The 109,144-nt window shown below is 31.8% G+C and overlaps 2 protein-coding genes across 3 annotated transcripts; one reads left to right on the top strand and one right to left on the bottom strand.

Moving 5' to 3' along the window:
* Nucleotides 1-1,845: 1,845 nt before the first annotated feature.
* LOC139525443 (DAZ-associated protein 1-like) lies at nt 1,846-13,078 on the bottom strand. 2 transcript variants are annotated; one of them, XR_011664898.1, is made up of 5 exons: nt 12,942-13,078; nt 8,755-8,795; nt 4,061-4,227; nt 3,449-3,567; nt 1,846-2,291 (listed from the first exon to the last, which is right to left on the bottom strand). XR_011664898.1 is itself a non-coding variant. In XM_071320775.1 (4 exons), the coding sequence occupies exons 1-4, from the start codon at nt 12,968-12,970 to the stop codon at nt 2,262-2,264; spliced, it is 267 nt and encodes an 88-aa protein (XP_071176876.1). In that variant the 5' UTR covers nt 12,971-13,077; the 3' UTR covers nt 1,846-2,261. The 2 variants fall into 2 exon arrangements, 1 of the variants encoding a protein (XP_071176876.1); XM_071320775.1 differs by lacking the exon at nt 3,449-3,567 and having other exon boundaries at nt 12,942-13,077.
* Nucleotides 13,079-22,276: 9,198 nt separating this feature from the next.
* LOC139525442 (Fanconi anemia group A protein homolog) lies at nt 22,277-95,856 on the top strand. Its single transcript, XM_071320774.1, has 40 exons — nt 22,277-22,345; nt 25,981-26,093; nt 27,071-27,137; nt 28,878-29,014; nt 31,000-31,092; nt 40,266-40,339; nt 42,356-42,444; nt 44,131-44,198; nt 44,870-44,903; nt 45,440-45,586; nt 50,427-50,503; nt 50,993-51,134; nt 51,572-51,705; nt 52,653-52,859; nt 53,081-53,137; nt 53,921-54,003; nt 54,353-54,413; nt 54,967-55,016; nt 55,946-56,022; nt 60,933-61,061; nt 61,191-61,318; nt 62,045-62,209; nt 62,943-63,139; nt 63,983-64,085; nt 67,788-67,922; nt 69,098-69,171; nt 71,104-71,232; nt 72,714-72,804; nt 73,084-73,220; nt 78,346-78,445; nt 78,889-78,948; nt 79,639-79,716; nt 80,975-81,060; nt 81,515-81,598; nt 83,052-83,112; nt 90,253-90,306; nt 91,019-91,158; nt 92,066-92,180; nt 93,189-93,281; nt 95,737-95,856. The coding sequence occupies exons 1-40, from the start codon at nt 22,318-22,320 to the stop codon at nt 95,794-95,796; spliced, it is 3,957 nt and encodes a 1,318-aa protein (XP_071176875.1). The 5' UTR covers nt 22,277-22,317; the 3' UTR covers nt 95,797-95,856.
* Nucleotides 95,857-109,144: the final 13,288 nt, after the last annotated feature.

Below are 109,144 nucleotides of genomic sequence, written 5' to 3'. Positions count from 1 at the left end.
CGTCCAGTGTTTTTGTTTATTGATGTATTTCTATTTGTATCCATCTGATGAGTTGAGCCTTTTTTCTACTTTGTTTCCAAAGTTAAGGATGCTTCTTAAATGTTAATACCGCCACATTCATATGAACGTGTCCATCTAAAGTGAGGATCCTGCAATTCAGTGGTTTTCTTGTTGCATTGTTATTCATTATTTTTTTCAGAATTAAACTAGGCCTTTAGTTTTATAATAACATTGATCATTCCTGTGATTTTTACAGCTCACCATGAAGCTTTGCTTATTGTTGAAGACCGTAGTGACCCTAGTTGTTAATTTCTGTCATTATGTAATTTGTGAAAAGTTGTCTCATTGGCAATCATACGGTTTACCACATCTTTTTTTTCGTGTGTAAAAGTTTCATTACATTTGATTGTGACAGACTAAGTTGGAGAAAGGAAACAAATTAAGATTTTTTTTCCCCATTTGTAAAGGGACAGGACTCTAGAACAGTTAAAGCAAAGCCACCAAAATTCAAACTTGATTGGTGTTTTGTAGTAAAAAGCATTGTGTACCTGTAGGTCTTACAATATTTGGTTGAGGCTAACGTAAGTTGGATGATGGAAACCAAATTTAGGACACAAGGAAAAGGATAAAACTTGTCTAGCGGTTGGAACATAAAAAAAAAAATCTATTTATAAAGGTGCATAACTGTAGAACAGTTAAAGTGACTCGGCCAAATTTCAAACAAGGTATGTGTTTTGTGGTAGCAATCATTGAGTGCAAGTTTCATAACATTTGGTTGAGGGAAACTTAAGTTTGAGAACCAAAACCAATTTTGGGATGTACGGACAAGGGTTAAACTTAATGCCTTTAAAAGAGGAACATTAGAAAAATAACTGACACCATAGCTAAAAAAAAGATATGAAGACGAACAATAGTACACAAAACACAAAGTGGAAAAGTTAAGACTAAGCAACACAAACCTCACCAAAAACTGGGTTGATCACAGGTGCTCTGGAAAGGGTAAGCAGATAAGAAACACACTATGAACAATGGTTTTCTAAATTCTAGATTTCCTATACAAATTTCAAAATAGACAAAACATTTTACCCCCTTGTTCTATTTTAAGCCATTTTGGATATCCAATACTTTCTTTTATATAGATTTCTCTATAATGATTGAGGCAAAGTTTGCTACAATAGATTTTTAAAGAAGTATTTTTAAATGTTAATTTACAAATGCTTAGTTACAAGAAAAGGTCAATTTGCTAGGTGAGCTAAATAATGAGCAATTTCCCAAGTTATAAAGGGACACAACTCAGGAAGTTAGAATGTCTACAAGTACTGGTACTGGTTATTTGTTTGTGTAAGAGTGGGTGCAAAAATGAATCCGACAGGCAGTCAAGGGTATCACTTAATGGACTCCTCTTGGGCCTTGTGGACATAAAAACAATGACCATATACATTGGGGAATGCAGGACAGCTACAATTTGTCTGGTTCCTTAACAAATTTCACCTAAATAGATGGCTGATGGGGGTATGAAATTAACAAGGTTGGCCAGGTAATCAGAAACAGTTATTTTGACCTTCAATAGGCTATAATTTTTTACAGGAAACTTAAAAAAATTGACATTTGAAGGACAGAAACATTAATTTCAAGTTACTGGACACCAAGCATAGGGCCATGCAATCATCACTGTACTGACAGTTATGTCACTCTGAAGAAAATATCAATACTATCTGACTAGAGCAAAACACTTCACAATTGTTGACGCCACTGGAAAAGCAATACCCATGTCTCTTTTAGGCCAGACAAAGTCAGATAAATCTGGTGGAATTCCATGCCTTACACATAGCAATACAAACAACATTAGTTTCAAAGACTTTATATAATTTACTTCATCTTAAGACAGTGATCAATTAAAATACATGAAATTAATGTTGTTATTCTAATATTTTTAATTTATTCTTTTGATTGGATACACTAATAACTTTGCTCCAATGTTAAAAACACTAATTATTATCATTACATTTGTTAATAAAAATTTTAACTGTTACAAAGTACAAAATGCAATGGTATAAAATGAGAAGTTTGTATATTTAAAAACAAATGAAGGACAGTGGTATAAAATGAGAAGTTTTTATATTTAAAAACAAATGGAATTTTCAATACAACAAACGATACATAGTTACAAATCATGGAGATTTATATACACCACAAGTTCGGTGTCAATACACATGATTTTAAATTTGTTTTTTCCACTTCAACTCCATAAACAGTCTGATCTATCGGCTGTTGCAAGGTCTGGCACTGATCTGAAAAAGTGTGGAAAAAGGTCAATTAAATAATGTCAACACAATGAAGATTTCGGACTTGAGATGAATAACTCTATTTTTCTACACTTGGAACGTTTACTTGGAGTGATGTTAATAGAAATTCATAAAATTACTTGATTGTCTGACTGAAAAAATACACAATGAAACCTTTTTATCATTCAAGTTGTACATCCTCACAGAAGTTATCTTCAGGATTTCATGAAATTTTACTTTTCTTGTCCCAATAAAAAATTTGCTTCTGCAGTAGACAATAACAAAAATTTCAAAAAGCATCTTTGGCTCCATGATTTCAATTTTGGTATTGCTATACAAAATTGGTCTACTCAGTGAAATTAACATTTTTGAAATAATTTCAAATCATTTATGCAATTACTTGAACTTTAATGCCCCAGTCCTTCAAGTTTTCCACAAAAATCTAGGTTACAGACTATCAAAGTTTTACAATTGTAAAATACTAATTATTAAATGTAACTATATCATCTTTAGGACATTTATGTACAGAAAATCAATAATTCACCCAATCCGGATTCCTTTTATTTTTGCAACTTAGTTCTCATCAGTAATTGAGAATTAAAAACATTATTTGTCTTTATCACTGAATTATGATAATTCTCAAAAATTAAAATGATTTGTTTAATCCAAAACCTTTTTTAAAACAGTAAATGTAGGAGTGTGCTCATACAAATCACTAAGGAAAAAGTTGTAAGTATGAAATTTAGGATCTTGAGCCAGGTAAAAATCTACCTATATTTGAGTAGCAAGACATTTTATTACACATCCTTTGATATGTAACTTCTTCCTTATATATACAAGGTTTCACTGTAAAATGTTAATTTCTCCTACTTAAATGTCAGAGAAGCAAGTCATAACCTTAACTATGTGCAAACTTACAAAAAATATGGTAATATTGTGGGAGAATTAGTTCCACTTATTCATTATCTAAGAATAAAACTAATCTATAAAATGTTTAACATTATTTTTGTCAAACTTCTCATGTCTCATCACAACAGACTTTTTCCCAATTAAACAAAATGACCAGGAACAGAAAGTTAACTTTATGCAATAGAATTTCTGAAGTGTAAACAGCCAAGTTTTATTCAGTCAAGTCCACACATCTAAATTAACACAACCTTTACCCATCACTCTGTACATTTATTGAGGTGTTGCTGTTAAGCTTATACATAAAGCAAGCTTTCCACCTCATGCCCTGTTCTTGCTCTGTCCTCTGCAACAGGCATATACTCCTTTATTGCACCTAAATAATAGTAATTAATTTTTTATTCTGCCATCAAGTCCATTCACAAGCTGCCAGTCAAATATACTCTTTTGCTTTCATGCTAATTTTTTTCTCCATTCACAAGTTTGCATTAGAGATTTTGACAAAATATGAGTTACACGTATTTTAAACATCTTGCATGTAACATATGGAAATGCATTAAACTAATTAACACATTAACCTGGAATATACAACTTATATTAATCCCAAAGTATGTGTTGATTGATAAAACATTTATATGTATCTTTCATTAAGGTGTTGAAATATTTTCTTTAAATTTATCCTGATGTTCAATTCTTTGTACATTTTTTAATCAAACAAAAATTTCAAATTTTTAGTATGAATATTCTATTATGAGAATCATTTTCTTTTAACTATTTCTGATCACATCTGGACAAAAACCTTGGAAAAATCAAATAGTGATATAGATACATGTTCATGCAGTGAACTATTTTTTTTCAAATTTATTTACCTGTCTTCCATCAATTTCGTGTTGTTGTTGATGTAATACTGAGTCCACACATCTTGGATCTCTGAACGTCACAAAACCAAAACCTCTGGACCTTCCAGTTTGTCTGTCCATGATTACAACAGCATCTGACAGCTGTCCATACTGACTGAAGTAGTTCCATAAACTGTCTGCAAAATACAAAAAAATGCTAATTTATCTGTTAATATTTACACATATATCCATTCAACTTTTAAAATACCTGATTAAATCAGTTTTAAGCACCTTTGACATAGAGTCACACAGCAAACAATTCATCAGTCAAAGGGTCTGACAGTGTTCTCCCCAGGCTGTTTAAGGCTGTGCTTTTCAGCGCTATCAAAATTTCCCACTGTTCTATTGCACTGACTGCAGCGCTATCCAATCGCTATGTTTTTTTTCAAATTTCCAGCTTATTCTTCACCTTGGATCACTTGATCGACTGGTTTACTATTTCTGTAAGAATTATTTCTGTTGTATTAAGTAACTATACTGGACCAGTGACAGTCTAATAAATTTTACAAAATGGTGACTTTGAAAGATCAATATAAACAAGGATTTCAACATTGACATCTATTTTTTTTAATAAAAAGAATATATATAGCATTTGTACAGAGGCATATATCATATGAATGAAATGAGATGAAATAAATTGACTGCATTTCATGACTACCCTCACAAACTTTTTTTTACAAACATTGAACAAACGATGATTTTAAAAACAATCAAACATAGGGGTTTGTTACAATTTGCGAACCCGAAAATAAGCAAGTCTCTAAAGTTTTAATGATCACCTAATCAAACCAATAATTGTTAACTTGAAAACAATTGAGAGGATATATGATTAGAAAAACAAACCCCAAGCTGATATGACTTGAGAAATTCACTTTCTCGATGTCCAGCTTGGATGAAGCCATTTGAATGTTATAAAACGTTAAGGTCAGAAAAATGAGAAATCATTATGCTAAAAAATGTTATTGTTGGTCCTACAAGTTCTGCAACATCACCTGTTAGTGCTAAGAAATCTTCACATAGGCAGGATGGTATAGACCCATCATGGAAAAGACTTCTCCTTGGGTTTTATACACAGATGATATGAGGATTATATGAGTTTACAATGGAGAAAAAAAACTCTTCTTCTATATCCAGACAATAACATTAACAAACAAATTTCCATGAGAAGGATGAGGACATCATTACAAGAGAAAACGTCAATAGCATAATATAAGAAAAACACATAACAACTCAATTACAAACCGCGTGCCCCAACAAAGTTGCTGAGAATTGTCGAAAACTACGCGCTTACTACAGCGCTATCCAAAAACTCCTGGGGGACTCTGAAAGGGAAATAAATTAATTTTGTTTGAGTTTTTTTATAAATATCTTAGAGAGAAATCAAGGATTGAGTCAATTTGAGAACAAATGCAATGTAACTAATTGAAGGAGCATTACCCTGATTGACACGGATTTTCGAACTTGTTGAATTTGACATGAAACGAGTGTTAAAAATTCAGTCATACAGTAAAATTAGGCAGTGTTCACACCAAACGCCATGTACAGTCACTATAAACCTGTTTACTATTAGGGATAAAGAAAACAATTCTGGTTCTACAGATAATAAAAAATATTCTGAATCAAGAATTTCCCCATACATTATAGTGTTAAATGTTGAAGAAAAAAAATTTGATTACCAGCATCGGAAAAAATCAAAGTGATGGAAATCACTCATGGAAAGATTAGAAGAGTAGTTTAAATTATTTCATATTAAGGTATGGTGGGGAAAAATTTAACATTTATAAAGCACAATTGCTGAAAATTGCATTTACAGCAGGTCTTTAGAAGTAAACTTGCTTTTCCAGTGTGAGGATAAAATGAGCTCAAATTAAATAATATGGGTCTCTTAATTTGCACAATTGTATTTAAACTGCAGTTTATATCTTATCAAAATTACGTTGCCGGTTCTGAACATGTTTCAAAAAAACAAAAAAATGCAAAAATTCTTCTAGTAAATGTTACCAACTATCCTTGTAAGACATAAATCTGGACCAACAGCTTAAAACTTTAAAGTGTCAACAAAAAAAATTGAAAATGTTGTTTTGGGGCATTTTGTAAGTTGAAACAGAGGTTATATGGCATTGTAAATTAAAAGTTTCAGAGTGCCTTTTGATCAATTTTTAAAGTATTTTTCAACACAGGGCATTGAAAATGTACTTTTTCAACGTAAACCAATTAAAAAACTTATCTTATTGAAATGTGGATTCTTTCTTGATTGCAAAAATATATATTCACTTCTAATAAAAATTCAAATGACTTAAATAGACATGATGATTGATGGGAAATAAACTAATAAAAAATGGTTTGTTATAGTTAAAAGTTTTAAACTGTTTCAAGCCAATTCCTGATAAAAAAAAGTGTACTAATTTAATTGTTGATTAATTACAGATGATTATTGGAAATTTATCAAGTAAATTATAGGCCTTACTTGAATACCTTTTATTTATTCATATTTATATTCATATTTCATTTTTTTTAAGATCTTGTTAATCCATTAATCATTTATCTTTCAGATAAAATTTACAGAATCACTTTATGTAATGTTGATCAAAAGTAATTGGCAATAAATAAATCTATCATCCTTATAAATATCAAACATCTAATATACACATTTGTGTATTCAATTATGAGGTCAAATACTTGTGTATTAGGCCATAATAAATAATAGGTTTGTTTGCCCAAACGCTACCTACCCAGAAAAAAGCTGCCTACTCAAATTCTTTTATTGTCCTGATTTGAAGAAGTTTTTTTTTAATCAAATAGGCATGAAGACTTATAAACATCTGATACTTCAATTTCTTCTTTTGAAAAAAAAAAGAAAATGCCTACCTACCTACCCACTGTCTCAACCTTTGGGTAGGGTTTGGGCAAACCAAAATATTTTTAAGTGTGGCCTTAAGAATTATATGGATATTGAGTGGTCTGTCTAATTATGTAAGACTGAGGTTGATAGGTAATGTGGTCAATTTTATTGGCAGTTTAGGAGGTGGGGCATTGTAATTAAAGGTCCACCTTGTCTCTGATTGTTTAGTGATAATGACAGTTGTCAATCATACTAGTTGAATCAATACCCAGTTACCTAATCAAAGTGTTTTTTAAAAAGCCTGCACATCAACACACCTTAATGACATACATTCTTGTTAATACATGAGAACCATAGGGAACTATATTTCAGTGTGAATACATTTAGTAACAGTAGCTAACCTGTCCTGTTGTTAGGGAGGGTGGTGCCTAAGTAAAGATTTAGAACAAGTTCTAATCTTTCCAAAAACGGAATAAAACGTTTGAGCAGGAAAAAATTCTGACTCAGATAAATAAACAAAATAAACCCCCCTTTTTTTTTGGAAGTTAAGTGGTTGCTTCTTTATGAAAGCCATTTTGATGATTTGCAGTAGTTTAAAGATACTAAAGATGTCTCGATTAAGCATTAGAAAACGTAGGCTGCAACAGCGTGCTTACAGACGAAGAAGAAGGATTAATCTTAGGGATCACTATATTTCTATCTTTTCTGTTTGTTCAAATGGTATTTCTTCTCCAAGAAGTATTTGGCAAAGGGAGGGGGTAATTTTTTTTTTACTTAAGTGTAATTTCACAGATCCGAGATACTAGACAAACAATACATTTACCTCACACTTTTGAAGTAATGCATTTATGAGTGAATCGTTGTTTGAGTAAAAACCAGTGGCAAATATTTCTGTGTAAGTCAAGTCGATTCGGAAAGACCTTAATTTTCAAATGAATTATATGTTTGGCAATGATGCTGCTTTGAGTCTTGATAAGGGCTTAATAAAGTTACGTTAAGTTTTATTTCTAAACAAAACAAATAAATATATCAAGTTAAGACAAATATTTCTGTAAAGAACTTAATAAATAATTGCTATAAATATCAATTTTATTAAAAAATCGTTGTTTCCTTAAATATGCATGGTGAAACTAATGTTTTAAATGCCTAGTTTTGTGTACACTTAATCTACACAAGGCCTACATCAAGTATCGACTGCATGTAGACAAAACTTGATTTACACTACATATAAACATTGAGTTTTATCAATGGGAATGTAATTTTGTTTAGTTTACGTGTGAGTTACACTTACACAACACAGAGTTTAGGTCAATGTGAACACAGCCTTATAAATGTGAAAGCGCATACAAAACCAGACAGACATCCAGTATTTCAATGACCCTGCCAATTTGCTAATTAGTGAGACCCAATATTTTTCTAAAATAAGATGTACCTACATTTGTATTTGAGAAGAAAAATTTTGTAGGTTTAATTAACGAAATATTCTTTTTTTAGCTGTGGACAACCCTCATTCTTAGCCTTAGGACCTGATGTTATATTTTCACTATATACTTTGCAAATAGTAAAAATGACATAAGGACCTAAGAGCTACGGTTCAGCAGCTAAGGCAACTCATACATGTACTTTGATAATTTATGGGGCGCATTGCCAGCCACGCCCCTAATTGTCGAATCTGATCCTGCAATTTCTTCAAGAGCTACCCTGTGGCTTAGAGAGCTTAAAGTTAAAATATCATGCAGCAATAATTCTCATCAGTGGTACAAACATTTTAAAGTTATGTAGCTACATTTCCACAATATTTGGTATGGTTATTTTAACTTACCATTGTCTGTATCCCAGCTCAGGTTTCCAACAAAAAATTTGCTGAAAAGGAAAGACAATATCAAAATTTTGATATTTAAATACCTGCATAAAATTAAAGATATGATTAGCAAATAGCTGTTATCAGTTTTAGAAATAGAAGTGAAGCTTTTCCCTTTGAAATGATCATGATGGTGGGATCATAAACTAGAGACTCTTAAGAGCCTGTGTAGCTCACCTTGCAGGTATATATGTATATCAAACAAAGACAATCGTCAGATGGATTTATGACAAAATTGTGTTTTGGTGATGGTGATGTGTTTTGAGATCTTGCTTTACTGAACATTGTTGCTACTTACAATTTTGTCTATCTATAATTAACTTGGCCCTTTAGTTCCAGAGGAAAATATTTTGTAAAAACTAAATGAAAATTGTTAAAGGGCAATAACTCCTTAAGAGGTCAACTGACCATTTTGGTCATGTTCACTTAATTGTAGATCTTACTTTGCTGAACATTATTGCAGTTTAGTACTTTACAGTTTATCTCTATCTATAATAGTATTCAAGATAACCAAAAAAGGCAAAATTTCCTTAAAAATTACCAATTGTGGGGGCAGCAACACAACAACCAGTTTTCGAATTCATCTGTGAATTTCAGGGCAGATAGATATTGACTTGATAAACAATTTAACATCTTGTCAGATTTGCCCTAAATGCTTTGGTTTCAAAGTTATAAGCCAAAATCTACATTTTACCCCAATGTTCTATTTATAGCCATGGTGGCCATCTTGGTTGGTTGGCCAGGTCACACCACACATTTTTTAAACTAGATAGCCTAATGATGATTGTGGCAAAGTTTGGTTTAATTTCGCCCAGTAGTTTCACAATATAAGATTTTTGTATAAAGTTAACGACGACGGACGACGACGACGGACGCAGTGATGAGAAAAGCTCACTTAGCCCTCCTTCAGACCAGGTGAGCTAAAAATATATTATTTTACAAAGGACTACAAAGCCGACAAAGGACCAGTTTTATAAACATATTATAACAATATTCAAAGTACGTATACATGGTATATCATATAAATGTATAATGTTTTAGTCTTGAAAACAACCATACTTATTGAATTTAGACTTTATTTCACCCACAATATATTAATTAAACGCGGTTTATCTTTTAATTTATCTGAAAATACTTATTGTGAAAATGTGTGGGCAAAAATTTCCTATGAAGGTAACAAATCACTTTACCTATGCACTTACTATCGACCACCATCAGATAAAGGAGAATCCCTAGAACAACTTGGTATCTCACTCAACAGAGTTCTATGTAAGAAAACAAACTCAAATATCTGGGTAAGTGGCGATTTCAACCTTGGCCACATAGACTGGAACACACCAGCAGTCATACCTAGTAAACCTGATGCATCACTACACCAACAACTCCTCGATATATTAAATGACAACAATTTAACACAGGTCATAAACAAGAACACCAGAAACGACACAACCCTAGATCTTTTGTGTATGACCAATCCATCATTTGTTAATAGAGTCGAAACATTACCACCAATCGGAGCAAGTGATCATGACATTGTCTACAGTGAAATAAACTTAACTCTGCCACAAAATAAACAACAGGCTCATAAAGTACTTCACTACAAAAAGGCAAATTGGGAGCAAATAGAAAAAGATCTCACTGAAACATACAAAGAACTTAAACAAGATCAAGATAAATTAAATCTTGATGAACTTTGGAACACGTTCAAAACCAACATCCAAAAGTCTATTACCAAGAATATTCCAACAAAAAGCATTGGTAACAAATCGAAACTACCTTGGGTAAATTACCAACTTAAAAAGCTCATCAACAAGAAAAACAAATTATACAAAAAGAAAAAGAAAAATCCTAAGTATAAAAAACAATACCAAGAGATAAAAACCAAGCTCCAGAAAGAAATGAGAAACTCGTACTGGCAATACATAGAAAACATGATTTTCGATATTGAAATAAAGGAGCCAGATCAAACATGCTTCAATAATACGCCTAAAAAACTGTACACCTACATTAAAAGCCAGAAAAACGAAAACACTGGCATAGCTCCTCTGCGAAGTGAAGGTACACTGCACTCAAGTCCATCTGAGAAAGCAAATATACTTAACAAACAATTTCAGTCTGCTTTTACATCTGAAGCAAACACTAACATTCCAGACAAAGGTCCTAGTAAACACCCTATAATGGAACCCATTAGAATATCTAGGGATGGTGTTTACAAACTAATCAAAAACATAAACCCGAATAAAGCAACTGGTCCTGACACCATCGCAGGCAAAGTACTAAAACAAAACATCGAAATATGTACAGATATCCTCACTTTAATATTTACAAGATCACTACAAACAGGCAAAGTACCATCTGACTGGAACCACGCAAATGTCACACCTGTATTCAAAAAAGGGGATAAACACAACCCAGGCAACTATAGGCCTATATCCTTAACATGCATAGCTTGTAAACTACTCGAACATATCTTTGCAAGCAGCATGATGAATCACTTAGAAACAAACAACACTCTATATGAATTACAACATGGATTTAGGGCAAAACGATCATGTGAATCACAAATCATCTCACTGATACATGAATTATTCCAAAACAACGACAAGAACATACAAACAGATCTTATTATCATGGATTTTGCTAAAGCTTTCGACAAGGTACCACACAAAAGATTACTATACAAAATGAAATACTTTGGCATATCAGATCAAATCATTAACTGGGTAGACTCCTTTCTTTCAAACAGAACACAAACAGTACTTTTAGAAAACATGTCATCTTCAAAAATACCAGTCTCATCAGGAGTCCCACAGGGTACAGTGCTAGGACCGATACTATTCTTAATTTACATAAATGACCTCCCAGATTACATCCAACATAGCAAAATCAGACTCTTTGCAGATGACAGTATAATCTACCGACAAATTAAAACTCAAAATGACTGCCTCAAGCTTCAAGAAGACCTAGAAGCTGCCATACAATGGGAAAAAGATTGGCTTATGTCTTTCCATCCAGACAAGTGTAACATCATGAATATAACAACAAAAAGAAATCCCATCCACTTTTATTATAACATGTATGGACACATCTTAGAATCTGTAAAACATGCAAAATACTTAGGCATCACTATCTCAGCAAACCTAAAATGGAACACCCACATCCAACAAACTGCTGCAAAAGCAAATAAATCCTTAGGTTTTATCAGAAGAAACCTTAAAGTCCAATCGCAAACAATTAAAGAAAGAGCATACCAAACACTCATAAGACCAAAGTTGGAATACTGTTGTACTGTATGGGACCCATTTACAAACGAAAATATAAAATCACTGGAAAAAGTACAAAGACGGGCAGCAAGGTATGTGTGCAATAGACATCACAACACCAGCAGTGTGTCTGAGATGCTAGATACCATGAAATGGCAAACATTACAAGAACGCCGACTACGAACAAGGCTTATAATGTTCCACAAAATTGTAAATGAAAAGATAGCCATTCCATCGCAAAATGTATTACAACAGAGTCAGTCTACTACAAGATCCACCAATAAAGAATCCTACAGACAAATTCATTGCAATAAAGACAGCTATAAATTTTCTTTCTTCTGTCAAACCATCAAAGACTGGAACAAACTAACCCCTGAAATTACCAAAAACAGTACCACAGAAAACTTCAAGGATGCACTCACACACGACGTGCTCCTTGATACTTACCCTCATCTGAAATAAACAGATACTCTTGTTTTTATCTTATACCAAAAAAACTAAAAATAAAAAATGTAATATTTAAAAACTAAATAAAAAATTGTATAAATTAAAAACAAAGAAAAATTGTAAAAATTGAAAATACGAAAATATATGACCAAAAACAACTTTGAATAAGAAATATTTTGTTAATTTATATTTTGACAAAAATTACCAACATAAATTTATTAAAAAACATTTACCAGACATGCGCCGGAAAGTAAACATCAGTACGTTGATGGTTTTCTGTAACAAAAGAAGAAGAAAGAAGAAGAAGAATTTCCTGTTCTATGCCGAAGTAGTTGGCTGTCATGGCTATGTTTTTGCTAAACAATTGTGATAACGCCTATCGATAGTATTATCGTACGTTAAAATATAAAGTGGTTTAAGATACTCGGCTGTTCTTACCCTGGGTCATCTCGTCCACGGTCTGCCATTGTGAATAAGAAGGTATCTGACTAAGTTTAAAAAATGGCGTTTCTTCTTTTTTGCAAGTGCGCGTCGGAAGATAAATCGGAAGGCCTCGGTAAATCCCGTTTGATTTTTCCGAAAAAGGTAACGTCGCCCATTAATTTTGTCTCGACCCGGGAAAATATTCTTCATAAATAAATTGTATTATATGTCTCTGATGCAAGCAATACTGATAGCTTGCAGTGGCGGATCCAGCCGATTAAAAAAAAGGGGGGAGAAAGGGGGGGGGGGTTCCCAACCCAGAGTAAAGGGGTTAAGTGTACACACAACTTGGCATTTAGAACATCAATTTTATCAAATATATATAAAGAAGAAACAATTTTTGAATAAGATTGATATTTATAACAATTATTAATAAAGTTCTTTACGGAAATATTTGTATAAACTTGATATATTTATTTGTTATAAATACCACGTGACGTTTCTTTATTAACCCCTTATCAAGTTTCATAGCATCATCATTTCCGAACAAAAAATCATTTGACTGAAAAGTCGTCCCGGCCGAATCGACTGGACGTACAAAGAAATATTTGCCACTGGTCTTTACTCAAACAACGATTTACTCATAAATGCATTACTAAAAAAAAGTGTGAGGTAAATTATTTTTTTTGTCTAGTATCTGAGATCAGTTAAAACACACTTAGGAATATAAAAAAAAAACAGTACCCCCTTCAATTTTCAAAATACTCCTTGGAGAAAAAATACCAACAAAAGAAAAAGAAACACACAGAGAAGATAGAAATATAGTGCTTCTTAACATCTCATTTTTTTTTCTTCGTATGTTTAGCATGTTGATGCAGCCTACATTTTCTTATGCGAGAAATCTTTGGTATCTCTTAAAACTACTGAAAATCGTCAAAATGGCTTTTATAAAGGAGCATCCACTTAACTTAATAAAGATGGGGGGGAGGGGGGGTCCGATTTTGTGCAAACGCTTTTATTCAGTTTTTTCAATTATAATATATAGCACTATACGTATGGGAAAGCTCTGGATTCCGATTTTTTTTACTGTACATGGCGTTTGGTGTGACCACGGCCTTATTGACGTACGTATAATCTACATCTTCAGTTTAAGGTCGGGTTGGTGTACTTTTTAAATTGGTTTAAATAAAAAAATCAAAATTGAAAGGTTTATTGAGTATAGATTAGTTGCCTTTCTTTCCCTCAATAGTATGCTAAGAGGAAGATCAACCGAGGAGAGATTTACCTTAATCACGGCTGGTAATCTACACACGCAGAACATTTGGTTCTGCAATGAAAACCGTGAGAGGATTTTCCGGTTGTGCTTGAGTGGAGCAATTGTAACCGCTTCGAAAGGTATATACATTTCTAAATCGCAATTTTCTTATTCGACTGATCCAAATATTAAAAATCGGAGAATGCTATGCTGTGGTGAATACTTGAACAAAGAGATAGATGTATCATTTACTGTTGTACGTGGAGTTGAACTCCTACAAAATCAGTTGCCGCACGAGAATTTGCCTAAAAAAGTGACATTTAAATTTTGAAATGGTTATAATTACAGACCCTCAAGTTCAAATTTACTTTTTATTTGGTCAATGGGTATGAATATCGTTTTGGGCGGTGTGTACGCTGTCCGGTGTTGATCGACATCTTAATAAATCTAAAAATCTCATATTTTCATTATGTTATGCGTGAGGGGATCGGTTCTGATTGAGGACATCGTGAATGCGTGAGAGGACGTGAAATCATAATATTATATCCAAACTGTTAGTCTTTGAAAGTTGCCTAAATGTGGTCAGATTGTTCATGAAAAAACACATTTTGGGCATAAACAAAATTAATGAGATAGAATTTTAAAATACATTGTGGGAAGATAGGTTTTACGAACAATAAAAGGAAAAAAATTGTCAACGATTTGTTTCTAGCTACAAATAAAAGTTGAAAAAATTCATATCAGCCCAGTATACATTTTTTACGAAAAGAGTTAACTCCCCTTGTATTGAGTATTTAAAAAAAAAAAAAGATGGATCGCGAAAATACAAATTTTGATATTTGTTTGAATAATTTGATTTATACAATACATCACAAAGTTTCTGTATATGAATAAACAGTCTAACCAATAAATTGCAAATATGTTTCCAATAAATGCAACAGTAGTAAACCGTTGTCGAAATTCGTAAATTGATTGAAAAAAAACAAATTCGGACTACAAATTTAAACTGAGGGAAACACATCGAATATTAGAGGAAAATTACGACACAACACAAACACAACATTAAACTTTAACACACACAGAAACGAATTACAATTCAACAATGGCTATTTTCCTGACTTGGCACAGGACATTTTAAGAAAAAATGATGGGAGGAACCCGGTTTTGAGGCATGCCAAACCTCCCGCTTCTACGGCAATGGTAAATATATCATTTAAAGACAACATTACATGACAGGACTACAATACAAATAAATGAGAGAACATATAGGTCAGAGAAACACTCCATTTATAGCTAACAAAAGGTATCCGGTTTAAAAAAAAAACTTATACGTCAGACACGTCTTTCGTCCACACAAGGCTTACCAGTGAGGCTCAGATGAAAAAAGTTCGAAAGTCAAGACAAGTACATTGAGGACCAAAAGTTCCAAGAAGTTGTGCCTAATACGGCTAGGGTTTCTGCCTTGAACAAGAACGTCCGTGTTGTTTCGAATAATTCCTAATTTTGCAACCAGTGATGTTTTATAAAATGACTATTTTTATAATAGATATACATGATAAAATCGAAGCGGTGACTAACTACACAATAAAAACGGATACATAAAACAACATAAACCAGCACATAAAAATTCACAGTCGAGTTTTCCAAAACCATAAATAAACAAAGTGACGTCACATATGAATTTCTTAAACAATATCCCAAAAATAGGATAGACAGAATTCAGGATTAGATTCGCAATACTGATATAAAATTTATCAATAACAATGAAAATTACAATATTAATTAATATCAAATTGTGGTAGTAAACTATACCGATTATTTGCCTAAATCCACGAATTTAGACACATGTTTGAAATTTATTGGTTAGACTTTTATTCATAAAAAGAAAACTTGGTGATTTATTGTTATTTCAAAATTCTATCTCATAATTTTTATTTTTGCACACAAATTTGTTTTTTCATAAACAATCTAACCATATTAAGGCAACTTTCAACGACTGATAGCTTGTATAAAAGATATGATTTCAAATCCCCTCACGCATTCACGATGTCCTCAATCAGAACCGATCCCCTCACGCATGACAAAATGAAAATATGAGGTTTTTAGATTTATTTAGATGTCTATCAACACCGGACAGCGTCGACGCCGCCCAAAACGACATTCATACCCATTGACCGAATAAAAAGTAAATTTGAACTTGTAGGTCTGTTAATAGAACCATTTCAAAATCTAAATGTCACTTTTTTAGGCAAACTCTCGTGCGGCAACTGATTTTGTAGGAGTTCAACTCCACATACAACAGTAAATGATACATGTATCTCTTTGTTCAAGTATTCACCACAGCATAGCATTCTCTGATTTTCAATATTTTTATCAGTCGAATAAGAAAATTGCGATTTAGAGATGTACATACCTTTTGAAGCGGTGACAATTACTCCACTCAAGCACAACCGGAAAATCCTCTCACGGTTTTCATTGCAGAACCAAATGTTCTGCGTGTGTAGATTACCAGCCGTGTTAATTAAAAATATTAAGTAAACGGATTTTTTTCCCTTTCAAATTCAATGTCCCACCTCCTCCTCCACCTCAAAAATGTGTTATCTACTGTATTAATTGTTGAAGACAAGTCGCAAATTAACATATATTTATTTTATGAAATGCACATTTATACCCCTGGGGGTTGAAGGCATATACAAACAATACACTACAATATACACAGTGGAAAAATTAACATATTAAACATCATATATAAAGTGGTAAAACAGTGATATTTATGCAGGTGTTGTCCACTCCTCTCAGTGCAAATGACTTTTTAATGAACGGAACAGTATATATGAACGGAACAGTAAGCTGCATAATATCAAATGAAGATAGAATTAATTGTAATCTATCTGTTTCAGACAATTTAAAGTATTCTGGACATATATTATTTATATCTTTTTCAAGTTGATTACGTAAAGATTTATTAATTTTACATTTTAAGGAAAAAATGGGTTTCATCTTCAACCGCATTTATATTACAATGTCTACATATTCTATTTTCTCTTTGAATTCTTTTATATCTACCCCTCTCTATTTCCAAGAAATGGTCACTTACTCGCATTTTACATAATATTTTTCTATTTTCAAAACTATTTTTAGAAATGTATTTGTCTATTTCATATTTGGTTTTTATTTTACTGTACAAGAATATTTTAATGGTTTCAATTTTTCAAAGAAAATATTTTCAAAACTATCTTTTAGTTCTTTTTTAATATATTTTGAGAATGAACTCTTCTCTTGTTTATAGTTTAAATCCTGTATTTTATTTATGTCTAATTTATTTACATTGGCTATATTGTCTGATTGATCTGAAGCTACCCCCCCCCCCCCCCCCCGTTTTGTTACAAACTTAAATATGATCCTCATCAAATTTGATCCCAAAATAGTCCCTAAAATGCATATATAAAAAGTCGTCATAAAATCCATTGAGTTCAAAACTATTGCATATCAAGATTTTCATTGTACACAAAATATTATTAAATATTTTATGTCCCACCCTTTGATTGGAAAAGGTATCATTTTTAGCGGCGACTAAATCGTCAAAAAGTGCTTTAAGTCTCGCCACACTCGGTGGTATTTTTTTTTTAAATTTTATGAATTACACCCCTTTCAAAATTCAGGGTCTACGACAGCCTGAATTATGCAGTATATCACACCTTTGCTGTACATTATCTAGATTATAGCACAGTAAGAACAAAGAGATTTAACCCATGTCATGTGTAATAGGAACTAATGTACCCTTGTGTTGATTCAACGCTAAACATGTGGAACTTTAATGATTGTATCAACCATTGAATATCTTATTCGTTTCCAATTGAACTCTATTAGCATGTCAGATTTTTTTTTATCTTGGGACACTGATCTTAGATTTAGAACTATTGCTAGGGGACTACACAGAATATGACCCAAGTGATAGTGACAGTAGCATAGATTTCGCTATGTCTAGTCCTAAAAAGAAAAAAAAACTGCCAGCCCCACAGCAAAGGTGTGCATGCGACTAGTCACGGCTTATATACATTTTTTGGTCCGATCATACACCTTTGACTTTAACACATAGTAAATAAGTCCCACATGCCCTAATGTTCTAAAGCAAATTAAAAAAATATCATTAAGTCCAATGTAAAAGAAATAACTATTAATTTTGACCATGAATTTGAAAAAAGGCCAGATATTAAAGTTTATATTCTTTACAAATGACAGGAACTATATTTGTAGACAATCGATTACTAGCGACCAAACAGGTCAGTTTTCAAAATCACCATTTCGTCTTTTTCTATTAATTTAGTTCTTTGAGTCTCTTTGTTTTTGTTTCTTTTAAAATTTTATTATGCATGACATAGAAAATGACATGGCTGAACCTTATTCCTTTAACCTATTTTTTTTTTTAAATTGTAAGTTCTAAAAATAAATTGACTGCTAATCATCTCAAGACAAAACAACGTGTCTTAATACATAATTTAAAAGCAGTGTAAGCGAGGTAATCTTACATTGTACTTAAATTATAATAGTGCTTGAATTACCTCCCTTACACTGCTTTTTTAAAAGTTGTTCATGACCAGGAAACCCTTGTTTTTCCCCCTTTTTTTGCCCCTAATTTCTAAACGTTTGCGCCATATAATCCACCCAAAGCCGATCCTAATCACCCCTTTGTAGTATGGAAACTTGTGATATACTTTCAGAGAGACCTATTCAACAAGTTATTGTCTGAAAACTAGAAAATGCTTATTTGGGCCCTTTTTTAGCTCGTAATTCCTAAACTGTTAGGACCATAACCCTCAAAATCAATACCAACCTTCCTTTTGTGGTAATTAACCTTGTGTTTAAATTTAATGTTATATTTACTTATATTAGAGCTATTGACCGGAAACCAAAATGTCCTCGGACGACGTGGACGACGAGAGACAAAAAGCACAAGCCAATTTGAAGAAATATTCACATTCGTAAGTCGAAGACAAACTGAAAAGTCATGGCAAAAACAAAAAGCGACGAAAAGACAAATGTCTTTAAAATCAAAGTAAAAAACTAAAAACTAAGCAATTAACGCGAACCCAATAAAAAACCGGGGGATCATAGACCTCAGGTGCTTCAGCCTGGGCAATTATAGATCCTGCTCCCCATGCAACACCAATCGTGTTGTTATGTTCGTAAAAAAACTTGTTTGACATTACTTGTAGAATACATTTCAATTATGCTGAGATTTAATCATCAAGTTCTGCGAGCTACTTCGGGTGAAAACATGATCCAATCATCTATCAAGTCACGGCTTTAGCTTCTGATTTCTTTTATAAAACAAAAAACCAAGAAAATGGAATATCCATCGATCCATGACACAAAAACACCTGCACTGCAAAAGACACATAAAATGCTAGTCCTATAATATAAGACTTCAAAGGTTCATATCATTCATGTTTATTCCGATATATGTTTTTTATACAATCAAATGTAAAGTTGAACTTCGAATATCCGATAAAAAACGTTTTAATGTAAAAGATATGAAACTTCGAGGTATTATATTATAGGACTAGTAGAAGAGGGTATTAACACAGACACACATATGTTTCAGGGATTAATTATCATATTGACAATTTGCGTTCAATAGCTAATCCGGAGACATATACCTGGGCACAAAGTGTTGCGTAACTAGAAATGCGTGTTTAAGGTTGTAACCGGAGGGGTTTTTACGTTGTGTATTTTCTGTGTCAACTTTAACATATTTTACCCCAGACCGTGTAAAGAGTAGGTATAGGAATCCTGAGTCTCTGATCCTTCATATTTGGCTTTGCAAAACTTAACACTAGCAAGTTTTCATAGTTTATTAGCAAATTACATAATTCAACAAATATCAACAATTTGTAAAGATAAAAACATGAAACATGAATATAAAAAGCAAGTTAAAATTCACATAAAAGTGACATAGCTTAATCTGTTATTTTAACCTTAAGTTTGTCTAGATGCATTATTATTCTAGACACAATAGCGACATTGTGTCTAGATGCTGTGAAATGCATTACACCTTTCATGTAGACAACACCTTTCGTGTACACAGTGAGCAAGGTCTGTGCAAGACCAGTTAGTCAGTAAAGTCTGTGCTGGACCTTACGTGTAGACAGTGACTGAGGTCTGTGCTGGACCTTTCGTGTAGACGGTGACTGAGGTCTTTGCAAGACCAGTTAGACAGCGAGGTGTGCAACACCAGTAAGCTCTTACTAAAAAGCTAAAATAAGCGGTCGTTTAATCAACCAAATGGCTTATGAAAACAAGCCCAGTACAACAAATGGAAGTGTTTAACGACCTTGACTGGCTATACAGCCCTCGCACGCGGTCGGCTCGGTGCCCGAAGGCGATTGGTGAGCATTTAAATATTTTCTGCCGTGGGTCAGGAACTGGTAGTAGAGGACGCCGAATGGAGGCCGCCATCTTGGTTTTGGTGAGTAGATTTTTCTTTGTTTACTATTTTGATTTTATTCTTCACTAACGGCTGCTTTCAGGGCCAGTTTGGTCAGCTTGGCAGCCCGCTAGCCTCGATGATGGAGTACCGGTAGATGAATCGTGGACGTAGTTCTAAAGATGACAGGAAGCGTTATCAGGACCCAAAGCCGTGAGGCAGTTACATGCAGGTCGTATCGCCCAATACCTAGGATACAGCCCTCGGACGTTAATCGGCATAACACTCCCCATGATACAATGGTTTTGGAGTGCATGTTAACGCGGGTACGCCAACTACTACGTCTATCTGTACGGCTTGAATTGGTTTCTGTCATCTTAAGTAGTAAGTCGTTGATCATCTAACTGTAAACCCTCATCGAAGATAGCGGGTAATGGAGAGCTGGCCCAGCACGTCCGTTCAAAAAAAAAAAAAAAAAAAAAAAAAAAAAAAAAAAAAAAAAAAAAAAAAAAAAAAAAAAAGCTGTAATGACTGAGACGTGACTGTGAATGGTTTGCAAGCCCAGTACAATCATTTAAATCATCAATTATTTAACAAATACTATTCAAATATAAACACTCTATAACTAAATTATAAGTTGCAAATTCAACAAAATATGAGAATAAATTCAATGAATTATAGCACCATAATGTAACTAAATATATAAACATGTTAAACAACAATTTTTATCAATAATTCATATTAACAATAGTAATTAAATGTTAATTTTACAACAGTCCATTTTAAAGGGACATAATACTGTTCTAAAACATAGGGTCGCCGTTACAAGGTAATACTGACTCCAGATGCGGATTTTATGGGTCCCAGTACACCTTTGGGAGCAACATATATTATAAGAACTGACATGGCCGTGACTTTTTACAGGCGGAAACCCAGTTGAAATAGAACAAAAGAATCGAAGCTCTTTGTTAGAGAAGGCGATACACATGATAAATGATAACTGTAATGTTTACTATAGTAACACAAATTTTAAAAGTTAATAGAAACAAACAAAACGACAATTTTCTTCTCAATTACAAAGTGTTTTATTTAAAAAAAAACATCATTTGCATATAAAGTTTTCAATTTATCTGTTACCTGTTACCTATTCTGTATTTTCCACCTTTACCAGATGAACCACTTCAGTTGGAAAATCCTCTTGAAGTGTAGAATCCCTTATTATTGATTATTCACTATTGGATTAAAAACATCTTCTTTATACACTTATATACACCGCCACCACACTTATTTAAAAGTATTCAAACTGTATATACAGTCATATTTTAAAATCTAAAACTTGATAGATTCATCCACTGTTATTTAACGGTCCTTTTATCTTACTTGAGTCTCTCTCCTCATCGATAGAATATATTACAATCCTTGGTATATTACATGCGTTCTTTAATTAAAAAGTAATCTTATTAAAAAAAAAAAAAAAAAAACAATCTTGGCAGATAATAATTGTGAAATAATGTGGTCGAATCCATTATGACTAACCAACGATTTACAAAGTAATACTATTTGGAAAACTTATTGTACAAATCCGCGGACCGACTGAGTGGAATGGGACGAGATGTCTCAAGAGTGCCGGCTACAAGAATTTCTGTCCAATCAAAATTGTGTAAACAAAAATTGCGGGAAATTATATTAATGACAGGAGAATTATCAAAATGTCATATAATTTTTCTCAAATTACCAGTAAGATTATATTGCCAAGAGACGGACTGTATCATGGTTGACTGATTCAAAGACGACTTGCAAATTCTTGAATGTTCTCGTTCATTTCACAACTCTTGCCACAATGTTTATTATTATTATAATATTTGTATTACGTCACAGTAAACACGATTGACCTCAGGTCAACCGATGTAACCCATTCTGGCATTCATAAAAAAAACTCACATTTCTGGGGGAGGGGACCCCAAGTTCAAACCACTTTTGCAGAATGGGTTGGAACCTCTCCTTTTTTTTGGACGATCAATGCATTTGAATGGGAGCATATAGTTGGAATGCCCCCCCCCCCCCCCCCCCCCCCCTGGATCCGCCACTGTATTAAGGTGATTACTCAAATTTAAAAAGCATATGTCCTGTAGATTAATTTATGTATCTAGTTTTTAAATTCTTGTCGAGGCTTGCTACGATTTTTGTATGTAAAAAAAACGGCGTCATATGTTTTCGTTTGAAATAAAAATTGGATCAGTACACGGACAGGAATTGACTAGTATATATAATAAAATACGGAAATTAATATTTTCTAAAGTCGTGGTTCTGGTGATTGCTTGAATCATAAAAATAGTTATTTAATACTTTTTAGAACTAAAAATTACTAGTAAATAGTTATAGGTTGGTGTTTCATCTGCTGAAATTGTTAGATTTTGATTAATTTCAGATTGGCACCTGGTTTATACAAAATACAGCATTCCATTTTTCTAAAATAGAATGCAGTTTTCAAAATTAGGATTAAATATAAAAAGTTAAGACTGTTTTCATCTTCATGTACACATGTATCAAGGATTTATACAAAAAATTGTCAATAAAATATTGAATAATAAGATTTTGAACAACCATTTTATATAAGAACCTTGTTTAATTTTAACTCGCTGATTTGTACTTAAAATGGCCAAAAAAACATGACAGTCACATGTCTTGAAAATCCAGTGTCTGACAGGCAAAAAACATATATCTGGACTTTATTTTAACCCTTCAGACTTTTTTCCACAACTTTCTAGTGATGCATATTTTTGACATTAAATAAAAATGGCTAAATAGGTCAGTTTTATTATATTTGTTCTAACGTCTTTAATAATGATGTTGAATATGTTTTAAATTTGTCAAGTTGTAGTGGTGTTGTTCTAAATATAGAAACCGTAAAAAATACCACAATGTATGCATATGCAGTCGAAAACGACAAAATGTGGTTGATACGAAAACATATGACGTATGAAAACATATGACATGACGATAATAAAACTGATCTGTTTAGCCATTTTTATTTAATAATCAGAAAAATTTTGAAGGGTTACATATGAGGCTATAAAAAAGAATAGGTTTGTTTGCCCTAATCCTACCTACCCAGAAAATAGCTGCCTACTTGTCTTGTCTTGTAGTAGTTCCGTCCTATATAAGACCACCTCCAATAAACGGAGTAGAATATAACTTCACAATTGTTCTATTTAAAATGTTTTTGTTGTTATATTAGGAATAGTAAATTTACAGACGGGTGGCTGCCTTTAATCCCTTTCTATTGCTAATAGGCAAAGCATTCAGAATACTATTTCTGCCTATGTGCAGGGAAAAACACATTCTAAGGCTAAGGTGTTCTAGCAGGTTTAGTTTGTGAGTACAGTTACATTTAAGACCACAACCACAGAATACATAGCGTGTCTACTACTGCATTGTTGGTACTCAAAATATTTCATTGTTCTGATGTGGAAATATTTTTTTTTATTCAGATAGGCATGAAGACTTATGAACATCTGATACTTAACATGCTTAAATTTCTCTTTGCCGAAAAAAAAAGAAGAAAATGCCTACCTATACCCACTGTCTTGATGTTTGGTTGGGTTTGGGCAAACCAAAATATTTTAAAGTGTGGCCTGAAGCACAGCTATGTGATTTGCCTGTCAGACACCTTATCTTCAAGATATGTACATTTAACTGTCAGGTGTTTATTTGGACGTTTTTGTAGAAACTGCAACTTTTGTCACAGCTCAACATACATGTAGGGATAGTGATCCAGCAGTGAATCTTACTCATTATGATTAATTGGATAAATTTATTTCATGGATCAGTGAACAAAGTTACATTATGGTGGTCAAGTCCATATCTTAGAAACTATATGCAATATATGTCTAGTATTTTTGGTGTATAAGATAAGTTTTTTTCTAGATTTATTTCACATTTATGCCATCCTCGGTCTTTTTATAGCTAACTGTATTGTATAGGTTTTATTTATTGTCAAGCAGAGTTTCCCTAGGGCAAGGATTTGTATAGTCTTACTATACAAATCCTTGCCTAGGGTCAATTATTTTTTGCACCACTTTTTTTGCCAAAACAATATATTTTTCCCCCACTTTATCATTTTTTTCACCAAATATAAACATATATTTATTTTTGGTTTAAAATTTTTCTCTCCCCCTCCCCTTTTTCCCATCTAAATAAGATGAGTTTGCCCATTTGTTATCTGTAGTTATTATCTAAAACTTATTTTAGAGTTTACATTCTAATGAATAAACACTAAACATTCCGGCACTTTTGAAAGAAGAACTTTTTTAACTTAAAATGTGGGAAATGCATTATATTTTGAACACTTGCAACTGATCCCTCATTTCAGGTGTAGTCATTACATTGAAGAGTTACTCTCATTCGATTGGTTGATCCCAACCTTATGCATAGTTTTCTTTTCTAGATCATCGTAATCGAAAAAGGTGAGTCCTAAAACTATGCTTGAAATTAACACTTTGTGTCTCTCAAATCAATTATCTAGATCTAAATCAAAGGATAAAGTTTTAAAACGAAGGTTTTTCTTGCTTTTAAACATTTTTCTTCTTAAAAACAGTTTTCATTTGTGGACTATCATTAAAAGAAGGAGAGGAGCCGTCAAAAGTTTCCTTGCTTTAAACACGTGCGTCGCAAAGTGATTAATAAATTCTTAATGTGACATGTGAAGGACGCCATTTAACCATATATCATTTTGTCAAACAATACAATCAACGCCTTTATTTATTAGTCCTTTGTTGTCAAAACCTATAAAATGCAATCAGCTGATTATTGATTTTCTGTCAAAATCTTATTGAGTTCAGGGTGAATTCCTAGTATTGTCTTATCAGGTTAGTCTGAGAAACCTGAAAAATATATTTCTTGCGCCAAATTCTTTCGCAAATGAAGTTTTATTATTGCCACAATTATTTTTTTTTTTGCAAATTGCGAAAATGGCAACTGACAGCAGAAACCCTGCTGTCAAGGCTTATCTTACTTGTTTGCATTTTTTTCCTTAAGACTTGGAATATTGTTGCCTTGACTGTTATACCACATCTTTTTTGAATTTGTTGCACGAATTAAAATAAAAGACCATTAAATTAATTAGGAAATTGTTGATTGTATAGTGATCCTGATAGTGATAAAGTTAAAACGTACTAAGGGATACACTTGTTTATGTTTAGTGATAACAATATGCACAAAATGTTCTTGCATTCTTCATTTGCTATCTTTTCCTGAGAGTAGACACATGAAAAATTGGGGTGTCAGATATGTTTGCATAAAAGTTATATGCTGAAAAATTAAGTTTTGTGTAGGATGTATTTCATATCTGTTCATGTTCTTTTTAATTGTAGAATCAAGACATAGAGTAAAGGATCAAGGGTCAGATAGAAGTAAATGTGTGCTGAAGGATGCTGTTTTACAGTTAGTGACATATCATCAAGATGTCAAAGTCATTTTGTCAGAGGTACACAGTTTAATTTCCTTTGTCAGAGGTACTAAGTTAGATTTCTTTTGTCAGAGGTACACAGTTTTATTTCTTTTGTCAGAGGTACTTAGTTTAATTTCCTTTGTCAGAGGTACTAAGTTAGATTTCTTTTGTCAGAGGTACTAAGTTAGATATCTTTTGTCAGAGGTACACAGTTTTATTTCTTTGTCAGAGGTACTTAGTTTAATTTCTTTTGTCAGAGGTACACAGTTTAATTTCCTTTGTCAGATGTACACAGTTTAATATCTTTTGTCAGAGGTACACAGTTTAATTTCCTTTGTCAGAGGTACAATTTTATTTCTTTGTCAGAGGTACTTAGTTAGATTTCTTTTGTCAGACGTACTAAGTTAAATTTCTTTTGTCAGCAGTACACAGTTAAATTTCTTTTGTCAGAGGTACAAAAGTTTAATTTCTTTTGTCAGAAGTACACAGTTTAATAACTTTTGTCAGAGGTACTAAGTTAGATTTCTTTTGCCAGAGTAACAGAGTACAATTTCCTAACTATCTAGTAAGAAGACAAGAGAGATATAGCCTTCCTCAAGTAGAACTAGGTTAATACATTAATGCTTCAGTCAAGGCCCCAGAAATCTTGTGTAAATGCTTTCATTTGAATAAAAAAGAATCAAAGCCAGGTGATTTTTTGTTACTAGAAGAAAATCACATATATGCATTAAAGGTCAAACTAAAGGTTTTCACATCTTAGGGAAAACCATATTTTGAAAAACACCCAAATTTAATGAAGGGGTTAGGGAGTTGACACTTTGATAAATCTTTCTGCCCGACCAATTTTTAATAAAGAAAATGAAAGTACGTGAAATGGAAACACCTGCTGCACAGATATGAGATTGTCTGGGATGATGGATCTCAATAAAAGTTTACATGTTTTATGAAGAGTCAAATGATAGTAATTTTAGATTTGAATAAGATTTGAAAAAAAATGTTTCCTTTAATTTCAGGCTAGTAGTATTAGTATAACAAAGGCAGAAAAAATCCAAGGTGAAGAGGATACAATTATCGCAGCTAGTAAGTTACAATCTAAAACCTGAAAATATCATAAAAAGTCTGTAGTAAAATGTATCTTACAAAGCAGGGAGAGGCACTTTTTCAAGATATATTTATTAACTGTATATATCACATCTGAAAATTCAATGAAAAGTCACCTTCAATAAGAACATAGGTTGATGTTAGATAGGTCAGGACAGTATGTTGGGTTATAGCAATTTATCTTGAAGATGAAAACTGATTGGTGTTATGTAGTGTTGTCCAAATACCAAAAACGCTAACCGGTTAACTGGACTTTTTTTTCAATTTTAATAGATTTGATATGAATTTGTATTAAAATCATTAAATAGTTCTTTCTTTAAAAATTGTCGTCTTGGTAATTAATTTGACGGATCAAAGCATTTGCAAAGGTCCAGTATATTAATTGCTATTGTTAATCCAAAAATATGAAATTAATTAAAAGTTGTCTTTCAGCTCAAGGCAAAATCTTAAGGAAACATCATTATTTTTTTTAACAGTAATTTTTAATCAGGTATATGAATAAATTTTACAATTAACTTCATTATTTCATTTTTGAATTTATATTGTGTAGACCTACATCTGAATGTGCAATCTCTGTCGAGTGAGTCTTTGTCATACTTTAAAACTAAATTATAACTCAAAAACTGTAAAAAGCAAACCAACGTGAATGTAATCAATGTATACTTGATGGTACAATTATCAGGATTAATCAATTTTAATTGAAACACCTTACATTACTTTTGGAGACAACAAGACAAAATGAAAGAATCATCGGTTTCAGACATATGAAATTCTACGAGATCATGACATGTTTTTTTTCACTCTGAAGTTAGTACAAACGCCATAGTTGGTATCGTGTATTTGATTATTAAAAGTCAAACTTCGCTAGGAATCTTCACAGACAAGCCTTATAATACCAAAGGACAAACTTCAATTCATCGTATTATAAAAACGAAAATGTATGACTTATATGGAAAGCCACATTAACACTCATATCACATCTTCTTATACCAATGTGTAGAGTTCTATTGATAAGGCTTTCAAACATCAACTTAAAATACCGGTTAACCGGTTAATCGGTCAAACGATTATACAAGTTACCGGTAAAGCAAAAGTGTAGGATTTGACAACACTAGTTTTATGTAAGAAATTAATTGGGGAAAGAAAATTAGCTAATGTTCCTATGATTTGGGTTTTTGTTTGATACCTACCAGCATGAGTGAGAATTATGTCTTTTGTTGTGATGTCACTTTTTTCACATGTTATGTAATTAAAAAAATAGTTGATAATGTTTTGTATGCCCTTCTCACCCTCACATCAATATGAAAAGTTTGGCCATATGTTTTACCCATGTCCTTTATTTTTCAATATTTTTCACTTTTTGTTTGCCACAATCACTGGTTCATCTTCTTTTATATGGCCCATATTTAAAAAACTTTTAGAGAGGATGTATATATAAGAACTTGCTATATATGAATGATAAAGATTTTAATTCAGTTACGTTTTTACCTTACCCAAATAACTCGGTGAATGCTGAACGGATCGGCACTTATTTTTTCACCTCATGCATATTGTTTTACATTATATGCCTTTATTTATGTTATATGTTATGCTGTTCTCTTAGATTGCACATTATTTTTATTATGCATTATCTGGATAAATATTTTAATTTGAAAAATGTTACATTGTATCTTATATGTTTGTGAATTTGAATGTGTTTAAAGTATTTGTCACTTTTAGGAATTTTAAAAGAATGTGTACAAAACAGTACAAGTAGTTCTACAGTTCTGCACACTGCAGAAACATGTGCTACAGAACTTCTAAAAATGGTTAACAGTTTGAACAGCAAACAAAGGGAAGATAATGCTAGCATCATGGTATTTATTTACAGGATTATTTTACACATCTATATTGAATAACAATTTACATACATAGAAAAAATGAATGTATCAGAATTTGTTAACTTCTTATACTTAAATTCTTTTTGATTAAAGAAATTATAAATTTGTTTATGAAATTAGCATTTCATAATACCAGTGATTCTTTTTAGCATGTGTGGCCCCCAGGGATAATGTAACCTATCACCATCACTTGGTGCCAATATTTTTATGCCCTATTTATGGGCATTATGTTTTCTTGTTGGTGCGTCCGTTCATCTGTCCTGCTTCAGGTTAAAGTTTTTTGTAGTGGTAGTTTTTGATGAAGTTGAAGTCCAATCAACTTGAAACTTAGTATACATGTTCCTTATGATGTGATCTTTCTGATTTTAATGCCAAATTAGAGTTTTTACCCCATTTTCAGGGTCCAATGAACATAGAAAAAGATAATGCAGATGGAGCATTCGTATACTAGGGACACATTCTTGTTTTCTTTTACAATCCTGCCAACTTTTGAAAATCCCCAAGGCGGAATTTAATGTGAAGACAGATATTTAAGGGTTGTAATTTTTGCATTTTTGTTTTATGCTCCATTTATGGGCATCATGTTTTCTTGTCTGTGCCTCTATTCCTCCGTATGTCCCACTTCAGGTTAAAGTTTTTGGTCAAGGTAGTTTTTGATGAAGTTGAAGTCCAATCAACTTGAAACTTAGTACACATGTTCCCTATGTTATGATCCTTCCAAATTAGAATTGTGACCCCAATTTAAAGGTTCACTGAACACAGAAAATGAGTGGGACATCTGTGTACTATGGACACATTATTGTTTACTCTTGAAATAGTCTTATATCTCTTTTTTTTTGTGTTGGTATACTGATGATGAGCTAATAAGTCACAATTTCTTTTATTTGCATGATTCTTGTATAATTCTTGTACTTATTAAATGGGGAAAATAACTTAAAAATCGAGAAAATTGGCCTAAAAAAATAAAGGATACAAAATGTATATCTACCAGAAACATGCTCTTGTTGTAGGAGTCTACAGAAATGTATATCTACCAGAAACATGCTCTTGTTGTAGGAGTCTACAGAAATGTATATCTACCAGAAACATGCTCTTGTTGTAGGAGTCTACAGAAATGTATATCTACCAGAAACATGCTCTTGTTGTAGGAGTCTACAGAAATGTATATCTACCAGAAACATGCTCTTGTTGTAGGAGTCTACAGAAATGTATATCTACCAGAAACATGCTCTTGTTGTAGGAGTCTACAGAAATGTATATCTACCAGAAACATGCTCTTGTAGGAGTCTACAGAAATGTATATCTACCAGGAACATGCTCTTGTTGTAGGAGTCTACAGAAATGTATATCTACCAGAAACATGCTCTTGTTGTAGGAGTCTACAGAAATGTATATCTACCAGAAACATGCTCTTGTAGGAGTCTACAGAAATGTATATCTACCAGGAACATGCTCTTGTTGTAGGAGTCTACAGAAATGTATATCTACCAGAAACATGCTCTTGTTGTAGGAGTCTACAGAAATGTATATCTACCAGAAACATGCTCTTGTTGTAGGAGTCTACAGAAATGTATATCTACCAGAAACATGTTCTTGTAGGAGTCTACAGAAATGTATATCTACCAGAAACATGCTCTTGTTGTAGGAGTCTACAGAAATGTATATCTACCAGAAACATGCTCTTGTAGGAGTCTACAGAAATGTATATCTACCAGGAACATGCTCTTGTAGGAGTCTACAGAAATGTATATCTACCAGAAACATGCTCTTGTTGTAGGAGTCTACAGAAATGTATATCTACCAGAAACATGCTCTTGTTGTAGGAGTCTACAGAAATGTATATCTACCAGAAACATGCTCTTGTTGTAGGAGTCTACAGAAATGTATATCTACCAGAAACATGCTCTTGTTGTAGGAGTCTACAGAAATGTATATCTACCAGAAACATGCTCTTGTTGTAGGAGTCTATAGAAATGTATACCAGTGTGGTTAAAGAACTGATGAAAGGACAATATTTTAACAGACCAAGATTCCTGAATATATTATGTAATGAGGTAAACGCAACATTATTATTGTTTATAAAAAAAACAGAAGTTGTAACAAATTAACAAACAGGATATTCTTTGACATTTTCAATCTATTTGGGTACTTTTATTGTTTGAATTTAGGCAATTTTTCACAGATTGGACACTTTCTATATCATACCTTGATTGTTTCCTCAAAACTTCATGTTATTGTTGTGTTGTTAAAAGGAAGCTTCATTATGAATTTTAAAGATTTTCTTATTTTCTGTTCCAAAGTTACAGGACTTGAATTGTTAGATTTAAGTAAATTTTTCACATGTTGTACCTTAACTTAATTTGCTTGGCTTGATTCTCCTGAAACTTTTCATAATTGTTTTCATAACACATAATAATTAGGAGATGTTGTATGATTGCCAACAGGCTTTAACTCACCAGATAAATACAAAGCAAAAAATCATCACAACAGACAGGACTGATTTAAAAAAAAATAGATATGTTATTTCAGAGTTATTGGACTTTTACCATCAAGACTGTCACAAATAATTTATAGATGCACATTAAGGGAGTATTTTGTGCTCTTAATACAGTTGTTTAATAGTCCCCACCGAAAAAGTTGAATGGGAATTTAGGTTTGCACTCTGTCTGTCTGTCCATCTGTCAGTCCAGCAATTTAGTTTTCCACACTTTTTTAGCTCACCTGGCCCGAAGGGCCAAGTGAGCTTTTCCCATCACTTGGCGTCCGGCGTCCGTCGTCGTCCGTCGTCGTTAACTTTTACAAAAATCTTCTCCTCTGAAACTACTGGGCCAAATTAAACCAAACTTGACCACAATCATCATTGGGGTATCTAGTTTAAAAAATGTGTGGCGTGACCCCGCCAACCAACCAAGATGGCCGCCATGGCTAAAAATAGAACATAGGAGTAAAATGCAGTTTTTGGCTTATAACTCAAAAACCAAAGCATTTAGAGCAAATCTGACATGGAGTAAAATTGTTAATCAGGTCAAGATCTATCTGCCCTCAAATTTTTAGATGAATCCGACAACCCGTTATTGGGTTGCTGCCCCTGAACTGGTAATTTTAGGGAATTTTTGCTGTTTTTGGCTATTATCTTGAATATTATTATAGATAGAGATAAACTGTAAGCAGCAATAATGTTCAGCAAAGTAAGATTTTCAAATAAGTCAACATGACCAAAATGGTCAGTTGACCCCTTTAGGAGTTATTGACCTTTATAGTCAATTTTTAACCATTTTTCGTAAATCCTAGTAATCTTTTACAAAAATCTTCTCCTCTGAAACTACTGAGCCAAATTAATCCAATCTTGGCCACAATCATCTTTGGGATATCTAGTTTAAAAAATGTGTGGCGTGACCCGGCCAACCAACCAAGATGGCCGCCATGGCTAAAAATAGGACATGGGGGTAAAATGCAGTTTTTGGCTTATAACTCAAAAACCAAAGCATTTAGAGCAAATCTGACATGCGGTAAAAGTGTTTATCAGGTGAAGATCTACCTGTCCTGAAAATTTCAGATGAATCGGACAACCTGTTGTTGGGTTACTGCCCCTGAATTGGTAATTTTAAGGAAATTTTGCTGTTTTTGGTTATTATCTTGAATATTATTATAGATAGAGATAAACGGTAAACAGCAATAATGTTCAGCAAAGTAAGATTTACAAATAAGTCAGCATGACCAAAATGGTCAGTTCACCCCTGAAGGAGTTATTGCCCTTTATAGTCAATTTTTAACCATTTTTTCGTAAATCTTAGTAATCTTTTACAAAAATCTTCTTCTCTGAAACTACTGGGCCAAATTAAACTAAGCTTTGCCACAATCATCATTGGGGTAATTTGTTTAAAAAATGTGTGGCGTGACCTGGCCAATCAACCAAAATGGCTGCCATGGCTAATAATAGAACATGGGGGTAAAATGCAGTTTTTGGCTTATAACTCAAAAACCGAAGCATTAAGAGAAAATCTGACAGGGTTTAATTGTTTATCAGGTCAAGATCTATCTGCCCTGATGTTTTCACATGGATCGGACAACCCGTTTTTAGGTTACTGTCCTGAATTGGTAATTTTAAGGAAATTTTGCTGTTTTTGGTTATTATCTTGAATATTATTATAGATAGAGATAAACTGTATACAGCAATAACGTTCAGCAAAATAAGATCTACAAATAAGTTTACATGACCAAAATAGTCAATTGACCCCTTAAGGAGTTATTGCCCTTTATAGTTAATTTTTAACATTTTTCATAAATTTTTGTAAATTTGTAGAAAATATTTTCCACTGTAATTACTGGGCCAAGTTCATTATAGAGATATTTGTAGCAACAAGAATGTTCAGTAAAGTAAGATCTACAAACACATCACTATCACCAAAACACAATTATGTCATGAATTTATCCGTGTCCATTATTTAATATGCACAAGACCAAGGTGAGCGACACAGGCTCTTTAGAGCCTCTAGTTTTATATTCTTGAAGATATTTATTCATAATTTGGTATATTCTTATATCAAGACAAGTTTCAGATTAGAATGATTTTTGTCAGGCCTTCGACTTTAGTCGAAAAAGCGGGACTAAGCGATCCTACATTCCGTCGTTGTCGGCGGCGTCCACAAATATTCACTCTGTGGTTAAAGTTTTTGAAATTTTAATAACTTTCTTAAACTATACTGAATTTCTACCAAACTTGGACAGAAGCTTGTTTATGATCATAAGAAAGTATCCAGAAGTAAATTTTGTAAAAATAAAATTCCATTTTTTCCGTATTTTACTTTATATAAATGGACTTAGTTTTTCTGCGAGGAAACATGACATTCACTCTGGGGTTAAAGTTTTTAAAATTTTAATTACTTTCATAAACTATCCTTGATTTGTACCAAACTTGGACAGAAGCCTGTTTATGATCATAAGATAGTATCAAGAAGAAAATTTTGTAAAATTAAATTTCCACTTTTCCGTATTTTACTTATAAATGGACTTAGTTTTTTTTTGCCAGAAACAAAACATTCACTTTGTGGTTTAAGTTTTTAAAATTTTTATGTTCTTAAACTATCCTGGATTTCTACCAAACTTAGACAAAAGCTTGTTTCTGATCATAAGATATTATTCAGAAGTAAATTTTGTAAAAAGAAAAATCACTTTTTCAGTATTTTACTTATAAATGGACTTAGTTTTTCTTCCAGTTAACATTACATACAGTACGAGTTAAAGTTTATAACTATCCTGGATTTTTTACCAAATTTGGAAGCTTCTTTCAATCAAAAGACAGTATCGAGAGGGAAATTTTTATTGATGTTTTTCCTCATTTTTGTTGAGTCTGCGATTAACAGCAAAAGTAGGCGAGACACTGGGTTCCGTGGAACCCTTACAAATTTTTTTCTGGTCTGATGAATATGCAGAATTATGGTCCTTGGACATATAAATTTCAATCAAATAATTAGCTTTCCACGCTTTTTATGCCCCACCTACGATAGTAGAGGGGCATTATGTTTTCTGGTCTGTGCCTCCGTTCGTCCGTTCGTTCGTTCGTTCGTTCGTTCGTTCGTCCCGCTTCAGGTTAAAGTTTTTGGTCAAGGTAGTTTTTGATGAAGCTGAAGTCCAATCAACTTGAAACTTAGTACACTGGTTGCTTATGATATGTTCTTTCTAATTTTAAAGCCAAATTAGACTTTTGACCCCAATTTCACGGTCCACTGAACATAGAAATGAAAGTGCCAGTTTCAGGTTAAAGTTTTTGGTCAAGGTAGTTTTTAATGAAGCTGAAGTCCAATCAACTTGAAACTTAGTACACTTGTTGCTTATGATATGTTCTTTCTAATTTTAAAGCCAAATTAGACTTTTGACCCCAATTTCACGGTCCACTGAACATAGAAATGAAAGTGCCAGTTTCAGGTTAAAGTTTTTGGTCAAGGTAGTTTTTGATGAAGCTGAAGTCCAATCAACTTGAAACTTACTACATTTGTTGCTTATGATATATGATCTTTCTAATTTTAAAGCCAAATTAGACTTTTGACCCTAATTTCACGGTCCACTGTACACAGAAATGAAAGTGCCAGTTTCAGGTTAAAGTTTTTGGTCAAGGTAGTTTTTGATGAAGCTGAAGTCCAATAAACTTGAAACTTAGTACACTTGTTGCTTATGATATGTTCTTTCTAATTTTAAAGCCAAATTAGACTTTTGACCCCAATTTCACGGTCCACTGAACATAGAAATGAAAGTGCCAGTTTCAGGTTAAAGTTTTTGGTCAAGGTAGTTTTTGATGAAGCTGAAGTCCAATCAACTTGAAACGTAGTACACTTGTTGCTTATGATATGTTCTTTCTAATTTTAAAGCCAAATTAGACTTTTGACCCCAATTTCACAGTCCACTGAACATAGAAATGAAAGTGCCAGTTTCAGGTTAAAGTTGTTGGTCAAGGTAGATTTGATGAAGCTGAAGTCCAATCAACTTGAAACTTAGTGTACTTGTTGCTTATGATATGTTCTTTCTAATTTTAAAGCCAAATTAGACTTTTGACCCCAATTTCACGGTCCACTGAACATAGAAAATGAAAGTAGGAGTTTCAGGTTAAAGTTTTTGGTCAAGGTAGTTTTTGATGAAGCTGAAGTCCAATCAACTTGAAACTTAGTACACTTGTTGCTTATGATATGTTCTTTCTAATTTTAAAGCCAAATTAGACTTTTGACCCCAATTTCACGGTCCACTGAACATAGAAATGAAAGTGCCAGTTTCAGGTTAAAGTTTTTGGTCAAGGTAGTTTTTGATAAAGCTGAAGTCCAATCAACTTGAAACTTACTACACTTGTTGCTTATAATATGTTCTTTCTAATTTTAAAGCCAAATTAGACTTTTGACCCCAATTTCACGGTCCACTGAACATAGAAATGAAAGTGCCAGTTTCAGGTTAAAGTTTTTGGTCAAGGTAGTTTTTGATGAAGCTGAAGTCCAATCAACTTGAAACTTACTACACTTGTTGCTTATGATATATGATCTTTCTAATTTTAAAGCCAAATTAGACTTTTGACCCCAATTTCACGGTCCACTGTACACAGAAATGAAAGTGCGAGTTTCAGGTTAAAGTTTTTGGTCAAGGTAGTTTTTGATGAAGCTGAAGTCCAATCAACTTGAAACTTACTACACTAGTTGCTTATGATATGTTCTTTCTAATTTTAAAGCCAAATTAGACTTTTGACCCCAATTTCACGGTCCACTGTACACAGAAATGAAAGTGCCAGTTTCAGGTTAAAGTTTTTGGTCAAGGTAGTTTTTGTCGAGCCTGCAACTTTTGTTGAAGAAAGCTCGACATAGGGATAGTGATCCGGCGGCAGCGGCGGCGGTGGCGGTGTTAGCTAACTTCTTAAAAGCTTTATATTTTAGAAGGTGGAAGACCTGGATGCTTCATACTTTGTATATAGATGCCTCATGTTACGAAGTTTCCGTCAGTCACATGTCCAATGTCCTTGACCTCATTTTCATGGTTCAGTGACCACTTGAAAAAAAAGTTCAGATTTTTTGTAATGTTGAATTCTCTCTTATTATAAGTAATAGGATAACTATATTTGATATGTGCGTACCTTGAAAGGTCCTCATGTCTGTCAGACAGTTTTCACTTGACCTCGACCTCATTTCATGGATCAGTGAACAAGGTTAAGTTTTGGTGGTCAAGTCCATATCTCAGATACTACAAGCAATAGGGCTAGTATATTTGGTGTATGGAAGGACTGTAAGGTGTACATGTCCAACTGGCAGGTGTCATCTGACCTTGACCTCATTTTCATGGTTCAGTGGTTATAGTTAAATTTTTGTGTTTTGGTCTGTTTTTCTCATACTATATGCAATAGGTCTACTATATTTGTTGTATGGAATGATTGTAAGGTGTACCTATCTAGCGGGCAGATGTCATGTGACCTTGACCTCATTTTCATGGTTCAGTGGTCAAAGTTAAGTTATTGAGTTTTGGTCTTTTTATCTAATACTATATACCATAGGTCATCTATATTTGGTGTATGGAAATATTTTATGATCTTTATGTCAGTCGCGCAGGTTTTATTTGACCGTGACCTCATTTTCACGGTTCATTGCACAGTGTTAAGTTTTTGTGTTTTGGTCTATTTTTCTTAAACTATAAGTAATAGGTCAACTATATATGTTGTATAGAAGCATTGTTAGTTGTACATGTCTGCCTGGCATGGTTCATCTGACCTTGACCTCATTTTCAAGGTTCATTTGTCTTTGTTTAGTTATCTTGGTTAATGTTAAGTTTATGTGACAGTTGTATTAAAGCTTAGCTTTATACTTAGGACTATCAACATAATATCAATGATTAGTATAGAAGGCGAGACATTTCAGCGTGTGCACTCTTGTTGATGAAGCTGAAGTCCAATCAACTTGAAACTTAGTACACTTGTTGCTTATGATATGTTCTTTCTAATTTTAAAGCCAAATTAGACTTTTGACCCCAATTTCACTGTCCACTGAACATAGAAATGAAAGTGCCAGTTTCAGGTTAAAGTTTTTGGTCAAGGTAGTTTTTGATGAAGCTGAAGTCCAATCAACTTGAAACTTAGTACACTTGTTGCTTATGATATGTTCTTTCTAATTTTAAAGCCAAATTAGACTTTTGACCCCAATTTCACAGTCCACTGAACATAGAAATGAAAGTGCCAGTTTCAGGTTAAAGTTGTTGGTCAAGGTAGATTTGATGAAGCTGAAGTCCAATCAACTTGAAACTTAGTGTACTTGTTGCTTATGATATGTTCTTTCTAATTTTAAAGCCAAATTAGACTTTTGACCCCAATTTCACGGTCCACTGAACATAGAAAATGAAAGTAGGAGTTTCAGGTTAAAGTTTTTGGTCAAGGTAGTTTTTGATGAAGCTGAAGTCCAATCAACTTGAAACTTACTACACTTGTTGCTTATGATATGTTCTTTCTAATTTTAAAGCCAAATTAGACTTTTGACCCCAATTTCACAGTCCACTGAACATAGAAATGAAAGTGCCAGTTTCAGGTTAAAGTTGTTGGTCAAGGTAGATTTGATGAAGCTGAAGTCCAATCAACTTGAAACTTAGTGTACTTGTTGCTTATGATATGTTCTTTCTAATTTTAAAGCCAAATTAGACTTTTGACCCCAATTTCACGGTCCACTGAACATAGAAAATGAAAGTAGGAGTTTCAGGTTAAAGTTTTTGGTCAAGGTAGTTTTTGATGAAGCTGAAGTCCAATCAACTTGAAACTTACTACACTTGTTGCTTATGATATGTTCTTTCTAATTTTAAAGCCAAATTAGACTTTTGACCCCAATTTCACGGTCCACTGAACATAGAAATGAAAGTGCCAGTTTCAGGTTAAAGTTTTTGGTCAAGGTAGTTTTTGATAAAGCTGAAGTCCAATCAACTTGAAACTTAGTACACTTGTTGCTTATAATATGATCTTTCTAATTTTAATGCCAAATTAGACTTTTGACCCCAATTTCACGGTCCACTGAACATAGAAATGAAAGTGCCAGTTTCAGGTTAAAGTTTTTGGTCAAGGTAGTTTTTGATGAAGCTGAAGTCCAATCAACTTGAAACTTACTACACTTGTTGCTTATGATATATGATCTTTCTAATTTTAAAGCCAAATTAGACTTTTGACCCCAATTTCACGGTCCACTGTACACAGAAATGAAAGTGCGAGTTTCAGGTTAAAGTTTTTGGTCAAGGTAGTTTTTGATGAAGCTGAAGTCCAATCAACTTGAAACTTACTACACTTGTTGCTTATGATATATGATCTTTCTAATTTAAAAGCCAAATTAGACTTTTGACCCCAATTTCATGGTCTACTGAACATAGAAAATGAAAGTGAGAGTTTCGGGTTAAAGTTTTTGATGAAGCTGAAGTCCAATCAACTTGAAACTTAGTACACTTGTTGCTTATGATATGTTCTTTCTAATTTTAAAGCCAAATTAGACTTTTGACCCCAATTTCACGGTCCACTGAACATAGAAATGAAAGTGCCAGTTTCAGGTTAAAGTTTTTGGTCAAGGTAGTTTTTGATAAAGCTGAAGTCCAATCAACTTGAAACTTAGTACACTTGTTGCTTATAATATGATCTTTCTAATTTTAATGCCAAATTAGACTTTTGACCCCAATTTCACGGTCCACTGAACATAGAAATGAAAGTGCCAGTTTCAGGTTAAAGTTTTTGGTCAAGTTAGTTTTTGATGAAGCTGAAGTCCAATCAACTTGAAACTTACTACACTTGTTGCTTATGATATATGATCTTTCTAATTTTAAAGCCAATTAGACTTTTGACCCCAATTTCATGGTCTACTGAACATAGAAAATGAAAGTGAGAGTTTCGGGTTAAAGTTTTTGATGAAGTTGAAGACCAAACAACTTGAAACTTAGTACACTTGTTGCTTATCGTATGATCTTTCTAAATTTATTGCAAATTTAGATTTTTTATCCAATTTTATGGTCCATTGGACATGGAAATTGATAGTGCCAGTGGGGCATCCGTGTACTTAGGACACATTCTTGTTTTCATCATGCTTCAAGATATTGACTTGATATTTGTACAATAGTTACACTATGAAAAGTTATAGATCAAGCTGGCATTTTGTTCCAGTACACTTATTGTTAACCAGTAGGCAATAAATACTCTCAGAATGCTTGTTGAAATTGATGTCCAATATTCCAAATTTCTCGTTTAAAAACTCATCAAAGATACTAGGCTTATATAAATTTACATCAGTATAAAAGCATAATCTTCAGTAAGTTCAGTATGGGATGGGTATTTAAACAAGAAAAGATATTTGTGTCAGTAGTTTGTTTTCTCATTCTCTACCAATTGAAGCTAGTTTGTAGATCTGATTTTTTTATGCCCCACCTACGATAGTAGAGGGGCATTATGTTTTCTGGTCTGTGCGTCCGTCCGTCCGTCTGTCCGTTCGTTCGTCCGTCCGTCTGTCCGTTCGTCCGTCCGTCTGTCCCGCTTCAGGTTAAAGTTTTTGGTCAAGGTAGTTTTTGATGAAGTTTAAGTCCAATCGACTTCAAACTTAGTACACATGTCCCCTATGATATGATCTTTCTAATTTTAATGCCAAATTAGAGTTTTTACCCCAATTTCACGGTCCACTGAACATGGAAAATGATAGTGGGAGTGGGGCATTCGTGTACTGAGGACACATTCTTGTTCTTCTTGTTATTGTAGACCTGTTTACCAGTTCCCATAATGTATATATTACATGAAGAAAACATAATGTCTGTAGCTTCATATCTCAGATTGTAAGTAAAACACAGAAAAGGTAATGTTAATGAGCATATTAAAAATAGATATAAGAAGATGTGGTATGAGTGCCAATGAGACAACTCTCCATCCAAGTCACAATTTGTAAAAGTAAACCATTAGAAAAGTACTCTTCTATTCTATATGGCAAGCCGTTTTACTATTTATTCTAACTTCAAGATATCTAATAAACTTTATAAGATATCTCATATAGTTTATAAGATATTTTATAAACCGACTTAACCATTATTTTTAAATAACCATCGCTCCCTACATCAGAACTGCAGAAAATAAAAAATTATAATTAAATGTGGTTCCTTCAACCAACATACTTAATAAATCTCAAGACTTTACACCATTTTATTTAATTTCATTTATATGAAAGTTTGTTTGTTGCCTATAATTAAGATAATAACTAACAGTGTTTCAGGATTTTTTGCTTATACTATTAAAGCATGGGTCCCTTTTCAAAAGTCTCCCAACTATTTCCTTGATTTAGCAAGGTATTCTTTGATATTTTTGTTATGTTTATACGTTATGATAGGCACCTGGGTGAAGATTTCACTGCATTTTTTTGTCTTTTTGCAGATTGCTTTAATGTTTTCTTATAACTTTATTAAGGTTTTTTACCATTGGATTATATTTAGTAATGAGAGTGAGTGGAACATTCTTTTTCCTATCGACCTTCAATAAAGTTGTTTTTCTGTTTGTGGTATTTTTAACGTTTCTAATAACATTCTGTGTTTTATTTTTACAGTATCCTCTTTCAACTAACATATCTTGTAAGTTAGTTACATGTAAATGTCTATCTAATTCAATGATGTCACTATTATTTCTAATATGAAGTATAGATTTATACACTGTAATACCTGTGAATGTGTGTTTCGGATGTGCAGTAGTGATTGGTAAATATTGATACGTTTCAGTTTTTTTAATATGTCATTTAACATCAAGGATGTTATTATTATGGAATCTTTCCCCTTTATACACTTCGGTATCTACTAGATCTAGACACCTCAAATGTGAATTTAAGCAGAGGGTCAATTTTGTTTGCTATGTTAAAGAAATCTTCAACCTGTTTTAATGTGCCTGTGAATACCTTGCTAATTCAAAAAAATAGTTGGGAGACTTTTGAAAAGGGACCCATGCTTTAATGGTATAAGTATTTTTTTTTTATTGTTTTACAAATACATATTTTCACTGTTATTTGGACTCTGGAGATTCTGTCAAGTTTCTACGTTTTATTTGTTGCCTTAATTAGTCTATTTTGTAGACCTCATTAAGCGTAGAGAATAATAATTGTAGGATAAACAAAATCAGAATTTAAAAAAAACATAAAAAAACTGACAGTTAAACCTTGTTTTCTTATGAGGTATTCAAGTGTGTATTAGAATCAAGAGGCATATTTAAGAGTTTTATATAGGGGCCCGTTAAGGCCATTTCGCGTTTTTTGAGTTTTCGTCTTTCATATTCTATATGGCAAAAACGTGAAGTTGAAAAGGCGAAACCAATTTCGCGTTTTTGACTTCGCGTTTTTTTTTGTACGTGATTTTGCATTTTTACGATATACATGTCATTATAACATTTTAAATATAATTGGAGACAAGACTACAAAGTATAAGTCATTCAAATGATTGTCATGTAAATTTCATATCGGTGATGTATTTTAAAATTTTCATAAATTAGACAATTTCTTTACATTCTTTGTTGACATTACTGAACAAATTTAAAAACAGATGCAATGTATAAAATGCCTTTGAATATACAATTTGCTGGAAGTTATAGTTTGGACATTTTAAAATAAATGAAAATTAATCATTATTAATGGAAAACACGAAATCTTGAAAAAGTCTAAGTAGAAAACATAAGCCTGAATCGGGAAATTGGTTTCGCGTTTTCGACTGCTTTTTCGTGTTTTTGATTTCGCTTTTTCGCCCTATAGAATATGAAAGGAGAAAAAGCAAAATGGCCTTAATCGGCCACCATAGTTATTCAATTAGATGTTTGTTTTTCAGCAAACAGACAGATTCTAAATTTATTTCTGTGTTTGCTGAAGAAATTCTGAGCTCTGGAGAGACTAACAGAGAAAGTAAACATTTTAATGGTATTGTATAACATTTACTGTTTACTATTAGACTATTTGTTCTTTCTGATATTTTATAGCTAGCTTGCATCAATCAGGTAAACATATACACTTTAGGTTCATCTTTTCAGTTTGATGCAAGACAAGTATTTGGTTTATTGTTTGGGTTGTGGTATTTTTAAGTAGACTTGGTACCACTATGTTATTTAAGCACAAAAAACATTAAGACCTTAACTATTAGAAATGCTTTCTAAGCATGTGTAAAGCAAAATTATATCCGGATGAAATTTTATCCAATGAAAAAAATGTCACAGTAGTTATTTTTTTTATCCAGAGGAAGATATTTTCATAGGATATCTTTTCCTTTGCTGTGAAATTCTATCTGGGTAGTTAAACTATTGAATAGTTATTAAAAAAAAAATTATCTTTACAAATACTATGAAATAATAAAAGTGTATTATAAAATCTAAGTTGTTAAAAAAATGTATTATAATGGGAAATAATTTCACAGATTATCATTGAAAATAATATCCTGAAATATTCAAGTAAATATCATTCTTTAAAAAAGACAATGCAATTATCATGAAACATATGAAAGAAAACTGGAAGTAATTTCAAAGAATATAATTGTGAAATAATATGATTAATTTAATATATATAGAATAAGGTAAGTGAAATACAAGCGAGTTGTTTTCAGACCTCAGTACAAATATAAATTAAAAAGTAAAGGTAGAAATATAGTTGCATTACTACTGTAAACAGTAATTGAAGAATTTGAGTATGATGATATTTTTAACTATACAAATAGTTTTGTCTGGGGACAAAGATGTAGTTGATGAAATGTATGGAAATAAGATAAATCATAGCATAACAATATGTTGGAACAAAAGCAATTTCAACAGCTGGATAGTATTTACCTGTGAAATATTATCTGTGTTATTAAATCATGTTTTAAGTCAACTTTTTATATAAAAGAATATAAAAAATAAGATTCAAGGAAAAATTTCACTATGAAATAGATTCAGGAATATAATATAAATATCTTTAAAATATAATTTGTTCATAATTACCTCCCTTTGATTGATAAATTATGCAAATTTGTTCTACCTTTGTGAAACATTTATAATTATAGTCAGGTATATATTGATTTCGAGTAATTTACATAGTAGTAAATGGGACTCTATTTCACAAGGTTCTGTGAAATATGGAACGGAAAATATATGCTGGTACATACTATCCACATAACACAGATAGATTTTCACTCCTCTGGAAACAATCTACTTGTGAAATACCATGTCTGGAAAAAAATTACTGTGACAAATTATCCCCAGGATAAAATATCAAAGAGGAAGAAATAAACCGTTGCACATGCAGTGTTTGATTTTAATTATTGTTTATTTAAGATATTAGTTTGAAAGAAGAGTAGATAACTAAAAGATGCAACTTTATGATAAAATATTTTCAAGGATTGTAACCCATAATAGTTATAAGGGATATAAAACATTGAAAAAAGGTTTACAATTAAATTAAAGTAGTTTCTTAAGATTTCAGACTTTTCTGAAGACACAATGATGCACAAATTTTCCTTCGTTTATTCAATATTATGAAAAATATGTGAATCATAAAAATATCTTTAATAGAGGTATGGATTGTTATAGAAATATTTGTACAGCATATGCGAAGATGAACCTTTTAGTGTTATTTCAGGTGTCTTAAGTTTGTTAGTGAACCACTGTTTTCCAGAAAAGTCAGAAACAGATCATTCTGTGAAAAAGGTAATTTCAAGTTGTTAAAAATAATTAAAAAAAAAAAAAAAATCCAATTGAGTTCTTTAAAAAAAAAGTAGTTGGTAAACTTCTGTGAGATGGGAACAGAGCAATACAAGTTTACCAAAATGATATTCCAAAATCACAACATAGCGTTAGATTAAGGCTGAAGAGAAAACCGTTGGCCTGATTTATGTTTTCTGGACATTTTACATTTTGTTCAATTAAATGAATTAAAGTGAAGTAAATACTGCACTGAACATTTTGTAGCATTTTTATCTTCAAAATTTCAAGAATTTGAAAATGATTTGATACTACATAAAATGTAATATACACTCTATACTATTGTTTAACTTTAAATTTTATCAAGATGTAAGTTGTAACAAAAAGTTGACATTTTATATGGATATTTATCGTATTGTATGAAAAAAAAACTTGCCTACATTTGATACTTAAAAAGTTGGTTGATATTGATGAAAATCTTAGTGTGTGGTTTTAATAGAATTGAATTATGACATTAACTGGTCCCATTAACTGGTCCCATTTACTGTAAAGATAAAGAACAACAGTGAACTTTCATTTGCTTTTTAATGTGATTATTCTATGGTGATCAAATATGATTCCATCATGTGTTCTTTTTCTCCAATGTTTACATTTTAATTTGATGTTCTTTACTGTAGATCTGTACAACAGTTTTAACACAGACAATATGCCGTAAGTTAATTAACAAATATTATGTGTTCAGAAATTATGTAATGTGGCATCTGAGTATTTTTCATTTAGATCTGTCTGACACATGATCATTCAAATTAGACAAAAAGGATGCATGCATACCAGACAATATGTTTTATATACTTGAATAGCTTACTATACAACATGTGTACGTAGATGTTCTTTTAAAACGAAATCCAATATTTTATTCAAATCTTCAGAAATGTACTGCAGATTTCCTGACTGTTAATTGGTTGGCAGCTTTTCTGTATGCAGTGACCTCAATCTATAACACCTCTCTAGAAATTTGAAAAGTGCAAGTGCAAAAGGAAACAAATGTGATGATAGAACAAGTAATCAAATGTAGAAGCAAGTGTGTAGTGAAAAATGGTAGGCATAGGAAAACCCAAATAAACATCGTTCTCAGTATCATCTCCTTTATTTTCATATTGTCCATGATTCATTGTTTATTGTTTATCAATGTCGCCAAATCTTTTTTATCAAATCGACAAATGTAAGATAAAGTTATATATTTTCAGAACATCTTAACAACATGAAGAATGACAAAAATTCACTCCTCATTTCATTGGTTCCATGTGATCACATGATCTGCTCAGAAGTTTCCTTGAAGAAATATGGATGCTTCTTATTACAACAGATATTTACCTACATTCCCACTATTTCTGGTATGTATTAATATCTAGTAAGAGAGAAGGTTTCCTCACTTTTGCAAGATGTCAGTCTGCAAGAGAGATTATTAAAGTGGCATAAAACTGCACCTGCTCAGAATGCTTATAACCAGTAAGAGTCAAGTATTTTAATGTGAATTACAATCATTATAAGTCAGTTGCTGTGTGTGTTACATTTTAATGTTGTGCCGTTGTTCTCTTATATTTAATGCATTTCCCTCAGTTTTAGTTTGTTACCCTGATTTTGTTTTTTGTCCATAGATTTACGAGTTTTGAACAGTGGTATACTACTGTTGCCTTTATTTATCAACTTATAAACCCCAGTTTTTAAATGTTTTTGGTTGTGTAAGTGTTGCTACATCTTAAGTTTTCTATGTTGTGTTTTGTATACTGTTACTAAATCGAAAGTTTTCTATGTTGTGTTTTGTGTAAGTGTTGCTAAATCTTAAGTTTTCTATGTTGTGTTTTATGTACTGTTGCTAAATCTAAAGTTTTCTATGTTGTGTTTTATGTACTGTTGCTAAATGTAAAGTTTTCTATGTTGTGTTTTGTGTAAGTGTTGCTAAATCTTAAGTTTTCTATGTTGTGTTTTATGTACTGTTGCTAAATCTAAAGTTTTCTATGTTGTGTTTTATGTACTGTTGCTAATTCTAAAGTTTTCTATGTTGTGTTTTGTGTAAGTGTTGCTAAATCTTAAGTTTTCTATGTTGTGTTTTATGTACTGTTGCTAAATCTAAAGTTTTCTATGTTGTGTTTTATGTACTGTTGCTAAATCTAAAGTTTTCTATGTTGTGTTTAGGCCAGGGTTTTTTAATTTGTTGGTTTACGGATTTTACCAATGAAAAAGTCGGGTCGGTTGGTCGGCAAAAAAAATAAAAAAAATATGCTATTTTGTCATCATTTCTTAGATTTTAGTTCGATGAAATCAGATGTCATAAACATCCCATGACATTCTAATAATTTCCTGTAAACAAAAAGTGGACGGGGACTGCTTGGATATCGTCATTTCACAAACATGAAAAACAGATTCGCGTAGCTCTTAATCAATTCCCGATAACTTGGTGGGCTTGGTGAATTACGATCTTCAAGCACGAAAACTGATAAAGAAGAAAAAATGTAAAAACGTCGTACAAAACTAAGTTTCAACACACATGTCAACAAACGTAATGGACTCGTCCACTGGAAAAACGAGAATATCGGATTAATCTGTTGTCATGCATTCCCGTTTTTTTTGGCCACATGGACGATATTTTTTTATGATCTATGAAGCAAGAAAATTTCAAATGATTTGTTAATATTTAGTACTTTAACTTGACGTCTTCTACCTGTCCACATTTGGACAAGTCTATTTCTATCAGATGATGCATCTTACGGACTGATGACAAATACGGTAAACGAATTGATTTTATAATTGGTTTTAAACACAGGTTTCGTTTCGCAAAATTATTTGCGCAAACCACATTTCAAGGTCAGTTATCAGTCAGAGCTCAGACATAAATAAGTCTGAATCTGCTTTTGACTCATAGAGGTCTAAATTTGCAAGTTTTAGGATTTGTCTCCCTTTAATGCAAGACAAAATACGACTTTAATAAGTCAAATATTGTTAAGCAAGAAATAATTGACCAGAATCAAAAAGTTGCAAATATCGACTCCTACAAGTCGATAAGTGATCAAAATTGGTTAATTCAAGACCCACGCATATTTATTTAGAGGTCATGCATCTAAATCAAATAATGACAACATTGAAAGACAATGCTTTGTCTTCTAAAGAAAAATATGAATGAGAGTCTAAAAAATCGGAGATAATGTTAATTAACCTTACAATGCAACCACCTGGAACCACACTTTATGAGGTAAAATATCTGTGTTTAGTAAGGATGTTCAATTAGACAATTAAATATAGATAGCTCAAGTCCTTGTGAACTCTCAGACAGGTTTTTGCTGTCATAGGTGGTGTAGTTTGGCCACCAAGTGAAATTAAGTTTTTTCATCAACATAAATAGACCTAAACAAGTCTGTCATTTTCTAACTTAGATAAGTCTAAAATTGAAAACACATTTTTATGATAAATACATGTTTTGACTTCTTTAAGTCAAAAACTATAATTGATTTGTCTATTTTTAGAAACGTAAAATGGAAGTTTTATTTTTTTCACTACAGAAAGTGTTATCAATTTTAATAGTGATTAATGCATTTCATTTCATAAAAAAACGAGTATTTTAATTATTTTTTAGGGATAATGCATTTGTTACGGTCGGCGGGAATAAAAAAGCATGAAAAGTGAATTTTATTTTTATTCTGGAAATCGGCAAAATCGGATCGGCGGATCCGTAAACCAACAAATTAAAAAATTCTGGCCTTATGTACTGTTGCTAAATCTAAAGTTTTCTATGTTGTGTTTTGTGTAAGTGTTGCTAAATCTAAAGTTTTCTATGTTGTGTTTTATGTACTGTTGCTTAATCTAAAGTTTTCTATGTTGTGTTTTATGTAAGTGTTGCTAAATCTAAAGTTTTCTATGTTGTGTTTTATGTACTGTTGCTAAATCTAAAGTTTTCTATGTTGTGTTTTATGTACTGTTGCTAAATCTAAAGTTTTCTATGTTGTGTTTTGTGTAAGTGTTGCTAAATCTTAAGTTTTCTATGTTGTGTTATATGTACTGTTGCTAAATCTAAAGTTTTCTATGTTGTGTTTTGTGTATTGTTGCTAAATCTAAAGTTTTCTATGTTGTGTTTTGTGTAAGTGTTGCTAAATCTTAAGTTTTCTATGTTGTGTTTTATGTACTGTTGCTAAATCTAAAGTTTTCTATGTTGTGTTTTGTGTAAGTGTTGCTAAATCTTAAGTTTTCTATGTTGTGTTTTATGTACTGTTGCTTAATCTAAAGTTTTCTATGTTGTGTTTTATGTACTGTTGCTAATTCTAAAGTTTTCTATGTTGTGTTTTGTGTAAGTGTTGCTAAATCTTAAGTTTTCTATGTTGTGTTTTATGTACTGTTGCTAAATCTAAAGTTTTCTATGTTGTGTTTTATGTACTGTTGCTAAATCTAAAGTTTTCTATGTTGTGTTTATGTACTGTTGCTAAATCTAAAGTTTTCTATGTTGTGTTTTGTGTAAGTGTTGCTAAATCTAAAGTTTTCTATGTTGTGTTTTATGTACTGTTGCTAAATCTAAAGTTTTCTATGTTGTGTTTTGTGTAAGTGTTGCTAAATCTAAAGTTTTCTATGTTGTGTTTTATGTACTGTTGCTAAATCTAAAGTTTTCTATGTTGTGTTTTATGTACTGTTGCTAAATCTAAAGTTTTCTATGTTGTGTTTTATGTACTGTTGCTAAATCTAAAGTTTTCTATGTTGTGTTTTGTGTAAGTGTTGCTAAATCTAAAGTTTTCTATGTTGTGTTTTATGTACTGTTGCTAAATCTAAAGTTTTCTATGTTGTGTTTTATGTACTGTTGCTAAATGTAAAGTTTTCTATGTTGTGTTTTGTGTAAGTGTTGCTAAATCTTAAGTTTTCTATGTTGTGTTTTATGTACTGTTGCTAAATCTAAAGTTTTCTATGTTGTGTTTTATGTACTGTTGCTAATTCTAAAGTTTTCTATGTTGTGTTTTGTGTAAGTGTTGCTAAATCTTAAGTTTTCTATGTTGTGTTTTATGTACTGTTGCTAAATCTAAAGTTTTCTATGTTGTGTTTTATGTACTGTTGCTAAATCTAAAGTTTTCTATGTTGTGTTTATGTACTGTTGCTAAATCTAAAGTTTTCTATGTTGTGTTTTGTGTAAGTGTTGCTAAATCTAAAGTTTTCTATGTTGTGTTTTATGTACTGTTGCTAAATCTAAAGTTTTCTATGTTGTGTTTTGTGTAAGTGTTGCTAAATCTAAAGTTTTCTATGTTGTGTTTTATGTACTGTTGCTAAATCTAAAGTTTTCTATGTTGTGTTTTATGTACTGTTGCTAAATCTAAAGTTTTCTATGTTGTGTTTTATGTACTGTTGCTAAATCTAAAGTTTTCTATGTTGTGTTTTGTGTAAGTGTTGCTAAATCTAAAGTTTTCTATGTTGTGTTTTATGTACTGTTGCTAAATCTAAAGTTTTCTATGTTGTGTTTTATGTACTGTTGCTAAATCTAAAGTTTTCTATGTTGTGTTTTGTGTAAGTGTTGCTAAATCTTAAGTTTTCTATGTTGTGTTATATGTACTGTTGCTAAATCTAAAGTTTTCTATGTTGTGTTTTGTGTACTGTTGCTAAATCTAAAGTTTTCTATGTTGTGTTTTGTGTAAGTGTTGCTAAATCTTAAGTTTTCTATGTTGTGTTTTATGTACTGTTGCTAAATCTAAAGTTTTCTATGTTGTGTTTTGTGTAAGTGTTGCTAAATCTTAAGTTTTCTATGTTGTGTTTTATGTACTGTTTGTCTTTTTCTTTTTTAGCCATAACAATGTCAGTTGTTTTTGACATATGAGGTTGAATGTCTCTTCTTTTGCTTAGTTTTTTATGACTGTGTTCCACAAACTTTTTGTACAGATAAAATTATTCTGAGAAACATATTTTGAAAATAAGCTTTGTTACACATAAAAATTACTGATATTGCTGCTCCGGAACAAATGGACAACATAATTGTATGTCCATATACCAGGTGACTGAGGAGGAAAATAACACCAAACTTTCAATTAGATATTTGATTTTTTAGGATGTATATATCAAGCAGTTGCTATCTTTTGGTTTAAAATTTGGAGAATGGTGTCTTATGCGTTCTAGATTTTAGATTGGTATATATTTTTTATGTACATGTACATGTTTACATAGTTTTCAAATATAGGATCTGACTTAATCAAGTTTTCATTTCTATTGTAGTTGCTGAATCTTTTCGCCTACAGAAGAATTGGAAATTTGCCAAACTACCAATTCAGTTTACTGAGTTGTGTAAAGAGGTGAATAATTTAGGAATGCATATAAGGTTGTATGTTTGTAAAATGAGACACTGGCTTTGTTGTGAATGGAACATATTTCTGTTTTAATAATCGATTTAGGAAGCCAAACACATATAAAGGTAAAGAGCAAAAATAAAGTAAAGTCGTAACAGCAGGTTTACCAAGCTGACATTTGTTTTAATGGGATTTAAATTCAATAATAGAAGACAGTCATGTTAAAAGAAAGTTTTAACTTTTGTTTTCTGCTGTTGTCTGTTATTAGGCAACAAGGAAAGGGTTCTATTATAGATATGATTATTTTTGCAATCAGTATCAGTTAAGGCAATAGTTTGTACAACCCCTGTTAGTTGACAACAGAAAAAAACACCTTTTTATCCTTCAAAAATTTTGTTTAGGAGACAAGCGTCTCTGGAATAAGTATACTTATAATGATTTTGAAGGTCATACAGTGTCAAGTTTCCTATTCTTTGTACTAAAAACTGATTTCAGATTTTATTAGTTTTGGATGTAGCAGATGTGTTAGAGTTGTTGAAGCAGACATTAGATTCATCAGATGTAAATTGGTATCATTTCTGTGCATTCTGGTCTGTATTTATTATCTGTACCCAGAAGTCAAGAAGTCTTGCTGAAGGTAAGGAAAACTTTAAAAAAATACTTAGTTTAAGTCAACTCACTCAGTTAGGAAAATCATTTTCTTGTATTAAAGATAAGATTGAATCATTCTTTATATGAAATAAAATTAGGAAGAAATGAAACTCAAAATGAACATTGTATATCGTTTTCTTGTTCAGTGGCACATGTGCTTAATTGCCACAAAACTTTCTGACTCAGTGCATGTATCAATTTGATGTGTTAGCACATCTGCAGATAAGGTTATTATTACACAAATTTAGCCAGGTTAAACTCTTATTAATGAAAAGCTAAATGAAAGATGCCTTCTAAATAAACAAATTAAGATTCTTGTCTTCTTGCCAAGATTGCATATAAGTAAGATATTTACCATTCTTGTAGAAAAGTTGCTGTACTTAAGCCTGTTCTAGTATCACTTGTTTTCAAAAAATATTTCAGATATTTTGATTGAGTTATTGAAGATGTCCTTTGAGGAATCCAGGACTGACCACATTTTAAAAGTATTTTTGATTTGTCGCCAATGTTGCTTTGAGGGATCACATGTCTTCCATTTATACCAAGACTGGTTTCTGGTAAGTCAAGCTGCCGAAAATATGAGTTTTAATTCCAAAGTATATTTCAAAATTTTGTTACACTTCTTTTTTTTATATGCATTGAGGTAGTCCAAAGACAGATCTATTATCCGCTCCACATAGAGTGGGGTGCTCATTTTCGCCACATCTTTCCTAGTTTTCTACAGTTTATGTTCAGGTCTAAATGTTTTTGAAGTATACTGATATTTCTATATGAAGATAACTTCAAATGCAAAATATACTTAAGCTTGAAAACCGGTTGGTTTTAAGAAAATCATCTGAAAAGTTAGATTAAAGGGTGTTTGAAATTTCCGGATGTTTTGTCAATGGGGGACACATATTCGCCGTTTTTACACATCTATTTAAAACCAAATAACCGCAGCTTTTAACAATTTTTATCAAATCAATTGCATTATAGATGAATTGCAGACATTTCAAAGGTATAAAGAATTCAAAATTAGGGCATTCAGTCAAATATTTACTTAGAAATACTTCTTTGAAATTGTGTTTTTTATTCAGGAAATTGTCCGAAAATTGTTGTCCATTTTTCGGTCATTTTCGGTAGGTGCCGCAATTTTGTCTCAGTTTAAAAAAATATTATATTTGTTATAAAAACATAATTTACGGGTACATTTCTTCCATTTCAGCCATCCTTTGAAGTTTTTACACCTCAAAATCCTTAAACGGCGAAATTGTGTCCCCGGCGAAAATGAGCACCCCACTCTAGTTTTCTTAGGTTTTATTGAATGGAAAATATTAATATTTTGTCTGGATAATATTGAGTTGTAGCAAGTGAGCATTTTTTACATTCCTCATGCAGCCTAATCTTTTTTGATGCATATGATATATTTTGAAAATTATAATGTTTTGATAAATAATTTATTTGACAGAACTCTTGGTTCTGCCATGTATGCAACCTTATTAATTATGTATTTTCCATTTATTAGAATTTATTTGGTGACAGCCAAAGATCTTTAGCAAATTCAAAGAAGACATTTACATGCTTGATGAAGGTTTTAACTGATCTGGTACCATATGATCAGCCATCTTGTTTAAAGGTTCATATTCTGCGACCACCATTTGTACCTTCAAAGTGTAAAGAGCTACTATCAGATTACATTGTCCTTGGAAAGACTAGACTAGCTGATCTAAAGGTACATTTTGTTTAAAAACTTTAATTTTGATCTAAGTTGTCAGAAGACTTTTAGAGAGAAGGAAATGTTTAAAATGCAGTTTAAACGTAGAAGTTAACTTAAGTTTTCTTTGTTGTACTGATTTGGAATTTTTAATTAACCTAATCTGTTGTAAATTTACAACTTAATTTTTTGCGAATTCTTGTGAAGTTGAAATTAATGTAAAGTTTATTTTACACTAGGAACCATTAGAACAAGTTGGAATGTTTGACACATCAAATGGTTCATCTTCTTCCAAGGTAAGTATTTATACGAGATATAATACATTTTGCCGAAAAGGTAGATTGCGGAAAAAGATATTGATTTTATAAGTTATACTTTTCCCAATTCCTAGTTGTATTTTGAGCATCAAAATTTGAAACATTACCTTACGTGCTGAATTTTTCTGAATCAATGCTTGAATTTGGATTCCCTGATTCCCATCAATTGTGTGTTTATAAATTCAGTTGCCGTCATGGTTTCAAACTTTGTAGCCAAGTTGGATTGACTGATCTTAATAAACTAAGAATACCAATTTTCCTCCAAAAGGGGAGTTATTGTTTGGGTAACACTTATAATCAAACTTGTTTTGTAAGAAGATGTCCAAATATCTTATATCTTGCCGTAGTGTAGTGGTTAGCCCATTGGACTTCTAACATAAAGGTTCCTAGTTCAATTCCTGTTCTTTGGAGAAATTTCAGGGACTGAATTTCCAGCTTTCCCTCAACACCATTTGGTCTTGAGAAACAATAATAGTCCGTCAAAAAGGGGCGATAAATGGTGACCCGTATTAAAGAGATAGAGCCATATCTCTTGCAGGTTAAAGACACGCTTGTAGATTTTGAAAAAGAAGAGTAGGCTAATGCCACTACAAGGCAGCACTCGCACCCGCAAAGTTAAAAGGGATTAATATAAGTTGCAATAACTTGTTTCTCAATCCACTATAATAGGCAAAAATATGTTTAAACTAAATATCTTGTTCTCAATTTGCATTATTTAAGTATAACTTATATAAATAAATTTGATGGTTATTAAAATTTCAGAACCAGATGGAAGAAGATGTTCAAAAAGCATTGGCAGCATTTGAAACCAATAACAAAATGCCATCAGCTGTGATGGAAGCCAGGTATTATTCATAAATTGTTTTATATTGCCGTAAGTACAGGATGATATACATAATCCATAATATTGTTGATATTTTGAAATGTAAATGTGCTTAAATTTATATCCTTAAAACTATTATAAGGGCAAAATAAGGACAAAATTCTTATCTGCTAATAACACACCAGTCAAGAGGTAGCAGTTCTTACCAAAAAGCAGTTTGCAATGTTTATTATTACCTCAGTTATTTATATGCACCTACATAGAAACTAGATTTATTGTCTAAGGCCCTGAAATTACTTAATTGTTAAATCAAATTGTAACCATTGATTTTTTTCTGGCTTATAAAACATATAAAATCGCTTTATTTTCAGCATTTTCAGGAAGTCCTACTTTATTGGAAAATTTATTCCTGCATTACTGAAACCAAGACCAGTAAGTTTATAGCTCAATATATATATATGTTAATGTTTGAAAATACTTTTTATTGAACAATTAAATAAAAATGTGTTGAATGAAGAAAGTTTGAAATTTTTATTAAAACTGTGTTGAAAATGTTTAGCAAACTTTACAGGAATAAAACATAGAAAGTTGTCAACTAAAGATCCTCAGCTTTTGTGATTCATGAGCACAACATAGTAAATAAGAGACTGTCAGAGTGACAGCAAATCGAAATGTTTTAACGTTTTTCGTGTCCTGGCAATTTTCAATATCACAATGACCATTACTCCTAAGAGGTAAAAGTGACAGTCTTCAATATTGAACTTGACCTCTATTTTGCCATCTGCAGTAACAACATATTAAAATTTGAAAAGCTTTGGCTGAGTGGTTCAAGAGTAAATGCATGAAAACTTTTTGGCAGCTGCCCACTGTACATCCACAAATTCTTTGGAAATAAGGTTTAAAATGTGGAATGTTTTAAATGTTTTACATATTGTAGTCACACATTCAAAATAATAATGATAACTGTCTGTGATATATTTCTTAGCTACCAGATATTCCTGATGCCAGGATGATTTTTATAGAAGCTCTCAGGAAGTATGTATACGACTTCAAATATTCTTAATTTGATTTGTGTTCAACAAATCAGTTTGCTATATATATATATTTAATCAGTAAAACTTATTTTATCAGATATGGATATAGAGGTTATCAAAATTTTTTAGGGGTCTCAATAGTGAATTGTGAAGTAATGTTGGAATTAAAGGGTTTAAAAATAAACCCAAGAGACATTTAAAAGTATCTACTGTGGAATCATTATTATTCGTTGGATACCAATGTTCCTGGATTTCGTGGGTACAGGTAAACCACTAAATTAAATGTTCAACGCATGACAAGTTTCCCATAGAATTGTATAAAAACTTCGGCAAAACCATGAAATTAAACATCCACGAAGATGTAACATTTTCCTTAATCCACGAAAATAAATGAATCCACAGTACTGTAAATTTATTCCATAGAATCGAATATGATAGAAGGCTTTTTTGCATGATATTAAGGTCTAGTATGATAGAGTAATGGAGTATTTATACTTTGCACACTTACTTCAATAGAAAAAATATCAAAACTAAACAGCAGAGGCATATATAAAATGTTATAATATTGCTAGGTAAAGATTAAAACTAAAGACACACAAAAATAAAACAGTTTTTTAGAGCAAAAATATTTATTTTTTGAAAACTGAAGCTACTTTACAAAACAAGGTGTTTGTAGAAAATTCCTATTAAAAAAGATCCCCTTTAACTCACTAAAATACTGATTTACACACACATATGCAAACAAAAGAAAACTGGAAAAAAGAGAAAGCAAAACAATATGTGGACAATACTCAAACTGATTTATACGGTTGTTTGCCATTGTAATGCTCAAACAATTAACTGTCTTTTACTTTTTCTTTGCAATATTCTATTCAGTTGCATCAGTCGTATAGGTTCTTCAATGATAACTTATTTTTCTTTTTTACAAAGAGTAGAGAAAATTCCACCAAATATGTACAAGACTTATGAAATTGATTGTAAGAAGGAGGCAGCAAACTTGTTACAAGGTATAGAATTAAATATATTTTTAGCTCACCTGGCCCAAAGGGCCAAGTGATCTTTTCTCATCACTTGGTGTCCGTTGACTGTCGTCCGTCGTCGTCGTTAACTTTTTACATTTTGAACTTCTTCTAGAGAACCACTGAATGGAATAAAACCAAACATGGCATGAATGTTCTTTATGAGGTGCTGACCAAGTGTTGTTACTTTGTAACCGATCCATCATCCAAGATGGCCGCCAGCGGGGGACTTAGTTTAACATAGGACCCTATGGGAAAGGCATACAAATGACTTCTTCTAGAGAACCACTGAATGGAATGAAACCAAACATAGCATGAATGTTCCTTATGAGGTGCTGACCAAGTGTTGTTACTTTGTAGTCGATCCATCATCCAAGATGGCCGCCAGCGGGGGATTTAGTTTAACATAGGACCCTATGGGAAATTCATACAAATGACTTCTTTTAGAGAACCACTGAATGGAATGAAACCAAACATGGCATAAATTTTCTTTATGAGGTGCTGACCAAGTGTTGTTACTTTGTAGCCAATACATCATCCAAGATGGCCGCCAGTGGGGGACTTAGTTTAACATAGGACCCTATGAGAAATGCATACAAATGACTTCTTCTAGAGAACCACTGAATGGAATAAAACCAAACATGGCATGAATGTTCTTTATGAGGTGCTGACGAAGTGTTGTTACTTTGTAGCTGATCCATCATCCAAGATGGCCGCCAGCGGGGGGGGGGGGCTTAGTTTAACATAGGACCCTATGGGAAATGCATACAAGAGTCTTCTTGAGAACCAGGGAATGGAATGAAATCAAACATAGCATGAATAGTCTTACCTTATTAGGTGCTGGCCAAGTGGTGTTACTTTGTAGCCAAATTTTATCTGTTTTTATATGATTTCAAAAACCCAAGTAGAGTCAGGTGAGCGATACAGGCTCTTGAGAGCCTCTCGTTTACGATTGTTTCCTTATTTTTTTTTGTAACTTGTCATATCTTCTTCAATCTCATATTCCATTAGATGTTTAGTTAATCAGTTTATTGCAATATGAATAAAATGCACAGTAATTTAAGGTGCCAATATTTATAGATTATGGTTGACCATCTCAATGAGATTGAATTTCTCGCTTAAGCTGGTATGGTGAAAGAGAGAAAAGCAATCAAGTTGAAATGACCAATGATAATCTGTTTATGGCTATAATACCTATGACAATGTTTTTAATTTCATTGACAATGAGCACACACGCCCTTAGTATCTTGCAATAATATTTCATATCACCCTTCTTTGCTAAAAAAGGAAATTATCAGCAGTAAGATCAAAGGAAAATTTCGTAAAATAGCAATAAATATTATTACAATGTAAACATGTTTTCATGTGCAATCTCGGTACATTGATTGGTCCTTGTCAGTCGAATTTTGTCGAGCCTGCGACTTAGCTCAACAGGGATAGAGATCTGACCGCGGCAGCTAACTTCTTAAAAGCTTTATATTTTAAAAGGTGGAAGACCTGGATGCTTCATACTTTGTATATAGATCCCTGATGTTACGAAGTTTCCACTAGTCACTTATTCAATGTCCTTGACCTCATTTTCATGGTTCAGTGACTACTTGAAAAAGAAATAAGATTTTTTGAAATGTTAAATATTTCTTATTATAAGGAATAGGGTAACTATATTTGGTATGTGCATACCTTGCAAAGTCCTCATGCCAGTCAGACAGTTTCACTTGACCTAGACCTCATTTCATGGATCAGTGAACAAGGTTAAGTTTTGTTGGTCAAGTCCACATCTCAAATACTATAAGTAATAGGTCTAGTACTTTCTGTGTATGGAAGGACTGTAAGGTGTACATGACCTTTTGGCAGGTGTCATCTGACTTTGATCTCATTTTCATGGTTCAGTGGTTAAAGTTTAGTTTTTGTGTTTTGGTCGGTTTTTATTATACTGTATGCAATAGGTCTACTATATTTGGTGTATGGAATGATTGTAAGGTGTACATGTCTAGCTGGCAGGTGTCATCTGACCTTGACCTTATGTTCATGGTTCATTGATTAATGTTAAGTTTATGTGACAGTTGTAATAAAGTTTTATATTTAGGACTATCAACATAATATCAATGATTAGTAAAGAAAGCGAGACATTTCAGCATTTGCACTCTTGTTCTAGAAATACTTCTTAATTTTTCCCCTACAGATGTAGTCAAAGTGCAAATCTGTCCGTCTGTCTGTCTGTTTGTCCATTGGTCAATCTGGCAAATCAGTTTTCCACTTTTTTTGGGATACGATTGCTTTCAAGCAATCTGTAGACTTTTACCATTGACTAGGGGCTATGCCCTCACGTCAACCGTTTTATTCTAAATATTAAGGAACATCGCAGATACTTAAGATTGTCTTGCTTTTTAAAAAGGTAAAAACAAACAAAAGCGCTGAATTCATACAACTGTCCTATAATGTTCTTCTCATAATCTTCATGTTTGGATATTTCCCTGGACTTATATGCCTATTTTTAACAACACGGAAAATCAAAATTAAGCAGTATTTATATAAAGTGTTTTTATAAATTAAGAAACACGTCAGAGGGAATTCCCCAGTTTTGTTAAAATGCGAGAGTTCTCTGATTTCCGATAAATCTATTTCTGTCAGATAAGAACTGAAGTGGAGTTTTTCTTATATGTCACCATTATGAAACTGATATTTGATATTGTTCTTCCACAAAGAAATGGAGAACCATCTAGGTTGTTTGACTAACATTTAATATATGTCTTTACTACAAATCACAAGTCTAGGGTTTGTTTAGGTAAGTATGCGCATGCTTGTAGTTTTCTTGACTTCAAGGGGTATCAGATTGAATGGTTGCTCTGGATTCCCCACTCCATTGATTAATTTGAAACTCATGAGATCCTTTCTGTGTCTGTCTGCTATTGAGGGTTATTTTTGTTGTATAATTTTAATTCATATGCATCATTTGAATTAAAATAAATGTTGTCCACAACGTAAAGGTGTAACTAGAACACCCCTTCAGCCGAAATGGAGTCTTCCATTTTATCGCCTCGAGTTGTCGCCCTTAATTTTACTTCCTTCAATTCAGAATCAAAATATGACGATACATCGAGAAAAAATCACTTGTTCTGTAGATAGACGTTGTATTATATTAAAAAAGATTGCAATTTAAACAGAGGAATGTGTACGGAAAGCAGTCATGCCCACTGACCCAAAAGAAATTAGATATTTAAAGAGATAGAAATGGGGTTCCTCCTAGAATTCACGTAGACAATAGGTGATAAGGTACGAAGTGAGATACCTTCTCTCACTCTCAGTGACTGCTGCACATGGAAAGTAAACTTGGAGTTGATAGTAAAAAATAAAACCCAATTATTACATTGTCCATCCACTTGTATCCAGGATTGGCTATTTTTAAAGTTGAATAACTATTCAGATTACGTAAATTACATTTTACATGTGCAGTTGAATTATTTTTGAGAATAAAACTAATTACATGTATCAATGAAAACAATGGCAATCATATCCCTCAGAGCAATCATGCGTTTTGATTTTCTTAATGCTTGAAGATGTTGATTTGATATTTGGTGTATTGTTTAATCATGGCAAGTTACATTATTTTGGGCAGAGTTATGGTCCTTGGACGTCGAAAATTTGCTCAAATGATAAGTTTTCCACACTTTATTATTCCAAAATTTCCATGGTAAAAATGAAACAAAAATAGATGTAGTCCATCTTTATTTCAGGGTTTTTAACCGGGTTTTTGTGACAAAAATGTCAGTTATTGATTTGGGGATGTACGACAGGCGGTCGGGCGGCCAGGCAGTCGGGCGGCCGAGCGGGCGGCAATCAAATGTTGTCCGTGCATTAACTCATGAACCGTTCAACCAAAGCTTTTAAAATTTTGATATGTTGTTACTTACAACTAATTGAAGGTCAAGTTCAATAATGGCAATTTTGACGTTTACCGTTCAGGAGTTATGGTTCTTGAAAGATTGAAAAATGGAGTTTCCAGTCGTCTCCAGGCATTTACGCATGAACTGTTCTACGAAAGCTTCCCAAATTTTAATATGTTGTTACTGATGACAAAATGGAGGTCAAGTTCAATAATGACAATTTTGACTTTTACCGTTCAGGAGTTATGGTTCTTGAAAGATTGAAAAATGGATTTTCCAGTCGTGTCAGTGCATTTTCTCATGAACCATTCAACCAAAGCTTTTGAAATTTTAGTATGTTGTTACTGATGACAAAATGGAGGTCAAGTTCAATAATGACGATTTTGACTTTTACCGTTCAGGAGTTATGGTTCTTGAAAGATTGAAAAATGGAGTTTCCAGTCGTGTCCGGGCATTTACGTATGAACTGTTCTACCAAAGCTTCCCAAATTTTAATATGTTGTTACTGATGACAAAATGGAGGTCAAGTTCAACAATGACGGTTTTGACTTTTACCGTTTAGGAGTTATGGTTCTTGAAAGATTGAAAAATGGATTTTCCAGTCGTGTCCGTGCATTTTCTAATGAACCATTCAACTAAAGCTTTTGAAATTTTTATATGTTGTTACTGATGACAAAATAGAGGTCAAGTTCAATAATGACGATTTTGACTTTTACCGTTCAGGAGTTATGGTTCTTGAAAGATGGTAAATTGGCGTTTCCATTCACCTTGTTGCATTTACTCATGATCATGAACCATTCAATCTAAGCTTTTCAAATTTTAATATGTTGATACTGATGACAAAATGGAGGTCAAATTTGATATTGACCATTTTCACTTTCACCATTCATCAGTAATGGTTCTTGTGATATTGCCAGGACACAAATAAATGTTAATAAATCCGGTTTGCTGTCGTTGTGACAGCCTCTTGTTTCAATATAATTCATTTTATATTTTATTGAATATTCTTCATAGGTGTTTTTATGGAGATAGATGATGATGAAGATGATGATATAGAAATGACAATGACTACAATGGAACAGTTTGATCACAGGTTAAATCAGATGATGGATAAAATAATCAACAAACAATGGCAGAAACATTGTAAGTTACATTGTAAAGCAAGGGGCCAGTCCGTCCATACATACATTTTGTGTTCTAGATAAGTTTTTGGATGTTTAATGATATTACAATGTTATATTAACTTGTGAAATAAAGATTTGTTTATTTCAGTGCCAGAAATGATATCTGTACTTAAAGAAAAGATAATTGTGCTACTTGCTAATCCTGAGGAATCAATTTGTACTAGAAAATTACTGCAATTAAATATGAACACTAAGATAAACCCACTTCAGTTTAAGGTTAGTAAAATCAGATCATTTAAACTCAGATACAGAAAAGAAGGTTGTTATAATTATTTATTGTGAATTGAAAAAAAAAGAGAGAGAAGTTTGGTGCTGACAAAAATAAATTTATTGTTTTCCATGCAAATATTATTGTTTTATTTATATGTTCTAAATGGGTGCAAATGATACACTAGTTATCTTATTATAGCTAGAAGATTATTTTTATAAGTTTTGATTGGCACTCAGAGACTTACCTCAGAATGAAGTAGATTTAATATTTGGTTGTGAAACCTGGTCCTATTCTAATTCATCAAGTTCCAAATTTAATTCTGTGTATTTCGCAGGCCAAAATTAGGCAACTTAATAGATATACTTCAGTGACAAATGCATTATACTGGCTTTTAAAATTTAATGTCAAGGTCTGATTGTTTATTAGAGATGCATCAAGCAAAATTATGTATTCAAATATAAAAATAAGAAGATGTGGTATAATTGCCAATGAGACAACTCTTTACAAGAGACCAAAATGACACAGATATTAACACCTATAGTTCAAGTGGAGTCTGTTTCTGATTTTGAAGTCACAAGTCTTTAAAAATTATGTTGTGACAATGGCAATACTTATTCATGGATGGATGGGTGGATACCTCAAATCCTTTGTTTTTCTGTTATTCGAATGTAAATGTTCAGAAGCACTATAAAACTTTTTTTGTTTATAGATATTTTTACCTCTTTTTATAGATAGTGAATGGTTTACTTAATCTATTCTGTAAAGTCAGTGAAGAATGTCTAGTTGTGGACAATCCAGACCTGTCCTGGGCAGTACAGTTGGTGGATATGTTGGGAGAATTTACAACTCTTCATCACACTTTGTTTGTAGTTATTACCAGACTGGTAACATATCAGGTATATTATATTCTAATATGAAGTGCTTCTTTCGCTTTGTGAATAAACTTATGCTCTGAATTCAATAAAATTTGTTTGCACATGCGTATAATGACTACTGTAGAATAATGAATTTTATCAAATTGGCATGCATTTAATATATTTATTGACATATTTGACCTAGATACGACAACCGTTCATGCTGGCTGTTCAAAACTCCTCCCTCTGAAAAATCACATTGCCAAACAAAAAAGAGGGGTTTATGGAAGAACCTACACTTATACACATCAGACATAGAAATTACCTTAATTGTCCTAATCAGAATCAGAATAACTGATGCAAGCTATACTTTTTTGTACTTTTAACATGGTTAGGCATTATATTTGTGTTATTTTATCCATCACTATCGCTCGGGCAAAAATAATCCCGAATATAATGCCTACCCTTGTTTAAACTACAATAAAGTATAGCTTGAATCAATTATTTCTTAAATAGATTACCAATTTTCACGATACTTGCAAAAAATCAACTTTGAAAGGTTTAGAAAACATATCAGTAGTGCACTGTCAGTAACCTCAGTCATCTTAAATCCAGGATTGAAAACTAAGGTAGGAGAAAATTCTCCTAGGAGCCAATTGCTGGACTTTTTCTGGATTTAAAATATTGACACTGAGCCTAATTTTGTTGTTAAAAACACTTCAATAGCATTGACTTATTTCCACCTTTTATATATCTAATAAGAATCTTCTTTCAGATCAATGAAATGGAATCTCATCACATAGCTGGCCTATCAACACTGCTGACTTTCATGTCAATGAAAAGCCAAATCTTTGGTTTGGTAGAATTTTCACCTTGTACAAGCAATTACTGCAAAGAAAAACAGTATTTTACCCCAAAAATATGGGCCTGTCTTCCTCTTCAGACAGCGCAGCAGATGATATTTTGTCTAAGGTACGTATAAATGCAAATAAGTAAGAAATCATACAATTAAGTCAATTTCAGTAATATATCATGAAGGTATGGTTTATATTGTATGTTATTTTACACAGAAGAACTCTATTATGTCACATTTTAATTACCATAGATAACCTTGGTAACAAAAGATAACAAATTGGAGCAGGCCTAATAGCTTTAATATTTTGTAAGGGTGTAGATAGTCATGGCTTATGACAAATTTCTATCTCGAATTGGATCACTTCAGTGTTCTTCCAGTTGGCACTTGCTAGTTATTAACCACAAAGGGCCACAGAAACATATATTTACTTCTACATAGAACAAGAAAGTACCAGAGATAAACAATATTATGTCATTTAAGAATGATATTTTTGATTTGGCATGATCTTGGATAGTAAGGAAGGTCTGATGTGCATACATTTTACTCCTAAAATATGTGATGGGATTAATCAAAGTGAGAATTTTAATAATTCTTCAAAGAATGCTTTAGATATATTATTGTCTAGATCTAGTAGAATATAAAACACATACACTAGCAAATTAAAAAGATTTCATTTCAACCCAAAATCTTTATTCCAGTAAGAGAAAAAAACACCAAAGAGAAATAACATATACAGATGAAAAGTTATAAGGCATTTCATTAAGATGCTGGTTTGGTACTTCACCCTTTTAAACTGCAGAAAGATATTACCTTGATTGAAGAACTTTTACGTTTGAGCAAATACCTCCTACATATTACTAAACTATAAGAATCTTTTTATAATAAATATGTGTGTTGTTTCAGAAGTTGTAATATATAAATTATTACCCAGTAGTGGTATTTTTTTTAATTTTTTGTAGGTTAATGTCATCTTATTTCTTCTGTGTATTTAATGTTGTGGACAACTCTTGTTTGTTAGAGGAGGATTACAACAGAATATTTCCACATATTATAATCCAAAAGGTTTGTAGAAATTTTTAAACTAATGATATCAAGCTGTTGTCAATAATGTTTTAAAAAAAGCTGGGGGTGTGGAAATGCTATGCCCGACTCGCCCGACTCGTGCATTTGAACAACTGGACAAGTAATTATTTTTGTCTTGGTTGCCCGTGGACAATTAAAAAAATATACAAAACAAAGTTCAATTCCAACAAAAATATAAAATTGATTTCAAAACGTATTAAAATGTTTAATTTATGTAAAAGAAACCAATGGTCAGCAAGTAAAAACATCAATGTTCATGACGATAAATATTACATAATACCGGAAATTGATGGATTACCAAAATAAATTAAAATAAGTATACGAACCCGAGTCGCGTAAAATTGCATTGGCTTTGTCCATTGACCCAGGATCATTGATTAGGTTTTATCCATCATTTACCAGAAGTGTGATTTCTTTATAGGGAAAACGGTACTATTTATTCTGCCATATGTGACAATACTAACATTTTCTAAATTTACCAGTTTTTATAATAAAAACCTGGATAAAACAGTTATGTGTGGTACTCTATTTTTAAAATTGAAGCCAAATAGTATCATGACCAATTTCCAACGGAGCTTGTTTATGTTATCCATGCCCACCATCATTTTACACCAAATTTATGAAATTTTGGAAGCCTTTTCAAATAATTCTCTAGAAAATATTTCAATAGGTTTTAAAATTTATATTGTAAATTTACACACTGCAGTTATTCATAGATAAATAAAAAAATATATTGTACCCTTACATCCAATCATAGCCCTCCTAAGTTGACTTCCTTCACCTGTCTTGGGTACACAAAAGGCAAACCTAATGCTGGTAAAATGTAATAGTATTGTTTTTCCTTAAATTTTGTATTGAAATTCAAATTGATAAATACTTTTAAATAAAAAGCCGGGCAAGCAAGACAAAAAGAGTAATGAGTCGAGTAGAAAACATAAAACGCAAATGGAGGACACGGAGTACTAAAATAAAAAAACCAGGGCTTTCCATTACAGGCAGCCGAGAGACGTATTGTCGCAAAGTCGCGGTCACGATAAACAAGGATGAGAAGTCAGTGTTTACCTTGGGCTAAATATAGTTCACATGAATTCAGGTCACTGATTGGTTGTCTATTTAAAGTCAGAATGCATCGTTTCTTTTCAAAGATAACAAGAGAGACGTTCCGGTGGTCATTGAACGATAACAATAGAGACGTTCCGATGGTCATTAACTCGTTGGCTTTTATTTGGCTTTTAAAACCTGAAGACAATCAGATAGGATGACAATCTTATGTTATGGAATAATAGCAGTCAAATTAAAGAAAATATAGTAGATCATATTGTTCAGAATCTTGAAAACAGTATCTTTTGAAGTTCATTTTTCAAAACCCACGTGGTGTTCAGAGAATCAAGGTCAAAAACGAAAGTAGAATATTGTCAACTCGACCACAAATAAATAACATTTCCAAATGATTTATGTATCCGACTTATTGAACAGTATACAAAAAAAGCGAAAATCAGAGGATATATCAATTTTCTGTCAATGCTTGAGGAATAATTGTATGATTTAAATACGCGTAACAGTCTTTATAGAGAAAAGGGGGGTCATTTGTTTACAAATGCACGTAGTTATGCAAAATAAATCGATCAAGATTTCTAACAAACCGAATTATCATATAAATAAAACTCCTTTAAAAGTAAATGAATTTTAAGCATAAGGTAATAAAAATAAAAACTATAACATAAAAAAAAAAAGAGATTTCTTTGAGATTTTTTTTCTTTCTTCAATTTCATACATAAAAAAAGGTCATTTGAAAGATGAAATTAGGTGCCAGGAGATTGCGAGAATGCAGAATTTTGCTCTATTTATGTCAGAGCTTAAGGGGGCCTTGAGTGGCCCCCAGACCCCCTGCCGTAAGGCACCAAGCTTACAGCCGAACGCATGTTACAGCCGCCTGTTATTTTAATTGAGCCTTCTACTTCAATTTCAAGGGAAAGCCCTGAAAAACAGAGAATTTCAGACATTGTGGATATCAGATTGCCCCTGGCTATCTAGGATGGAAATTCGCAAAATAAATTAAGTTTTTGTCTTATTTATTGATGAAAGGTCAATATTATTTGTTGTGGAAGTGGTAAATTAAAAGGGACGCTTTAATTGATCATCAGGACAATAATAAATATTAATCAATAACAAGAGTGTCAATTGAGAGAAACACCACAACATCAATGTTTATCTATTATTTACTAGTTTACATTTCTTCAATTACTGTCCTCTCCTCAAATTGAGTATATGTACCTACTGGCTACAATCTTTATTCAAAAACTGCTGCAAAATTGTCCTTTACATGTCATTTCATTGGTTGGTTTGCTGTTCGGTTTCTGTCCCATTGATGTTAACCCATTTCTTACTTTCCTTTTTTTTTTACACATATAGACAAATGGATTTCATTTGTTTGTGAGGCACAATTTAAACAGTGCTTAGTAAGAATCACATATTAGCTAACAAGAAATACTTCAATATTTATTGGGATCATCAGGGCAAGTAACTTTTTTTCCAGACAAGTAAAATTTATAGTTTTACTTGCCCAGGGACAAGTGCTCACGACAAATATTGCCACACCCCTGAAAGCCTAATAATGTTTTTAAAAAAAGCCTGATCATTTTGTTTGGACTGTACTGTACTTTCGTGTTTTTTGATTTTTTTAACGAGTTTCTGTTTTTATTTTCATTTACTAAATCTTTCTTTTATAAATTAATCGGTATATATATGAAATGTTATCCAAAAGTGTGCAGCCGTTTTCTTTTAGGAGAGTTGTAACAACTTGATGCAATTCAAGTTGTAAAACACATGCTGTCTGATCTTAATACTTTGTAATGTGACGAATTAGTGTTATTATTGGTTAACAGATACCATCTTTTGAATCAAGTCTTTGATATAAACTTAATTTTGATGATCAATGTTTTTTTCTCAAAAGGGAAAGATTAGTAGGGTATAATGTTTTTAACCTGTAGGTCTGTCTGTTAGTCAGTCAGTCCTATTTTTGTCATCATAACTCCTCAGTAACTGCACAACAGAATTTCATGAAACTTTTAAGATAATAATAACATACTATGCAGATGTGCATATCCACAAGAATATTTTTGTCAGTTGACTTTTGCAGGAGCTGAGAAATTTTTAACTTTTTTATCTGGTGAGATTTTATTGCAAAACATTTTATCAATACAAGATCCACAAGTATGCCAGTATGACTGAAACCATTAGATGTGTAGTAGTTTTTACTATTTAATGAGATTCTTACACATTTTTTTTATAGGTTTGGCCTATCAAATCCAAAACAATAATAAGTAGGTGGAACTGAAAAGAGCAAAAATGTTCAGCATTATAATCCATATACAAGTTATATTCCTTAAATAATAATTTTGGACTGATTTTTAGCTCTAATGAGCCTCTTGAAGTCTCACATTGTAAGAGAATAGCAGTTACATTGTTTGTTTTTCAAAAAATAAGATATCATACAATTTTCTAGTAATACTGAATAAAATGAGGTAACATTTGATCAGCTGCTTGACTGTGATGAGTTATAAGTATCAAGAGCTTTTCAAATCTGTAAATCACCAACTTAGTCTTTTCCAAAAATTTTAAATAGACTACCGGTAACTATACTTATTCTGACATCACATGCATTCTTGTTTGATTTTGTAGTTTATGTTTCTTTGTCAAAGATTGATACCAGAATTAAAGCGAAGACCATTACAGCAGACGGCATCTAGTGAATTACTGATGGCATTGTACATTTATAAATCTAAACAGTTCAAAGAGATAAAACATAACATGCAGGTGTGATACTATAGTAAAGATAATGTTAAAATTATGATAATGTGCTTTATGTAAAAGAAAGGGTGGGAATGGGCACAAGGTTATTTTGACATTGTCTTTAGTTGAGAAGGAATCATATTTATTTGGCATAACAAGAGAATAATCTTGTCAATCTGAAAACCACCAAATATAAACTGTAAGCAGCAATAATGTTCAGCAAAGTAAGATCTACAAAAAAGTTAATATGACCAAAATTGTCAATTGACAATTAAGGAGTTATTGCCCTTTAAAGACAATTTTACACAAGTTGTTCATCAAGTTTGCTAACATTTAAAAATCTCCTCTGAAATCCAGGTGAGCAATTCAGGCTCTTGAGAGCCTCTTGTTAATGTGAATAATACGCCTGGGTGAGTATGGCAATAATAAGAACTTAGTTGTCTCATTGGCAATCATACCACATCTTTTTTATATTTACGTTCTGATATCTGATCCATAAGCAAATGGCTCAAGTACTACTAGGTTTTAAAATTGCAACATGCTTTAGCAGTTTCATAGAGGAGTGATGTTTTGACAACAAAAGATAATACCTGACATTAAGGTAGATTAATACCTAAATGAAAATCTCTAGATTAAATTGAGAATGGAATTGGGGAATGTGTCAAAGAGACAACAACCAGACCACCAGAGGGCTGAAAATACCAGAAGGCCACCAATAGGTCTTCAACACAGCGGGAAAATCCCTCACCCAGAGGCAGACTTACAAGACATTTTAAGGTCATCATATATATAGTCATCAACCTTCAACAAGTTTGACAAAGAAGGAGGTATGCTAAGTGCTGTAATTTTGACCCTGAAATTACCAAAAATGTAATATTTGTTAACCCTGCAAAATTTATTTTAGCTCTAAATGGTATATGAAAATCTGAAGTATACCTCGGAAATCAGTTGGGAGTGTTACTAATACTATGATATTAATCTGCAAAGCCGCATATTTTTCCTTTTCCACAGCCTTGTACAAATAAATTTTATAATACAAGACAATGTATGATTATTTTATATTTTACATTATTATTTTACTACATACTATGTATAAGCTAGCTACTATATAGATCTTTTGTTTAGTTAGTTTTGATCAGTAGAATCTTTTGGCTTTGGAAACTTTTTATATGTTTATTTAATATTTGTCCAAAATTTAGCTAACCTTTGAAGTCTGGTTGAATATGGAGTTGGCAGTTTGTCCTAATCAAGATATGTTATCTGATTTTGAAAGGTAAGTAATATTGTACTTTATCAGTAGTGTAATACGTGATAGTACTGCAAAAGACCTTACCACAAAACACGAGAAAAATAATAATTTCTATAGCAATCATATTACCATAAAATCCTCATGCTTTGACTTTCTTTTTTTTTCTTTTAAACATTACAAATATCTTTGTATGGTCTCTTCACAAGGGAAACATATTGTGTCCTAAATGTCTGTTCCTATGTTCCTATGGGCCAAGTGAGCTTTTGTCATCACTTGGCGTCTGTCATCTGTTTAACTTTTACAAAAATCTTCTCCTCTGAATCTACTGTGCCAAGTTTTACAAAAACTTGGCCACAATCATTATTGGGCTATCTAGTTTAAAAAATGTGTCCGTTGACCCTGCTAGCCAACCAAGATTGCTGCCATGGCTAAAAAAAAAAAAAATGCAGATTTTGGCTTATATCTCTGAAACCAAAGCATTTAGAGCAAATCTGACACGTGGTAAAATTGTTTATCAGGTCAAGATCTATCTGCCCTGGAATTTTCAGATGAATCCGACAACCTTAATTTGTAATTTTAAGGAAATTTTGCTGTTTTTGGTTATTATCTTGAATAGATAGAGATAAACTGTAAACAGCAATAATATTCAGCTGAGTAAGATCTACAAATGAATCAACAAGACCAAAATAATCTGTTGACCCCTTAACGAGTTATTGCCCTTTGTAGGCAATTTTGAACAATTTTTTTGTAAATTTTTGTAATATTTTACAAAAATCTTCTCCTCTGAAACTACTGAGACAAATCTAACCAAACTTGTCCTCAATCATCATTAGGATATCCAGTTTAAAAAATATGTCAGATGACCCCACCCGGGAACCAAGATGGCCACCATGGCTAAAAATAGTACATAGGGTAAAATGCAGTTTTTGGCTCATATCTCTGAAACCATAGTATTTGTAGCAAATCTGGCTGTGTTTAAATTGTTCATAAGGTTAAGATCTATCTGCCCTGAAATTTTCAGACCATTCAGACAACTTGTTAGGATGCTGCCCCTGAATTGGTAATTTTAAGAAAATTTTGCAGCTTATTATCTTGAATATTATTATAGATAGAGATAAACTGTATACCCCATTAATGTACAGCAAAGTTAAGACCTAAGAATAAGTCAACATAACCAAAATGGTCAGTTTTTTGCCCTTTTATATAGTCAATTTTCAATAATTTTCATAAATTTTGTAAAATTTTACAAAATATTTTTTCACTGTAACTACTGGGCCAAGTATAGATACATATAATTGTAAGCAGCAAGAATATGCAGTAAAGTAAGATCAACAAACATTTCACCATCACGAACACAATCTTATTATGACTAATGTGCCCTTTGTTTAATATGCACATAGACCTAGGTGAGCGACACAGGCTCTTTAGAGCCTCTAGTTATTCTCCTTCTGGCAAAATGGAAGGGGACATAAGGTTTGCATTCTGTCCGTCTGTCTGTCAGTTAGTCTTGCAAATTAGTTTTCCTCACTTTTTTTTCTTCATCCTTTTTTTATTTATTTGATATTTGGTATATTGTTTAATCGTCACAAGTTTCAGATCAACTGTCAATTTTGTTCTGGACTGATGACTTTATGCAGAGTTATGGTCCTTTATACCTAAAAAATTCATGCAAGTAATCAGTTTCCCACACTTTTTTGGTCAAGCATGAATTAATATTTGGTAAATAGTTTTACCATGACAAGTTACAGATTAGGTTTGATTTTTGTTTGGTTCATATCATGTTTTTGCAGAGTTCTGGTCATCAGACTTAGAAAATATGTACAAATAGTCAATTTTCAGCACTTTTGTCATTTATTTCCACAATTCAGCTCAATGAATGTTTTAATCTATAGGGGACTTTTTTTTGTCATACAACACTCTTAGAAGTGCTTGTTATAGTTTCATATCTTTATTCAGACAGGAATATCTACATGACTGTATATACAAACATTACATGGCAACAACAGAAGAAGATTGTGGCTGTAACTATGACTACAGATATACCTGTTCTATCATGCTGGAGTCTGTAATCCATTCAGATATGAGGTAAAACTTACCTAGACAAACTTTTTGCTGTGAAGTAGCTGCTTTATATCAAATTATCTGAAATATTAGTTTAAGGGTTAAAAGTTCATTGTTGGTGGACATCTCGTATAAAAATACTGTGACTTATACTGTGGATTCATTATTATTCGTTGGATACCAATTTTCGTGGAATTCGTGGGTACAGGTGAACCACGAAATTAAATGTTTAACGAATAACAAACTTTCTATAGGATTGTATGCAGACTTCAGCAAAACCACGAAATTAAATATCCTCGAACATGTAAGATTTCAATAATCCACAAAAATTGTTACCCACGAAAATAAATGAATCCACAGTATCATATCTCACTTGAATTAAATTGTGATGAAATTTTTCAGGCCTCACAGTCATAAAACTTTCGAGCATGATTTTTGTACTCGGACTCGAAAATGAACCAATCAAATTGCTGAATTTCATGTTCGAGCATGATTTTTGTGCTCCGAGCACTGAGCAAAGTTTTATGCCTTCAAGGCCAGGTTTGTGAGTTAAAAATGATGTGGCATGATTGATTTATATAAAAAGAGACCAAAATGACACAGATATTAACAACTATAGGTCACCGTACAGCGTTCAACAATGAGCAAAGCCCATACCGCATAGTCAGCTATAAAAGGCCCCAAAAGGACAATGTAAAACAATTCAAACGAGAAAACTGACAACCTTATTTATATAAAAAAAATGAACGAAAATCAAATATGTATCACACAAACAAATGACAACCACTGAATAACATGCTTCAGACATAGGACAGGCACATACATACATAATGTGGTGGGGTTAAACATGCTATTTGGATCCCAACCCTCCCATAACCTGGGACAGTGGTATAACCGTACAACATAAGAACGAACTATAAAAATCAGTTGAAAAAGGCTTAACTCATCAGATGGACAAAAATACAAGTGTATTTATAATCATTTTTTTAACAATATATGCAATATATAAATCATACTTTTTAGTTCACTATTCTTGTTAGAGTACATTGGTGTTCAATTTAGACATATGACTACAGACAACAGTTAATTGTAGACTAGTCTGTTGTGTCTCAAAATGATTTTACTGTTCCAAAGAGAAATATTAGTAAAAGTTGAAAATTTGTTTCTAGTCTAATAAATTAGTTTTTAGTTTAGTTTAAACATATTGATTTAAAGTGGATTGGGAAACAAGTGTTGCATTTTATATTAACCCCTTTCCACTTTGCAGGTGCGAGTGCTACCTTGTAGGCGCATTAGCCTTCTATTTTTCGAAATCTACATGGGTGTCTTTAATGTGCAAGAGATATTGCTCTCTCTTAACAAGGATCAGCTATTTATTGTCCCTTTCCTACGAACTATCATAGGCCATTAAAACAAAAATGAGTTCAAGCTAGCTTATCTAGAAGTCTCTGTTGGACTTGAAGTTTTTATTTGTTTCAAAAGTTTTAATTTTAATTTATTTTCAGGTCCTACAGTAACAATGACATGTATTGTCCTTTATGTTTAAAAAGATGCAAGGAGACAAACAGTAAAGTGATCTTTATACAGTATCTTCAGGTACAGTCTATGTTTAGAATCATAATTATAGATTGATGGTTCCCAGAATAAGTTATGTATAAGGTTTAGTTCAATATTTTCTCTTTTTGCTAACAAAAATAATTTGAGAAACAACTTCATGTTTGTTTTTTGGCAGTGAGCATTTACCATTCAAGAGTTATGCTGCTGATTGGGGTATCTGTGATCACTTGATTACCTAATTCTAGTTTCATTTTGTCTTTTGTGATCCTTCTCAATCAGTAAACATTAATTTCAAAAATAATTTATTGTTTATTGAAGGAATTATGCTGGTTATTACCATCATCTAGATATTCAGCTGACGATAGTAGACCTTGGTTAATGTCTCATTTGCAACTGTTGGCCAAGAATTACAGTACTTCCTGGAGTTTAGAGGCTGTTGTTAAAACTTTTTTCAGGTAAATACCTTTAATATATATGTATTTACCGTATAAACCGGTAAAAAAGCCGCAGGTTTTTTTTTCTGTCATTGACCCTGCGTGTTATACTCAGGTGCGCTTTATGTATGTATTTTTGTTGTGTTTCAGGGACAAGCGTGAAAAAAATATCTATGGATTTTTCATGGAGATCGTCAGAAGATTGTTAAGTACTTGCAGTGACTTGATAAATTGTTGATGTGCTTTATTTTGTTATGAATAAATATATTTACTTGATCATTTGTTCTTTATTTCATTGTTGATTTACGAAGTTGCCAACCATGTGTTCAAATGAATCGAAGTGTTATATAAACAAAGAGAGATAATCGTGTTTGTAAAGAGGTACCATACAGGATATTATTTGTGTATTTACCTAAAAGATGTGACTGTTTGTTGTTTTAATGTTTTAATGATGTTAAAAAATCATACTTTATTTTCTCCTATAGAAAATAATAAAGACAGTGATTGTTTATTTTCAATGTTCCAAGTTTCTTTTTATAAAAACGAAGGTGATGTCATTTTTAACCATGTGTTGAAACGAACTCAGGTGTTACACAAACAAAGAACAATAAACCGTGTGTGAAAAGAGGCACCATACAGGTTATACTATTGAGGAGTAACTGCTTGTTGTTTTATTGTGTTTCAAAATGAAGTACCTTGATGAAATATTGTAACCTCACATAATCAGATATTCGAAATAAAAAATAATAATTCAGTTTCATAATTTAATATGCCAAGACAAGTTCAACAAAAACAAATAAATAAACATAAGAAGTCAAGCACAATAAATTATTATCTTTAGAAAAAGCACTAAAAGTTTGTATTCAGTACAAATGTTCATAAATTGATGCTATCTAGTCGTCTGAGTCACTGAAACCATCAAAATGAAGATGAGCATTGGTGGTAGGAGGAATCCAGAGGCAGTACACGATAGTACACAGGTGAAGCTTGCTTTTTCGTGGCCGGTGGTCTTGATGCTAATGGTTTTTGTACCACGTTTCTCAACTGTTCTATTAAGTGGCAAGTCAAAAGTGAGTGGGACCTCGTCCATGTTGATGACTGAGTCTGGACTAATGTTGCAGTCTGCAACTTTGTATATGCAGTACGCTCTGAAGTTGACAAGTTTCTCCTCGAAGTTGGCAGGAAGAGTCTGGCAAACAGTTGTTCTGGATCTAATGGATAACTGTTTCCTGCGCATAAAACGTAAGCACCAGGAAGGGCCACCTTGGAAATCTACTATGTCGAGCTCTTTGGCAGCGGCAATGGCCTTCAGACGTATCTGTGTTGTACTAACACCACGAAGTGATGCTCTTTGTTCGAGGACCCAGCTCTCAACCTTGTCTTCTAGGGCAGGCCACCTTGCCTTGTGACCCCTGTTGGCACGCTTAGATTTCTTAGTCTAAGTTGGTCTTCTTGTTTTCTCCAGGAGCGAACCATGGACTCATTGATAGTGTAGTTGAGAGCGGCAGCTCGGTTGCCATTCTCTTTGGCATATTTCACGGCCTCTAGCTTGAAAGCGGCGGTATAACTCTTTCTTGGTGGCATTTTGGAAACTATATATTTTTATTATGAAAAAATGGACATTTTATTACAAATCTCGGCTTGGGTTGAAAACCAACGCATATGACATAAAATAATTTTCATTGGAACAAGTGAGATCGCCCAATTTTTTTCTCTTAAAAATTCTTAATATTGCGCATTGTTTTAGAATAACCTTTAAATTATTGGTTTTCAAAAACATTTGAGAAAACTGGCTTCAATGTTTTTTTAAAACAATGACCACGCCTTCCACGCCTATCTAATGAACCAAATCTTTTTGAACTATTGCAAATAAATATGATTTAACAAATTTTATTTTTCTACAAAAAAATATTTATTCTATCTTCTATTCAATTAATCTTTTCTCTATACAACGTAAATTATTAAAACAGATAAAAAAAAAAAAAATGTGCTAAAAATATCGATCTTTATTTTCCAATTCTATGCATATTTTATTTATATGAAGTACTCAAAAGAAAGTCATGTTAAATATTACACGCCTTAAAAATATATCACACTAATTTTAACCATTAAACTTTATTGAGTTATATTCTAATATGACGTGCTTTTTTCGCTTTGTAAACAACACCATGATAAAATTCTCGATATATCTATACTTAGCGCAGACTCCAAGATGTACACAAATGGCTGTTTAAATTTGCCTCCCACGTAAATCCACATGTATCGTAACCTATGTGTAAACAGTTGTGGATTTCGCTGTGTTAACAATTACAATTGAATAAAACATTTATTCTGATTCTGACGCATAACAAAAAGAATTTACACATTAGAGAACGGAAAAATGGACAAAAAAAAAATTAATTAAATTCCGCGAAATTCCAGTAATGATTTTGGCGCATTAACGTCATTTAAAAACATGACGTCATATGAATGAAAACGTCAAATCTGAAGGTTTTTCTATTGCGTTTACCTTCCTAAACTCTAAAATAAAGTATTGAGGTAGGTGTTGCTTGTTTTCTGTTCTATTGCATTATTCGCACATTAACTGATTTCAGCAAATCAATGTCATGACGGCTCCTTGGTTACAACATGTCAACAGTTTTGACGGTAGCTTACGATAAAAAATGTAAATTTAAAATTGCAAATGTTGGGTTTACTGAGAAGTAAAAAAAGTAATCACATTTTTTTTTCTAGCGGTTAGTTAAGAAATCATTCATGCAGGTTTATTAGATTTGTTTTACATTTATCGAACAGTGGGTAAAATAGAACAGCCACACACACGGTATACCCATCATCGCTTCAGTTTTTTAATGATCGTATTTGTTCTATTAGAATCGAAATAATTCATGGAATCCATAGATTTGTTGTAAATTTACACATGGCCTGGGCTGTGATATTCGTTAATTTTATCCCTCGCTAACGCTCAGGATAAAATTCGAATATCACGGCCCAGGCCATGTGGAATCCATAGATTTGTTGTGAATTTACACATGGCCTGGGCCGTGATATTCGTTTATTTTATCCCTCGCTAACGCTCAGGATAAAATTCGAATATCGCGGCCCAGGCCATGTGTAAATTTCCAACAAATCTATGGCTTCCATGAATTATTTCTTAAATAAACAACAGACAAGTTTTATATCTCGCCGTCTTATATAAATTCCCCTTTCCGTGCCCCATCTCACTTTCAGTTAAAAACGATGACCTTGCAGAAATCAAAATGGATTTGTTCATAGTTTTTAACCAAGTTTAAATTGAAAAATGTTTGGAGCTATCTTAAACTTCAACTTTTATTTTATAGACAACAATAAAATTCTCTCGATATTTTATTCGACAATTTTTTCTTCACAACTTATTGTGACCAGTAAACATGTGGTTACAGGTAGTTACGTAATCATCAAGGTAAACGATGGCAGTTTTATGGCTTGAGTGACCTTTAATGAATACATTTGCAAGAATAATTAAAATCATTGATTTCAATTCAAACAATTTACAAGCAATCACCACCGAATTAATTTCAATCAAAACAACAAGTCCACAAATGATCAATAGACACCCACGCTGTAGACACATGGCCATTGTTGACAAAAAAACAACAACAAACAAAACGGCGTCAGTAAAACAATGAGAAAAGTATAATCATTTTATTAACATTTTTTATTTAATTATGACACAAATAATTAAATACAAAAATACTTTCATCTTTCTCACCAATCTGAAAATATAAATGAAACATATTACGGAGTGAACATTCATAACACTATAAAGTCAGTAGAATAAATGTACGTTTTCTTCAGCGTGCGCTTTATATGCAGGTGCGTTTTATGTAAGGACTAAAACAATCTTCCCCCCTAAAAATGGCTATATGCGCCTTATAAAACGATGAGCTTTTTATTCGGGATTATACGGTACATAAAATGCAACATAAAAAGTAGTCCTAATAGTCCATTTGCCAATTACCGATTTGATTCTTTTATTAAACATCTTTTGATCAAATTACTTCCCTTTGTCAATTGTAAACTGGGTTCTATACCGGACAAAATTGGCTTTTGCCAATGCAAAGCATGATCAATTGAAAGTGTTGGATTGGCGGTTCTTATTGACTATTAACTAATTCTTCATGAAAAATAATTTCTGATGTCAAAAGTATTAAGCTTCATAACAAATTAATGTAATTAAAGATTTAAAAAACTTAAAGGTTACTCACATTACGCTCAGGTAAATTTGCTCTTTCTGCTAGCTCTTCATTGTAAATAAAAATTAATGTCTCTCATAAGGGAGACAACTAAAAAAAGGATCAAAATACAGGGTCAATTACGGGAATTGGCAAATAGACTATTAAAGGGTATGAATCTGAAAAGTTTCTTAATTCTCAAGTTTAAGTTCCATATTTTGTTTTCACAAAACCTCAACTATTTTCCTAAAATGCAATTTTTAGGCAAAGGTAAATGCATTTATTAAATTGTACTCATAATGAAGTTGATTCAGGGTTATGGTAACACTTTCCAAACGAATGTAATGTGTGCAATTTGAAGACAACTAAAATTGTGGAAATTGTAAGTATGCAAGCATGATGATTAAATACCATTGCAAGAAGTTAAAGGATATATGTATAATGAGATGTTTTTTTAATAGAGTATTCAAAACTTGTAAGCTTAACAATAGCATTTTTGTGTCCAAATGTGACTGGTAATGTGCCTTGTCCTGTGTTTTTCATTATTGAGAAAGTCTTAACAGCCAGGAGTTGGTTTCACAAAAAAACTTGCGACTAAGATTGATCGTCAGTCATGAACAATTCAGTATACTTAAGATCATACTTAGACGGAAGTTTTTTTGTGAAACCAACTTCAGATCTTTTTCAAAGGAAAATATCTTCTTCCATGTGTCGCTAAAGTACACTCAAAGTAATACATTTTTCACTTATCTTCAGTCTGTTGTTCTTGGTCCATGAAGTTTGTCAGTTACTCAGATAAAATACATTGATTCAATCATTAACCATATACACAATGCATCAATTATGGTTACTAAACTGCCTTAACTATTTGAAAAATATGTTAAAAAGGTAATGAAGAAAACATGCTGACCATATTTTTCTTTTTTTCTTTAAAGGACAGTTTGTTGTCTTCCAAGACACCTTTTTTACACTGACAGTTTTACAGAACCTATGGTTGATGAAGATTTAGTTCTTTCTACTATAAATGGTGAAATGGTGAGTTTACTGTGGTGTCTTGTCTATTTTATGCATATTATGAAATCATAGCCATAAATTAGTAGAATGGTGTGGGATCAACTTTTACTTCTATTACGTTCTTTGTATTGGCAGAAACAAATTTTACCTAATTCTATCACAAAGTTGTTATTTGTTTGCACTTGACTACGACAACGGTGCTCCTACATGTGAGTCACTAAAAATGTTAACTACAAACTTAAATATAAATTTATTCGAAATTTTAACAAAATCTGTGACTATAGCCCATTTTATACTGTACAGTGACCTTTAGCAATTGGCACATACTATATTACAAGTTCTATATATACTGTATAGTGACCTTAAGCAATTGGCACCATACTATATGACAATTTCTATATAACTCAGCGTTTTCAAATTCAAAGAAAACTAAACATCTTGACAACAACATTTTATTTTTTCAGAGAGAAGGTCTAGAAGATGGCTGTGTCTTTCCTAGTAATGTGTTTTCATATCTTATGCAGGTATAAATGTTGTCATTGTTTTAGTTTATATAATTTACATGGATAAGAACACCATTATGAGTTATTATGCCCCACCTACGATAGTAGAGGGGCATTATGTTTTCTGGTCTGTGCCTCCGTCTGTTCGTCCATCTGTTTGTCTGTCCCACTTCAGGTTAAAGGTTTTGGTCAAGGTAGTTTTTGATGAAGTGGAAGTCTAATCAACTTGAAACTTAGTATACATTGTCCCTATGATATGATCTTTCTAATTTTAATGCCAAATTATAGTTTTTACCCCAATTTCACGGTCCACTAAACATAGAAATTGATAGTGCGAGTGGGGCATCCGTGTACTATGGACACATTCTTGTTTCATAAAGATCTACAGTCACCGAAGTATTAAGTACTTATTTTTGTGGAAAAGGCATTGAAACTACTATAATAATATTTATAAAAAAACCGAGACTTTTATTATTTAAAGGTATAAATTTAGTAATAGCAATATTGTTTTTAAGTTGGTAAACTAAAAGATGTATAAAGGATATGACAAGGAAAGTCTTGAAGGATCTTTTTCAACACAAATTACCATTATATTTATATGTATAGCAGCAAAACTGACATTTATGTATTCCCATTCCAATATTCAATTAAGTTAATAATAAAGCTGAAAGATTAAATAAGTTTAGTTTGATTGTGTAATGTCTTTTTCAGGGCATGATCCTGGTTAAACAGGCTATTGATATTGATAAAATATTCACTACTTGTCCAATTATGTTGACATCTTTGATGGTAAGTACATGTAATGGCAACCAATCAAAAATTTGTAAGCATCCATGCTGGAACAAGGGCAAGAATTGAAACTAAGGCCTAGAACTCAAAATACTTTCATCCTGTCTAAAAAAAAACATATTATACTGATTTTTGTACATTCATCTTATGAACATTTGATATTGATTTGACAGCATTTAACACTAATTACAGAAGAAACTAGGATGATACTTACAAGCCAGGGGAAAATATGCATATGTTGTTAAAAAAGTGCTTATCAAGAGTAATGGTCCTTCTGATCTTCTGAAGGATTGTGTCGTGAACTTTGAGGTTATTGGAAACAAGTGTTGCCAAATGATTTAAATAAAAATTCAATGGATGCATGTCTATTTAAATCTTTGATTGCCATTTGAACAAATGTTTTTAATTTCTTTTTAACTTCACTCAATATAATGTTACTTTTCATAACAATCTACTTGAACATTTCATAGTTAACCCTTGAACATTTGAAGAATTCTAAATATATGAAAACTGGATGAAAAACAATTACAAAGTTTAACACAAGCATGACAAGTGTTATTTCTATTCAACTTTTTTTTAGCAGACAGCTTATTCCATGTCTTACGTTTGAATTTTGTTTTTTATTCAAAGTTCAGTTACAACTGTAATCTGTATGTATATAATGATTTTAAGGAATTTATGATGAAAACAAACATATAATCACAAGTTATTAAACAGATTAATTTTGTTTTAAAACTTTTCATTTAGACCCAACCCTAGTTCACTAAATATATAATCAGGTTTATATTCCACATCAATTCAACCTATGAGAAAAAAACTATACACTAATTGATTATATTATTAATTTGTATATTTTAACTTATTTGATCAGTTCAAGGATAATTACATGTTAAACTATATTTTCAAAGGTAGACAGAAAACGGCGAATAGCAAAAAGCATATTGCACGGTTATTTTTAGAATATCTAAAAACTGATATACTTTGTGAAGTCATATAATGATAATAAAAAATATGTATGATGGATTACTTGAAGGAAAATAATCTTCAAATACATAAAAAAAAAAAAAAAAAAGACAGGATATATCAACTAAAAGAAGTATATCGACCTCAGACTTTCTCCTCAGTCAATATACTTCTATCAGGTCAATATTACCTTGTATCGACCTCAAAAAAAGGCTATAATTGTGTAATGTTTCAGTTTCTTTTAAGAAGGAGCACAAGTACCAAACAGTCTATAATCTACTGAATCTATTTTCAGGTTTATCTTCCAACAATTAAATATCTAATAGAACAAGTAACTTTTAGGAACAGCAATCTGGTGTCTGTAGTGGGCTGGTTAAAAAGGTAATTTTTGTAATATTTCCTCACCATCTCTAAAGTATCACCTTTTAATTGTAATGTATCTACATTAAATTTTAATAATTGTAATGTATCTACATTAAATTTCAAAGCAATAACTTTTATCTGTTGTGGTTGTGAAAGTTGTATCATTATTTATTAATTATCATTTGTTTTTAAATTTGGCACTGCTGCATAGATTGTTTTTAGATGTCCATTTAGCTATTGGTCATGTGTTCTAAATAGAATTCATTGATATTTTGGACTCACAAACCTTATCATGGAAATTACATAATTCATCTTAGAATAACAGTACATATGCCTTGTATTCACAAAATTTTGTCTCTGTGATTATCGACAGTAATTGTTATCTCTATTGCAGGCTATTTGAAGGCCATTTCTCCACTTATGATGAATGTATTGGAGCGATTACTATCATTAGTTATTTTCTTTATTGCAGGGCATTAGAAGGCCATTTCCCTAGTTTTGATGACTGCCTTCCATGGATGTATGCAGTAGATATGTTGTCCCTTTGTATCAACAGGTATCTAATTGCCACAAAGTTTTTCTGTTAGCTAGTTATGTTCTCTTCTTGTTTTCGTTAATTTGAATTCCTCTGATCTTTTGGATTTAAATTTTCTTTGTTATGATTATACCTTCACAATTACATTGTTTGATAAAAGAATGCTATTGGCAAATACATTACAGCTTATTTCACATCTTAGTTCTGTTAATATAAATTTTCCCAAGTCTGACACTCAGGGATCAGTCATAATTTATTGACTTTTAACTTTTAATGTGGTCAGATAAAGGGGAACCAGTAATGGTAGGTCAATGATATTTGGTATGTAATTATACCCCCGCTTTCAAAAAAGGGGGGTATACTGTTTTACCTCTGTCTGTCAGTCAGTCCGTCAGTCAGTCCGTCCCATGAATATTTTTCGTCGCATTTTTCTCAGGAACTACAATACAAGGATTTCTGAAATTTGGTTTCAGGGTTTATCTAAGTCAGCTATACCGTGTGATGTGTTTTCAGATTGATCACTTGACAACTTCCTGTTTACCGAACACTTGTATGATTTTACACGTGATAGCCAAGTTGAAAATTTTCGTCACATTTTTCTCATGAACTACAATACAAGGATTTCTGAAATTTGGTTTCAGGATTTATATAAGTCAGCTATACCGTGTGATGCGTTTTCAGATTCATCACTCGACAACTTCCTGTTTACCGAACACTTGCATATTTTTACACTATTAATATTATCCACTTGCGTCACATTTTTCTCAGGAACTACAATACAAGGATTTCTGAAATTTGGTTTCAGGGTTTATCTAAGTCAGCTATACCGTGTGATGTGTTTTCAGATTGATCACTTGACAACTTCCTGTTTACCGAACACTTGTATGATTTTACACATGATAGCAAAATTGAAAATTTTCGTCACATTTTTCTCAGGAACTACAATACCAGGATTTCTGAAAATTTTCGTCACATTTTTCTCAGGAACTACAATACCAGGATTTCTGAAATTTGGTTTCAGGATTTATATAAGTCAGCTATACCGTGTGATGCGTTTTCAGATTCATCACTCGACAACTTCCTGTTTACCGAACACTTGCATATTTTTACACTATTAATATTATCCACTTGCGTCACATTTTTCTCAGGAACTACAATACAAGGATTTCTGAAATTTGGTTTCAGGATTTATATAAGTCAGCTATACTGTGTGATGCGTTTTCAGATTCATCACTCGACAACTTCCTGTTTACCGAACACTTGCATATTTTTACACTATTAATATTATCCACTTGCGGCGGGGGTATCATCAGTGAGCAGTAGCTCGCAGTTTCACTTGTTGTATAAGCATTACCACATCTCATTTTATTCAAGTTTATTTTTCACATATTTTCAGTCATTTCTATTCATTTTAAGATAAAAGATTATTAATTTCTATTGTCAATGTAAATTTTCTGATTATTTTTTCACTTAGGGACCAAGTAGAAGATATGATTTCACAATTCTTGTCACAGAAAACAAACAAAAACAGCTTGGTGAGTATTCATTTCACCTAGACAAAACATTTGAATGGTATTCAGGTGGAAACATTGGCATAGAGTATACATAGTTGTACAAACCTTATGTTTGCAAGGACCTACAAATTTGACAAACCATTTTTGTTGATAGGTGATTTATTTGTTGTCTTTCAGATCAATTCTCTTTCACCTGATATTAATAACTCTACCATCAATCTCGTCTCAGTCATTACAGCTGAACAGACGTGCTGTGCAATGGCGTAGCTGCTTGAAAACTGCTCCGCAAAAGAAGTGTGTATCTAACCTGTTATGATCGGAATTCTTCCGGAAAAAAAGGTACAATATATTCATTTGAATTTGAAGAAGCTTTTGGCGAGAAATATTTATCTTAAACTGTGCCAATTTAATAATTTTATTTTGAAACGATATTGCTGTTCAAAATGATTTGAAGCGTTTCCAACGAGTAACGTCATAATAACAACCCTGATTATTCCGTAACGTTTTCCTATTGTGTGTGTTACGTTCTACAATTGTTTAAGAAAATGGCGTCCAGCAACAAAAACAATAAAAGTCAAACATGAAAAAAATTCAAAGCACAGATAATAACAAAACTGTTCAACATCAAAATATATCAAGAGACTACACTTTAAATAAATCAAAGGCCTTGATCAAGAAACTAGATGCAACAAGATCAGAACATTTAAGTTTTAAATTGACCGGTGGTGGCCTTAGGCTGTTTTTTAGCACGTCTAGTTTTGAAGTGTTTAAACGTGCATGCACATACTATTATGAACATCTGAATACAAATGGAGGAGATAACAGAGAAATCGCATTTATTCCAATCAGCGATAAGAATAATAAAAATGCCGTTGAAGAACAAATTAAAGTTTCCGAAAAAGGTTTTGATTCGTTGGGAAGATCTATCAAGCGTAAATCTTATTGTATTAATATATATTTCACAACATCTTCTGTACTTATTAATGGAAAAGGACTGAACATATTTTGTGAAACAGATCTTCCGGTCATTGTAGTAAAAATGAAGGAATGTCAAATAAACGGGAAAGATATAAATTTAAATGAGCTAAACAAAATTTTCGAAGAGGTGATTTTAATGGAGAAACAAGGAAAAGAAGATTGCAATAACAACTCTGTTATAGATGTAAATAAAACAGAACATTTAAACCCCGGTACCATTCAAATATCAAATCCTAATAACAACACAATAAAATCAATAAAAGAGGATGTATCGTCAAATACAAATCGGGAACAGTCAACTTCGTCAGTAGCTATACCTATAATAGATATTCCAGATGATATACAAGCACAAGTGAAAGATATAAATCTGACTAATTCAGAGGATGAAAGTACATGTTTAGATGGAAATGGTAACACATTACCACAGTTGAATATTCGAGACTTTGTTACAACACTAGACAAACTAACTACTGTTGTTACAAATTTGAAAGACAAAGTTGACGAATTGGAAATATCTATACAAGCAAATAATTTGTCAAATGCGAGTAGCATTCAAATTTTAAATGACCGAATGACAGCTTTAGCAAAGGTGCGCATGCAACATGACCAACAATCAATGAATAAGATGCAAGACATTGAAGCAGAAATTCAAAATGTTAATAAAAATTTGGAAAAAAAAGTTAACATGTTACAAGGAAAAACACAAAGCATCAGTGATAAAATAAAACTGTATGAAGTGGAAACAATTAAATTACAAAAAAGCTTTATGCCGGAGGAAAATCTCGGTAACCAATGTACCCCAATGTTAGATGAAGATCAAACAATTCCAAAAACAATATGTGAAACAATATTACAAGAACATTCACATGAAATAGAACAGTCAATAAATGCTGATATAAATGAAGAACCACAAAATCCTGTTTATGATACCCAACCAAAACTGCCATTATCAGGAAGTAGGGTTTTAATTGCCGGAAGTTCAGTCCTAAAAGGAATTGACCCATCTAAATTAAAAGATTATATAGATGTCCATGTTCACAGAGGAGCAAATGTACTAGATTTATACGAAGACATAAGAAATATGGATCTGAGTACATACAATACAATTATAATTCATGTAGGTGGCAATGATGCAAGTAGCAAAATGAATGTACAACAATTTGTGGACATTTTTCAAGAAATCATTAACTTTGTAAGATGTCAAAACTGTCGAGCAATTGTATCTGGAATATTACCAAGGATACAATGTGATGTCACTGAGTATAACACAATCCTAAAACAAATGTGCCATTATAATGATGTCAAATTCATATCAAATTATGAATCTTTTGTCTACAAAGATGATCATATAGCTAAATCATTTTACACCACAGATGGCATTCATCTAAATAGATATGGAACAATAAAGTTGTTGGCAAATGTTAATAAAGTAATTAAAGTATTCAAGGGAAAACAAATACAGCATCATTTGAACCAACAAAACAGAAATAGATATCAAAGTTCCAGTCACCAATATTACGCAAACAACTTCAGAAGGAGCCCTACAAAACAAAGATATCAACCTAGGAGCAACATGATTACAACAGACAGAAGAAATTTCAACCATTCAGGAATCAACCCCAGAAACGTAAAGGACAGGAATGATCTCAATATGAACTCTCGTGACTCGTGGGAAAACAATAATGAGCTAAATAGACAAAATGTAGACAGAGCACCATTTTTTAACTATCATTCACCAAACTCTGTACGTAAGTCAGATTATGTTCATAGGTAGCATTTAGCTTGTTCTAGTTTTTCAAACAGATATAATATTTTAAATCTGTTATGTGATAAATGTAGTAGTATACAATGTTCATGTAATATAAAAGACATTAATAATATAAACAACAGTAATAATAATAATTGGAGAAAATCTCAAAAGAGACATAGAAAGAGTCAAAATAAAACACCTAGTTCTGTAAATAAAAGTAGAAATAATGAAGCAAGTTGGTTGTTTAAAAAAGGGTTTAAACTAGGTTGTTTAAATATTCAACATTTACAACCAAAAATTGAAGAAATAAAATTTCTATTAAAATATGAACAATTATTTGATATATTTGGTATGGTAGAAACATTTTTAAATGATGAAATTGGTACCGAAACATTACAAATTGAAGGTTACAAAATGGAAAGAAAAGATAGAAAGGCTATTAATTATGGCGGAGGTGTGATTGCGTACATACGAAACAGTGTATGTCATCAGAGAAGAATCGATTTAGAAATAAGTAGTATTGAATCTTTATAGATTGAAATTAAATTTCCAAACACAAACTCTATTTTAATAGGCATTTTTTATCGTCCACCGAGTTCATTTCAATCTTGGATTGATTCAGCTGAAAAAGAAATAGATAAAGCGTCTGCAGAAAATAAAGAAATTATACTCTTAGGAGATTTTAATATAAACTTTTCACATATAAATCATACAGTTGTCGGAAATCAAAAATGGAAGGACTGTATTAATTTGTATGGTTTACAACAAATTGTACATAAACCGACACGAGTAACAGATAAATGTGCAACTACCATAGACCATATATATACGACCGATGTAGACCATATTATAGAAGTAAAGGTGCCTAGTTATGCTGTCAGTGATCATTATCCTGTTTGCGTAACAAGAAAACTTAACCCCAAAATAACAAAAATGGAGCATTTGTCCATAGAATATAGATCATTCAAACAATTTGATAAAAATAAATTTATTGAAAATTTAACAAATACTCCTTTTTATCTCATTGAATCGATTGGAGATGTTGATGAAGCAGCTAATTATTGGTATAATTTATTTCTGAGCACCCTAGACAAACATGCTCCTAAGAAAATTAAAAGGGTGAAAAATACCCAACAACCAGAGTGGTGGACCTCTGATATAAATAGCGCTAGACACCAAAGAGATTATTTTCAAAGAATTGGTGATATATATAATTATAAAATTTGGCGTAATAAGGTTACATTTTTAATAGAACAGGCAAAGAAAAAATATTTCCAAAATGCTATTTCAAATTGTAAAGATAGTAAAACTATTTGGAAGTATGTCAAAAGTCTAAATCCTAAAAAAGTACATAATAATATCACGCATTTAGAATATAAAAATAGTGTAATTCAAAATGATGTTGATATAGCAAATACATTTAATGTGCATTTCACAAATATTGCTGAAAGTATAGTTGATGACAAGTTATGTAATAATGATGATGGTGCCAGATTTGATGCACTCAATAAATTTGTAAAATCAAAGTTACAAACGGGTAGTGAAAAATTCATTGTACCAGAAATGAGTATTTTAGATGTAAACATGTATTTAAAAAAACTTGACAAGTCTAAAGCAACTGGTTTAGATGATGTCGGACCAAATATTTTAAGTATGTGCAGCGATGTCATTGCACCAGCCTTGACATATATATTTAATCTAAGCATCAAAAGTGGTAAATTTCCAAGTATTTTTAAAACTGCAAGAGTTTGCCCAATTTTTAAAAGTGGCGATGCCTGTAATCCTGATAATTATAGACCAATAGCAGTTTTGCCTTGTCTCTCAAAAATCATAGAACGACATATAGCTAATAGTTTGTATATATTTTTAAATAGTAATGACCTTCTTAATACTACACAGTCAGGTTTCAGACCTAAACATTCGTGTACTACTGCACTTACTAAATTAGTAGATGAATGGTTGGCAAATATAGATAATGGAGAGATAAACGGAGTTATATTTTTAGATTTAAAGAAAGCTTTTGATCTGGTTAATCATATAATTTTATTGAAAAAACTTGAATATTATAATGTTTCAAATTGTACACTAGACTGGTTTAAGTCATACTTGTTTGAACGAAACCAACAAGTTAAGGTCAATAACGTCATGTCTAATACTAAATGCATAAAAACTGGGGTACCACAAGGTTCTATCCTGGGCCCTTTGTTATTTATTTTATATATCAATGATTTACCACTTAATATAGAACATTCATTAATAGATTTATATGCAGATGATTCTACATTACATTGTAAAGGTAATAATTTACTTCAGTTAACTTCTAACCTTCAAAATGATATTCATGTAATTGAAAACTGGTGTGCGCAAAATTGTATGAAATTAAATGCCAAAAAGTGTAAATCAATGATTGTTGGTTCAAAACAAAGACTTTGTTCAACTGGAAACAGTTTAGATATCAATATTTCAAATGAACAAATAGAAAATGTAGATTGTGAAAAACTTCTTGGTTTATATATTGACAAAAACCTAAATTGGAATCAGCAGATAGATAAAATGTCATGTACTATATCAAACAGAATCAATTTATTACAAAAGATAAGAAAATATTTACCTATGCATATACGTATTATCTATTTTAATGCTTATATTCTGCCATTATTTGATTATTGTTGCAATATATGGGGAAGCTGTTGTGAAAGTGGAATAAATAAACTTAATAAGTTATTAAAGAAATCTGCTAGGGTTATAGTAGAAGCTGACATAATGACATCATCCAGTTTATTGTTTAATAGTTTACGCTGGTTAAATGTGGAAAAACGCATTCAATACCAAAAGGCAATACTTGTATTTAAATCATTAAATGGTATGGTTCCTAACTATTTACAAGAAAATTTTCATTTTACTGATAATCAAAATTATAACTTACGTTCAGCTGATGAAAAAGTATTAAATCTTCCAAAACCAAAAACTAATTTTTTAAAGAAAACATTTACATATTCAGGTTCTCAAATATGGAACAGTTTACCAAATGAAATAAAAATGAGTAATACACTTGTATCTTTTAAAACAAAATGTTACAAATTTTTCATCAATTGTGCAAATTAATATGCTTTTTCATTATTATTTAAATACAATTGTATATTGTGTATAATATAACTTTATAATACTCTATGTACTTATAAATATGTTATTATTATTTTGAGGACTCTCAGGAAGATTAGTTTTAACTAATGGGATCATCCTCTTGAAATAAAGATTATTTATTTATTTATTTATTTATTTATTTCCTTTACCCGCTATCTTCGTCTACTGTTGGATGATCAACAACTTACTACTTTAGATGACAGAAACCAATCCAACGCTGTACAGTAAACGTTGTAGTTGGTGTATTCCCGCGTTAACATGCACTCCAAAACTCATTGTAGATGGGGGAGTGATATGTGGATTAATGTCCAAGGGCTGTATCCTAGGTGTAAGATGATGGACCTTCATTTCACTGCATCACGACTTTGGTCCTGATAATGCTTCCTGTTATCTTTAATACTACGTCCGAGACTCATCTACCAGTACTCCCATCATCAAGGTTAGCGGGCCGCCAAGCTGACCAAACTGGCCCTGAAAGCAGCCGTTGTGAAGAAATAACAACAAAAAAGTAAACAAACCAAAAAGAATTCACAAAACCAAGATGGCGACCTCCAAAATGGCGTCCACCACCTGTTCCTGACCGATGGCACAAAATTATTTAAACGCTCACCAATTGCTTCGGGCACCTGTATAGCCAGTCAATGTCGTTAAAAACTTCCATTTGTTGTACCATCAATAATCGCATAACCTATTAGTATATAAAGCTGTATATTTCAAAAGGACAATTCGATATCTTATATTCAAAAGCTTTATGGATGTAAATTTACTTTCTAGCATATGTCAATTGTTCTTGGCAACCTTTTTGTGGTCCATTGTCTGATTGGAAAAACTTAAATAATTCATTTTGTGTTTTTTTGTAGCGTGATATTTAGTTAGGAGCTTAGGAGCAATAGAAAAACCATATTAGTTTTATAATAAATTAATAAAAAATCAGTTCAATGTATTCATTTCCTACAAATGCTGCACCTGAATTTGACCTTATTTCATGGTTTAATTTTTATGTGATTTTTCTCAGATGCTATAACTCTGCAGAAATAATATACAAAAATGTTTCTAAGTTATAATAGATGAAGTGAGAAGTGTTAGAAAGCCTTAGATAAAATGCAATCAAACTTGTTTTGGGGAATAGTAGCAACTTATTAAGAAATCTTGATGAAAATTAGATGTTCCTGAAAATATACATAAAGAAGTGAAGACAAAAATTTAAATTAAATGAATATTGGGAAGAAAATAATGTACCACCTTTACAACTGTGTTTTGAATAGTCTTTTTGTAAAAATCTATTTCAGGTTTTGAAGGAATTTGTTGTGATATTGACTGCACATACAGCATATCAGGATTTGGTAAGTATTGTATTAGACAATGGTTCTATTTGAATCTGACAGTAATATGGCAATATGATTGTATAGTTGCATTTTGAAATATTATGAATTCAAGAAAAGATAACTGGCAGAATTCATTTGATAAGAATTTGAATAACTTTAGATAATAGTTACTTGTTACAGTTCTGTTACAGTGGCAACATGTATTAAGGGGGTACATAACACCTAAGGGAGTTAACTCTATAAAATCAGCTGAGTGCTTTAATCAATACTATTAGTAAGGTCAAATCAAGCTTTTCAACGATCAAAATTATTGTTTTTCAAACTGCTATATATCTAACCAAATTATTCCTGTAAATTGTTAAGTTCAATTTTTTTTTTAATTTTCAAATTTGCTTTACCAGATCAGTGTAAATATTTTGTCAAAATTTTAAGAAGATTAAATGGGCCAAATCTATTTAAGTCAAAGTGTGGTAACCCCTTTATTACTTAATTGATACCTAGAGCTCCCCAGCAAATATCATACCTGCCAACTTTCACGATTATGTCATGATCCAGCAACTTTGAGGATCAGATTGTCTTTTTCAGAATTGTCTTCTGACAGGTGAGACATTTCTCTGTATGGACAATGTATTTTAATCTCCAAACAAATATGGGAATATATTTGAAATTGTTACATAGTTTTTAGGTTGCTATTTTGTTATAACAGAAATAAAATAATGGTATTTTTCAGGATGAACCAAGATTCCGCAGAATATTAGATGTTATTCAAAATTCTTCTCCAGAAATGATACTCGCTCTTCCTAACGAGAATATAATAAAACAGATGTGCTCATCTTCAACACAGTCAATAATACCCTATAGGTTGCTCATGTTAGTATTTTTTTTATAGTTTAATTATTATGAATATTTAAATGAGCGGCATCAATGGAAAAATAAGATGCTAATTATTAATTTAGTTTTTAAATGAAAAATTAACAAAAATAATCTTTAGGTTGTACATTGCTTATTTAAGTTATTAATCCAGCTTTTAAAAAACATGAAAGGAAGGAAAAGGTCAGCAAAATAATCTTTACAGTGTACATGAAAGCAGAACAATATTTGTTTTTCTCATAACATAAATATTAAAAATGCATTAATTATGGTAACAGTAGCAACTTTAGAGCTATTTCTAAAAATGTTTAATCCATACAATAACATCTGAATAAGATGGCGAGTTAAAAATTGCAGACACTCGCAAAGCTGGCAAGTGGGATTTCAATTTGGCGAGTTCCAAGAAAAAAAGGTTTCACGCACTGTAAAGTCAATTAAAGAATCTACAATTGGAGTTTGATAATTGAGAAACTAAATTCTGTTATCTAACTGACATTTATTTACTTTGATTATGGCACTAAAGAACATCTGTTGAACAGAATCTTCCCCAAAAGAGAGAGACAATTCCAATTAAAAGACATTAATTTTCTTTTTCTATGCAACACTTGTATATTTTTGAAGATTTAATTAAGTACTGAATTGATACAGAAAATGTTTGTCTATATCAATTTTCCTGGATCAGTAATTATTGGACAAATGATGAGTTGTTTCAAGGTAAAATTGTCTGCAGAATTGGGACATCATATTAAATATGTGCATTTAACAACTCTATAATCACTTTATATCAATTTCAGACTCTTTGGGAACAGGTAGTTTTAAGGAATGTGAAATGTCTTTTGGCAGTTTCTTGAGAATTCAATTGACGAATCATTTAAACCAGTTGGTGTATTTGTTGTTATATTTTCAGGTACATTTCTAGAGGACATTATAATCACTTCAAATCAATTCCAGACTTCTTAGGAAAAGTTTTAAGTCTGTATAGCATGGTTGTTAATATGTGTGATGAGGAAATCAGTGGATCTGTAAGTATAAAATAGATTTTGTATTATCTAAAATAACATTTTTTGAAAAACTCTGAAATACAAAATATTGGTGTATAATATTATATATCCAAAAATTATCAGGTTGTGATCATCAGGAGGGCCTTGATAAAATTTGGCATTGACAGTGGTAAATTTTATTGTTTGAAAATGTGTTATGGCACTCCTAAAATAAATCCTAAAGCAGTGCACGATACTGTAAAAGCAGAAATTTTCATTGAGGATTTAATTTCGTTTTTTTGGTGGGAAGAATATATCCACGAAATTTTAAAACCCCACACAATTTAACCTACAAATAAAATCACTTCAATATACTGTAAACCAGGAAATTAAATCCCCAAGAAAAATCTTATATAGAGACAAAACCACGAAAGTTTTAATCTTTAAGAACAGAAGGGGACAAAACTGTACACTTTCCGTAATCATGGTACATTATATTTTGCAAAAATGTATGTAATAACTATGAATTGTAAAACTAACAAACTATCTATAAATATGAATTCACTGAATGAATTCCCGGGTTATCCAGTGACTAATTCACATGGATACTTGGCCAACTGCTGTAGGTCGAGTAAGTTGTCATAACAGAAAAGAAAAGTGCAATAAAGACATTATTTTAGGAGAGAGAAAAAAACAAGAAAATTTTAACCCCACAAAAATTAATATTTCTACAGTAAGTTAATTTGAGTCTATTCATAACCTATAATATATTGCTTATTTTTTCATAAAGCTAAATTTTTGGATTGAAATAGTCTTTTGAATGTCTCTGTCTCTGAAGATTCTTGACTACTAGACAAGTTTTTTATATTGTTTTGTTCCCTACTTATTTGGTTATTCACAATCACACTGACACTTTCAAGAAGATGTGTAAGAACAAGTTAACATTTACATTTTTTTTTTAATAGTCTATCTGAAAGCCTGTTATATATTTTGAAATTATACATTGTTAGTTTAACATTTGTAATTTAAGTAAATATATTTATCTTTTAGGGTCCACATCTTCAGTCAGAGTTAGAATTATCTAGATTTGTACAGAAATGTATTGATACATCACCGGATTTTGTTCTTAAAGATTTAGACAAGGTATTTTTTCCATTAAAACTTAACTTTATAGTTGTTGAAATAAAGCTGCAAGGAAAAGATCACTCTTTGGACACAGTACAAAGAGTTCTTTTTTGCAGAGTTCTTTAATAATATAAGTTCCAAAAAGGAAAACCCATGAAAACTGTTTTAACTGATAGAAGGGATAAATTATTTTGTTAAAGGATATGGGGGAACATCAATATATTGACAGTTTTATAATGAACAAAAAGTAAATGAAAAGAATATACTGGTTTAATTATTATTAAGTTTAAATTAAAATCATTGAAAGTCCTGCAGGAAAAGCTCCTCATTTAATATTTTTCTGATTTTTTGACTCATCTGTCAGATGTTTTCATGTGCGAAAACATCCATACAAATTTAGAAAATGTAGGTGTGACAAGAAGACCCCTTCCTATATAAATTATCTTCCATTTCATATTTTTAGCACACCTGGACTAAAAGGCCAAGTGTGCTTTTCTCATCACTTGGCGTCCGTTGTCGTCGTCTGGCGTCCGTTGTCCGTCGTCGTTAACTTTTACAAAAATCTTCTCCTGAAACTACTGGGCCAAATTTAACCAAACTTGGCCACAATCATCATTATGGTATCTAGTTTGTAAAACTGTGTCTGGTGACCCGGCCAACCAACCAAGATGGATGCCATGGCTAAAAATAGAACATAGGGGTAAAAAGTAGATTTTGGCTTATACCTCTGAAACCGAAACATTTAGGGCAAATCTGACATGGGTTAAATTGTTAATCAAGTCAAGATCTATCTGCCCTGAAATTTTCAGACAATTCGGACAACCGGTTGTGGTGTTGCTTCCCCTGAATTGGCAATTGTAAAGAAATTTTGCCATTTTTGGTTATTATCTTGAATATTATAGAGATAAACTGTAAACAGCAATAATGTCGAGCAAAGTAAGATCTACAAATAAGTCAACATGACCAAAATAGTCAGTTGACCCCTTAAGGAGTTATTGCCCTTTACAGTCAATTTTTAACAATTTTCATAAATTTTGTAAATTTTTACAAAATATTTTCCTCTGTAACTAATGGGCCAAATTCATTATAGATAGAGATAATTGTAAGTAGCAAAAATGTTCAGTAAAGTGGTCCAAGGACACAGTTATCGTCCTTTGGTTTTCGTTGTCTATGAATATAGTCCCTAGTGTAAACAGTGTATAACTTACATGTTTTATTTGATACACTTTCCCAATTTATTTCTTGATATTAAATGCATGAAATTTTTAAGAAGGGGGATGTATTTACATATTAAAAAAATTTGGGTGCTGAATCTTTATGTTAAGTAGTGATTTGGTCCAGTTCAAAAAGGTCAAATTTTATCATGTCTGAAGCTGTCAAACTGAATTTTACACCCCCTTAACACAGAATTGTCAATATTTTGAGTAAGAGCTGGTAGAAGTTTCTATAATTTTGATATTATTTGTCTCACTGATAGTACACTACACTGTAAAAATCTTTTTGAGAAAGAGTAGGTGCGATTTTTTAATTTGAATTTATTTTCTAAAAGAAATGCACTACGAAATAACTGTGTTCTCGGGCCAAGTAAGATCTACAAACACATCACCATCACCAAAACACAATTTTGTCATTAATCCATCTGTGTCTTTTGTTTAATATGCACATAGACCAAGGTGAGCGACACAGGCTCTTAAGAGCCTCTAGTTTTAAAAACAAACTCATTCTTGATTTAAATTTAACCAAACTTATTCTTCAAACATACAAATAATCATAAGGGTCAATCTTTGCCTTATAAATCAATAAAGTTTCTGTGTTTAATAATTATCAAATAACATAAATATATACACATACTGTATAATAATTCTGGTGGAAAAAACAAGATAAATAATGTGCACATGATAATGTGCTTGCACACCAGTAAAAATAAAATTGTTTGGTTACATATTTAACATTTTATAGGATGCCTCTACTGATTTCTACCTAATTGAGGGAGTTTGTGCATTAAGAAACATTATCCAAAACACAACTACAAGTTTTTGTGAGAAAATGTGTTCCCATACATGCACATTTGTTTCATTCCATAAAAAGCTTGATTAAAAGTGTAGTTTTTTGTACTGTGTATCAACACCCATTATATATTCATGGTAGAAGAACATTTTAATCATTGTAAAACAATATTCTTTACTAAAATCGGAAATAATGGACTTTTTAAGCTAAAAACACTATTTATGTGAAACTATTAACAAGAAACTGCTTGATTTATCAACAGTTACAACAAAATGATATCGTCTATGAACAAATTGTACATTTCTTTCTATTGCATTTCTGAACTTTTATTTTCCAGAAAAGTTCAGATGTGTTTAATCCATTTCTGTGGGAAAAAAGTATTCTGTAATTAGATGTTACTATGTTTATTTTTAAATATGGCAATATTTTGGAAAAAATGCTAATATGTTATCTTTTGTTGTTTTAGGACTTAGTGAAGAAATGTGGAATGGAAATTACATTAGCCGTTCAAGAAAGATACAAATAAGATCATCAGATCTTATGAATTAATAAAGAAACAAGAAAAAAATTAAGATATGAATTCTTATTTGGATTTGTTGTTTTTTCTAGAAAAATTCAAAGATATAGCATGGCATATAAATAAGATGGAGTGGGGGTATATGTTGACTTTCCGAATTGATTTTCCTCTGAGTTCAGTATTTTTGTGATTTTACTTTTTTTTAAAGAGTTATCAACAGAATGATACAAATATCTGTAATACATTTGAGGTTAAAATAAAGTCTTTTAACAAAAGAAAGGTTTAATAATAAATACAATATGTCAATCTTTACATTGTTCATTGTCTAAATAAGGCAGTGAATGAATCCAACAGACAGGAGTTGCCTCCCATTCATCAAGTATACATGCTCAGAAATGAAAAGGTATGAGTTAAAATCTGTTCTTTTTTATGAATGGATTGATTACCAATCCACAACCATCATATTTATTATACCCCACAAAACAAAGTTCTTTAGGGTTAACTGTTTTTGACCAGGAACTCCTCTGAAACCACACAACAGAATTTCATGAAACTTTTTGATTTACTTTTTTCATCCTGTTTAGATGTGCATATTGACAAGATATTATGATTAATTTTTTTTCAAGGAGTTAAACATCTTTGAACATAAAATTTTGACCTAAATATACTAATCCAATAGTTTGTCCTCACAACTCCTGAAACCACACAATAGAATTAAATGAAACTTTGTATATAATAAGGACATAATATGTAGGTGGTAATATCCACACTTTTTTTATCCGTTGATTTTTGTAGGAGTTATGAGTCTTTAAACTGTTTGAGATTTTGTTTCAAAAAAGTGATAATGTATGACTTAGGACACATGAGCATGCTCTCAAAGGTTCTTCATAGTCAATAGTCAATAAAAAAAAACCTCATATTATGTAGCCCTAATCAGGGTATTATAAATATGTCTATGTCTGGTAGCATACTTACTACTATCAGAACATCGATCCAGCCTACTCCCTTTTACAGGATCTTGCAGGGCAAAATAATTTTTCAGTAATTTGAACATTTTTTTCTTAAATTTGAGATTACTGGTCATGATGAACAAAAATTGGTGGTTAGTTCACAATTGACATCCGAGAGTAAACAACAATTATCTACTTTCATTTTCATTCAGAAATGTACTTTTTTTCTCAGAAACAGCATTTCTATAATAAAATTAGTTGTCACTTTATGTGGTAGTGAAAATATGAACAGAAAATGTATGTACAAAAACCTGCTCACATTAATATACAGATCTGAGTATTCATTTATAAGCTTGAATGCTTAATTGTCTGGTTCTGTTCCAATGTGTCTTCCATTTCTCTTTCTTGTGACGATTTTGTTCAACCTATTGAGTCACTCTTAAGTGTTGCAATTTAAATTTAGACACAACACATAAAGAGTAACTAAAGAGGTGCCGCCATTACATAATCTATAAACAAGAAAACAAATACACAATAAAAAGATAAAAATAGATGAAGGTATGGTTTGAATGTCAGAAGATGGACAGTTATTCATAGACAAAGAACAAATATGTTAACAAATTACAGGTTTATGTTGTGCTTTAATGGTTTATATATCGGTCGAGACTGAAAAATCATTGACATGATTGCAAAAGTCATGAATAGCGAAAGTTGATAGACCAAAGTTGAGTTACATCCATTAAAATGTTTGAAATAAGTTTGAGGTTTACAAGAAATGTGCTTTCCGATAAACTACAAAACAATTATCAATCTGCTGATTCAGACCAATGCTAAGATTACAACATTGTGACGACATTTTAAATGATGTTATGCATCCTGTGATGTCAAGTTTGATCTGCCGCCAATAAGGGTGTATCGGTACTACTAACAGCTTTGCCATTTTAAGGTTTTCTCCATCTACTATAGTTTCTACAATAAATAAAACAATTGGTAAGAATTGTCTATCGAGGGATACAACTTCTAATAAGAGGTCAACTTACAATTTCGTTCATGATGACTAAGTTTAAACCTTTTTATTTATAGTGGACTGAGAAACAAGTAATGGCAACTTATATTAATCCCTTTGCACTTTGCTGGTGCGGGTTCTGCCTTGTAGCAGCATTAACCTGCTCTTTTTCGAAATCTACAAAGGTGTCTTACGTGCAAGAGATATGACTCACTTAAAACAGGTCAGCCATTTATCGTCACAATTCGACGGACTATTTGTGTATCTAGATCATACTCGCAAATGAGAGCCGAAACGGGGATCGAACCTTTGCCTAATTTGTAAGTCTTGCTTTGCAAAACATATGAAATTTTTATATGCTGATATGCTTCAATCATAGTTTCTGTTAAAAACTTTGAAGGACAATAACTTCCTTTATCTTCCTGGTCTTGATTAGAAATTCGTAGATATCACTGCTGAACATTTTTACAACAAAGTGTATATCACAGTGTATGCATAACAAAAAGTAAAATCTCAAAAACAACATTTTCCAAAAGACCAAAAAAAGTGAAATGTATATTTTAACAAAACACTTTTGACTAGTTGGTCGAACACCGGATGTTTTTGAAAAATCTAAGTACTATTTTAAGCTTACTATTTTACGAAGAAAATTATCACCAAAGACTTCTTACAAAAGAGGGACGAAAGATACCAAAGGGACAGTCAAACTCATAAATCTAAAACAAACGCCATGGCTAAAAATGAAAAAGACAACCAAAAAAACAGCACGCATGACACAACATAGAAAACTAAAGAATAAACAACACGAACCCCCCAAAAAACTAGGGGTTATCTTAGGTGCTCCGGAAGGATAAGAGTTGTAAACTTAAAACGACGATTTTAACAATTGTTTAACTCGAAAAATAGACTGATTCTCGTCGTTAATTGAGTTTGCAAGTCATTCTGAGTATAATAAAGCGAAAGTCATACTTATTCAAACAAAACTCGACATGTATGATTTAGTGTGTATTGATTTTAGTTGAAAAATTATGATTATCAACCAAGTTGAGCGACATAATTGAAAAAGAAGAAATAAGGGTAACATGAAATTGATAACACGGGGCAAAAATAATTTAAAAATCAAGATCTACTTAATCTGAAATCAAAGTTGTAATAAAATTCCCTTTTGGGGTGTTAAAGGTTAAACATTTCACGGTTGATTTATGATTTAGGCTGAGCATGACAGGCCAGCATGACATACCTTTCTATTTATATAAGAAATTGTACACTGCACACTCCAGTTCCCTTGTTTGGATAGAGTTATGTAAATAGATATATTTTTGGGGGTATTTTATAGTACTCTTGTGTCGTTAATATTTTACAATACATTTGAACATATATAAAGCCAGATTTGTTCTCATTTATCTTTTCAATACGTGTATATATCTAACTTTTCTCGCATAATGTTAGTTGGTTTGTCCAGTGCAAACAAAAGAAGCTTAAAGATTTGTGATCGCACCTTGTACTTTAATTAGTCCTTGTTCCTTAGTATAAAGATTTGTGATCGCACATTGTACTTTAATTAGTCCTTGTTCCTTAGTATAAAGATTTGTGATCGCACATTGTACTTTAATTAGTCCTTGTTCCTTAGTATAAAGATTTGTGATCGGACATTGAACTTTAATGAGTCCTTGTTCCTTAGTATAAAGATTTGTGATCGCACATTGTACTTTAATGAGTCCTTGTTCCTTAGTATAAAGATTTGTGATCGCATATTGTACTTTAATGAGTCCTTGTTCCTTAGTATAAAGATTTGTGATCGCACATTGTACTTTAATGAGTCCTTGTTCCTTAGTATAAAGATTAGTGATCGCACATTGTACTTTAATGAGTCCTTGTTCCTTAGTATAAAGATTTGTGATCGCACATTGTACTTTAATGAGTCCTTGTTCCTTAGTATAAAGATTTGTGATCGCACATTGTACTTTAATGAGTCCTTGTTCCTTAGTATAAAGATTTGTGATCGCACATTGTACTTTAATGAGTCCTTGTTCCTTAGTATAAAGATTTGTGATCGCACATTGTACTTTAATGAGTCCTTGTTCCTTAGTATAAAGATTTGTGATCGCACATTGTACTTTAATTAGTCCTTGTTCCTTAGTATAAAGATTTGTGATCGGACATTGAACTTTAATGAGTCCTTGTTCCTTAGTATAAAGATTTGTGATCGCACATTGTACTTTAATGAGTCCTTGTTCCTTAGTATAAAGATTTGTGATCGCATATTGTACTTTAATGAGTCCTTGTTCCTTAGTATAAAGATTTGTGATCGCACATTGTACTTTAATGAGTCCTTGTTCCTTAGTATAAAGATTAGTGATCGCACATTGTACTTTAATGAGTCCTTGTTCCTTAGTATAAAGATTTGTGATCGCACATTGTACTTTAATGAGTCCTTGTTCCTTAGTATAAAGATTTGTGATCGCACATTGTACTTTAATGAGTCCTTGTTCCTTAGTATAAAGATTTGTGATCGCACATTGTACTTTAATGAGTCCTTGTTCCTTAGTATAAAGATTTGTGATCGCACATTGTACTTTAATGAGTCCTTGTTCCTTAGTATAAAGATTTGTGATCGCACATTGTACTTTAATGAGTCCTTGTTCCTTAGTATAAAGATTTGTGATCGCACATTGTACTTTAATGAGTCCTTGTTCCTTAGTATAAAGATTTGTGATCGCACATTGTACTTTAATGAGTCCTTGTTCCTTAGTATAAAGATTTGTGATCGCACATTGTACTTTAATTAGTCCTTGTTCCTTAATATAAAGATTTGTGATCGCATATTGTACTTTAGCCTCTGTTCTTTAGTTTGACATCACATTGAAGATTCAATCCATATAATCATGCTCACATTCACTAGGTCGTTTATTTTGTTTGCTGTAAATGTTACGAAAAAGAAAGAAAAACACACACACACACACACACAAACCAACCTTGTATTTTAAGGTTTTTGTTAACTGTTCCCAGTCTTTTCTAGTGAAAAATTTGAATTTCAATCTCAACTGTAACTTAGCGATTTTCAAAATAAATTATGAATAGCCGATATGGTTCCCGTATCTTTATCCAAAATTTAAGGGTAATTGAATAAATAAGTGAGAATGTGATAAGATCACTGTAATGGTTCGTAATTCAATTTATTGTACACGCCATGATGTCAACCTTCAGATGTTCACGTTGAATTCGTGTGCACTACAGGTTCTTCTCAGTGAGTTCCAGAGAGTACTAGTAACCAAGTAGCCAGTCCTTCAGAACTGGTATAATTGATGCAATACAAAAAAGGGACGGAAGATACCAGAGGGACAGTCAAACTCATAAATCGAAAATAAACTCACAACGCCAATAAAAAAGAAAATACAAATTTTATATTTTATTAATATTGTACGTGTGCCAATACTAAGGTTGTAACTCCCAAAAGCAATTTAAAGATGGCATGGGAACTTATGTCGGTTTTATTTTGACCTCTTTCGAACCAATAAAGATTTGCCCAGAAATAAATGCTATTACACACTGAATAATTATCATTCTTTTACATTTCATTCATTAAATTGTTTTTTTGAATTATTATGGGTCGTTGTGGACGTTTTGAATTCACTTCAATTGTAGTTGACAGGTTTCAAGTGCTTTGTTTCAATAACTTTGGGTAGCAGCGTATTGTTAGGGTAAATGACCCTTTAAAATTTGGAAATTGCTATTTTCATTTCGTTTCAACATTTTAATTATTTTTTTTTCTCATTCAAATTTGATGAAACTCATACGCAATTCTAAGAACTAAACTTAATGCATAGAGTTCGAATTTGGGCAGCTTGATGGGAGCCATTCGTGTCCTCTGACACGTTTTTATTTTATTTTTGAAAAAGAAATTTACTTGAGTGCGTCAATACATCTGCGTTATAACATTTACATCAGTTAAATGTAAGTAGATGATCTAAATATCACTGCCGGTTCATCAGTCCTAACAAATTGAAGCCCTTTTAGTTCGAATTTTCTGACATTTTTTTTTCCAATTATTGTATATGTGAATTGTAAAGTACTGCTGACTTAACAAGGTCAGTTTACTGCATAAATCATAGTCATTGAGGATGGAAAACATTGTGGTAGATGATTTATTCAATATAAAATGCATTTTGTACATAAGTTATCCTTCGGCAAAAATAAGTCTTAAATAATCTGAATTGTTAGTATAATTCTTGAAGGTTGAATACTTGGGATCTTGTGAGTGCATTGTCATGAAAATATAATGTATAAATCTGTCCACTCAATTGTTCATTTTCTTTCACATGTACTTATGTTTTGAAAGAAGAAAGCAGTGAAAAGGCGTCGTAGAAGTACACACATAGGCAAACCAAACAATGATGATAATGTCTTATAGAGAAAAACTAAAAAATGTACTTTTATATTATTCGATATTTTTTTGAAATACATAATTCTAAAGATTAAAGAAAAAGACTGAATAATAAGTTGATATAAGTGCACTGGTTTCTCTCTCTCTCTCTCTGTCTGTCGATCAAAATTTTGGGTTCTCAGGGAACCTCAATTTCGTACTTTATTTATTTTATTCGAGCGTACAAAATTTTAAGCCTGATATCTATGATGCGTTTATTAACACCACTGTGTCGACACCAATGCTGGTTGAGCTTTCCTCCCCGAGGGTTTAACCAACCCTACCGTTTGCACTTCTGTGTTGACACGAGTTATCATTGATATGGTAACAATTACTATTTACAAAATTTTAACTTTTGCGAAATACTTAGGATTTTCACCTTAGACGTCACGTATTTGGCAATAATTTTCGTAATTTTATTCCTAAATGCTTTTCAACTTCGAACTTTATTTGTCCAAATATTTTTAGTTCAGCACTGTGCGATGTTTTTTGTAGATGGAACGACGCTCGTCTGGCTTTCAAATTTAAAGCCTAGTATTCATGAAGTTTTTCCACCCACCATGCAAGTTTGCATCTCTCTATCAATCTGTGTGCAAAAAAAACCTTTGAAACCAGGACAGTATTTAGATTAATCATATTAATCATATCTACAAAATATCTCTCGAACATATGGGAAAGTGCTTTAAAATTGATTATTTTAATACCTTTTATTGATAATGGGTGGTCTTGTATAAAATATTTCATTGTTATATCACAGGACGAAATAAAAATATAGCGGGCATTGCGAGGCAGTTATTCTTATTGAGGATTTTTCGTTTCCCTCTTCTTCTTACATTTCAAGTTGAAATCTTTGATTTTTTAAAATCTAAATCTCAACAAAGTGACGATTTATAAACCCTCTAATGTATTTTTTTAATATTTTTAGTTGCATGCTGATTGATTGTGTCATTAATAAACCAGCCAGATATTCTGTTAGCCATATTCGGCACATTTTTTTTTAAAGCAATTGTCTTGCAATGGTCTTCAATATCTTATTTGGTTTTGGCCTTCGATCTTTTGATTTGAGCCAAGCGTGAGTCTTGTGAATCTGGCAAAGCAAATTTTAAGCTTGGTTACTTTGATTAACTGGTAACATAAACATGGCACAAGACTTCCACATACTTAGGTTCGGCTAAGCATCAACTATTATTATATTAAATATCCTTATTTTATTTTAGCAAGCGTAATGGACTTTCGAAGTACTAGCAATCCAATCCAATAAGGTCATCATCAAAATTGAATTTGATTCTAATCCATTTTTGAAAAAGTGATGAACACGCTTCTACACATCTTGTTAAGAGCTAGGCGTATTCAGTCTGTCGAACATAAGGAGAAAAAATATGTTTAGTACACTGTCTGTCTTACTGAACTGAACTATGAATAGAAAAAATATGGCGCATTTATCTCTTTTATTTTTATGAATATTACTTACGGAATCCTTGCAAAATACGTGGACATTTGTACACAAAACACATAAAATCTGCGTGAAAACGTTCTTAAGTTTGTATTGAAAGCATCAAATCTCCCCATTTCCCTAACAAATATATATTGGTGATACATACATTGTTGTTCTTTTGAACTAAGTTGTATTCATCGTCCAGAAAATATCATTGACCTTTTCAATATGGCGAATACATAAACAAAATCTCTTTTTATCAGGATATTGAACAAATAATAAATGTGGTTCTGTGAAATTCAGACCATGGTTTTATTTAAAGTCGGGTAAATATCGTAAAAAAATCTAATGATTTAGGTGTATGAAGCTGTGAAAATATACCACTTCATTTCAACAAGGGAAAATGCGAAATTGCAAGCTTCACTTTTGATATTTCAATCCGTTAGACATTTTGACTTTATAAAAAATTGAGAATTTGTTCATTTGTATAATTTAATTCTTGTAATATTTGCAATCAGTCGAATATTTTAAAGAGTGAAATTCAACACTTTAGAGGTTTATTATTTATCCACAATTTTACTATGCAGTTAAAAATAACAATAATAATAAAAAAAAAGGATGAAAATATTTGACCTGCTTTTTTTTATAGTTGTAATCTCTGTCCTGTCTATTTATATTTTACTCTACTCGGTCCTGCCTTAGTTTTTCCTGACATTTGTTTACACAACTTTTAACCTTTTCCTTTTTTTACTTAAAACTCCTGTCCTGCTTATTTTTAAATTTCATCACACCCCACCCCATAAAAATCAAATGTTACCTACGTGTACAAATTTCTTAAAGATTCAAAATCAAACGGTCTGCTACATGAAAACCTTCTTTTATGACTATAGTTTATGCATTGTACAAGGATTTTTTTAAACATGATATTAAATTTGTGGAAAATTAATTATTTTGAATGAAATTTCGTAGTTAATCAGGGTTTTAGTACATTAAATTTCTGATGCAGTTTTCAAACATGCAGACAAGTCTGCTAAACGAGATGCTACAGAAATTTTATTGAAACAATAAGAACTAGGTCATACACACACACAATCGAGTGCTTCTGAGAAAGCAAATCAGTTACGATTTTTGTGAATGAAAGAAAAAAGTAGATCATTGCTTGACGCATTTCGTTCATTCCAATTGTGAAATGAACCGACAATTCGTTTTATCATCACCAGTCAAAATATACTGACATAATCAGCTAGTACTTATAGATCGAAGGAAAAATGTACAAACGATGATTGATCAATCATAATTATGTCATCTAATAGAGGTAATAATATGAATTATATTGTTACTAAGATATTATTATTTGAAAGATACTCTAAAGAAAAGGGCTAAAATACATCCCCCTTTACTCTACCTCCCGATTAAACATCTACCCATACCCTTCTTAAATTATCAATTATCCCCTATATTGTTCGATTTTTTTTATTATCTGCGGTAGATCAAACATCGAAATTCTAAAAAAATCTGATAGCTAATTTTAAACAATTTATGATTATATAATATAAAAGTTTATCACAAATTATGTGCATATGATTTAAATTTCAAGGATATTTCAAATTTTTGAACACAGACGCAGAAATGAAAAGTAAGTAGAGGTTTAAGAATCATTTGACACATTTATGTATTTGTGTTAATGAAAGAAAAAAGAAGTCTTTATAATTGTGAACATTTTGGATAAATTTAACCGAATATATTGAGTGCATTCGATCTTCCTCGTCGTTTACTAATATAAATTCCTATCAAATTTGTGTTCGTTTTTTTGGTAAAAATGTGAAAATCAATTTAAATGTTTAAATCAAAGTAACACCACGAAATCACATGCTTTTTGGAAAAAAATAATTGGCATATCCTTTTTCAGAAAGGTTTTCGGTGAAATTATCAAAATAAGTATGCCCTGTAAAGAATATCAGGCGTTTGTATGGTGCTATTGGGGTCAGAAAAATTCGATGATCGTCAACGCCAAAAGGGATGTTTAACTGATATCGTTCCTCTCGGTATGTATATATTAATGTACTTGTTTGGCTTTATAAATATTTTCATATGAGCGTCACTGATGAGTCTTATGTAGACGAAACGCGCGTCTGGCGTACTAAATTATAATCCTGGTACCTTTGATAACTATTTACACACAGAATTTATTGTTATTTAACTATAATATATCTTAAAAACTACATACGATATCTAGTGCAGTTTATAAGATATCTTTAAAAGTACATAATATATCGTATCTACTATATTCGTGCTTATATAACTTTTATAAATTTCATACAAGCTTGATATATCTGTAATTTGTATATTTTTGATAACTATTTACACCACTGGGTCGATGCCACTGCTGGTGGACGTTTCGTCCCCGAGGGTATCACCAGCCCAGTAGTCAACACTTCGGTGTTGACATGAATATCAATAATGTGGTCATTTTTTTTTTTTTTTTTTTTTATAAATTTTCTGTTAACAAAAGTTTAAATTTTTCGAAAAACTAAGGATTTTCTTATTCCAGGCATAGATTTCCTTAGCCGTATTTGGCACAACTTTTTGGAATTTTGGATCCTTAATGCTCTTCAACTTTGTAATTGTTTGGCTTTATGAATATTTTGATATGAGCGTTACTGATGAGTCTTATGTAGACGAAACGCGCGTCTGGCGTACTAAATTATAATCCTGGTACCTTTGATAACTATTTGATTCGATGATTACTCGCTGATAATGTCAAAATCATTGGACTAGTGGTTTAAGATTATCGCATCAGTTCGTAATTATCATGCGCAAAATCCATCACGAAAGGTTCTACTTTTCCTTTTCATTTGCATGATTGGTTTTGTCAGAAGCACACGAATGTGTTTGTGAATGAACTATTTGTCACAGTTTCAATAATACTTACGTAGTCTTTTAAATGCAGACTTGCCTGAAAGGTATGAGAAGTGAAACAGAACTAAAACTGACTGAAAATCAGATCAAGTAGGGAATTGCTTTCAAAACAATTGACTTTCTTCGATTCAAATATCACGTCTTTCCTAAAATAAAACAACTGTACGAAACATATTCTTTATGATTACACTAAAAATAAAATTAGCAAATTAAGAGCGCCACTCGTTCGATAATAATTTGTAGAAGTACCATATCATAATAAGGTGACGTTGAATAAACGCCAATGGTTAATATATCACTAGAGATAAGAACAACAACTGCTTGGTCCGGCCTAAGTCTTTCAATATTTAACATCCCTCGTCCGGGTTGAAAATTACTAACATGATCTTACAAAATCATGATAAGCGATAGAAAATAAACCAGGTAGGTAACATCTATTAAATCATTTGAAAAAGTGACATGATTTCTGATAACCTACAGATTCGATGCCCAAATCAGAATAAATTACAGTGTCTGCTTACTCGGGGCTTTCCTAAAATAAACGTGATCGTCTTAAATATAGATGTGATATTGGAACAGATTATCCATCCGATTACAAGCAAGTAAGTTAAAGAATTTTAAAGTCGCTGGTTTGTTTTCTTCTCATAAATAGACAAATCATGCAAAGTGATTTTTAAACAATGTATGCTGAATAAGATCGAGCATACCAGATGCAGATCCGGGATTTTGAAAAAGGGGAAACAGCTGGACTAGGCAACTTATGTGTGAGACATTTATACTTGTTTGGCTTTATAACTATTTCAATATTATCCCTGATGAGTTTTATGTAGACGAAACGCGCGTCTGGCGTATTAAATTATAAGCCTGATACCTTTGATAACTAATTATAAAGTCTATGCATTTACCATATATGATGCTCCATACGGTTAAACTAGATATAATTTATCATAACCTAACTATATTTTTAAAAACGGTTAAATGAAACATTATATATCTTATTTCATAGAAAAGATATGTCAATAAGTTTATAAGTTAATTTATTAAAATTATGATAATTCCCAATTAGTTGATAAGATATCTTATTTGGTTTATAGGAGATCTTTTTCAGTGTAAAATACATCTTATCAACTATATAAGATATAGCATTAACTAAATAACCTTTATTAGATATATCATTAACTTTATATAACTATATTGTTAACTTTATAAGATATCTTGAAAATGAAATCAAAATGAAAAGGGCTGGTCATATATTATTAGTTACATGGTGTGTTAGTGACCTAATACGATATATATGGGGTCAGTAAATTTCATATTGGGTGAGAGCGAAGCAGCACGAATTATTTAAAATGAGCGTAATAATATGACATCGTCAAATATACTTTTTGGAGAGTTACTACTAGTAGTGATGCCCAATTCTGATTAATTTGTATATAGAAAAGCAATTTTAATTAGTAAAGTACTTAACTAAATGAGTCCGCATTATCTGCATGTATTATGTTATGTGCATCAAGTTAGTTCAAGAACACCAACAGAAAGATATTGTACTATGCTTATTATTCCAAAAAACTCAAACTGAATACTATAAACGCTCTTTGTTGGTATCTGGAAGTATCTTATGGATCAAATTTTTCTACAAATTGAAAATAATGTAACACAATTGAATCGCATTCAAATATTATATAATGTTGTGTCTCATTAGTTTACTTCTTATAACAGTTTAATAGTTTAATATTGAATGAGTATTTTGTTATTGAGTTTATTCTATATTTGATGTTTTTTTGTTTGTTTTTTTCATTTTCTGACATCATAACTTTTAAGACTATCCTAAAACACCTATGTATTTAAGGTAGCACAATACAAAGATTTTTCATCCCCAATCAGACATCTTTAAACTGATTTAATTCCACTCATCCTTCTTTAAATTTAAAAAATGAGGTACCAAAAGAAAGAAGAATGATTAATCTTTCTAATTGTGATAAGTTCATTATGACATAATTATTACATAATTAATTGTTATGTAATTAGTTGCTATATTGGGATGTCTATACTTGAATGAATTTAGCTTCTTTGTTATTTATAGCATCTCAAAATATTTTATAGATTCTTGCAAAACACAGTTTGACCTCCAAAACTGTGTCTTAGATTTTTCCTATTGTATTTCATTCTCTCGTTAATCTTCAATGAAGTTTGCAACATCAATTCATAAGAGATCACTAAATTCAAAGTGGTATAAAATTTGTTCTATTGATGTTTTTGGAAATCTGAGACACAGTTTTGGAGGTCAAGCTGTGTTGTACAAGAATCTATAAAATATTTTGGGATGCTATGAAGAACAAAGACGCTAAATTTATTCAAGTGTGGACATCACAATATAGCAACTAATTACATAACAATTGATTATGTAATAATTATGTCATAATGAAATTATCACAATTTGAAAGATTAATCTTTCTTCTTTCTTTTGGTACCTCATTTATAAAGTATAAAGAAAGATGAAATGAATTACATCAGTTTAAAGTTGTCTGATTGGGAGTGAACAAATCTTTGTATTGTGCTACCATAAGTCAAACCATTTACTAAATTTTATCATCGGTATAAGAAAATAATTCATAAATATAACT

Source organism: Mytilus edulis, chromosome 5 (genome assembly GCF_963676685.1).
Source record: "Mytilus edulis chromosome 5, xbMytEdul2.2, whole genome shotgun sequence".
Classification (NCBI taxonomy): Eukaryota; Metazoa; Mollusca; class Bivalvia; order Mytilida; family Mytilidae; genus Mytilus; species Mytilus edulis.
Note: the sequence above shows the minus strand (reverse complement) of the source record. Positions and strands in the feature narration are given on the sequence as shown.

Coding starts and splice junctions, on each gene's coding strand:
- LOC139525443 (XM_071320775.1), bottom strand. CDS start 12,970: ATGGCAGACCGTGGACGAGATGACCCAGG. Junction 8,796..12,941: donor CGTGGACGAGATGACCCAGG/GTAAGAACAGCC, acceptor TTTCCTTTTCAG/CAAATTTTTTGTTGGAAACC. Junction 2,292..4,060: donor ACGAAATTGATGGAAGACAG/GTAAATAAATTT, acceptor ACACTTTTTCAG/ATCAGTGCCAGACCTTGCAA.
- LOC139525442 (XM_071320774.1), top strand. CDS start 22,318: ATGTCATATAATTTTTCTCAAATTACCA. Junction 56,023..60,932: donor GGCAGCAAACTTGTTACAAG/GTATAGAATTAA, acceptor TATTCTTCATAG/GTGTTTTTATGGAGATAGAT. Junction 62,210..62,942: donor CCAGACTGGTAACATATCAG/GTATATTATATT, acceptor ATCTTCTTTCAG/ATCAATGAAATGGAATCTCA.